Source organism: Rattus norvegicus, chromosome 20 (assembly GCF_021556685.1).
Source record: "Rattus norvegicus strain SHRSP/BbbUtx chromosome 20, alternate assembly SHRSP_T2T, whole genome shotgun sequence".
Taxonomy (NCBI): Eukaryota; Metazoa; Chordata; class Mammalia; order Rodentia; family Muridae; genus Rattus; species Rattus norvegicus.
In genome coordinates, this window is record NC_141553.1 from 853,003 (window position 1) to 997,181 (window position 144,179).

Here is a 144,179-nt window from a genome sequence, read left to right on the forward strand (position 1 = left end):
AACCAAGCAAGTGAAAGATCTGTATGACAATAACTTCAAGGCTCTGAAGAAAGAAATTGAGGAAGATCTCAGAAGATGGAAAGATTTCCCATGCTCATGGATTGGCAGGATTGATATAGTAAAGATGGCCATTTTTCCAAAAGCAATCTACAGATTCAATGCAATCCCCATCAAAATTCCTACTCAATTCTTTATAGAGATAGAAAGAGCAATTTTCAAATTCATTTGGAATAACAAAAAACCCAGGATAGCAAAAACTATACTCGACAATAAAAGAAATTCTGGGGTAATCACCATTCTTGATTTTAAGCAATATTACAGAGCAATAGTTACAAAAACTGTATGATATTGGTACAGACACAGGCAGGTAGAACAGTGGAACAGAATCAAAGACCCAGAAATGAACCCACACACTTATTGTCACTTGATCTTTCACAAGAGAGGGAAAACCATCTAGTGGGAAAAAGATAGCATTTTCAGGAAATGGTGCTGGTTCAACTGGAGGTCAGCATGTAGAAGAATGCAGATTGATCCATGCTTATCACCCTGTACAAAGCTTAAGTCCAAGTGGATCAAGGACCTCCACATCAAACCAGATACACTCAAACTAGTACAAGAAAAAGTGGGGAAGAGTCTCAAACACAGTGGCACTGGAGAAAATTTCCTGAAGAAACACCAATGGCTCATGCTGTAAGATCAAGAATTGACAAATGGGATCTCATAAAACTACAAAGCTTCTGTAAGGCGAAGGATACTGTTACTAGAAAAAAACGGCAACCAACAGATTGGGAAAAGATCTTACTAATCCTATATCTGATATAGGCCTAATAGCCAAAATATACAAAGAATTCAAGAAGTTATACTTCAGAGAGCCAAATAACCCTATTAAAAAAGGGAGTACAGAGCTAAAAAAAAAATTCTCAGCTGAGGATTATCGAATGGCCAAAAACCACCTAAAGAAATGCTCAACATCCTTAGTCATCAGGGAAATGCAAATCAAGACAACCCTAAGATTCCACCTCACACCAGTCAGAATCACTAAGATAAAAATCTCAGGTGACAGGAGATGCTGGCGAGGATGTGGAGAAAGAGGAACACTCCTCCATTTTTGGTAGGATTGCAAACTGGTAGCACCACTCTGGAAATCAGCCTGTATGTTCCTCAGAAAACTGTACATTGCACTACCTGAGGACCCAGCTATTCCCCTCTTGGGCATATACCCAAATGATGTTCCAATATACAACAAAGACACATGTTCCACTAGGTTCATAGCAGCCTTATTTATAATAGCCAGAAGCTGGAAAGAACCCAGATGTCCTTCAAGAGAGGAATGGATTAAAAACTGTGGTACACTTACACAATGGAGTACTACTCAGCTATCAAAAACAATGACTTTGTGAAATTCATAGGCAAATGGTATGAACTAAAAAATATCTTCCTGAGTGAGGTTACTCTATCACAGGAAAACACTCTTGATATAAACTCATTGATAAGTGCATATTAGCCAAAAAGTTCAAATTACCCAAGATGCAATCCACAGACCACAGGAAGCTCAAGAAGAAAGATGACCAAACTGCAGATGCTCCCACTCCTTCTTAAAAGGGAGAAAATATCCATAGGAGGGGATATGGAAGCAAAGTTCAGAGCAGCGACTCAGCCGTTCAGAGCCTGACACATATGTGACATATATATATATATATATATATATATATATATATATATATATATATATATATATATCTCCACCAAAACTACATAAGATTGATGAAGCTAAAAAATGCATGCTGAAGAGGACTGGATATAGACCTCTCCTGTGAGATACATTCAGAGCATGTCCAATACAGAGGTAAATGCTAGCAGCAAACCACAGAACTGAGAATAGGACCCACTTTGGGGGAATTAGAGGAAGTATTGAAAGAGTTGAAGGAGCTTTCAACCCCAAAGAAACAACATTGCCAACCAACCAGGACTTCCAGTGACTAAACCACTAATGAAAGTATATACATGGACTGACCCAGGGCTCCAACTGCATATGTAGCAGAGAATAACCTTGATGGGGGCACTAACCCTTGCCAAGGTTGGACCCCCAGTGAGGGGAATATGAGGAGGGCAATAAGGGGATGTATAGGGATAATGCCTAAATGTGGGACGGGAAGGATTGGGGGCTTATGGAAAGGACACTGGGAAGGGGAATAACCTTTGAAAGGTAAGTAAAGAAATATATCTAATAAAAAATTAAAGAAAAAAAAGAAAATAGTGCTGAGTACAGAAGCACCTTCAAAATTACAAAGATACTCAACATAAGGCAGACAGAAGAATGTACAAGTTTTTCTTTTTTAATCTGGCTCTTTGCACATTTTTATTAATAGCAGCTTTGCATGATTCTGTTACCTATTTATTGACATTATTTTTCTCAGGTCCAGAGTTCTTCTCAGTGCTGCCTTGACTTCCTTGTTCCTTAGACTGTAGATGATAGGGTTCAGCATGGATGTCACTGCTGTGTAGAAGAGGGCCAAGAGTTTGTCCATTCCTGGTGAGTGGCTAGACTTGGGCCTCAAATAGGTAAAGGACGCAGAGCCATAAAAGAGTGTGACTACAAGTAGGTGTGAGGAACAGGTGGAAAGAGCTTTATGGCGCCCCTCAGGTGAAGGCATCACCAGCACTGCAACGAGAATTCTGACATAGGAATAAATGATCAGCAAAAATGGACTAGATATACAGAGGATTGCTGCCACAAAGATGGCAGCCTCGTTTTGGGATGTATCACCACAGGCAAGTGCCAGGAGAGGTGGAAGGTCACAGAAGAAGTGGTCTATCTCACAGGGTCCACAGAAGTTCAAGGAGAAAATAAAATTGGTCTGTCCCAGACCTACTATGCATCCCATTCCCCATGAAACAATTGCCAAATGGGCACATACCTCACGACTCATTCGGGTTGCATAGTGGAGTGGGGAGCATATGGCCATGCAGCGGTCAAAGGCCATGGCTGCCAATAGGCAGCACTCAGTTATGCCAAAAAATGTGAAGAAAAACATCTGTGTGGCACATCCCTCCCTAGAGATTTCTCTGGCCTCACTCACAAGGCTCTGCAGCATCTTGGGTATGACAGAGCAAGTATAGCCAATCTCCAGGAGAGACAAGTTGGCCAGAAAGAAGTACATGGGGGTGTGTAGAGATGGACTGGTACAAACAGCAAGGGCTATGAGAGCATTTCCTGTTAGTGATACTAAGAACATGAGAAGGATGAGGGTGAACAGGAGGAAGCATTCTCCAGGGACCTCAGAAAACTTGGCAAATGCAAAGCGTTTGACAGACAAACTATTCTCCTGCCACAGCGAACAGTTGACACTCATCTCCTGAAAGAAGGGACAAAATCATTACAAGAATTCTTTCTGATTAGGGAAATTATTCAGACTCTATCTCTCTCTGTCTCTTTCTCCCCACGTCTCTCTCTCTCTCCCTCTTGTATGTGTGTGTGTGTGTGTGTGTGTGTGTGTGTGTGTGTGTGTGTGTGTGCACGTGTGCGTGTAATAAATACATGGACATGCATGTGCTTGTAATGTTTGTATACCAATTTCAAGTATGCTTCTACCCTATAGCGTCTGCCTTATTTTTTGAAACAGGGTCTGTTACTTGACCTGAAGCTACTTGTTTTTGCAAGACTGAGTGAGGAATCCACCTTCTTGTATTTTTCATAACCTTACTGTTGGAATTATATAAATGATGCATGACTCAGTCCTGGGTACTGTGTGTCCAAACTCCACTCCTCAAACCGGAACAATTCCACTAACTACTGAACTATTTCTACATCATATCATTTTATTAATTCTAGAGTCTTGGGTAAATTCAAAATTTGTTAGTTGAGAATTTTTTAAATTATTTTTTAAAAAAATTCAGAAATCACCACTCAGCTCAAAGTTTTTTAAAACCAATCCTTTCCCTATTCATACTAGTAGATGATTCTTTTTACAGCATATTCTTACTTGTCAACCATTAAATGACAACATGTTAGCAGGGAAAGCTGGTGTATCCTTTACTCCCAAGAATTGTGTGGCGGAGGCAGAAGGTCACTGTGAGTTAAATGACAGCCTAGGTTACAGAGTGATACTGTGCTAACAAAGACAAAAGGGAAAGTGATGGTCAGTTGTTCATTTAGATTCCCTTTAGTCAATTATCAATGAAAATATGAAAAGGTCCTTTTGAATTAAGTTTTCCTCATTCCTGTTACCACTTGCTCTCTTTAACCATTCTCTCTCTCTCTCTCTCTCTCTCTCTCTCTCTCTCTCTCTCTCTCTCTCTCTCTCAACATGGTCTAACTTTGAACTTACCTTTTTTTAACTCAATATTTTCTTATTGGTTCCTGACTTCTTCTCAGTAATATTTTTTTGGAGTTCATATACTCTTGCCAGTTAATTTTGCAGGTCTATGTAAACCTGTTGTATATTCTCACATCTGGAAGGAACTGCAAGGCTTCCTCAGTGACTTAGATATAGAAGCCAAGGGAGAAATATAGCCATAAAGAGGAATGTCTGAGTAGGGCTTATCTGGTAACTTAAAAAAATTGTCCTTTGTAGATGGCCTCATTCCAATTATCTACAGCAGCCCAATGCAAACGTTTGCATTATTGATGAGGGCCCATGGGACAGGGGAAATGGAGGCAGTCCTTGTGGAGGAATTGATGACAGTAAATACTAGCAACAGAACAGCCTGTGCATATTTGTTCATTTTATATTTTTAGTACTTGTAGGTCAAATTAAAAAAATAAAGCTTGCCAAAAGTGTATTTCATACCTTCCAAAGTTCAGAGTCAAATAAAAATTGGAACATCAGAAGGTCTCTAAATACTTTAAAAAACTATTATCTAATACAAATGCTATTCTGTTGAGATATTAAAAAAATACTAAATCACACAAAATGAAGTGAAAAATTTGAAATCAGTACAAATTTCCCTCCTTGTTATTTGAAATTATGTTGAAAGAGGCAAAATCTGCCTAATTTTTCTATTGCTTTTAGGTCTCCATCAGATGTCGAGTTCATCCTCAGGATGTGCCAAAATCAATGTAGTGGGATTCTATTTGAGATTCATACAAGAAAGAGCTATTTTCACAATGACCCAGGAAAGGAGAAGGATGTTTCAGGTCCTGTCTGTAGACACATAGAGGTCTACATCTCAAGGCTCTTCAGACATGGAAGAGTCAGAATAGGCTGCAATGGATAAGCCTGTGTCTCTAATCTTAAAGTAATCTCAAGTAAAATTTCAGATTCGTCTATGTGAGCTGCAAATGTTTGAAGCCCAATGTGATTACATAGTAAAATGTCCACAAAGTGCAAAAGTGTCTGCCCTGAGTAGTCTGTAGTGACCAGTCTAGTAACAGAATGAAGCCATGTACATAGTGTTATAATGTAATATTTTCCATATCCGTTACGAGTTCTGTTTAATACATAGATCTTCAATGTTATAAAGATGTTATGTGTAGTAAACACTGGAAGGCTTTAAAAGAGTAGAAATGTTCATTGGTGGGCTTCCTTCCTTGTCTCATTTCATCTCATTTCATCTCATCTCTCTCTGTCTCTGTCTCTGTCTCTGTCTCTGTCTCTGTCTCTCTCTCTCTCTCTCTCTGATGTTCTCTCTCCGTCCTTAATTTTTTTTTATTTTTGTGAACTGATGGAAAACATGATACACTGTCAATATTCTTTCTGTAATACAGCAGTGTCTGTGTGCAGAAATTCTCAGGAAATACTCATCATCACCACCATGTAGTCACTATTGCTAAAATTCTATTGTAGTACACGCAATTTATGAAGATTGTTTGAAAAAAGATCATTAGGAGGCTCACCTCTGACTTTTTATGACTTTTCTCACCCACCAAAGGACCATTCATCACCAGCTGAGTAACATGTTAGCTCAACACAATAGAAATTGTTGGATTTCCTAACTATATTATAGTGCACTATGTAATTAGGATGTGTCCACATCACAGCATTGTGATGTATTGACTTCCCATGGACTTAAGCTACTTTCTGACAAAGAAGCCAGGATTCTGAGTAGACTATTATGTTCCTCCAAGACGGAGACATTAAATAAAATCACAGTAAGAACTCAAAACGGTTTGAGTATCAGTTGTTCAATTTTACACTTTCTTTCACTTTCTCTAAGTGCACTATTGACAACTTAGTTGTGGCACATACCTTCAATCCCAGCACAAGATGGGAGAATTTCTCCTTTTGATTCTGATTAGCCACCTTCTGGCTTTCTCTGTGCCCTCTCCTTACCAGATTCTCATTACCATTAAGCCTGTGCATTAAAAAACCTTTGTTACAGTAAAGAATCACATCTGATATCAAGAGGCCTGTGTATCCCAGGAGAGAACATTATGTCCTTTGAGGCAATAAGTCAGCATCTCATAAACACACACGCATGCACATGAATGCACGCACGCACACACACACACACGCACACACAGGCACACACACACACGAGATGAAAGATCATACATATATACATATAAATATATGTAAATAAATAGACCGGTGATAGGTAGGTAGACAGATGATGACAGATAGATGATAGATAGATAGATAGATAGATAGATAGATAGATAGATAGATAGATAGATAGAGGTAGATAGATGATAGATTCAGGTTATAGTAGTAACACAATGATATATTTGAGATTTTCACATTCTTGAAAACAACGATTATAAATATATTTCACTGCCATCCTCTGTTCTCTGAGATCTGATTCTCCCACTCTCCTGAGGAGACTTTTGAATATTTTTCTCCCTGAAAAGTGTCAGGAGGCGTCTGAGTCTCCTCTTGGGAGACTGGACAGCTATGTTGGAGTTTGCAGACAAATGCTGATTTGGAAGGAAAAGAAGTAAATGTAATTGGTGGACAAATCAGAAATAAATGTAATGAATGATGCAATTTAATGATAACTGCTCTCATATGCTCTCCTCTTTCTGTGATATGAAATAAAATGTAGTAATATAATTTATTATTTGATCATTGGAAAATATTAATATGAATTATTAAAGTTTTCCATTTTGCAAGAGTTATCTAAGATACTCATGAAAACCACATAATTAACTTTCATGTCATCTTTTGATTAAACCCTAACCCTAACGCTATTTGTTCCATTTGTTATAAATTACTTAGGTTAATAAATTTGACCCTTTCCTAGTCATATGTGATTTTGGCTATGTCTCTATTTTTTATCAAAAGTAGGTCCAATAAGAAAGATAAAAATAGAGCATTAATGTGGAAGATATGAATAAGGTACTGAACACTTATTAAAAAGAAAAACCAATATCCGAACATCTAAGGTTTTACGATGCAAAATAGGAATTGTAGGGAGAATAATTTATTCTCTTAAGTGGGACATTCTCTTTGTCGTCACACTCTGCATTGACTAGCACCAGTACCACATACAGTACATGTTATCTCAGCCTTAGACATTAGAGTTCACATATTTTTGCATATAGATTTCTGAATTAGAACATAATTGCTTTTAATTATTTTTAACTTAGGTATTAGTAGTTATTATTCTGAGAATGAGATATGGAGCCAAGGGGATTTCCATTAGTTTTACAGAAGGTTGAACAATGAGGGTATTGTTTTCTCTTTCATAGGTCCTTGCTCCTCACAATGACAGAATAAGAACTAATACATGAAACATAATAACTCCATTTAGTGTGAGAATATATCTCAGTTTCTCTTGTATCTAGGTGCATTCATAACTAATTCTGGCCAATAGGATGACAGGTACAATTAGTTAAATTACATCATATTTGTTGATTTTCTCATTTCTTGTGCTACTAGAGTCCGTTTTTAGTAAAACTTTATTTATGGTGAGCAATCGTACAAATCTATTCATACAAAATCATAAACTAGGGCTTGAGAAAAGGCTCAACAGAGAAAGCTGCAGAGGGTTCTACTCTAGCATCCATATCCAGCTCTAGGAAATCTGTTGCTTCTGGACTCCAGGCACCCACCCATTCTTAGGTGCAAATAATATCCTCTCTCTCTCTCTCTCTCTCTCTCTCTCTCTCTCTCTCTCACACACACACACACACACACACACAGTTTCATTAACTTAAAGGCAAAGTCATAAGCCAATTCAGAAGTGGCTGTGTACAGATGTAATCCTAGCACTTGGAAAGCCAAAGATAAAAATTGGATCAGGAGTTCAAGGCCAGCCTCACCTATGTAAGATGCTGTAGTAATCATATTATGATGGTTGTGACAATGCACACCTTTAATCCCAGCACTGGAGAGACAGAAGAAGGCAGATCTTTGTGAGTTTGAGGCAGGCCTAATCTTCAGATGGAGTTCCAGGACAGCTAGGCCTACACAGAGAAACCCTACCTCAAAAATTAAAAAGAAAAAAAGAAGTCTGCTGAGATTTTGATGTTAACTGCATGGAACCTATAATTTAATTTGAAGGTTTTTTTTTTTAAATTACCTTGCCAATGTGTATTTGCTACCTGAGTCTTGCTGCATGTAGCTCTTCACTACCCCACTTAAGCTACAGGATCAAGCTGCACAACAAGTCCCATTCAGCTTCCCTTGGATCCATGGGTAAAAGACACAGTTATTCATTTTCAACTTGCCTTCTTGGTACAATTGCTGGGCACTACTATATCCCACTTGGGAAAATGTGCTTTTATTATTACTCTTAGTGCAACACTTCCCATCTGTCCTAAACTTAGTGACTAGTCCCATCTAGCCCCTGCTAAACACTCCTGAGCACCAGCCTGTAGGAGCAGCCTATGTGACCCCTCTATTTTGAGGTCTCACATGGCTCTTCAAGCCCTCCTGGCAAAACTCTATTTTTCCTTCCTTACATCTCCCTTTCACTCCAGGGACCCAAAAGTCCTGTTTGTACCTTCTGCCCAGCAGTTGTCCCATGGCTTGCTTTTGGACGAGTCAAGAGCCAATTGGGAACAGGACCTTAGCATTAGCATTGCCCCTACAGAGTCTTATTCAGAAAGTCTTCATCTATGCCTATATGTCGTACTTTCTCTTCTCATAGTACGAAGGTATGAGGTCTTATGTTGAGGTCTTTGATGCATATGAAATTGTGTTTTGTGTAGCACGAGGGATAAGAATTGCATTCCCCCTTTTCCTGCATTACAAAGTCTAGTTTCTCCAATACCATTTGTTAAAGATTCTGACCTTCTTTCAGTCCACATATATTTTGCATCTTTGTAAGTTAATCAAGTGGCTATCAGAGCATGGGCTTATAGCTGAGACTTCCGTTCTATTCTACATTAATCTGTCTGGTTTTGTAACAGTACCATGCTGTTTTTAGTACTATAGCTCTGTAGTATACTATGAAATCAATTATGATGATACATCATTTTTTAAAAGGAATTGTTTTGGTTATTCTGTTGTCTCTTACGTTCCTCTTTGAGTTCCTAATTTTTTCATTTTCTGATTTTCCTCATTTAGATTTTCATTATTGGCTCTATTTCCACCTTCAGGTCTTGAACTACTTAACTTGTTTTCTTCCACTGTGTATTTTCACAGATTTCTTTAAGAGATTTATTCATTTTCCCTCTAGGACCTCTATACTAATCATAAAGGCTGTCTTAAAGTCTTTTTCTTGTGTTTCAACTACAGTGTAATACTCAAGACCTTCTGTGGTAGTTGCTGAACTGAAGAAACATATTATCTTAACTTTTATTTATTGCTTTTTACAATAATTTGTAATTCCATGGAAGATTATAATTCTGGGTGCTGATATCTGGTCTTGTTTGTGCTGGGTGGGTATTTTGTACCTTGGTTTCTGTTTCCTTCTCTATTTCTTAGGAGAGTGTGGTGCATGTGTTTTACCTGATTAGAAATTCTTCTGTGATCCTGATACGTGTGACCACTACATGTTCCAAGTAAAATATATTTCTAAGTTTTTAGAGCTGACACTCAGGAATGGGGATGGGCTTGGAGGGAGGGGAAGAGAGGGCCCAAAAGAAGAAAGCATGCTGTTCTACCATGATAAGCTCAGTCTCCTAGGATCAGGGACAGAGCGTGAGGAGAGGCCAAAACAGGTAGTCTCCTACAGAGCTGGGAATGAGACAGATGATTGGCTATGGAGAAGAGGAGGGAATGTGAACATCTGAACCTTACCTACTTTTTTCATTGGACTATTTGTTTCACAGTCAGGCTAGGTTGGCATATTTCCAGGAAAATTCAGATGAAGTTGGATCTGAGATAAGCAGGTGAGTGTAGAGGAAGATTAAGATCATCTGCCTGGTATGCTGGAGATAGGGGCAGAATGGAACTTACAGGGTTGGGAAGTATTGCTATCCTTTGAAAGGCTCCATCAGCAGCTGACTCATACAGACATAGACACCCACAAACAAACAATGGATGGAACTTGGAGACTCTTATGAAAAAAACAGGAGCAAGGATTGCAGCTAGTAAGGGGATAGGAATACCACAAGAAGATCAGCAAAGTCATCTAACCTGGACCGTTGGTGCTCTCAGAGACTTAACTACCAACCAAAGAACATATACAGGCTGTACATAGGTCTCCCTGCACATATGTAACTGATATGTAGCTTGGTGTTCATGTGGATCCTGAACAACAGGAGCAGGGGCTGTCCCAAAAGTTGTTGAATGCATGTGGGATGTGATTTTCTAGCTCAACTGCCTTGTCTGGCCTCAATGAGAGAGGATATGCCTGGCCTCACAGAGACTTGAAGTGCCAGGGTTGGAGTACTCCCAGGTGGGATCCAACTAACTTAGAGAAGGGGAGGTGGGATTGAGGGAAGAACTGTGGGAGGGGGTGACTAGGTGGGGGGGCAATGAGCAGGATGTAAAGTGAATACAGTAATGATGAGGATGGTAGTGAAAAAATAAAAGACAGAAAAACTTCCATAGAAATCCTTGAAAATATTTTTTTATGTTTTATTTAATATTTAAAGCAAATCATGTTAAATCTAAACAGTTCAGTGTATGGTAATATTTATACATTTTTGGGATGTATAGGTCACAAAAGAACTCAGAAAGTTGTGGTATGTAGCATTATTTAATAAAAGTAAAAATATTACTGAAATAAGGTCCATTATACAGTTACTACAGAATAAAGAGTCACGTGAGATATGTCTGAATAAAGAACAGAAATCATAGGGACACCAGTGTCTGGAATTTGTAAGGCTTCTGAGATATAACTTGGCAATTTAGATTGACATCCTGGACAAACATAAAGGAAAATCTCTCTACAGTCTTGCACTTTTTACTTGAATTTTTTTAATATTTGATTTCATTTCAGAATTAGCAGTTAGAAAATAGAGCTGAGTACAGAGGTACCTTCAAAATTACAAAGAGACTCAACATAAGGCAGACAGAAGAATGTACAAGTTTTTCTTTTTTTAATCTGGCTCTTTGCACATTTTTATTAATAGCAGCTTTGCATGATTCTGTTACGTATTTATTGACAGAATTTTTTCAGGCCCAGAGTTCTTCTCAGTGCTGCCTTGACTTCCTTGTTCCTTAAACTGTAGATGATAGGGTTCAGCATGGATGTCACTGCTGTGTAGAAGAGGGCCAAGAGTTTGTCCATTCCTGGTGAGTGGCTAGACTTGGGCCTCAAATAGGTAACAGATCCTGAGCCATAAAAAAGTGTGACTACAAGTAGGTGAGACGAACAGGTGGAAAGAGCTTTGTGGCGCCCCTCAGGTGAAGGCATCACCAGCACTGCAACAAGAATTCTGACATAGGAATAAATGATCAGCAAAAATGGACTAGATATACAGAGGATTGCTGCCACAAAGATGGCAGCCTCGTTTTGGGATGTATCACCACAGGCAAGTGCCAGGAGAGGTGGAAGGTCACAGAAGAAGTGGTCTATCTCACAGGGTCCACAGAAGTTCAAGGAGAAAATAAAATTGGTCTGTCCCAGACCTACTGTGCATCCCATTCCCCATGAAACAATTGCCAAATGGGCACATACCTCACGACTCATTCGGGTTGCATAGTGGAGTGGGGAGCATATGGCCATGCAGCGGTCAAAGGCCATGGCTGCCAGTAGGCAGCACTCAGTTATACCAAAAAATGTGAAGAAAAACATCTGTGTGGCACATCCCTCCCTAGAGATCTCTCGGGCCTCACTGACAAGGCTCTGCAGCATCTTGGGTATGACAGAGCAAGTATAGCCAATCTCCAGGAGAGACAAGTTGGCCAGAAAGAAGTACATGGGGGTGTGTAGAGATGGACTGGTGCAAATAGCAAGGGCTATGAGAGTATTTCCTGTTAGTGATACTAAGAACATTAGTAGTATAAGAGTGAACAAGAGGAAGCATTCTCCAGGGACCTCAGAGAACTTGGCAAATGCAAAGCGTTTGACAGACAAACTATTCTCCTGCCACAGAGAACAGTTGACACTCATCTCCTGAAAGAAAGGACAGCAAATCATTAGAACCATTCTTGCCTGTGGGCGAAATTAATCCTTTTATTATTTTAAGAACATAAATTACATCAGAGACAGAATCTTTCTCTACAGTCAGAAAATCAAAGCTTAGAAACAATGACTCATCCTCACAAGTTTGCATGTCTAATACTTTCTTTTTTTGCATCGGGAGATTTTCCCAAGTCTACTGAGCATTGTCAAAGTGTACAAGGATTTACAGAAGATGGTGTACATTTGTAGTCCCAGCACAATGACGCTCATGCAGAAGACTTACCGTGGGTCTGAATTGAGCTACACGTGTAAGCTATCATTCAAATAAGAAATCATAAACATTAATTGTAGCTCAGTTTTCTACCCATTCTTCTCATTAACTAGTTATCAATGTTACCCAGAAAAGCTGATCTACCCACTTGTCTCTATGCTTTCCTGTTGCCTCAGATACAGTCTCTTACACCATTCCCTGTGTGTATTGGACCCAGGTTACTCTGTGATTGCTCTCACTAGGGCTTAGATACAGGTATTAAGATTATCATTTCCTGAAATAAGACTCATATTTTTGTGAAAGGTAAGTAAAACCAAATAACAACTCAATAAAGAAATGATTTCTGTCATGCATAGAATTAAAGGCAGGACATGTGCTGGTGTCGGAACAGTAATGAGGTAGTCAGAGAAGCTTCTTTAAATGCATAAACTGAGATGTGGGAGAGATGTGCGTTCAACCAAACACAACCATAGCCCTTCATACCACAAACTTCAACAGGGTAACTGATTTGTGTAACATAGTAGTTCCCATCATGTTTTCTTAGTAAGAGTATCTCATTGCCTGAACGTTAAATTTCTGTTTTCGAAGGAGCTGAAGGTACTTGCAACCCCATAAGAACAATACCAACCAACTAGATCTCCCAGGGACTAAACTACTACCCAAAGAGTACATACACATGGACAAACCCATGGCTCCAGCTGCATAAATAGCAGAGGATAGCTTCTTTGGGCACCATGGGAGGAGAAACACTTGGTCCTGCCAAGGCTAGACACCCCAATATAGGGGAAGGTTAGGGAGGGGAGGTGGAAAGGTGGGTGGTTGGGGAGGGGGAGCACCCTTTTGGAAGAAGGGGAGGAGGAACACCCTTATAGAAGAAAGGGAGGGGGATGGGATAGGGGGGTTATGGAAAGGAAACTGGGAAAGGAAATAACATTTGAAATTTAAATAAAAGATATCCAATAAAAATTTCTGTTTTCTTAATATTATTCCTGATATTCTATGAGTCAGGCCACTGAGTTGAATAAAGAATCTTTTATTTTTTTATTTTTATTCTTTTTTAGAGTAGAAGAGATTGGGTCTTGGTATGTAGTCCAGGCTAACTAAAAATTCATAATTTCCCTGCCTCAATCTTTTGAGTGTTGGAAATCTAGGAGCAGGCTATGGTGCCTAGCTTGATAGACACTTCTTCTGAACCTTCCATCTCAACAGATCTTACATGACAGCCCCATCACACTACCTGTATTTCTGTACACATAGTATCTATGCACTTCGTTTCTCTTTGCTCATTTTCTCACAGGGCAGCTACCGTGTGCTTCCTTGATTGCTTTCATGAAAAAAAAAAACCTCTTAAGTTCTAGCATAGCTTTGTCTATTTTCTGTAAATCATCCACCTCTTCGGCCTACAGTTACACTCTGTTTTTCACACTCTGGTGGTGACTACTTCTCATTTCTTTCACATTGTTGCCTTATACAGAGACTAAGTATGGATTTCAATGTTCTTATCATTATGTTTGCCATCTTTACCAATCCATGAGTTCTCATGTAATGAGAAGTTCCAGTGTTTAGCTAACTCTGACTCCTTAGGTATTCTGCCTGTCCCTTCCCATTATATCCTCTGAAGTTCAGTCTCATGTCCCTCAAAAATTGGAGATGGAGCAAACTTATTTTTCTTCCAGTCTGATAATTTTCCCTTCCAAATAACCCTTACTGTTTGTGGGGTGTATGTGTCTTTGCTGAAGTTTGGTTTATTTGTCAAAAATCTGAATGCACCATATTATCCTGACAAGGTGGAATAGGAGATATCACCAGCCTGTTAGACCCTCCCTCTCTTTACTTGATATAATGAAATATCACCAGGTTATGTTATATTGTATGTGACTATATCAGCTCATGTTTGATCCACAAATCAAATGTGGGCTTCAGTATTTCAAAATTATTATAAATAAACATGCTATGTTTATAAACACATATAAGACATGAAAATGCATACATGTGCCTGTATATTCATGCAGAAACACACACTCAGAGAAGCACAATAGAGTAGAGCAAGGGATCACTCTTGGGAGATTGTGTATGAGTTTCAATGTTAGTATAAACAGCGATACAGGACAACAGCATTTGTTCACACTCTGTTTCTCCATTTGGTCACTTATAAAAGGAACTGGGAAAAATGTATTCCCCATGAGGTTGCTGTAGTGAGAATTAAGTTAATTTCCTAAATTACTTAAGTTGATCAGGTGCTGAATGCTTATCAGCTACACAGGACATGAACATGTATGTGTGTCTACCCACAACCACTTTAGATTTACCTTTGTGTACACTCTAATTTGGGCAATTTCACACCATAATCCACACTATTTGTTTCTATTCATTAATTGATCACAAGATTATTTTGCTATCGGGGGTAATGGAAAACAAAGAACAAACAAACAAAAAAAAAACAAAACAAAAACCATACATAATTTTTATCCTAGGGGGATATAGATGTATATAATAGCTTATTGGACCTATTATATTAGATATGCACCCATTCAGGCAGAAGTTTTAAAAATATAAGGATAGAGAACACAGGACTGACTTAAGGCTCTGACAAGTATGAAGCAGGAAATCTGTTGTACTTACTGGGCCTCTCAGTGGACTCCACTCTTGTAAAAAAAATGCTGAAATGCTGATAATTCTCTTGTGATTCATTTTATACTTATTTTTAATGTACTAGAAACATTCCTCAGTACAATATTAAATTAAAACAAAACAAAAAACAAATAAACAACCCCCCTAAAAAGCCAACAGAGCAAATGGCTAATTTTCAATCCGAAATATTTTTTAAGCACCTTGTAATTCATTAGTAGTCTCTGCATTTGTAGAGATAGCTGCTAGTTAGAGAGTGTGGTCTTGCCTCTCTCAGTTAAACTTTCTGAAACTCACCTTGGACCCAGAATGTTATATTTTCATTTCAATTTGTGTAATAAGAATGATTTACTCAGAAAGAGTATCAAGATTCTTGAAAAAAGTGTCACAACACTCTGAAGTAGAAGTCCCATCTGCCTATCACCTCTTACATTTTCTTGACCTAAAATTTGGGCTCATTATTTCCTTGTTAGCACCATATGATGTAATCCTCACCATCTTTCTAGTTGAGCTGTATGAACTGGTTTCCTATCAACAATCAGTTCTATTTTATACATAGAGCTTTAGTGTTATAAAAGTCAAGTATGCACTAAGCACTAGTAAGATTCTGAAGGTTTTTATCACAAGGTGTGGTTTTTGGGCAACTGTACATATGCAAGAGATGACGCAAAATATCTTACTATCTTGGCTTAGCATGATACCTTACATAGTCTGGAGCACACTCTACATAGCTCTTTGTTTTGTGAATGGTATAGTGGAAAAAAAACCCACTGTTTTCCCCTGGTGTCAAAAGGGTAGAAATGTTCACTAGTAGGTTCAGTACCTTTTTTGATCTTTTAAGGACACCTCACACTGTTAGAAAATGTTTCTGAAATACTGCAGTGTTTGTCTATAGAAACTCTCAGGAAGTGTTCATATTCACTATTATATGGTGACTACTTCTAAAATTCTTTATCAGCACACATAACTTGTGTACATTGCTTCAGAAAAGATTATCAGAAGGCTCACCCCTAACTTCCCAGTTTCTCTACGTTCACTCACCTAGTATCATTTATGCAGCTGAGTGACACTTTAGCTCAACACAACAGAAACACAAGTGAGATCACTTGACTAGATTACAATACACTGCATAACCTGAGTATTACAGTAATAAGTGAATTCTAATTTACTATGAAATAAACCATTAATACAATACATAGCAGTTTTCTGAGAGGGATGAAGGAGTCTGCATAAATTTTAATAGCACTCAAAGAAAGAGACAATAGCTAATTAGAATATCAGGAACAGAAAAATGTTTTGAGTATCTGATGTCCTTGTATATACTTCAGTTCACTTTTCCCCGGCCTACACTTAATAAATTAATTGTGGCACTTACCTCAAATTACAGTATATGAAGAGATAATAAAGTGGTTTCTAATTCTGATTAGCCACTCCTGGGTTTCAGTTCATCCTCACCTTACAGCATACAGGGAACCCACACTATCTCCATATTCATCTCTACATTGTATTGAAAAGCTTTGGTTGCAGACAGAAACTATGCCTGACATCAAGAAGATTGTACGTCTCATGAGAGAGCAACATGTCCTTCAAGATAGTATCCAGTATCACACACACACACACACACACACACACACACACACACACACACACACTGACTTTACTATTCCCATTATATGCATATTCTCCTTTCCTGGAAAACTATGAGCTATGAACATATTACACAAAAATTGTTCTGTCTTCTGAGTCCTTGTCCTCTCACTCTCCCCAGGAGACTCACCATGTCTTCTCACTGGTGAGTTGCAGGAGGCTTCTCATTGCTTCTCATTGCCCTCCTGAGAGTCCTTATGGATAGGACAATAGCTCTGTGCAGAAGAGCTAAATTCTGCAACAACCCTTTCTCCTGAGAAATAGTTCTGTCACAGAACATCTGAATCATTCCATCCACAAGGAGGTATTCCAATAAAATGATCCTCTATTGAATCAAAATTGCTACACTGATGACAAGGATCCAACATATGGTCTCCTGGAGAATAAGTCTTATAAACCACAGCAGTTGTTCATGCCTAGGCACTCTGAGTTTCTAAGGTGATGAATATTCTATTCCTACCTTGTTAGTGATAGCTGAGTAAAGTTCTCAGTCACAACGTAGTATGTTTCATCACACTGTGGGTTTGCTGTTGGTGCTGGTTGTTTCTTTCTGTTACTAAGTTATCATTTTTTTTAAATCATGAAAATATTTTGGATTTTATGAAATGAATTTTTCATCATCTGTAATAATTATGTTACTGATATATACACATACTGATTTCTAATAAAAATCACATAGTTTGTAAATTGTTCTACTATTCTTCTGTATTCTGTCCCTATTATTGTGTGGTAGATGATTTTTGTTGTTATTGCTTCATCTTTGCTACAGTGATGTTGGTTTAAGTTTTATTCTCATGAGAGGTCTGTTTGGCCTCGCCAAAGGAGATAATATTGACCTGATCTGGACAACAGAAAGAGAGGGTGGTGGTCCATGTTCTCCAATCGTTTGGAAGCATTTGAGGGTTAATATTTATCCTTTATTAAGTGGTTGGAAGAATCCACCAAAAATTTGGGTTCTCAAGTCAGATGAAGGAATCTTAGAGTGATGCCCATACCCCAGACACCTTCCTGAAAGCATGGCAAGGGTGGGCTCACTCTCTACGCAAATAAGGCTTGGGCCTACTCAACCCCATATAGACTAAGGCCATGTCATGGTAGCATCAGTTAGGCTTCTGTTTTCCTACCAGTGAACAGGCTACTCAGAAATAATATGATGCCCTCTGTCAGTCTAACTGATAGGCTTGGAAAGTTCCTGCCTCCTCCAGAGAGCTTTTGTGTTTGGTTTGTCATTAACATTTGCCTGTCTTCAATCAGGTCTGCATAGGTAAATTAAGTGCATTTTGTCCCTTTTCCTTTTTCTTCCCCTTTACCCTGCCTTGACCTATGCAAACCAGCTCTGTCATTTTGGTTCTGATACAATTTCCTGAGATTTTTATACCAACCAAACCCACCACCACCTGAAACCCTGGTCCCTAGCTTCTCTGAGCACCCTGAGACCACTAGTATGCAACAGGACCCACAAAAACCTCATCTGTTCCAGGATTATATAGCATGAGCACTGATTTAGTCTACACAACTATTTTTAGGAAAATTCAGATCTTGTGTTTCTACATTGAACAGTTTTGACAGCTTTTGTTTCTAGGACATTGGCATATTATGACATAAGGTAAATAGGGCCATAGAAGAATAAAATTAATTCATTTTATTATATCACATAATAGTATAATCAAACTAGAAATCAGAAGAAGGAGAGTACAGAGACTGCAAAATCACTTGGCATCCAACAAGAAACTTTTGAGAGACTAGTCACTCATTGAAAAGACCAGGAAGTAAATTTGAAAGTTCCTACAATTAAATTCAAGAGAACATACAACTTTCACAAATTTTCACCAACACACAAATGCAGTCCTGAGAGGAAATTCTGAGATGGACCTTACATAGGAAGAACTGATTTTGAATTAATCATGAGACTTCTGTTAGGCTGACAGGGAAGGGCTCTCCACCATGGCCTTAATTGAGAACATCTAAGAACGAATAGTATCTGAAGTTTATCAAGTCTTCTGATCTGAAGGTCTGACTTAAATTGTTTGAGACAGCTACGTCTGACAGAGTCCTTTCTGGAGCTGATATTCTACTTCAAGAGTGAGCAGATGTAGTTTTTCTGTGGCTTCAAGCCATCAGTGTTTGCAGCATCTGTTTTTGACATGATAGCTATCCAGTTGGTTGCACGGCTTAAATTCTTTGTCTTAGTTAGGTTCCTAGTGTTAAAATTAAACACCAGGATCATCAGCAACATGGGGAAGAAGAGGTTTATTTCATCCTACAATTTTTGTCAGTACATCATCCAGGCAATTCAGGGAAGGAATGCAAAGCAAGAATCTGTAAATAAGAGTTGATTCAGGGGGCCATTAGGGACTGCTGCTTACTGGCTTGCTCAATCGTGGCTTGCTCAGTCTGTACCCAGGACCACCAGTCAAGAGGTGACAACACTCATAAAGTGATGGATCTTCCCACATCAATTAATCAAGAAAATAAAGAACAGGTTTGTCCAGAGTTAATCTGGTAGACTCATTTTCTCAATAGAGGATATCTCTTCCCAATAACTATAGCTTGTGTCTAGTTGACATTAAACTTGCCAGTATAGTTTTTCACTCAAGAACCCAGGGCACCAGCAGCATATCTAACAGCTATTGTTTAATGAGTCAAAATTTTTTAGTGTCTAATAGCTTATTTAAAAGCATTTTTGCATTAAAGACTTAATGCTAACTTGGACCCTATATAACACTGATCTAATGATGTTCCAACCCTGCTCTGGAGGCATAAAGACAGGGTCAGCACAGCAGTTTATATATATTTTATAATATAAAATTTTATAATGTAATATAAGAAATTTTCAGTTTCTTTTTAGATATGGCACAGAATGAACCTAGCCTCCTTTTTCAGATCTTCTGAAAGTTATCACCAAGAGAATTATCTATGTTCATGTCCATATTCTTCATGAAACCCGTACTGTTTGTATGTTTATTTGCTGTGATTGATTTATGGCTAATGTCAACAAGCCTTTGCCCTCTCTATTCTTAAATGAATGCTTCATTCATGATGTCTCTCTGCATTTGTCCTAATATCTTGCTTATATACGTTATCAAGACATAATACCCAAGAAAAGGCTTTTAGGCGAATGAATTGGGAGAAAGTATTCTCAAGCAACTCTAGCCTGTGTGCTTTGCCTTGTAAATTTGAAAGAACTACCAATGAACTTTGTGAGTTTTTAAGATCTTTATATGTGAGGCCTCTCCAACTTATTGACCACAGAACCTTTTATAAAAATTGAAAAACGTGGATAACACTGTCAGAATAACCACTTACTTCTCTCCAACAGTCTCTACATGTGAAAATCCATCCCTGTGACAATATATTCAGCTATATTCAGGTTAGGGGACCTTTAAATTATGTTCCGATTATATGCAGACTACAGATTATGTCAATAAAGGCAATTACTTCATCAGAATCAGGTCTTTAATCTTGACTTGCTCAGAGTGAGAAATTTATTTTCATTTTCTTTAGAATCCTAGTCAAGAATGTGACTTGACAGCCTGGAAACATCTCATAGTAAAGACCTAACTGTGCAGAAGTAGTGATCACAATGCAGGTTCCCAGAAGATTTTGCTCTTGGTCACTCTCATGCCTGGTGATAATTGCCCTATTAGGAATATAGGGATCCCTAGGTCCCAGTTTAGGCTGATATCATTTCCTGCTGCAGTGACACACTTTAGTATCCATTAGCCCTGGGCAAAGCACTCACATCTGATATTTGACCTTGGATTCCAAGATTCATTTTCAGAATCTATTATTTCTGGAACTCCTTATTCTCTCAGCCTGGGAAAGTAACCAAAAAGATGAGGGGACAAAAATTTCAGAGGTGAGGAAATAATAACCATACATTTTTCTTTTGCTCATCTCTCTGTACTACAAACTTTCTAGCTAAGAAAACAATATTATTCTTACCAACTGCCAAGTAGGCATTCTTTAAATGATTCAGCTAATAATTCACATGTCTTTTATCATGTGAAGCATTTAAAGTACTTCTGAATGATATAGTAAATTAAATTTCATTATAAAATTGGGTTTGAAATAATTAATATTTTACAGTTACCTTAAATTTTTAAGAACACACATCCCTGTATTCTTAAATAAGAAAAAGAAAAGATAAACAAAAAGAGACCACTTTTATATTTGGAAGGATTTCCCTATGACTTAGATTTCTTAAATTCTTCCCAAGTTTATGGTCTTCTGAGGAACTAAAAATGTGTTCTTCCCGATACAGAGGTAGTGTTGGATATATGTGTTGTGCAGAGGAGACAGTCTACGCTTATTTGCATTCATGTAAAGGTATGGTAACTATGTCCCCTTGACTTTGAATCACTTTGTTTTTGGAAACTATAGAGAATTAAAAATGTGATTTTCATATTAAATAGTTACACTTAAAATATGAATAAATTAAGATGTTTGTGCCTTCTACTATCCTAACAATGTTGAGTTAAATAAATACATTTGGACAGGATGACTATATCTGAGGAAAAATTTGAAAATACAATATATAGTAGTAACATATCTGGGAAATATTATTTTAAAGCATTATAATATTAAAATATGGTTTCACATGACTAAGGGCATTTAAATACCTTGACTAAACAATGTGGAGAGCACAAAGTTAGGGAATAAACACAATATTTCAATAAATATGTATGAATGGCATGGAGAATCCAGGGGTGGATTTCATATGTGGATTCTGTTGGAGAGAAATTAGAATAGTGATTTTGACAATGTTACCCATATTCTTCAAGTATTATAAATTGAATTGAAAGTTTCAATTTGTAAGTTTATTTTTCAATATATAGGTATATTGTGTGTGTGTGGGTTAGCTTTGAATTTGGTGATTTAAGAAACATTTTACCATACCACATATTTAAAAGATACTTTAAACAACATTTGCTAGTTGAGAGATGAAAGTAGGGAAAATAATTTAATAATATGGTAAAGATATCAACTTATTAAAGTACATTTATGTCTATTCTGTTGTTTAAAAATCATCATTCATTTAAAATAGTAAGACAGAGATTTTAAAAAAAATCGTACTCACTAAGCATTTCCCCTCTTCTTTTAGAACATGTCTGCTCTGTGGAATGGGCTCACGCATAAATTTACATGGTTACAAACAAAGCAACTGAGGGTTTCAGGAGGGATGTTCAGTGACTGACAGTGCTGCTTGGAAGACCTTCATCTGGAACTAGGAACTGACATGTGCATAGAAGTTGGTAGGTATAACTGAAATAGTGTTAGGAAGAGACACACAAAAGAAGTTAAAACTTGATTTGGCAAGAAGTAACATAAGTGGAATATCTTCTGAAAACAGAAAGGAGGATAAAATTGTGCAGAACCTTGAATGAATTGATAGTGAGCAAAGTTGATTTTTTCTCAAAATAATTTTATGTCGATGAATGTCCTATTTTCATGTTATTCTTATGGCCTTAAGAGGTCAAGTAATGAAGAGTTATACCCAAAAGAAAAATGATAACCTATAAGGCTTCCTATCTAGGAAAATCATGAAACGTCTTTGATAAAAATCAAATGAAAAATGAAATTAAGGGTTTCGCTTGAGATATAATATACTCTTTTATGAAAAATGTTATTATGTAGCACAGTACTATGTACAATGAATATACAAAAACATAAATAATCTAAATAAACTAAGAAATCCATTGCAGTTATATTCTCTATTGCTTGTACATTATGAAGTTACAATAATATGGAAAATAGTTTATAAAACACAAGAATAAAGGGAGAGCTAGTGAGGTGAAAAATTGAGTCATAGTTACTGTGACTTAAAAATACAATGCACAAGCCTAAAATAATTTTACGAGGTTCTAAAATTATTCAAAACAAACAAGAGTAGTCTATATTGACTGATAAAACACTCCAGACTGCCTTTTCCATATTGTAAGAAAAATTCTGGCAGGAAAACAACCCGTGCATGATATCTAACAGTTACGTCATTATAGTTGTGCACTTTGTTCTTAGCGTGGTGTTTATAAAAATAAAGATTTAAGGTAGGGAACTAGAATAGCTTACAAATACACACTTAAGGTAGAGAAGTAGAGTATCATGTCCTTTAATTTTTTTCCCAAATGCATCTTTGTTGCTTTTCCTACTGACACAATTGGATACCTACCAAGACCTTATTCATGTATTTGCAATCTCCCTTTAAAGTGCTGTTGAGGAAGAAAGGGATAAATTTCCAGAAAGCACAATTGAGGCAACATGGAAGAACTGAACAATCATTGATTGTTGGATGTTTTCTACATGCTCTGTTTTATAGCTCTGAGCCTTTCTGAAACAATTTTTTTTCTTTTTGAGATTGTAATATAATTACATCATTTCCTCATTCCCTTTCCTTCCTCTTTAGCCTCCAATATATTCGTCTTGCTCTCTTTCTAATCCATGGCCCTTTTTCATTAATTGTTGCATGTATACATATATTTAATGTGTGTGTGTGTGTGTGTGTGTGTGTGTGTTTATCCTGCTCAGTCCATATAATGTTACTCCTGTGTGTTTTTAGGACTGACCATTTGAAATTGCTTAACTAATTGGTGCCCACTTCCCTGAATAAGACTATTTCTCACACTCTCATTCCTTCGTTGCTATGTGTGGCTCTGTACCTAAACGGTTCTCCATGTATTTTGTATTCTTTGGATTTACTCCTGAAAGTCTCTCTCTTGTTTCTGTCTCTGTCTCGCTTCCCCTCAAACCCCCAGAGAACATCTATCATCTTTCACCTTTAGGGTTCATGAATTTCTGATCCCATCACGTTCCTCTTTATTCAAACATGTATTTCTGCATTTGTCGCCCTCCTTTTCGTGAGTAGAGTGATGACAATTAACAAGAGCTCGGGCGGTGATTTCATCCTGGTGGGCTTCTCTGATCAGCCACGACTTGAAAAGATCCTCTTTGTGGTGGTGCTGATCTCCTACCTCCTGACACTGGTAGGCAACACAGCGATCATCCTCGTTTCCTGTTTGGATTCTGCGCTCCGAACGCCCATGTACTACTTCCTTACCAACCTTTCTTTCGTTGACATCTGCTTTTCCACCAGCATTGTTCCTCAGCTGCTGTGGAACCTCCACGGTCCAGCCAAGACAATTACTGCCACAGGCTGCGCTATTCAGCTTTATGTGTCTCTGGCTCTGGGGTCCACCGAGTGTGTCCTCCTCGCAGTTATGGCATTTGATCGCTATGCTGCTGTTTGCCGACCACTTCACTATGCTACCGTTATGCACCCACGGCTCTGCCAGTCTCTTGCAGGAATAGCATGGCTGAGCGGAGTGGGCAACACACTGATTCAGGGCACCATCACCCTCCGCCTGCCTCGCTGTGGGAACCACAGGATTTATCACTTCCTCTGTGAGGTTCCTGCCATGATCAAGTTAGCATGTGTAGACATTCACGCCAACGAAGTGCAGTTATTCATGGCTTCTTTGGTGCTGCTCCTCCTTCCCCTGACACTCATCTTGGTATCATATGGGTGCATTACCCAAGCACTGATGAGGTTAAGGTCGGCTCTAACCTGGGGCAAAGCTCTTGGAACCTGTGGATCCCACCTGCTGGTAGTGGTACTATTTTATGGCACAAGCACCGCTGTCTATATCCAGCCTAACAGCTCCTATGCACACAGTCGGGGGAAGTTTATCACCCTTCTGTATACCGTGGTTATTCCTACTCTAAACCCCCTCATTTACACTTTAAGAAACAAAGATGTAAAGGGAGCTTTGAAGAGACTGGTGAGGAAAGATAACAGCACTGGAAAGAAAATTCTTTCCAGGTAGAGATGTAGTTCTGTCTGTCCTCACAACGATAAATTATCAGAGAAATTATCTAGGGTAGCCCTGACACAGATGCTCCAAAACTAAACTCACAGGCCTCTGTGGAGTGATGCAAGCAAGGAAACTACTCCCCTAATTACCACAGTCAGAGATGTCTTGACCTGACAATCAGATTATATAATAAACTGAAAACAACTTTTGCTGTTGTCAAGACTCCTGCAATTCTTTTCTATTTTAAGTGGTCACTCTTTTATTAAGAATTGTGGCTCTTATTAGATTAAGTATGTCTACTGGTTTATCTCTTTTGCATAAAGATAAAGTATGTTCACAGCTAGGCATTCTGTAGTGGTATATTTCTGTGAACCCAGTGAAACAAGGCCCCCTGTATCCTTGGACCAATGTCCCTTGGTAATGTCCTAGTCTAAAATACACCCTTGGGTTCTCCCTCACTGGTCTGCTCCAGTTGGTCTCATAATAGGAGTTTTGTTGATTTTTACATCTGGTGCTTTTGCCAAGTAAGATTCTCACTAAAATTTCAAGTTTTTATATCTAAATATTTCCATTGAATGGTGATTCCTGAGCTTTGATTTCTGTATTCAGATTATTAGGTGATGTTTATCATGTGATCTTAGAAATCCAATTCATTCCAGGCAAAACCAGACATGAAATTTGAGCTTAAACTGTTTGGAGTGTGTGTGTGTGTGTATGTGTGTGTGTGTGTGTGTGTGTGTGTGTGTGTGTGTGTGTGTGTGGTGTGGTGTGTGTGTGTCTGTTCGTTGGAATATTCTGTCTGTAGCAAATACATTTTCCTATGGAAGATGTAGGATTGAGGATTCTGAGTTATTTGTCCTTAGGATTTGTAATGGAGTCTTCTCTGTGCCTTTGTGTTTGTACAATGATTAATCTCACTAATGATAAAGATCAACACTCTTCTTCCCCATCATACCAAATTTTTTAAAAACGAATATCCATTTAAGGCCCAATGATTGTCAATGTCTGAGAAAAGAAACAGGTGTAACAAAGGTGTGATGCTCAGGGAGTGGCATTATTAGGAAGTGTGGCCTTATTAGGGAAGGTGTGACCCTGTTGAAGTAGGTGTGTCACTGGTTGTGGGCTATAAGACCCCACATCCTAGCTGCCTGGACATCAGTATTCTGCTAGCATCCTTAGATGAAGATGTAGAACTCTCAGCTCCTCCTGCACCATGCCTACCTGAACACTGCCATGTTCCTGCCTTGATGATAATGGATGAAACCTCTGAACCTGTAAGATAGTCTCAATTAAATGTTGTCCTTATAGAAGTTGCCTTGGTCATGGTGTTTACAGCAGTAAAACCCTAAGACAGAAGTTCATACTGGGAGCGGGGTATTGCTGAGATAGGCCTGGCCATGCTTTGTTTGGAAGACTGTGGATTTGGGGACTTTGGATTTGGAAAACAGTGGGATGCTTTAAGTGGGGCTTAATGGGTTATACTAGTAAGAATGTGGAAGACTTTGTTACTGTGAGTGATTTGAATTGTTCGGACCTGGCCCAAGTGGTTTCAGTAGAGAATATGTGGCCTAGAGAGACTGTTTTGTGGTATTTTGGTGAAGAACCTGGCTATGTTTTGCCCTTGTCTGAAGAGTATGCCTGAGGCCAAGGTGAAGAGACTCAGAATAGTTGCATTGACTGAGAAAGTCTCAGAGACACTCATCTTAGATTTTGTCCTCTGGTTAAGTCTTGTGAAGAGCATTTTGAACAAGTATAGCAAGATGAGAAAGGAAAACGTAAGGTATATGGTTCGAGTATTAAAGCTTCACCAGGAAGTGAAATAAAGCATAATCCTGTGTTCTAGAAGATAGCAGCTTATGGAAGTGGGACTTTGGGGCAAGATCCTCCCTAGCTAAATCTATATCCATGCTTGGTGGTACACACCTTTAATCCCAGGAGATAAAACCAAGCAGATCTGGACAGCCTGGGACAGAGCAAGATCTAGGTAAAAAAAGTTTAAGTCCAGGCATGGTGGCACACACCTTTAATTCCAAGAGACAGGTATGCAGATCTCTGAGTTCACAGTCAATCTATAGAGCAAGTTCTAGGACAGCTAAACTTAGGCAGTGAAGAAGTTGGAAAACAGAAAGCTGATGATAATGTAGTGTAACAAGGGGTTCAAGTACTAGCCTCAGGAAGCAGCAGAACTCAGCAACTTTCATCGTTTGGCTCTGATTTTATACTCAAGTGGAGAAGGAGATTACTGGGACAATTGATGCTGGTTATCTGGAACTAAGAAATTAGTGATTAAGAACATCATTGAGGTGAAATCTGAGAAGTGTTTTCTGAGAGCACAAAGAAGCTGTATTCAGAAATAGCCAAGGTTGTACCTCATGCTGCAGCTGTACTTGGTAATGTGTAAGAGTCACTCAGGTGGTACTGGTTTTGAAGGCAGGAAGGGGTCATGAAGAGCAGCTGAGGATTGGCATTGTGAGAGGCCATGGAAGGCCATTGGAGAAAGTGCAGTCTTAGTAGTACTTGATGGCCCAGGACTGAAGGGGTCATGCAAAGGATTTGAGACTTGGCATCATAAATAGAGCCTATGAAAGGATATTGGTGAAGCCTAGTTTCAGTGGAAGACCCCAATGCATTGGAAATGCCAGTACCGTGGGATGATCCCAAAGAAGAGCAGCAGCAATGGAGTGGATCAACCTGAGCCTAGAGTGCCATAGAGGGCAGAGCTGGAGAAGTGACATCAGACATGGACATGTTTAGAGTTTGCCCAGCTGATTTCCTGTCTTGCCTTGGGAATTTCAGTTAAGTGATTGGATGAATCTCAGAGGAGACTTTGAACTTTGGACTTTTAACATCGTTGAGCCTACTATAGACTAAGGAGACTTTGGAAATTGGACTAAATGTAACTTTTTTATTATTCTATGGCTAGGTATGGCCTCCATAGACTCATGTTTTAACCATCCTATGGGGAGCAGGGAATGGAATATGATGGTTTGTATATGCTCAGCCTAGAGAGTGGCACTGTTAGTAGGTGGGCCTTGTTAGAGTATGTGTGGCCCTGTTAAAGTAGGTGTGCCACTGTGGTTGTGGGCTATAAGACTTTTGTCCTGGCTGTCAGTATTCTACTAGCAGCCTTTGTGTAAAGATGTAGAACTCTCAGCTCCTCCTGCACCATGTCTGTCTGGAGGCTGCCATGTTCCTTGATGGCAATGGACTAAACCTCTGAACCTGTAAGCCAGCCCCAATTAATTAAATGTTGTCCTTATTAGAGTTGTCTTGGTCATGGTGTCTATTCACAACAGTAAAACCCTAAGATAAAAGGCAATCTACTATACCATTATTTCCTATAGATATTTTTTGTTTTTATAAAATATATACTCAAGAGAAAGTATAAAGGGTTTATGAATTCTGAGGTTCTCAGATTTGGCCTCCTCTAGTTAGTTTTATAAAAATTTTTAAGTGTTTGAATAATGTGAAATCCATGTTATTTTCTTTTTCTCTGCTTAGGCTAAGCAAGTGAGAGGTAAAACTTTATAGAATTATAAGTTGAGCAAATCAAGGAGAAAATGTGGTTCTTAAAGCCATGTGAACTTAAATCTAAAAGTCACACCAATTATTTTTAATTTTGTCTTATTAACATTCAAATATTACATTAAATAATTGATTAATAACATTAAAATGTAGCTCAATTACTGAAATTGATCCGAGTAATTTTTCATAGCACTGTCTTGTTTATAGTGACATTGCTAATATGCTGGTGTTTTCACTTACATTTACAATAGAGTTTTCCTAATATTGAGTATTTCTATCTGATTCCAAAATGCCCAATATTTTTACACAGCCAACACTATTAATGGTACCTAGATCCTAATAGATAGGCACATTTCAAACAAAATTAAAGCATTTTCACTTTTGATTTAAAATTACTATGAAGATCTAAGAGTTGAGACACTGTGAAGTGTTCAGTATTCAGAAAGCAGGAGAGATCAGCAGACCAAAATAGAGGACTCGCCCATGAATACTTGACATTCACAGTGTCTTTGTGATTGCTTCTTCAGTTTTTGATGTATCCATTTAAAATATTTATTTTACTTTATTAATGCATTTGTGTGACTTGTGCACACGTATACAGAAGCCAGAAGAGCTATTGATCTCCCTAGAAGAACTGGAATTGTCCAATCTGTGCACTGAGAACAATGTGAACAAAACTCAGGTCTTGTGTGAGAGCAATATGCACACTTAAGTGCTGAGGCAGAATTTGCAGTCCCTTGGTGGCATCTGGTATTATCAACATCCCTCTTAGAACTGCTTTTGATTAACTCCTCAGGTTTTGTTATATTATGATTTCCTCTTTATTTTTGTTATTTTGAATAACTAGGATTGTTTTTATTAATTAAATTTGTTTTAGACCATTTTGCACATGTATTAACACACACTATGCTCATTCATTGTAATTTTATTCACTGGCTAAGGGGTAATTAGAGGAAAAAGAGAGAATAAGTTAAATTTCATACATTAATGAATACTGCAAAGATTCTCCTGTTATTGCTTCCTAGCTATGCCAAGGTGATCGGAATAGACATTTAAATAATTTTGACATAGTTTTCATTAGTCGAGACATAGTTTCTGTCCTAAATTATATTTATTCTGGAGAATATTTGTGCTAGTTAGTTTTTGTCAATTTTAAGCAAACTAGAGACACCTGGGAAGAAGGAACCAAAGAAAAGAAGTTGCTTCTGTCATACTGGCTCATGGGCAGATTCGTGGGGAATTTTCTTGGTTTTATTTTATGGAAGAGGACCAAGAGCACATAGTTGGTACCATTCCTAGGCAAATGAGCCTGTGTTTTTTTAAAGAAATATACCTGAATATTATCCTAGAAGGAAGCCAGCAAGCAACATGCTTCTGGGGTTTGTTTTAGTTCCTGTCTACAGGTTCCAGATCTGAGTTCCTGCTATGGCTTCCCTTTATGACTGACTCTTAGCTTGAATGTAAGATGAAATAAAAGATACAAATTATACTTTATTTCCTCAGAGGAGGAGATAAGATGAACAGTGCACCCAAGCTGTGTGGAAACATTGCTTGGGCTGAGCCCAGAGCATTCCATTCTCTAGTCTTACTATCCCAAGGCCTAGGCCTGAAAGCTTCCAGCCTCCGTAGAATCTAATCTTCCAAGGTGACTGATTCAGTCCAGATTCTCTCAGCTTCTGACTGAATTGCTCTGTTTGGCTTCGTACTAACTTTGTCAATATGTTCTAATATCCTTTCTCTTCATTTTCTTGCTCACTCTGTCTTCACCTGTGTCTAGATTATCCTCTCTGCAACCTGTCTCTGTGAAAGTGTCCCAGTAATACTGCCATACACACATAAACCACACCACTGCTACCCTTTTCACTGCTCTTAAGTAGCCTCTTTCTTGTCCTTAGAGGAGTTGAGTGGATCTGTTTTTGATTCAATCTGTAAAAAAATTTCTCTGATTTGTCACTTTGCCTGTTAATTATATGAGAGCCACATGTGTAAAGGCCTGCTTTTAACCTTCAGAAGATTGTATCCTATGACTGCTCTGACAACATTGACATAAGAGGGAAGAATCAACCCAAAAGGGATGGGTAACTTTTATATCAACCACAGCAACATACAACTCTACCTCATTGACCCAGGTGTCAAAGCATGATAACTGAAGCATGGCACATACCTCACACAAGAAATGCTCTACCTGGTCTAGGCTACAACCACAAGATAACAAAGACGTCAACACTCTGCACCAAGGAGTTGCTGAAACCAATTGTGCATAACTGTGCAAGCAGAGGTTGGAGGATAGTCACAAAGCAATCAAAAGGCCATGATGGAGAGAAGTACACATTCTCCATCTATGCTAGGTTTTTGGCTGGGTTCATCTGTGTAGCTCTAGTGTAGTCATCATAGCTACTGTGATTTCACGAGTACAGTGGCCATGTCATGTCTAGAAAAGAGCACGTCACAGCACCCCTCCCTGTCTTCTGATTCTTACATCTTTTCTGCTTCCTCTCCTATAATGTCCCAGTAAGTCTGAGGTGATATATATATATATATATATATATATATATATATATATTTTAGTCTCTTTTCAACATTTCCAAAAGCTATGCATATCCCCACTGCCTGCTGCCTACAGCAGAAAAAAAAAAATCCGCTTCTCCGAACAAGATTGAGAGTAGCCCATTTCTAGAAGTATGAACTAAATATATTTAGAAATCAATCTAACATCATGGCCACTTATTAAAAACAATAGCAAATTGTCTATGACCTCACAAACTATGGGCGTCTGACTACAGTACCTGGTATGAAATTCCCTCCTATGCTATAAGACTCAACCTCAATCAGAAGGTTGTCAGTTTTCCCCATGTATTAGTTCAGTTTATTTTTTTATTTTGATAAAATAATACCAAAACCAACTTAGGGATTTTGGTGAAGCATTTATTTAGCTTACAAGTTATAGTTGGTCCATCAATGACAGAAGTCAAAAAAGGGGCTCAAGGCAGGAATCTAGAGGCAGGAACTGAAAAGGATATAATAGAGAAATGTTATTTACTGGCTCGCTTTCCACAGCTCCATAAGCTTGACTTTTTATACAACCTAAGACCACCTTTCCAGGGATGAAAAGGCCCACAGTAGTTAAGCCCTCCCATAGCAATCATTAATCAATATATGTCCCAAATGCTTTCCTCTTCTAACATCTGATAAAAACAATTCTTCAGTTGAGATAATCTCTTCCCAGATGATTCTAGTCTGTGTCAAGTGGACAAAAATTAACCTGCCCATAGCAGTCATGTATTTTCTCTCTCAGCACACTCCCCAAGGAGAAGGACCTGTAGCCACCTGGGAGTCTGCAGATCTGGTTCCCCGCCCTCAGCAGATTAATACCTTCCTTCGTCTCTTTTGACCCTGCAAAGTTAAGGAACAGGAAGGATTGTTTGTAGTTCCCCTAGTACAAGCTACGAGGGTAACTCTGAGTGTTCTTAACAAGGAACCTTCTGTGGAGGCTCGGTTTGGACAGGTGGGTTCCTAGAATAACCTAGTTTTACTAACGCAAGGAGGATTTTATAACATTACGTAAGGTTTGACATTAAATGAAGTCACATAAGACCATTAAGGAAAAAAATCCTCCCAAGGGAGGTACTAACAAGATTCAGAAGGAATAGTTTGTAGTAAATGAATGGACGAACGAACGAACAGTAATGCTAGAGAATTCTGAGGACTGATGAGTGAATGGGGGTAGTAGTGTAGTATTTGTTGTCCTCTCCTGCCCTCTCCTGACCAAAGAGAAGAAGTGCAGGTCCCTGCGAATTCAGCAAGGATTCTTCCCTTTCTGCCTCAAAGATCTCAGTCTTTGAAATACTGACTCACTTTAAACACTCCCTTGTCAATAAGGGAGAGAAACACTTATATGAATAAGTGCTTGATGTAACTGTGTAATTATTGTACTTTTCTTAATGCCTTTTAAAAATATCTATGGACTTTAGATGTAACTGGTGTGTATAACAAAGGCTACAATTTGTAACTCAAATCTCAGTTCTTACTTATGGTTCTGAGTTGTATTTTCCTATTAAAATAGAGATTGAACTGATTAACTACAAAATGATCGATCTGACTTTGGGAGCTCTCACAGAAAAGTCTATGTGGTAAACACGCACACACACACACACACACACACACACACACGGAATTATTCATGTTTTAGGCTGTTAGTATATTGAGAGCTATTTAATTTGGCTAAATATGATATAATTTTAAATCAACAATGCAGAAATTTACTATTAATAATCATTCTGTTTATCATCTTAACAACCTCAAGTGAAAAAGGGACTAATAACAAAATTTAAAATAGACAAATTATGTGGCAAGCTTGATTCCGGCTTCTTATTACACAGAATAAGCTTTTAAAGGAATCAATAAATCTATAGTGTTCCAGAAAGATTAAATTATTATTCCAACACAAAGAACACAAGGCAAGGTGACTTTCGAAAGTGCCCATGAAAGCAGGAGCTCAAAACAGCTAATTTATTAAAAGGCTTTTCCCCATCAGACAGTGGGTTTGCTACCCATGACAGTGTGAACTGACAGCTCTCTTGCTACAGCCTCATGACCAATGGAATTGCTTGGCTTAAAAGCAAATTTTCTTGTATTCAAAACCCAATAACCTACGAGGACATAGGATTTTGTTTGTTCTTTGCAAAAGAGATGTGAGAGAGCGACATAGTAGAGACAGCACTGAATTTAAAATGTCTCTGAAATTGATGCAGAGGAGGACAGGGCACTGACCTAAAGGTTGGAGACTCTCTCAGAAATCATTTCTAGGAAAATGGTCCATTCACTCACACACACACACACACACACACACACACACACACACACACACACACACGAATAATCTGGTGGATTTTCACACATCCCTATATTAAGACACACACATTGATGAATGCTTGCTTAATTTTCTTCAGTGAAAATCAAACTTTAAACTATGAACTCACTCTTATCTGGGATATAGTTGGAGTCTCTTCTCAAACTCTGTACTAAACACATGATTATTTCCGCCATGTTAAATCTTCCTCTGTGTAATTACTGTCTCCCTGCCCTGCCCCAAGTCTTTCCTGGGAGAAGGTCAACAGTTCTGGTGGCTTCATATGAAAACAAATGACAGGAAAATTAAAAAAAAATGAAAATTCAAATACTAGTTGAGAAATACCAAAGACACATTATAATACAAAATTGGACAACAAATTAAAAAGTTAGATCTATTTTTGTCACAAAGAACAAGTGTGTATTTGAAATGTTAATAGCTTGGACTGAAGGGATGTTTGGTGTTTAAAAACACTGTTTTACCAGAAAACTCAATTTAGAGTTCCATCATCACATGATTACTCCCAAGTTCCAGGAGTTCTGATACACTTTCTGGGCTCCAGGGATCCCACACACACACATGCATTGAACACAGCTACACGCATGAAGACAAAATATTTGCACATTACACATGAAACAAGCAAATGAACTATAAATATGAATAGTTGTAGAGATAAAGCTTAGTAGGAGAGAAGTGGAAAAATAGAAACAGAAAAAGCAATATCATAATCCATTTTGTTCCTCAACTGCATTATTTTTTCCTGGGAAGGATCTGGATATCACCCAACAACAATGAAGACTATGAACTGATGCTTCAAATTAGGGAAAGCGATACCCAATGCAACCCATCTAATGTGCAGAAAACTTTTGGCAAAATAAAATAATTGAATTTCTACTGGTAACTTCAAGAAGTCATGAGGTTTTTTTAAGAGCAAAACAAAGGAATGCTTCATTTTCTGTGAAAAAGAAAGTAATTTTTATGGAGTGAACCAATTTTCCTACAGCAGTACCTGTGGACCTGGCCACACTCAACACCTATCTGTATCTGATGATTCCTTAACACAAACTCTAAACTTCATATAGAAGAAGTATTTCTGTATATAGATTCCACTATTGGTCTAACTGATAAATTTTAAGTCCTTTGATATTAACTGTTAGAATAAACAATGACAGATGTATAAATTCCTACATTATCTTTCTGTTGTAATTTATATACTATTTTGACCAATCAGAGATGCACATTTTTGCCACACAGCAGCTCCCTATCTATGGTATTCAGACTAGCAGCTGCCCCTCCTGCAATGGCTAAGTCAGAAACACTCAGTGCGGTGCCTGGGGTTCTGTTCTCTAATTGGATCTCTGGGAGATTCACAGGTCCAAGAAGGAATAAAAACCACTGAGCTGGGACAACCAAACCTCAAACTCACAAAATCCTTCAACAGCTATATGGATATTTTAGTGACTCCATTCCCAGGTGACATAGGGTGACAGTAAATGAAGTAACTTGGCCTAAGTCCAACTTCCATTTCAAAAGAAATTACACCTCCAAGTCCATCTCTCTGCAAGAAGACAGCTCACCACAATGGTTCTCTAGGGACATAATAAGGTTTAAAAACCTGCAATTATGGACAAGAACTATCAGAAATTGCTGATCATCTTGGAGACCTACATGCACAAGTCATCCTGGAGTAATTTTCCCAAACTTGGATGAGGAAAGATCAGTGTTTTATGGAAATTCTAAAACAACCTTACAATCTAAGTTTGTTTGAAAAAGCAAGGCTATCATAACAAGGTAGGAAAGACATCTTACTGAAAATAAATAGTTTTTTAAAATTCATATACATATAATAAGCGACCATGTGAGAAGACTGGTGAATGAGAAAAGTTAACCTGTTACATTCCTGCATATGCGACACTTCTGTAAACTGTTAAACCACTTCTTCAACAGCTCTCAGATGTCAAGCAAGACAGCCCAAGGTAGACAAGATCAATGTGATTGTTACTCTGTCCCTGTGTCTTTTTTGATATATATATATATATATATATATATATATATATATATATATATGTTTGTAACTCAATGGTAATACTGTTATTCAAGTTACTAACTCTCAAGTTTTTCCTATTAAAATGTTTACCTCCAAGCTGATGAAACCACCTGTGTGGATCAAGGGTGATCTATTTTAGGAAGGACTCTAACATGCTTCCTGTCACATATATAGGAATAATCAATATTGCTCAGCTTTCTTAACTCTCAGTCCTAGAATGATTTGTCAGGTTAAAATATTAATATTAAATGAACTGGTTTTGTTTATTGTTAATTTAAATGAATCAATATAAAATTTAGTATGAACAGGAATCATAAATATGTTTATCATTTTACCAACCTCAAAGGAAAATACTACCAAAACAGAATTTGAAAAGATGAAAACTGAGAAACATAAGAGAGATCTTTGATTTGCTCTGGTTTCTGTTGTGTATATGAGGTGTTGAAGAAATCAAGCAGTATGAGGATATTCTAGAATGATTCAAGTTATGACTGAAGTACACAGAGCAGGAGACAAAAGGCTTTCAAATGTAAAAGTTGTATCAGATGAAACAAAATTTATCTATTTCATTTAATAATGTTTTGTATTCCTATAGATAAGGGGAGGGGAGTTTTATAGAGCTCAAACTTGTTTGAATTCAGCATGCTGCTGCCACAGGTCCAGGGACTCATTTTCTCATGGCATAGTTGGCTCTAAGACCACTTGAATTACAATCAAATTGCAATGTCCTGTCAAGTAATTGAATATAGGTTTGGAATTATTGTCTATCAAGCTCATTCTTGCAAAAGAGATGTGAGGGAGGTAGAGTGAGTTCGTTCTGTCACAAGAGAGAGGCCACTTAAAATGCTTCAACAATGAAAAGGATGGCCTCAAATTTTATTCTGTGATTGCATTTGTAAACACACAATTTTTAGGTAGACACAAAAAGTATCTGATGATATTTCACAGGACTTAAAATTTCAAAAGACCAACAGAACCTATTTTCTTTCACTGCATAAAACTCACCAATGGAAAAAAAAACATGCAGGAAGCTGACACTCCATTTAATTTTCATCAGCTATCAAACACCAATATGCATTTTGCAAGGGAAGAATGATGGTTTATTTTTAATTCCTCAAATATGTACTTGAACTAAAAACATGTCTTCTGTCTGAAACATAAATGACTTTAAAATTCCAGTTTCTTATTGGATATTGGATATTTTCCTCCACATCTTAAACTACTTCAAGAAATCACCATCTGTCTTTGCAATTGTCTATGCTTTGTGGTAAGTGCTAATAACTGATGGCTATACCCGAGGTTAATAGTATAGGCTTCAGTGAAATAAAAATAAAATTCAAAGAGAAACTATTTGACATCTAAAAAATCATTAAAATGAATAGAGTACCTACATTGAGGGTGGGATGTAAATATTACTCTTGCACAAGCATTTTTCCTCTCTTTCAATAATACCAGCATGGTAATTTTAGAGCAAAATAATGATCATCTTTACACTTGATTCTACAATGACCAATAACCTCTTGTGGTAACAGCAGTATTGTTTGCTAAGACAGAATAAATCTTTCCAGTGGACACCCAAACATATTTTAATTCCTGGCATATTTCTTATGATGTGAATTTCATTTGCTACAGTGGTATTCAATCCTATGTTCTCATCCATAGTACATCACTGCATGTTCATTGATGCCTTAAAGAAAATCAGTGTTTTTCAACCATGGCAGTGGAACAGAACTTTTTCATAGGGCAAATACAATTACATTGCTTGAGAGAACTAGTGAAGGATCACATGTATATACACCTGTAATTACTGCTTTATGAGTGAATAATGTGAGATCTGTAGAGATGAGAAACTTGTACTCTCACTTAAATTTCTCAACAAGTAGAGTATCGATAGATGATAGATAAATACATAGGGAGATGACTCATTCAGATATATATATATATATATATATATATATATATATATATATATATATATATATGATAAACAGCATATACAGTAATTATTGAAATAAATATTGATGAACAATAATGCCGCAGGGTGTTTCTACTGTGTTTAATATATTATTTTGTTTTCCAGCTCATGTTACCAAAAATGATTTGGAAAAATATAACCACAATGAGTGGATTTCTCCTCATGGGGTTCTCTGACAACCATGAGCTGCAGATCTTACAGGCTTTGCTCTTCTTGGTGACATACCTATTGGGCTCAGCAGGTAACTTCATCATTATCACCATCACAACACTGGACCCTCAGCTCCAGTCTATAATGTATTACTTTCTGAAGCACCTTTCCATTCTGAACCTCTCATCTCTCTCTGTCACAGTTCCTCAGTATGTTGACAGTTCCCTGGCACGTAGTGGTTACATTTCATATGGCCAGTGCATGCTGCAGGTTTTTTTCTTCACAGCTTTGGCCTGGAGTGAGATGGCCATTCTCACAGTGATGTCTTATGACCGCTATGTGGCCATCTGCCTCCCACTGCACTATGAGGTCATCATGAGTCCCAGAAAGTGCACTTGGGCTGTGGCAGCTGTGTGGCTCAGTGGAAGCATCTCAGGAACTTTATACACAGTAAGTGCACTCTCTATCAGATTCTGTGGGGACAAGATAATTCACCAGTTCTTCTGTGATGTCCCCCAGTTGTTAAAGCTCTCCTGCTCTAATGATCACCTTGTAATAATGGGAGTGGCTGATTTCCTGTCGGCAATGGCCTTTGCCTGCTTTATTGGGATTGTCATCTCCTATGTCCACATATTCTCCACAGTTCTCAGGATGCCCTCTGCTGACAGCAGGTCTAAGGTCTTCTCTACTTGCCTGCCCCACCTTTTTGTTGTCTCATTGTTTCTTTCTACAGGCTTCTGTGCATATCTAAACCCTACCTCAGACTCTCCAACTGCTTTAGAGTTCTTATTCTCCATCTTTTACACAGTACTACCTCCAACTCTCAACCCTCTTATTTACAGTCTGAGAAATGAGACCATAAAGAGTGTTGTAAGGAAGTTACTCTTTAGTAGAAAATTTGCTGTGTAGAATTATTTTGCCCTGTTGTTTCTGGTTGTTTAATTAAACATGTGAATGATTTTAGTCATTCGGGTTTCTTCAAACTCTAACGTTAATGAATGTTTTGTTTTCATTTTCTGTAGATAAACTACGTTATATGACCATGTCTTTATGGATGTACGTACAGTGTCTGATTTCTTTGCATTTTAGTATTAAACGTGTTGTTCCTTCAAATTAATAAAAAATTTAAAAGCCTTGTAATATAGATTCATTGCTTTTTACTTCCTAAAACATACACATGTAGACAATATTACAATCTCAGTATTGTTCTTACCACTTTTGCAGAGGCAATATCACAAAAATAATAACAGAAAAGTAATACTAATAGCCCTAGGTCTCCCACCAAGGTATAATTTTAAGTCAAAAATTTATTTTAAATTTTTATTTTAAAATTATTTTTGTCTATTACTATACATATTGACATAAATGTGTATGATATCAGTAGATAAATTTGCATAGTTAGATTTTCCTTGACTACAGTTTTCAATTTATATTAAAATGTATCAATATATACTCCTTTAGTTTTCCTATTTAAAATATCTGTAATACTTAATTACTGTTAAGAAATTTGACATGCATTTGTAAGTTATCAAGCTTTGTCATTACAATTCTATAGAATAAGTTTATTGGATCAAAGTGTAGAAAATATTCAACCCTTTTATAAAAAAAATTTATTAGATATATTTCTTTACTTACATTTAAATGGTATCCTCCTTCCACGTTACCTGTCCATAAGCCCTCATCTCCTCCCCTCCCATCCCCCATGCGGGTATTCCTCCCATATATCCCCCTTACTCCCCCCCCCATATTCTCCTGCACTGGAGGTACAACCTTGTCAGAACCAAGGGCTTCCCCTTCCACTGGTGCCCCAACAAGGCTATTCTCTACTACATATGCAGTTGGAGCCCTGGGACAGTCCATGTATAATCTTTCGGTAGTGGTAAACCACTAAAGTCCCTGGAAGCTCTGATTAGCTGGCATAGTTTTTAGGGGTTGCAAGCTCCTCCAACTCTTTCAATGCTTCCTCTAATTCCGCGCAAGGGTGTCCTCCTGTTCTCAGTTTGGTGGTTTGCTGCTAGCATTGACCTCTGTATTGGACATGCTCTGGATCTGTCTCTCAGGACAGATCTATATCCAGTCCCTTTCAGCATGCATTTTTTAGCTTCATCAATCTTATCTAGTTTAGGTGGTTTTATAGATATATATGGGCTACACATGGGGCAGGCTGTGAATGGCTGTTCTTTGAGTTGCTGCTCTGAACTTTGCTTCCATTTCCCCTCCTATGGATATTTTTACCCCTTTTAAGAAGGAGTGGGAGTATCCGCATATTAGTCATCCTACTTCTTGAGCTTCCTGTGGTCTGTGGATTCCATCTTGGGTTATGTGAGCTTTTTAGCTAATATCCACTTATCAATGAATGCATACCCAGTGTGTTTTTCTGTGATTGTGTAACCTCACTCAGGATGATTTTTTCTAGTTCATTCCATTTGCCTGTGAATTTCGTGAAGTCGTTGTTTTTGATAGCTGAGTAGTATTCCACTGTGTAGATGTACCACATTTTTTGAATCCATTCCTCTGTTGAAGGGCATCTGGGTTCTTTCCAGCTTCTGGCTATTATAAATAAGGCTGCTATGAACATAGTGGAGCATGTGTCTTTGTCGTATGTCGGAGCATCTTTTGAGTATACACCCAGGAGAGGAATAGCTGGTTCCTCAGATAGTGGAATACCAATTTTCGGAGGACCTTCCAGACTGATTTCCAGTGTGGTTGTACCTGTTTGTAATCCCCCTAACAATGGAGGAGTGTTCCTCTTTCTCCACATCCTTGTCAGCATCTGCTGTCACCTGAGTTTTTATCTTAGCCATTCTGACTAGTGTGAGGTGGTCTCTTAGGGTTGTTTTGATTTGCATTTCCCTGATGACTAAGGATGTTGAACATTTTTTAAGGTGCTTATCAGCCATCCAATATTCCTCAACTGAGAATGCTTTGTTTAGCTCTGTACCCAATTTTTAATAGGGTTATTTAGATCTCTGGAATCTACCTTCTTGAGTTCTTTGTATATTTTAGATATTACCCTCTATATGATGTGGGATTGGTAAAGATCTTTTCCCAATCTGTTGGTTGCCCTATGGTCCCAATGACAGTGTCCTTTGCGTTACAGAAGCTTTGTAGTTTTATGAGGTCCTATTTGTCGATTCTTGACCTTACAGCATAAGCCATAGGTGTTTTGTTCAGGAAATTTTCCCTAGTGCCCACGTGTTCGAGATTCTTCCCCAGTCTTTCTTCTATTAGTTTGAGTGTATCTGGTTTGATGTGGCAGTCCTGATGCAATTGGACTCAAGCCTTGTACATGGTGATAAGAATGGATCAATTTGCATTCTTCTACATGCTGACCTCCAATTTTTCCTGCATCATTTGTTGGAAATACTATCTTTCTTCCACTGGAAAGTTTTAGTTCCTTTGTCAAAGATCAAGTAACCATAGGTGTGTGGGTTCATTTCTGGGTCTTCAATTCAGTTCCACTGATCTATCTGCCTGTCTCTGTATCAATACCCTACAGATTTTATGACTATTGCTCTGTAGAACTGCTTGAAGTCAGGGATGGTAATTCCCCCAGAAGTTCTGTTACTGTTGAGTATAGTTTTCGCTATCCTGGTTTTTTTGTTATTCCAAATGAATTTTCAATTTCCTCCTTTTGTCCCTATAAAGAATTGAGTAGGTATTTTGTTGGGGAGTGCATTGAATCTGTACATTGCTTTTGGCAGAACGGCCATCTTTACTATATTAATCCTGCTAATCCATGAGCATGGAAGATCTTTCTATCTTCTGAGTTCTTCCTCAATTTCTTTCTTCAGAGACTTGAAGTTCTTGTCATACAGATATTTCACTTACTTGGCTAAAGTCACACCAAGATATTTTATATTATTTGGGACTATTGTGAAGGGTGTCATTTCCTTAATTTCTTTCTCAGCCTGTTTATCATTTGAGTAGAGGAAGGCTACTGCTTTGTTTGAGTTAATTTTATACCCCGACACTTTGCTGAAGTTGTTTATCAGGTTAAGAAGTTCTCTGTTGGAACTTTTGGGGTTATTTAAGTACACTGTCACGTCATCTGCAAATAGTGATATTTTGATTTCTTCCCTTCTAATTTGTATTGCTTTGACCTCCTTTCACTGTCTGATTGCTCTGGCTAGGACTTTGAGTACTATATTGGATAAGTAGTGAGAGAGTGACAGCCTTGTGTAGTCCCTGATTTTAGTGCAATTGCTAGGGATATAGGAACAGATAGCTGCCGGTACCCGCATTTGTGGTCTGTGCCCAGGACCGAACCGAACCAGCCAAACAGCTCCCTGCACCCAAATTCCATGGGGGAGAGAGCTGGACCCTCAGAAGTGTGTATACTCTTGAGGTCCCATTTCTTAATTGTTGATCTTAGTCCCTGAGCTGTTGGTGTTCTATTTAGAAAGTTGTCACCTGTACCAATGAGTTCATGGCTCTTTCCTACATTCTCTTCCATCAAATACAATATGTCTGATTGTATTTTGCAGACTTTGATACATCTGGACTTGAGTTTTGTGCAGAGTAATAGACATGAATTTATTTGCATTCTTCTACTAGCTCACATCCAGTTACACCAATTCTATTTGTTGAAGATGCCCTTTTCCATTGCGCATTTCTGGCTTCTTTATCAAAATCCAGGTGAATAGATTTACATCTGGATAATCGATTTGATTGCACTGACCATACTGCTTGTTTTTATGCTAATAATATGCAGTTTTATGCTCTGAAGTAGAGATTGAGATCAGGGATGGTGATAGGTCCAAAAGTTCTTGTACAGGATTATTTTAGCTATCCTGGATTTTGTTGTTGTTGTTGTTGTTTTTGTTGTTGTTGTTGTTGTTTTACTACATGAAGTGGAGTATTGTTCTTTTAAAATCTGTAAAGAATTTAAATCTGTTGGAATTTTAGTGGGCATTGCATTGAATCTGTAGATTGCTTTGTTAAGATAGCCATGCTGTCGGTAGGTAAAATAATTTTTGTTTTAAAAGATGGCTTATTTTCTCCCATTTAAATTTCTTCCCCTTCCCAAGTGGCCTAACAACTCATTAGACGGATGTCATCACCAAAACCCAAGGTGGCTTCCTGGATCTCTTCTCGGTCGCCTCTATGCCCCTCCAGCAGTTCAGCATTCATCTGATTGTCAGTTCCTTTGGGGAGTGCAAATGGGTTGAAGTTTCCGTCTACCTTGTGATGGTGTGACTGTGTGTTGAATTCTGTTTCAAAAGATGACAGCCTCTGTATTACTCCTAAAAGTTCACCAACCTCCACAATGAGAATCACCCAGATGACATGTCCATAGTAGAGTCCAGTAGCAGTGCACATCCACCACTGTCCCTGGTACATTCCTGCTCTGCTGCGCCTGCACATCTGGACGCTGACATCTGCAATCTCTTGGGGCTCTAGTGATCTCACCATCACCATGTTCACATGTCCAAACTGGTCTCCCTCAACATATTTACGACAAATCCCTGGAAGACAGGCTTCTGCCCCAGAATTCTGGATTGGCCGTGTTTTTATGTACTGGATATCGGGGGATATTGACTCTCTTTCTCCTATGGTGACATCTTCAACAAAAGACATGTAGGGTACACTGATTGATATTTGGGATCTCAAAGTCATTTTAGGCGCATTAGCTGCTCGCAAGTTCCAGTTGGTCATGTCCAGGAAGAAGGCAGCAGCTGGAAGCTAAGTAGCCGCTGGAACTCAGAGATGAGCACGTCCTTGTCTTGTGCCCAGGCAGCTGCACGAGCTCAGGATCCAGGTCCATATCCATGCCCTCCATTGTGGAGTGGGGGCCCCCGGATGCACAGCTTCCACCTCTCAAACATGCTTCTCCACAGGTGGCCGCTGCTCCTGAACCCAGAAAGAGCCCAGGAAGGGCTCTGCACTGTAGGACCCAGACTTCTCACCACCTCATGGACTGGGCTCGCCATGAAGCGCCACATCGCTGGCACCTCTGGTACCACTGGCTCCTTCTCTCCCTGGCTTTTAAGCTCATGCCCACCACTGCTGCAGCCCCTATGGGTATATCTGCAGCTGGTATGATTAATTCTACTGCTCGATAAGCATGGGAGGTCTTTCTATCTTTTGATATCTTCTTCAATTTCTTTCTTCAAAGATTTCAAGAACTTGTTATACAGATCACTTGCTTAGTTAGTAATGCCAAGACATTCTATAATGTTTGTGTCTATTGTAATTTCACTAATTTGTATTTCTGTAGTGACTCGTATGAAGTCAAGAGATTCTATTTGAATCAAAGCAAAGTAATGCTTTGTTTTCTGTAGAAAGGAATAAGCAATTTTAAAGAAGCAAACTAATTATACTATGGCATCTTCTGTGACTTGGCCTCACTCATTATCCATCTGTACTGATGATATCCTAAGGTGAACTCTAAACTGCAAATAGAGGAATATTTGCTGTATTTTGATTTCCTCCAAGAGTCTAACTGATGAATTATGAATTCTTTGAAAATAATTGATAAGATAAAATATGGAATGCAAATGTATACATTCTTACATTATTTTCTAATATCGTTTACATATGTATGTATATATTCCTATCAGAAATGTACAATTTTGCTACATAGTAGCTGTCTACCTGAGGTAGTCAGACCAGCAGCTGCCCTGTGAGATATTGCCTACAATGACTGAATCAGAGACACTCAGGAAGTGCCCAGATTTCTGAGCTCTAATGAGCTTTCTGGAGATTTACAGGTCTCCTAAGGACTGAAAACTACTAAGTTGGGACAACAAAACCCCAACGTCAGAGAACCATTCAACAGCTGTCTGGAAATTTTAGGGACTCCATTTCCCAGGTGACATGGGGTTAGAGTAAATGAAGTAACTTGGTCTGAGTCCAAATTTCCATTTAAGAAGAGATTACACCTCCAATCCATCCCCTCTCTACAAGAAAACAGCTCACCACAATTGTTCTCTAGAGACATAATACGATTTAAAAGTCTGTAATCCTGGACAAAATATGAGAAATTGTGATCGGCTTGGAATGCTACACGCACAACAAGACATCCTGGAGTAAGTTTCCCAAATGTGGATGAGGAAAGATCAGTATTTTATGGAAATTCTAACAAAACCTCACAATGTTACTTAGTTTGAAAAAGCAAGGCTATCATTATAAAAAGGTAGGAAGGGCATCTTACTGAAAATAAAGTACTTTTTAAAATTCATATACACACAAAAAGGGACCACGTGAGAAGATGGGTCAATGAGAAAAGTTAACCTGTTACATTCCTGCATATGTGACACTTCTGTAAACTGTTAAACCACTTCTTCAACAGCTCTCAGATGTCAACAGAGAAACCTCAAGGTAGACAAGCTCAATGTGATTGTTACTCTGTCCCTGTGTCTTTTTTGATATATATATATATATATATATATATATATATATATATATATGTTTATAACTCAATGGTAATACTGTTATTCAAGTTACTAACTCTCAAGTTTTTTTTCTATTAAACTGTTTAACTCCAAGCTGACTGTGTGAATCAAGGGAGACCTGCTTTAGGAAGGGTGCAAACTTGCCTCCTGTCACATACATAGGAATGGTCAATATTACTCAGCTTTCTTAACTTTTGTGCTGGATGGATTTGTTAGGTTAAAATAGTAATATTAAATGAACTGGTTTTGTTTTTCAGAAAAAAATTTAACTTAAATGATTCAGTATAATTTTAATATGAACAATAAACATAAATATGTTTACATTTTACCAACCTCAAAGGACAATACTATCAAAGCACAGAATTTGAAACAATGAAAACTGTGAGAAACATAAGTGAGATCTTTGATTTCTCTCATATTTCTGTTGTGTATATGAGATATTTTAGAAATCATATGAGGATATTTTAGAATGATTCAAGTTATAACTGAGGTTAAACAGAGCAGGAGACAAAGGCTTTCAAATATAAACATTGTACTAGATGAAACAATAGTTATCTAGATTATTTAACAGTATTTTATTTTCCTATAGATGCAGGATCTTTCTGAGGAGCCCACATTGGTTTGAATTCACAGGTCCAGGGATTCATTTTCTCATGGCATAGTTGTATCTAAGACCACATTAATTACAATCAAATCACAACATCCTGCAATGTAATTGGGTCTAGGTTTGGAGTTATTTGCTATCAAGTTCATGCTTGCAAAAGAGATCTGAGGGTGGTGGAGTGCAGTACAGGGAGATAGGATGACACACGACAGATGCCACATAATGGAAAATGTCTCCAGGTTAAAAAGGATGTCCTCACATTTTATTCTGTGATTCCATTTTTAAGCACACAATTTTTAGATAGGCACAAAAATTATCTGATGATATTTCACAGGATTTAAGACTTCAAAAGACTGACAGCATATTTTCTTTTGTTGCATAAAACTCTATGCAATGAAACACTAATGGATTAAAAAAAATGCAGGAAGCTAAGCCTCCATTAAATTCTCATCAGCCATTCAACACCAACATGCATCTTGCAAGGGAAGAATGATGATTTATTTTTAATCTCTCAAACATCAAAACAAAGGACAATGAACTAAAACATGACTTCTATCTGAAACATAAATGACTTTAAATTTCTAGTCTCTTTTTGGATATTGGATATTTTCCTCCACACCTTAAACTACCTCAAGAAATCACCATCTGTCTTTGCAATTGTCTATGGTTTGTGGTAAGTGCTAATAACTGTTTGATGGCTACACCCGAGGTTAATAGTATAGGCTGCAGTGAAATAAAAATAAAATGCAAAGAGAAACTATTTGACCTCTAAAAAATCATTAAAATGAATAGAGTATCTACATTGAAGGTGGGATGTAAATATTACTCTAGCACAAGCATTTTTTCTCTCTCTCAATAATACCAGCATGGAAATTTGAGAGCAAAAAAATGATCATCTTTACACTTGACTCTACAGTTTTCAATAACCTCTTGCAGTAACAGCAGTATTGTTTGCTAAGAGAGAATAAATCTTTCCAGTGGACACTCAAACATATTTTAATTCCTGGCATATTTCTTATAAATGTGTATTTCATTTGCTACAGTGGTATTCAATACTATGTTCTCATCCATAGTACATCACTGCCTGTTCACTGATGACTTAAAGAAAACCAGTGTGTTTCAACCATGGCAGTGGAATAGTGCTTTTACATGGGGCCAATACAATTGCATTCCTTGAGAGAACTAGTGATGGATCACATGTATACACCTGTAACTACTGCTTTATGAGTGAATAATGGGAGATCTGTAGAGAATAGAAAGTTGTGCTCTCGCTTAAATTTCCCAACAAGTAGAGTATCGATAGATGATAGATAAATACATAGGCAGATGACATATTCAGATAGCTATATAAATAGATGATAAAGAGTATATAGAGTAATTATTGAAATAAATATTGACGAACAAATAATGCCTCAGGGTGTTTCTACTGCATTTAATATATGATTTTGTTTTCCAGCTCCTACCACAAATTCTGTTATCAAAATGATTGTGAAAAATATAACCACAATGAGTGGATTTCTCCTCATGGGGTTCTCTGACAACCATGAGCTGCAGATCTTACAGGCTTTGCTCTTCTTGGTGACATACCTATTGGGCTCAGCAGGTAACTTCATCATTATCACCATCACAACACTGGACCCACAGCTCCAGTCTCCAATGTATTACTTTCTGAAGCACCTTTCCATTCTGGACCTCTCATCCCTCTCTGTCACAGTTCCTCAGTATGTTGACAGTTCCCTGGCACGTAGTGGCTACATTTCATATGGACAGTGCATGCTGCAGGTTTTTTTCTTCACAGCTTTGGCCTGGAGTGAGATGGCCATTCTCACAGTAATGTCTTATGACCGCTATGTGGCCATCTGCCTCCCACTGCACTATGAAGTCATCATGGGTCCCAGAAAGTGCACTTGGGCTGTGGCAGCTGTGTGGCTCAGTGGAAGCATCTCAGGGACATTATACACAGTAAGTGCACTCTCCATCAGATTCTGTGGGGACAAAATAATTCACCAGTTCTTCTGTGATGTCCCCCAGTTGCTGAAGCTCTCCTGCTCTAATGATCACCTTGTAATAATGGGAGTGGCTGATTTCCTGTCGGCAATGGCCTTTGCCTGCTTTATTGGGATTGTCATCTCCTATGTCCACATATTCTCCACAGTTCTCAGGATGCCCTCTGCTGACAGCAGGTCTAAGGTCTTCTCTACTTGCCTGCCCCACCTTTTTGTTGTCTCATTGTTTCTTTCTACAGGCTTCTGTGCATATCTAAACCCTACCTCAGACTCTCCATATGCTTTAGAGTTCTTATTCTCCGTCTTTTACACAGTACTACCTCCAACTCTCAACCCTCTTATTTACAGTCTGAGAAATGAGACCATAAAGAGTGTTGTAAGGAAGTTACTCTTTAGTAGAAAATTTGCTGTGTAGAATTATTTTGCCCTGTTGTTTCTGGTTGTTTAATTAAACATGTGAATGATTTTAGTCATTGGGGTTTCTTCAAACTCTAATGTTAATGAATGTTTTGTTTTCATTTTCTGTAGATAAACTACGTTATATGACCATGTCTTTATGGATGTACGTACAGTGTCTGATTTCTTTGCATTTTAGTATTAAACGTGTTGTTCCTTCAAATTAAGAAAAAATTTAAAAGCCTTGTAATATAGATTCATTGCTTTTTACTCCTAAAACATACACATGTAGACAATATTACAATCTCAGTAGTGTTCTTACCACTTTTGCAGAGGCAATATCACAAAAATAATAACAGAAAAGTAATACTAATAGCCCTAGGTCCCCCACCAAGGTATAATTTTAAGTCAAAAATTTATTTTAAATTTTTATTTTAAAATTATTTTTGTCTATTACTATACATATTGACATAAATGTGTATGATATCAGTAGATAAATTTGCATAGTTAGATTTTCCTTGACTACAGTTTTCAATTTATATTAAAATGTATCTATATATACTCCTTTAGTTTTCCTATTTAAAATATCTGTAATACTTAATTACTGTTAAGAAATTTGACATGCATTTGTAAGTTATCAAGCTTTGTCATTACAATTCTATAGAATAAATTTATTGGATCAAAGTGTACAAAATATTCAACCCTTTTATAAAAAATTTTTATTAAATATATTTCTTTATTTACATTTCAAATGTTATTCTCCTTCCCTGTTTCCTGTCAATAAGCCCTCATCTCCTCCCCTCCCCTCCCCCACATGAGTATTCCCTCCATATATTCCCCTTACTCCCCCCCATATTCCCGTACACTGGGGGTTCAACTTTGGCAGGACCAAGGGCTTCCCCTTCCACTGGTGCCCCAACAAGGCTATTCCCTACTACATATGCAGTTGGAGCCCTGGGACAGTCCATGTATAATCTTTCGGTAATGGTAAAACACCAAAGTCCCTGGAAACTCTGATTGGCTGGCATTATTGTTTTTAGGGGTTGCAAGCTCCTCCAACTCTTTCAATGCTTCCTCTAATTCTCCACAAGGGTGTCCTCCTGTTCTCAGTTTGGTGGTTTGCTGCTAGCATTGACCTCTGTATTGGGCATGCTCTAAATCTGTCTCTCAGGACAGATCTATGTCAAGTCCCTTTCAGCATGCATTTTTTAGCTTCATCGTTCTTACCTAGTTTTGGTGGCTGTATAGATATGTATGGGCTACACATGGGGCAGGCTGTGAATGGCTGTTCTTTGAGTTGCTCCTCTGAACTTTGCTTCCATTTCCCCTCCTATGGATATTTTTACCCCTTTTAAAAAGGGGTGGGAGTATCCGCATATAAGTCATCCTACTTCTTGAGCTTCCTGTGGCCTGTGGATTGCATCTTGGGTAATGTGAGCTTTTTGGCTAATATCCACTTATCAATGAATGCATACCAAGTGTGTTTTCTGTGATTGTGTAACCTCACTCAGGATGATAATTTCTAGTTCATTCCATTTACCTATGAATTACATGAAGACGTTGTTTTTGATAGCTGAGTAGTATTCCACTGTGTAGATGTACCACATTTTTTGAATCCATTCCTCTGTTGAAGGGCATCTGGGTTCTTTCCAGCTTCTGGCTATTATGAATAAGGCTGCTATGAACATGTTGAGCATGTGTCTTTGTTGTATGTTGGAGCATCTTTTGAGTATATACCCAGGAGAGGAATAGCTGGTTCCTCAGGTAGTGGAATGTCCAGTTTTCGGAGGAACTTCCAGACTGATTTTCAGTGTGTTTGTACCAGTTTGTAATCCCCGTAACAATGCAGGAGTTTTCCTCTTTCACCACATCCTTGTCAGCATCTGCTGTCACCTGAGTTTTTATCTTAGCCATTCTGACGAGTGTGAGGTGGAGTATTAGGGTTGTTTTGATTTGCATTTTCCTGATGACTAAGGATGTTGAACATTTTTTAAGGTGCTTATGAGCCATCCAATATTCCTCAGCTGAGAATGCTTTGATAAGCTCTGTACCCCATTTTTAATAGGGTTATTTAGATCTCTGGAGTCTACCTTCTTGAGTTCTTTGTATATTTTAGATATTAGCCCTCCATATGGTGTAGGATTGGTAAAGATCTTTTCCCAATCTGTTGGTTGCCCTATGGTCACAATGACAGTGTCCTTTGCTTAACAGAAGCTTTGTAGTTTTATGAGGTCCTATTTGTTGATTCTTGACCTTACAGCATAAGCCATAGGTGTTTTGTTCAGGAAATTTTCCCTAGTGCCAACGTGTTTGAGATTCTTCCCCACTCTTTCTTCTATAAGTTTGAGTGTATCTGGTTTGATGTGGCGGTCCTGATGCAATTGGACTCAAGCCGTGTACATGGTGATAAGAATGGATCAATTTGCATTCTTCTACATGCTGACCTCCAATTTAACCTGCACCATTTGTTGAAAACACTATCTTTCTTCCACTGGAAAGTTTTAGTTCCTTTGTCAAAGATCAAGTAACCATAGGTGTGTGGGTTCATTTCTGGGCCTTTAATTCTGTTCCACTGATCTATCTGCCTGTCTCTGTATCAATACCCTACAGATTTTATGACTATTGCTCTGTATAACTGCTTGAAGTCAGGGATGGTAATTCCCCCAGAAGTTCTGTTACTGTTGAGTATAGTTTTCGCTATCCTTGTTTTTTTGTTATTCCAAATGAATTTTCAAATTGCTCCTTTTGTCCCTATAAAGAATTGAGTAGGTATTTTGTTGGGGAGTGCATTGAATGTGTACATAGCTTTTGGCAAAACAGCCATCTTTACTGTATTAATCCTGCCAATCCATGAGCATGGAAGATCTTTCTATCTTCTGAGATCTTCCTTAATTTCTTTCTTCAGAGATTTGAAGTTCTTGTCATACAGATCTTTCACTTGCTTGGTTAAAGTCACACCAAGATATTTTATATTATTTGGGACTATTGTGAAGGGTGTCATTTCCTTAATTTCTTTCTCAGCCTGTTTATCATTTGAGTAGAGGAAGGCTACTGCTTTGTTTGAGTTAATTTTATACCCCTACACTTTGCTGAAGTTGTTCATCAGGTTAAGCAGTTCTCTATTGGAACTTTAGGGATCGTTTAAGTACACTATCACGTCATCTGCAAATAGTGATATTTTGATTTCTTCCCTTCTAATTTGTATTGCTTTGACCTCCTTTCACTGTCTGATTGCTCTGGCTAGGACTTTGAGTACTATATTGGATAAGTAGTGAGAGAGTGACAGCCTTGTCTAGTCCCTGATTTTAGTGCAATTGCTAGGGATATAGGAACAGACAGCTGCCGGTTACCCTCATTTCTGGTCTGTGCCCAGGACCGAACAGAACCAGCCAAACAGCTCCCTGCACCCAAATTCCATGGGGGAGAGAGCTGGACCCTCAGAAGTGTGAATACTCTTGAGGTCCCATTTCTTAATTGTTGATCTTAGTCCCTGAGCTGTTGGTGTTCTATTTAGAAAGTTGTCACCTGTACCAATGAGTTCATGGCTCTTTCCTACATTCTCTTCTATTAAATTCAATATATCTGATTGCATGTTGCAGGCTTTGATACATCTGGACTTGAGTTTTGTGCAGAGTAATAGACATGAATTTATTTGCATTCTTCTACTAGCTCACATCCAGTTACACCAATTCTATTTGTTGAAGATGCCCTTTTCCATTGCACATTTCTGATTTCTTTATCAAAATCCAGGTGAATAGATTTACATCTGGATCTTCGATTTGATTGCACTGACCATACTGTTTATTTTTTTTATTTTTTTTTATTAACTTGAGTATTTCTTATATACATTTCGAGTGTTATTCCCTTTCCCGGTTTCCGGGCAAACATCCCCCTCCCCCCTCCCCTTCCTTATGGGTGTTCCCCTCCCAACCCTCCCCCCATTGCCGCCCTCCCCCCATAGACTAGTTCACTGGGGGTTCAGTCTTAGCAGGACCCAGGGCTTCCCCTTCCACTGGTGCTCTTACTAGGATATTCATTGCTACCTATGGGGTCAGAGTCCAGGGTCAGTCCATGTATAGTCTTTAGGTAGTGGCTTACTCCCTGGAAGCTCTGGTTGCTTGGCATTGTTGTACTTTTGGGGTCTCGAGCCCCTTCAAGCTCTTCCAGTTCATTCTCTGATTCCTTCAATAGAGGACCTATTCTCAGTTCAGTGGTTTGCTGCTGGCATTCGCCTCTGTATTTGCTGTATTCTGGCTGTGTCTCTCAGGAGCGATCTACATCCGGCTCCTGTCGGTCTGCACTTCTTTGCTTCATCCATCTTGTCTAATTGGGTGGCTGTATATGTATGGGCCACATGTGGGGCAGGCTCTGAATGGGTGTTCCTTCAGTCTCTGTTTTAATCTTTGCCTCTCCCTTCCCTGCCAAGGGTATTCTTTTTCCTCATTTAAAGAAGGAGTGAAGCATTCACATTTTGATCATCCGTTTTGAGTTTCGTTTGTTCTAGGCATCTAGGGTAATTCAAGCATTTGGGCTAATAGCCACTTATCAATGAGTGCATACCATGTATGTCTTTCTGTGATTGGGTTAGCTCACTCAGGATGATATTTTCCAGTTCCAACCATTTGCCTACGAATTTCATAAACTCGTTGTTTTTGATAGCTGAGTAATATTCCATTGTGTAGATGTACCACATTTTCTGTATCCATTCCTCTGTTGAAGGGCATCTGGGTTCTTTCCATTTTCTGGCTATTATAAATAAGGCTGCGATGAACATAGTGGAGCATGTGTCTCTTTTATATGTTGAGGCATCTTTTGGGTATATGCCCAAGAGAGGTATAGCTGGATCCTCAGGTAGTTCAATGTCCAATTTTCTGAGGAACCTCCAGACTGATTTCCAGAATGGTTTTACCAGTCTGCAATCCCACCAACAATGAAGGAGTGTTCCTCTTTCTCCACATCCTCGCCAGCATCTGCTGTCACCTGAGTTTTTGATCTTAGCCAATCGCACTGGTGTGAGGTGAAATCTCAGGGTTGTTTTGATTTGCATTTCCCTTATGACTAAAGATGTTGAACATTTCTTTAGGTGTTTCTCAGCCATTCGGCATTCCTCAGCTGTGAATTCTTTGTTTAGCTCTGAACCCCATTTTTTAATAGGGTTATTTGTTTCCTTGCGGTCTAACTTCTTGAGTTCTTTGTATATTTTGGATATAAGGCCTCTATCTGTTGTAGGATTGGTAAAGATCTTTTCCCAATCTGTTGGTTGCCGTTTTGTCCTAACCACAGTGTCCTTTGCCTTACAGAAGCTTTGCAGTTTTATGAGATCCCATTTGTCGATTCTTGATCTTAAAGCATAAGCCATTGGTGTTTTGTTCAGGAAATTTTTTCCAGTGCCCATGTGTTCCAGATGTTTCCCTAGTTTTTCTTCTATTAGTTTGAGTGTGTCTGGTTTGATGTGGAGGTCCTTGATCCACTTGGACTTAAGCTTTGTACAGGGTGATAAGCATGGATTGATCTGCATTCTTCTACATGTTGCTCTCCTGTTGAACCAGCACCATTTGCTAAAAATGCTATCTTTTTTCCATTGGATGGTTTTGGCTCCTTTGTCAAAAATTAAGTGACCATAAGTGTGTGGGTTCATTTCTGGGTCTTCAATTCTATTCCATTGGTCTATCTGTCTGTCTCTGTACCAATACCATGCAGTTTTTATCACTATTGCTCTGTAATACTGCTTGAGTTCAGGGATAGTGATTCCCCCTGAAGTCCTTTTATTGTTGAGAATAGCTTTAGCTATCCTGGGTTTTTTGTTATTCCAGATGAATTTGCAAATTGTTCTGTCTAACTCTTTGAAGAATTGGATTGGTATTTTGATGGGGATTGCATTGAATCTGTAGATTGCTTTTGGTAAAATGGCCATTTTTACTATATTAATCCTGCCAATCCATGAGCATGGGAGATCTTTCCATCTTCTGAGGTCTTCTTCAATTTCTTTCCTCAGTGGCTTGAAGTTCTTATTGTACAGATCTTTTACTTGCTTGGTTAAAGTCACACCGAGGTACTTTATATTATTTGGGTCTATTATGAAGGGTGTCGTTTCCCTAATTTCTTTCTCGGCTTGTTTCTCTTTTGTATAGAGGAAGGCAACTGATTTATTTGAGTTAATTTTATACCCAGCCACTTTGCTGAAGTTGTTTATCAGCTTTAGTAGTTCTCTGGTGGAACTTTTGGGATCACTTAAATATACTATCATGTCATCTGCAAATAGTGATATTTTGACCTCTTCTTTTCCGATCTGTATCCCTTTGATCTCCTTTTGTTGTCTGATTGCTCTGGCTAGAACTTCAAGAACTATATTGAATAAGTAGGGAGAGAGTGGGCAGCCTTGTCTAGTCCCTGATTTTAGTGGGATTGCTTCAAGTTTCTCTCCATTTAGTTTAATGTTAGCAACTTGTTTGCTGTATATGGCTTTTACTATGTTTAGGTATGGGCCTTGAATTCCTATTCTTTCCAGGACTTTTATCATGAAGGGGTGTTGAATTTTGTCAAATGCTTTCTCAGCATCTAATGAAATGATTATGTGGTTCTGTTCTTTCAGTTTGTTTATATAATGGATCACGTTGATGGTTTTCCGTATATTAAACCATCCCTGCATGCCTGGGATGAAGCCTACTTGATCATGGTGGATGATTGTTTTGATGTGCTCTTGAATTCGGTTTGCCAGAATTTTATTGAGTATTTTTGCGTCGATATTCATAAGGGAAGTTGGTCTGAAGTTCTCTTTCTTTGTTGTGTCTTTGTGTGGTTTAGGTATAAGAGTAATTGTGGCTTCGTAGAAGGAATTCGGTAGGGCTCCATCTGTTTCAATTTTGTGGAATAGTTTGGATAATATTGGTATGAGGTCTTCTATGAAGGTTTGATAGAATTCTGCACTAAACCCATCTGGACCTGGGCTCTTTTTGGTTGGGAGACCTTTAATGACTGCTTCTATTTCCTTAGGAGTTATGGGGTTGTTTAACTGGTTTATCTGTTCCTGATTTAACTTCGATACCTGGTATCTGTCTAGGAAATTGTCCATTTCCTGAAGATTTTCAAATTTTGTTGAATATAGGTTTTTTTTTTTTAACTTGAGTATGTCTTATATACATTTCGAGTGTTATTCCCTTTCCCGGTTTCCGGGCAAACATCCCCCTCCCCCCTCCCATTCCTTATGGGTGTTCCCCTCCCAACCCTCCCCCCATTGCCACCCTCCCCCCATAGACTAGTTCACTAGGGGTTCAGTCTTAGCAGGACCCAGGGCTTCCCCTTCCACTGGTGCTCTTACTAGGATATTCATTGCTACCTATGGGGTCAGAGTCCAGGGTCAGTCCATGTATAGTCTTTAGGTAGTGGCTTAGTCCCTGGAAGCTCTGGTTGCTTGGCTGAATATAGGTTTTTATAGTAAGATCTGATGATTTTTTTAATTTCCTCTGAATCTGTAGTTATGTCTCCCTTTTCATTTCTGATTTTGTTAATTTGGACGCACTCTCTGTGTCCTCTCGTTAGTCTGGCTAAGGGTTTATCTATCTTGTTGATTTTCTCAAAGAACCAACTTTTGGTTCTGTTGATTCTTTCTATGGTCCTTTTTGTTTCTACTTGGTTGATTTCAGCTCTGAGTTTGATTATTTCCTGCCTTTTACTCCTCCTGGGTGTATTTGCTTCTTTTTGTTCTAGAGCTTTTAGGTGTGTTGTCAAGCTGCTGACATATGCTCTTTCCTGTTTCTTTCTGCAGGCACTCAGCGCTATGAGTTTTCCTCTTAGCACAGCTTTCATTGTGTCCCATAAGTTTGGGTATGTTGTACCTTCATTTTCATTAAATTCTAAAAAGTTTTTAATTTCTTTCTTTATTTCTTCCTTGACCAGGTTATCATTGAGTAGAGCATTGTTCAATTTCCACGTATATGTGGGCATTCTTCCCTTATTGTTATTGAAGACCAGTTTTAGGCCGTGGTGGTCCGATAGCACGCATGGGATTATTTCTATCATTCTGTACCTGTTGAGGCCCGTTTTTTGACCAATTATATGGTCAATTTTGGAGAAAGTACCATGAGGAGCTGAGAAGAAGGTATATCCTTTTGCTTTAGGATAGAATGTTCTATAAATATCCGTTAAGTCCATTTGGCTCATGACTTCTCTTAGTCTGTCGACATCACTGTTTAATTTCTGTTTCCATGATCTGTCCATTGATGAGAGTGGGGTGTTGAAATCTCCCACTATTATTGTGTGAGGTGCAATGTGTGTTTTGAGCTTTAGTAAGGTTTCTTTTACGTATGTAGGTGCCCTTGTATTTGGGGCATAGATATTTAGGATTGAGAGTTCATCTTGGTGGATTTTTCCTTTGATGAATATGAAGTGTCCTTCCTTATCTTTTTTGATGACTTTTAGTTGGAAATTGATTTTATTTGATATTAGAATGGCTACTTCAGCTTGCTTCTTCTGACCATTTGCTTGGAAAGTTGTTTTCCAGCCTTTCACTCTGAGGTAGTGTCTGTCTTTGTCTCTGAGGTGTGTTTCCTGTAGGCAGCAGAATGCAGGGTCCTCGTTGCGTATCCAGTTTGTTAATCTATGTCTTTTTATTGGGGAGTTGAGGCCATTGATATTGAGAGATATTAAGGAATAGTGATTATTGTTTCCCTTTATATTCATATTTGGATGTGAGGTTATGTTTGTGTGCTTTCATTCTCTTTGTTTTGTTGCCAAGACGATTAGTTTCTTGCTTCTTCTAGGGTATAGCTTGCCTCCTTATGTTGGGCTTTACCATTCATTATCCTTTGTAGTGCTGGATTTGTAGAAAGATATTGTGTAAATTTGGTTTTGTCATGGAATATCTTGGTTTCTCCATCAATGTTAATTGAGAGTTTTGCTGGATACAGTAACCTGGGCTGGCATTTGTGTTCTCTTAGGGTCTGTATGACATCAGTCCAGGATCTTCTGGCCTTCATAGTTTCTGGCGAGAAGTCTGGTGTGATTCTGATAGGTCTCCCTTTATATGTTACTTGACCTTTTTCCCTTACTGCTTTTAATATTCTTTCTTTATTTTGTGCGTTTGGTGTTTTGACAATTATGTGACGGGAGGTGTTTCTTTTCTGGTCCAATCTATTTGGAGTTCTGTAGGCTTCTTGTATGTCTATGGGTATCTCTTTTTTTAGGTTAGGGAAGTTTTCTTCTATGATTTTGTTGAAGATATTTACTGGTCCTTTGAGCTGGGAGTCTTCACTCTCTTCTATACCTATTATCCTTAGGTTTGATCTTCTCATTGAGTCCTGGATTTCCTGTATGTTTTAAACCAGTAGCTTTTTCCGCTTTACATTATCTTTGACAGTTGAGTCAATGATTTCTATGGAATCTTCTGCTCCTGATATTCTCTCTTCCATCTCTTGTATTCTGTTGGTGAAGCTTGTATCTACAGCTCCTTGTCTCTTCTTTTGGTTTTCTATATCCAGGGTTGTTTCCATGTGTTCTTTCTTGATTGCTTCTATTTCCATTTTTAATTCCTTCAACTGTTTGATTGTGTTTTCCTGGAATTCTTTCAGGGATTTTTGCGATTCCTCTCTGTAGGCTTCTACTTGTTTATTAATGTTTTCCTGTGTTTCCCTAAGTGTGTTCATGTCTTTCTTGAAGTCCTCCAGCATCATGATCTAATATGATTTTGAAACTAGATCTTGCTTTTCTTGTGTGTTTGGATATTCCATGTTTGTTTTGGTGGGAGAATTGGGCTCCGATGATGGCATGTAGTCTTGGTTTCTGTTGCTTGGGTTCCTGCGCTTGCCTCTCGCCATCAGATTATCTCTAGTGTTACTTTGTTCTGCTATTTCTTGACAGTGGCTAGACTGTCCTATAAGCCTGTGTGTCAGGAGTGCTGTAGACCTGTTTTCCTCTCTTTCATTCAGTTATGGGGACAGAGTGTTCTGCTTTCGGGCGTGTAGTTTTTCCTCTCTACAGGTCTTCAGCTGTTCCTGTGGGCCTGTGTCTTGAGTTCACCAGGCAGCTTTCTTGCAGCAGAAAATTTGGTCTTACCTGTGGTCCCAAGGCTCAAGTTCGTTCGTGGGGTGCTGCCCAGGGGCTTTCTGCAGCGGCAGTAACCAGGAAGACCTGTGCTGCCCCTTCCGGGAGCTTCAGTGCACCAGGGTTCCAGATGGTCTATGGCTTTTTCCTCTGGCGTCCGAGATGTGTGTGCAGGGAGCAGTCTCTTCTGGTTTCCCAGGCTTGTCTGCCTCTCTGAAGGTTTAGCTCTCCCTCCCACGGGATTTGGGTGCAGAGAAATGTTTATCTGGTCTGTTTCTTTCAGGTTCCAGCGGTGTCTCAGGCAGGTGTCCTGCCGCTCCTGGGCCCTCCCCCACGGGAGCCCAGAGGCCATATACAGTTTCCTCTTGGGCCATGGATGTGGGCAGGGGTGAGCAGTGTTGGTGGCCTCTTCCGCTCTGTAGACTCAGGAGTGTCCACCTGACCAGGCGGTTGGGTCTCTCTCTCACTGGGTCTGGGAGCAGATAGCTGCTGCGGGCCGGGATCCGCGGGTGTGGGCATACTGTTTATTTTTATGCTAATAATATGCAGTTTTATGCTCTGAAGTAGAGCTTGAGATCAGGGATGGTGATAGGTCAAAAGTTCTTGTACAGGATTATTTTAGCTATCCTGGATTTTGTTGTTATTGTTGTTGTTGTTGTTGTTGTACTACATGAAGTGGAGTATTGTTCTTTTAAAATCTGTAAAGAATTGTGTTGGAATTTTAGTGGGCATTGCATTGAATCTGTAGATTGCTTTGTTAAGATAGCCATGCTGTCGATAGGTAAAATAATTTTTGTTTTAAAAGATGGCTTATTTTCTCCCATTTAAATTTCTTCTCCTTCCCAAGTGGCCTAACAACTCATTAGACGGATGTCATCACCAAAACCCAAGGTGGCTTCCTGGATCTCTTCTCGGTCGCCTCTATGCCCCTCCTGCAGTTAAGCATTCGTCTGATTGTCAGTTCCTTTGGGGAGAGGCAAATGGGTTGAAGTTTCCGTCTACCCTGTGATGATGTGGCTGTGTGTTGAATTCTGTTTCAAAACATGACAGCCTCTGTATTACTCCTAAAAGTCCACACACCTCCACAATGAGAATCACCCAGATAACATCTCCATAGTAGAGTCCAGTAGCAGTGCACATCCACCACTGTCCCTGGTACATTCCTGCTCTGCTGCGCCTGCACATCTGGACGCTGACATCTACAATCTCTTGGGGCTCTAGTGATCTCACCATCACCATGTTCACATGTCCAAACTGGTCTCCCTCAACATATTTACGACACATCCCTGGAAGACAGGCTTCTGCCCCAGAATTCTGGATTGGCCATGTTTTTATGAACTGGATATCAGGGGATATTGACTCTTTCGCCTATGGTGACTTCTTCAACCAAAGACATGGAGGGCACACTGACTGATATTTGGGTTCTCACAGTCATTTTAGGCACATTTGCTGCTCGCAAGTTCCAGTTGGTCATGTCCAGGAAGAAGGCAGCAGCTGGAAGCTAAGTAGCCGCTGGAACTCAGAGATGAGCACGTCCTTGTCTGTGGTGCCCAGGCAGCTGCACGAGCTCAGGATCCAGGTCCATATCCATGCCCTCCATGGTGGAGTGGGGGCCCCCGGATGCACAGCTTCCACCTCTCAGACATGCTTCTCCACAGGCGGCCGCTGCTCCTGAACCCAGAAAGAGCCCAGGAAGGGCTCTGCACTGTAGGACCCAGACTTCACACCACCTCATGGACTGGGCTCACCATGAAGCGCCACATCGCTGGCACCGCTGGTACCACTGGCTCCTTCTCTCCCTGGCTTTTAGTCTCATGCCCACCACTGCTGCAGCCCCTATGGGTATATCTGCAGCTGTTATGGTTAATTCTACTGCTCGATAAGCATGGGAGGTCTTTCTATCTTTTGATATCTTCTTCAATTTCTTTCTTCAAAGACTTCAAGAACTTGTTAAACAGGTCCCTTGCTTACTTAGTAATGCCAAGATATTCTATATTGTTTGTGTCTATTGTAATTTCACTAATTTGCATTTCTGCAGTGACTTGTACGAAGTCAAGAGATTCTATTTGAAACAAAGCAAAGTAATGCTTTATTTTCTGTAGAAAGGAATAAGCAATTTTAAAGAAGCAAACTAATTATTCTATGGCATCATCTGTGACTTGGCCTCACTCATTATCCATCTGTACTGATGATTTCCTAACATGAACTCTAAACTGCAAATAGAGGAATACTTGCTGTATTTAGATTTCCTCCATTAGTCTAACTGATGAATTATGAATTCTTTGAAAATAATTGATAAGATAAAATATGGAATGCAAATGTATACATTCTTACATTATTTTCTACTATCGTTTACATATGTATATATATGTATATATATATATATATATATATATATATATATATATTCCTAACAGAAATGTACAATTTTGCTACCCAGTGCCTGTCTACCTGAGGTAGTCAGACCAGCAGCTGCCCTGTGAGATATTGCCTACAATGACTGAATAAGAGACACTCAGGAAGTGCCCAGATTTCTGAGCTCTAATGAGCTTTCTGGAGATTTACAGGTCTCCTAAGGACTGAAAACTACTAAGTTGGGACAACAAAACCCCAAGATCACAGAACCATTCAACAGCTGTCTGGAAATTTTAGGGACTCCATTTCCCAGGTGACATGGGGTCAGAGTAAATGAAGTAACTTGATCTGAGTCCAAATTTCCATTTAAGAAGATATTACACCTCGAAGTCCATCCCCTCTCTACAAGAAAACAGCTCACCACAATTGTTCTCTAGAGACATAATACGACTTAAAAGTCTGCAATCCTGAACAAAGTATGAGAAATTGTTGATCGGCTTGGAATGCTACACGCACAACAAGACATCCGGGAGTAAGTTTCCCAAATGTGGATGAGGAAAGATCAGTATTTTATGGAAATTCTAACAAAACCTCACAATCTTACTTAGTTTGAAAAGGCAAGGCTATCATTATAAAAAGGTAGGAAGGGCATCTTACTGAAAATAAAGTACTTTTTAAAATTCATATACACACAAAAAGGGACCATGTTAGAAGATGGGTCAATGAGAAAAGTTAACCTGTTACATTCCTGCATATGTGACACTCTGTAAACTGTTAAACCACTTCTTCAACAGCTCTCAGATGTCAACAGAGAAACCTCAAGGTAGACAAGCTCAATGTGATTGTTACTCTGTCCCTGTGTCTTTTTTGATATATATATATATATATATATATATATATATATATATATATATATATATATGTTTATAACTCAATGGTAATACTGTTATTCAAGTTACTAACTCTCAAGTTTTTTTTCTATTAAACTGTTTAACTCCAAGCTGACTGTGTGAATCAAGGGAGACCTGCTTTAGGAAGGGTGCAAACTTGCCTCCTGTCACATACATAGGAATGGTCAATATTACTCAGCTTTCTTAACTTTTGTGCTGGATGGATTTGTCAGGTTAAAATAGTAATATTAAATGAACTGGTTTTGTTTTTCAGAAAAAAATTTAACTTAAATGATTCAGTATAATTTTAATATGAACAATAAACATAAATATGTTTACATTTTACCAACCTCAAAGGACAATACTATCAAAGCACAGAATTTGAAACAATGAAAACTGTGAGAAACATAAGTGAGATCTTTGATTTCTCTCATATTTCTGTTGTGTATATGAGATATTTTAGAAATCATATGAGGATATTTTAGAATGATTCAAGTTATAACTGAGGTTAAACAGAGCAGGAGACAAAGGCTTTCAAATATAAACATTGTACTAGATGAAACAATAGTTATCTAGATTATTTAACAGTATTTTATTTTCCTATAGATGCAGGATCTTTCTGAGGAGCCCACATTGGTTTGAATTCACAGGTCCAGGGATTCATTTTCTCATGGCATAGTTGTATCTAAGACCACATTAATTACAATCAAATCACAACATCCTGCAATGTAATTGGGTCTAGGTTTGGAGTTATTTGCTATCAAGTTCATGCTTGCAAAAGAGATCTGAGGGTGGTGGAGTGAAGTACAGTGAGATAGGATGACACACGACAGATGCCACATAATGGAAAATGTCTCAAGGTTAAAAAGGATGTCCTCACATTTTATTCTGTGATTCCATTTTTAAGCACACAATTTTTAGATAGGCACAAAAATTATCTGATGATATTTCACAGGACTTAAGACTTCAAAAGACTGACAGCATATTTTCTTTTGTTGCATAAAACTCTATGCAATGAAACACTAATGGATTAAAAAAATGCAGGAAGCTAAGCCTCCATTAAATTCTCATCAGCCATTCAACACCAACATGCATCTTGCAAGGGAAGAATGATGATTTATTTTTAATCTCTCAACAATCAAAACAAAGGACAATGAACTAAAACATGACTTCTATCTGAAACATAAATGACTTTAAATTTCTAGTCTCTTTTTGGATATTGGATATTTTCCTCCACACCTTACACTACCTCAAGAAATCACCATCTGTCTTTGCAATTGTCTATGTTTGTGGTAAGTGCTAATAACTGTTTGATGGCTACACCCGAGGTTAATAGTATAGGCTGCAGTGAAATAAAAATAAAATGCAAAGAGAAACTATTTGACCTCATTCATTAAAATGAATAGAGTATCTACATTGAAGGTGGGATGTAAATATTACTCTTGCACAAGCAATTTTTCTCTCTCTCAATAATACCAGCATGGAATTTTGAGAGCAAATAAATGATCATCTTTACACTTGACTCTACAGTGGTCAATAACCTCTTGCAGTAACCGCAGTATTGTTCCTAAGAGAGAATACATCTTTCCAGTGGACACTCAAACATATTTAAATTCCTGGCATATTTCTTATAAATGTGTATTTCATTGGCTACAGTGGTATTCAATACTATGTTCTCATCCATAGTACATCATTGCCTGTTCAGTGATGACTTAAAGAAAACCAGTGTGTTTCAACCATGGCAGTGAAATAGTGCTTTTACATGGGGCCAATACAATTGCATTCCTTGAGAGAACTAGTGATGGATCACATGTATATACACCTGTAACTACTGCTTTATGAGTGAATAATGGGAGATCTGTAGAGATGAGAAAGTTGTGCTCTCGCTTAAATTTCTCAACAAGTAGAGTATCGATAGATGATAGATAAATACATAGGCAGATGACATATTCAGATAGCTATATAAATAAATGATAAAGAGTATATAGAATAATTATTGAAATAAATATTGACGAACAAATAATGCCTCAGGGTGTTTCTACTGCATTTAATATATGATTTTGTTTTCCAGCTCCTACCACAAATTCTGTTACCAAATGATTGTGAAAAATATAACCACAATGACTGGATTTCTCCTCATGGGGTTCTCTGACAACCATGAGCTGCAGATCTTACAGGCTTTGCTCTTCTTGGTGACATACCTATTGGGCTCAGCAGGTAACTTCATCATTATCACCATCACAACACTGGACCCTCAGCTCCAGTCTCCAATGTATTACTTTCTGAAGCACCTTTCCATTCTGGACCTCTCATCCCTCTCTGTCACAGTTCCTCAGTATGTTGACAGTTCCCTGGCACGTAGTGGCTACATTTCATATGGCCAGTGCATGATGCAGGTTTTTTTCTTCACAGCTTTGGCCTGGAGTGAAATGGCCATGCTCACAGTGATGTCTTATGACCGCTATGTGGCCATCTGCCTCCCACTGCACTATGAGGTCATCATGGGTCCCAGAAAGTGCACTTGGGCTATGGCAGCTGTGTGGCTATGTGGAAGCATCCCAGGAACATTATACACAGCAAGTACACTCTCTATCAGATTCTGTGGGGACAAAATAATTCACCAGTTCTTCTGTGATGTCCCCCAGTTGCTCAAGCTCTCCTGCTCTAATGATCACCTTGATATAATTGGAATGATTGATTTCCTGTCTGTAATTGCCTTTGCCTGCTTGATTGGGATCATCATCTCCTATGTCCACATATTCTCCACAGTTCTCAGGATGCCCTCTGCTGAGAGCAGGTCTAAGGTCTTCTCTACTTGCCTGCCCCACCTTTTTGTTGTCTCATTGTTTCTTTCTTCAGGTGCCTGTGCATATCTAAACCCTACCTCAGACTCTCCAACTGCTTTTGAGTTCTTATTCTCTGTATTCTACACAGTACTACCTCCAACTCTCAACCCTCTTATTTACAGTCTGAGAAATGAGACCATAAAGAGTGTTGTAAGGAAGTTACTGTTTAGTACAAAATTCACTGGGTAGGATTATTTTGTCCTGTTGTTCTGGCTGTTTAATTAAACACGTGAATGATTTTAGTCATTGGGGTTTCTTCAAACTGTAACATTAATGAAGAGTAGTGTTTTGTCTTAATTTTTTTGTAGATAATTTTTTTGTAACTATGTGGTACATGGTTATATAACATGGAGGTACAGTGTTTTTTTTATTTCTTTGCATTTTAGTATTAAAAGTCTTGTTCCTTCAAATTAATAAAAAATTTAAAAGCCTCGTAATATAGATTCATTACTTTTTCCTTCCTAAAACATACCCATGCAGACACAATGACACTCTCAGTATTTTTCTTACCACTTTTGCAGAGGCAATATCACAAAAATAAAAACAGAAAAGTAATACTAATATCCCTAATTCCACCACCATGTTATAATTTCAAGTCAACACTTTATTTTAAATTTTTATTTTAAAATTATTTTTGTCTATTACTATACATATTGACCTAAATGTGTATGATATCAGTAGATAAATTTGCATAGTTAAATTTTTCTTGAACTACAGTCTTCAATTTTATTAAAGTTTTTCTATATATATAGTCCTTTATTTTTCCTATATAAAATATCTTTAATAATTAATTATCGTGAAGTAATTTGACATGCATTTGTAAGTTGTCAAGCTTTGTCTTTATAATTCTAAAGAATAAGTTTATTGAATTGAAGTGTAGAAAATGATCAACTCTTTTAAATGATGTGATCATATTGCTTTCTATAAATAAGCCACTTATGTGTCTATTAACAATGTAGGGCCAAAGCTCTTCTAAAACTTTTATGATTTTACTAGTTCATGAAGAACTGTTGACACAGACAGAGCTGGATAAAATCCTGCCAGATGCCTGGAACATACTGATCAATAGCACTGGAATCTGGTGAGATTTGTATTTCAGTAATAACCCCAATCCTCCTTTGCTAAATTTCTTCAAATGTGTGATAGCTCAACAGATCAAACCCAGTGATAATACTTTTAATGTTCATGTTATCAAAGTCCTATATATTTCATTTTCTTTTTGTAAGAAGATTCATAAGAATAATAATCCCTCGTTTTATAGTGGTAAAACAATTCTTCAGTCACTATTTCTACTCTTCAGTCCAATTTTTGTATTCAAATTTTGTGTATAGAATGTTGAGTCTTAGATTTTGACACTTGTAATAAAAAAAGTTGTTCAATCTAGGTTTTCAAAATACAACCACAAATGATTGATCACTAGACCTTTTACCTCCTCAGACATTGGACTGTTCAATCCATCTGCAGAAACATGTAAATTACATTTGATTCTTTTTGAGTTGCATATTTTCTGAAATACTCATGCTAGCCTGCTAGTTTATTATTTGCTTGAAGTACAACATAAGCAAATCGATTCCATTTTCTAACCTTATATTTTAAATTTATTTACATGAGCATCCATTTATAAATTTTGAGTGACAAAATACTGGCTTATCATTACCAAATGTCTTGGGTAAAGAGCTAATATTTGGTTTATAAGTATTTTCTTGTCTTCTCTACTAATTTGTTGAATGTCTTCATTTCAGTTAGTAAAGTTATTTTCTTTAAGATTATTGATCTTTTTTTTTTCTTGTCTCAAGTTTATTTGTAAAAACAGCAAAGGACACGGATCATCTGCAAATAGTGTGTAGGTAATTGTGTCACAGCAGTCAATCTGACTTCACACTAGCAGGAGCTTTCTCTATGGAGTTTTCACAGGGGCTAGGGAATTTGGGAAACTGAGATGGAGCTGAAGCTGGGACTTAGCTGGAGCTGGCTTTGGCCCCTGTCTTGATTTGAGCCTTGGGCTTTGGTTGGCAGAGCCTATGACCCTTGGCCATGTAGCTCTGAATCCTCTTTGCCAAGCTTTGGGTGAGCAATGAAAGCCAGAGGGCTGAGTTTGTGGCTGGGGCCATTTGACATTTTGGACTTGACGGCCTGAGGTTTCACAAGGGCTGTGAGGGCCTCTGCACATTCACTCACTGCCTTTGCATTGCTGGCCAGCATCTTCTTCAGGCCATCCTTGTTGTGCTTCTTCCCAAAGCGCATGTTCCCCAGAAACTTGGTGTCTTTGTGACCAGAGTTTCTTGATGCCTTTTCTGTGCCATTTGCAGGACTGTCTGTGTGTTTTGTGGTTCTTGGACTTGGACATCACTACACAGTAACCCACAGTAACTGCTCCTGTGGCCTGGTATTTCAAAAATATAAAACAATTTGGGAAATATTGTATTATGTTATATTACATAGTTTGCTTTTTTTCCACAAGTACCAAAAACTTCCTCATACACTCCAAACAAAAAGAAATTTGCATTTTTAACAACAACACATTTCTCAATGCTTGTTATATAATTGCGTTGGTATCTTCATTTACATATAACTGACTTATTAACAGCAACTCTGTGATGAACAACCAATGACCTGTGAATTCCATAAACATGAGACATTACTACCCTCTCGCTTCCAAGTATCAAAACGCTTCTTCTTCTGGTTTCCTATATCTAGAATGTAAATACAAGACCTAGGTTATAACATTGGGTGCTCCAGATGGAGACACCAGATTAGAGAAAAACAGAAAGAAGACCCTAAGCAGCAGTCATTTCCACAAAAGTTGGTAGTTTAGGGGCTCATCTTTAGAAAGTAGTTCCTGAAGTTCAGAATCCAATCTATAAATCAGTAAATCAGTAGTCCGACAATCATTGTCTGAGCCCAGTTTCCAGCATTGTGTCCATTCCTGGCCCTGGGGTCATCTGTTCAAAGCTTTGCTACCTGCCTTCCAAAGAGATCCTGGGATATACCCAGTATGCTCTTAAAATCCTGTTTGAGTGAGAAAAAGAAAAATAAGGTGTGTTGAAGTTACATAATGAGGTCCTCAGCATTTAAAATCCCACATCATTTTTGCTTTCCAAAGAAACCTCACATCAAATAATAACCTTGATTGTTCTTATTCATAACTTTTGTATTTATATGACTAAATGCCTTGAACAGTTTGAAAAAAAAGAAAAGTAAGAGGTATTTCCAAATTTGACACAAAACACAAAAGAGAGATAACTAATGTTGCATAATGAATAATGTGTATAAACTAGTAATCCCAGGGTTTGGTGATTCAGTTAATGGCCTAAGGGAGCTGGAAAAAGTTTGAGTTTCAATGGGATGTATTAAATTCATTTTTCTACATGTTATATTACAGTTTCTCAGACTCATTCTTATATTCAATTTGACCATGGAAGCACATTTTATTTCTTTGTGTTGCTTCTATATCCTGTCACACTCCTCAATTAAAACATATCTGTTACATCATTTAAACAAACTTAATGTGTTGCTATTTTGAACACCCATTTGTTGTGTAAAAGTGAAATCAATGAATTATACTTTGTTTAGGCTGGATTACTCTCAGACATAGATCTAGTGTGAGTATGAACAAGTAAGGTGGAAGGCACACTGCCTCTCACTTAGTGTCACTTTACTTAGTTCTATTTTAAATTATTTATTTTAATTTTCATATTATAATATAATTACATACTTTCTTAATTTCTTCCTTCCCTCCAAATCAGCACATATAGCCTACCTTGCACCCAAAATTATTAACAAGAAATTACAGGAATCAATAATTTGTGAGGTTTTTGTGTGGTTCATTTATTGCTTTGAGGACACATTATTCTCTTCTTAATATATTTTTCTACTTAAAAAACTTGACTGTTGAGTGAAGATTTTCCTGCAGAAAACATGAACAAACACAAACACTGCCTTGGACAAACATTTGGGCATAGAACTTTCATGACAATGGGACTTCCAGGCAATTACTGTGTACAGTAATTTTTCTAAAATATTGAGTACAGGCTTTGGCACAGTTTTGTGTGTTTCATGAATGTTGGCTAAACACTTTTATGAGAGATGAAATCCTCATAATCTTTCCTCATCCCTACCAAAATACTAACCATTAAATTGAATATAAGTTGTACACAAATTACTTTTACTTCAGAAATCTGGTAATCTTATTATCACCCCCATCATAGTATTAGTGCGTGTTTCAAGCACCCTTTTATTTTCTTTAATAGTGTCTACAAGTAACAAGCATGTGTTACTGATAACTTAAATCCATTTGTTTTTATTGTTCCATGATTAGTTCTTTTTTTTTTTTTCCGGGACTGGGGACCGAACCCAGGACCTTGCGCTTCCTAGGCAAGCGCTCTACTACTGAGCTAAATCCCCAACCCCTTGATTAGTTCTTTACCTATTGCTGTGCCTAAGTAGGATATGTTGAAAGGCAAAATGTGTACAGGGACCAGCCTTGACAGCTCATGCTGGCTAGGATTTACAGCAAAGGGAAACTCTATCCACTGTTTAAAGGAGTACAAATTTACAGCTTCTACAAAAATCAGTGTGGTGGTTCTTCAGGAAGCTGGGACTAGATGTGTCTCAGTATCCAGCTTTACAACTCTTGGGCATACACAACAGACCTTACATTCTATTACAGAGATTGTTATCAATGTTCACTGAAACTCTATTCACAGTAGCCAGACATTTGAAACTGCCTTGATACTTGTCAATGGATGAATAGAAAATGTGGTACATTTACACAATAGAATGTTTCTCAGACTTTAAATTAAATCATGAAATTCACAAGTAAAGAGGTAGAGTTAGGATAAATCATCCTGAGTAGTGTAATCCAGACCCAAAAAGATAAATTTGGTATGGTACATATTCACTTGTATTTGGATGCTACTTTTAGGTCACTAATAAACCAGATACAGTATACACAACCACATGACATGGAAGCCATCCCTGACACTGCTCAAATGGCCAAGAACCAAGATAGGCCAGGGTTATAGAGAAAAACCCAATCCTACTAAATGAACATAGCAGTAAAATTATCCTCACAACATTTTGGAATATTTGTGGATTAATGCCTTGGTCAGTCATTATCAGAGAAGGTTCTACCTGCAGTATATGGGGACAAATACAGAGGTTCACAACTGAACCGTGTGCTGAGAAGGACTCAGAAACAACCAGTCCTAAATGGGATAGCTCTATTGAATCTCTTCCCTCAGAGCTCAAAGAATATTGCAAAAGAGGGGAAAAGAAGAATTTAATAGCCAGAGGGGATGAAAGATTGTAAGGGATAGCAGGGATGGAGGTCATTAAGAAAATGAAGCCTTCTAAACACAGGTGTACTAAAGCACAGTGAACTCCCAGAGACTGTGGTAGGATACACAGGGCCTGCACAATTCCACAAGATGGGTTCCCAGCACTGAGAAGTAAAGTGTTCAGAGTTGCCATCCCTAACCCAGAAATAAAAATATAAATGTAAAATCCGTTGTCTCCAGTGGAGTCTCACTCTAAAACAATAACAACAAAACAAACAAAAACTGTCAAACAAAAAACCCCACAGAAATTATTAATGATACTCAGGTGTACTTGCAGGTAGGAGCCAAGCACAACTGTCATCTGAGAATCTTCATCCAGCAGCTGATGGAAACAGATGTAGAGACCCACAGCCAAACATTAGACAGGACTCAGGGAGTCTTGTAGAAGGCTCAGCAGAAGAACTGTGGGATACAGAGTTATCAAAGACACCATAAGAATAACATACAAAGCCAACTGATCTGGGCCCATGAAGAATCAAAGACTCTGTACCACCAACAAAAGAGCATGCGTGGACTGGACTTAGGCCCCCTACACATGTGTTCCTTGGTCTTCATAGGCGTTCCATAGCAACTGGTGCAGGGTCTCTCTCTGATTCAGACTCGGTTGGATTCCGTTCTGCTCGCTGGGCTGCCTTGTCTGGCCTCAATGGGAAAGGATGCACTTTGTCCTGAGGCAACCTGGTATGCCAAGGTGGGTACTGTGGTGGGGATTGGGGGGCTTCAACTTTTCTGAATAGAAGGGGTGGATAGAATAGGGAAAGGGAAGTTGGACAATGCCACTGGAAATAGAGGAAGGAGGGGACTGTGATCAGGATGTAAAATGAATATATTAATTAATTAAGGAGAGAAAAACCACAATGGCATCATTGGAGAATCTGTGTCTCATTATGTTTAATCAGGGCATTTTTCTTAACCTTACAGGTCCTTTCCATATATATTATGGCTTCTGGTCTGTTTTAAAGGAATCCCTGGGTGCTCGAACATGTGTATCTCTGCATTTACTTGTGTTTCATGTGATTTTTCTTTGGCTGTATTTCTTCTTCTTCTTCTTCTTCTTCTTCTTCTTCTTCTTCTTCTTCTTCTTCTTCTTCTTCTTCTTCTTCTTCTTCTTCCTTCCTCTTCTTCTTCTTCTTCTTCTTCTTCGTCTCTCTGTCTCTCTCTGTCTCTGTCTCTGTCTCTGTCTCTCTCTCTCTCTCTCTCTCTCTCTCTCTCGTCTGGGTCTGTATGTGTATGTGTGTCCTCTTCCAATTATTTGTTTTATATCATATTTTATTATAATTATTTAGATATCTGTTTTTTTTGTTCTAATGAGAGATTGATTGTAGATCTGGATTGTGAGGGGAAGTGAGAAGGAACTTGGATGCACTGGAAAAGGTGAAATCCTAATCATATTATATTCTGTGTTACTCCATTCTTCTTTTGTATATAGGCTACTAATCTTCATGTGTTAATTTTGTATCCTGATACTTTGCTGAAAATGTTTTTCAGCGATAGCAATTTCCTAGTGAAGCTTTTACAAACACAAAAAAGAAACTCTGACTTCCCTTCCTATCTGTCTCTTCTTGGTCTCCTTCAGTTGTCTTATCTGTTCTAGCTAAGACCACCTATAATCTATATAATCTATATATCTAAAAATCCTGGGGAGAATGGTCAACCTTGTCTTTTTAAACCTTTTTTTTAAACCTGTTTTAGGAAGGACTCAAACTTGCCTCCTGTCTCATACATAGGAATGATCAATATTACTCAGCTTTCTCTCAGTGCTGGATTTATTTGTCAGGTTAAAATATTAATATTAAACGAACTGATTTGATTGTCACATTAAAATTTTAATTTAAATGATTCAGTAGAATATTTAGTATAAACAGTAATCATAAATATGTTAATCATTAGACCAACCATAAAGGAAAATACTATCAAAGCACAGAATTTAAAAGATGAAAATTCTGACACAAATAGGGATATCTTTGATTTTTCTCTAATATCTTTGTGTATCTGAAGTGTTGAAGAAATCGGTATGGGGATATTCTAGAATGATTCAAGTTATGTGTGAGTTACACAGGGCAGGGAAAATGAGGCTTTCAAATGCAAAACCTGTATCAGATGAAACAAAAGTAATATAGTTTTTTTAAACAGTATTTTATTTTCCTATAGATGTAGGATCTTTCTGTGGAGCTCTAAGTGGAGCATTTGCTGCCACAGGTTAGGGACTCATTTTCTCATGGTATAATTGGCTCTTAGATGACTTTAATTACAATCAAATTACAAGGAATTGGATCTAGCTTTGGAATTATTTGCTATCAAGTTCATTCTTGCAAAAGATATGTGAAAGTTGGAGTGAGATAGAGGGATGTGGGATGTATTCTTTCACAAGAGAGGTGCCACATAATGGAAAATGCCTCAAGATTGAAAACGGTGACCTCAAATTTTATTCTGTGATTCCATTCTTAAGCATACAATTTTTAGATAGGCACAAAAATTATCTGATTATATTTCACAGGACTTAAGACTTCAAAAGACTGACAGCATATTTCTTTTCTTGCATAAAACTCTATGCAATGAAAAACTAATGGATATAATAAAATGCAGGAAGATAAGACTCCATTAAATTCTCATCAGCCATTCAACACCAACATGCATCTTTCAAGGGAAGAATGATGGTTTCTTTTTAATCCCTCTAATATCAAAACAAAGGACAATGAACTAAAACATGACTTCTATCTGAAACATAAATGGCTTTAAATTTCTAGTCTCTTATTGGATATCGGCCATTTTCCTCCACACCTTAAACTACTTCAAGAAATCAACATCTGTCTTTGCAATTGTTTTTACTTGAGGTAAGTTCTAATAACTGTTTGATGGCTACACCCGAGGTTAATAGTATAGGCTGCAGTGAAATAAAAATAGAATTCAAAGAGAAATTATTTGACCTGTAAAATACTTGTAGAAATGAATAGCATTTCTAAAATGAAAGTGGGATGTGTTTCCTTTGCCCAAGTATTTTTATTCTTACTTTCAATAATACCTGCATGATAATTTGAGAGCAATAAAACTATCATTTGTACACTTGATTCTACAATGACCAGTAACCTCTTGCAGTAAAAATAGTATTGTTTGCTAAGAGAGAATAACACTTTCCAGTGGACACTGAAACATATTTTAATTTCTGGCATATTTCATATAAATGTGTATTTCATTTGCTACAATGGTATTCAATCCTATGTTTAAAACCTTCTCGTCCATAGTACATCACTGCCTGTTAGTTGGTGCCTTAAAAAAAAATCAGTGTGTTTCAGCCATGGCAGTGGAACAGTGCTTTTTCATGGGGCAAATACAACCAAATTCCTTGAGAGAACTAGTGATGGACCACGTGTACACACACCTTTAACTACTGGTTCATGAGTGAATAATGTGAGATCTGTAGAGAAAATTGTGCTCTCACTTAAATTTCTCAATAAATAAATATCGGTAGATGATAGATAAATAGATGATATATCTAGTGAGATATATAAATAGATGATAAAGAGTATGTAGAGTAATTATTGAAATAAATATTAATGAACAAATAATGCCTCATCTCTTTCTTGTGCATTTAATATGTTATGTTGCTCTCCAGCTCACACCACAAGTTCTGTTACCAAAATGATTGTGAAAAACATAACCACAATGAGCGGATTTCTCCTTATGGGGTTCTCTGACAACCATGAGCTGAAGATCTTGCAGGCTTTGCTCTTCTTGGTGACATGCCTATTGGGCTCAACAGGTAACTTCATCATTATCACCATCACAACACTGGACCCACAGCTCCAGTCTCCAATGTATTACTTTCTGAAGCACCTTTCCATTCTGGACCTCTCATCCCTCTCTGTTACAGTTCCTCAGTATGTCCATAGTTCCCTGGTACGAAGTGGCCACATTACCTATGGAGAGTGCATGATGCAGGTTTTTTTCTTCACAGCTTTGGCCTCAAGTGAGATAGCCATTCTCATAGTGATGTCTTATGACCGCTATGTGGCCATCTGCCTCCCACTGCACTATGAAGTCATCATGAGTCCCAGAAAGTGCACTTGGGCTGTGGCAGCTGTGTGGCTAAGTGGAAGCATCTCAGGAACATTATACACAGCAAGTACACTCTCCATCAGATTCTGTGGGGACAAAATAATTCACCAGTTCTTCTGTGATGTCCCTCAGTTGCTCAAGCTCTCCTGCTCTAATGATCACCTTGTAATAATTGGAATGATTGACTTCCTGGCAGCAATGGCCTTTGCCTGCTTTATTGGGATCGTCACCTCTTATGTCCACATATTCTCCACAGTTCTCAGGATGCCCTCTGCTGAGAGCAGGTCTAAGGTCTTCTCTACTTGCCTGCCCCACCTTTTTGTTGTCTCATTGTTTCTTTCCACAGGCTCCTTTGCATACATAAACCCAACCTCAGACTGTCCAACTGCTTTAGAGTTCTTATTCTCTGTCTTTTATGCAGTACTACCTCCTATGCTTAACCCTCTTATTTACAGTCTCAGAAATGAGACCATAAAGAGTGTTGTAAGAAAGTTACTGTTTAGTACAAAATTCGCTGGGTAGGATTATTTTGCCCTGTTGTTTCTGTCTGTTTAATTAAACACATGAATGATTTTAGTCATTAGGGTTTCTTCAAACTGTAACGTTAATGAACAGTAAAGTTTTCTTTTCATTTTTCGTAGAAAAAGTGTATTATATAACCATGTCCTTATGGAAGTACATTTCCTTATTTCTTTGCATTTTACTATTAAATGTGTTGTTCCTTCTAATTAATGAAATATTTAAAAGCTTTGTAATATATAATCATTACTTTTTACTTCCTAAACATACATATGCCGACACACTGATAATCTCAGTATTTTTCTTGACAATTTTGCAGAGGCAATATCCCAAAAATAAAAACAGGAAAGTAATATTAATACTAATACTGAAATGGCCATGAATCCAAGACTAGATAGGCCAGGGTTATAGAGAAAAACTCAATACTAGTAAATGAAGATAGCAGTAAAATTATCCACACAATATATTGCAATATTTGTGGATTAATGTCTTGCTCAGCCATCATCACAGAAGGCTCTACCTGCAGTATATGGGGACAAATATAGAGGTTCACAACTGGACAGTGTGCTGAGGAGGATTCAGAAACACCCAGTCCTCAATGGGATAGCTCTATCGAATCTCTTCCCTCAGAGCTCAAAGAATACAGCAAAAGAGGAGGCAAGAAGAATTTAATAGCCAGAGGGGATAAAAGATTGTAAGAGCCAGGGGGCATGGAGGCCACTAAGAAAATGAAGCCTTCTAAACACAGGTGTACAAAAGCACATTGAACTCCCAGAGACTGTGGTAGGATGCACAGGGCCAGGTCAATTCCACCAGATGGGGTTCCTGCACAGAGAAGTGAAGTGGACACAGTTGCCTTTCGTAACACCGAAATAAAAAATGTGAATGTAAAGTCAGTTGTCTCTGGTGGAATCTCACTCTAAAAACAAAAATATCAAACAAGCCCACTGACACTTTTAATGGTACTTCAGTATGGTTGCAGGTAGGAGCCTAGCATTACTATCATCTGAGAATCTTCATCCAGCAACTGATCAAAACTGATGTAGAGACCCAGAGCCAAACATGAGTCAGAGCTCAGGAAGTCTTGTAGAAGGCTCAGCAGAAGGTCTGAGGGAGCCAGAGTGGTCAACGACACCACAAGAATGACCTACAAAGCCAACTATCCTGGGCCCATGGAGGCTCAAAGAATCTGTACCACTAACCCAAGAGCATTCATGGACTGGACTTAGGCCCACTATACATGTGTAGCTTGGTCTTCATAGGGGTTCCATAGAAACTGGAGCAGGGCCTGTCTCAGACTCAGACTCTGTTGGCTGCCTATGGATCACATTCCTTAGCTGGGCTGCCTTGTCTGGCCTCCATGGGAAAAGACGCACTCAGTCCTGAGGCAAACTGGAATGCTAAGGTGGGTACCATGGGGGGCTTCCACTTATCTGAAAGTAAGGGGAGGATGGAATAGGGAAAGGGTGTTAGACAATAGGACTGGAAAGAGAGGAGGGAAGGGGACTGATCAGGATGTAAAGTGAATATATTAATTAATAAAGGAGAAAAAAACCACAACGGCCTCTTTGGGGATTCTGTCTCATGATGCTTTATCAGGGCATTTTTCTTAACCATACAGGTCCTTTGCGTATATATTATGGCTTTTGCTTTTTTTTTTTAATGGAATCCCTGGGTGCACGAACATGTGTATCTCTGCATTTACTTGTGTTTCATGTGATTTTTCTTTGGTTGTATTTCTTCTGCTTTTTACTCTCTCTCTCTCTCTCTCTCTCTCTCTCTCTCTCTCTCTCTCTGTGTGTGTGTGTGTGTGTTGTGTGTCTGTGTATGCCCTGTTCCAATAATTTTGTTTTGTTTTATATTATATTTTATTGTTATTTAGATGTCTGTGATTTTATTGTAATGAGAGATTGGTTGTAGATTTGTATTGGAGGGGAAGTGAGAAGGAACTCGGAGACTTTGGAAAAGGGGGAATTCGTAATCATATTATATTCTTCTTTTGTATATAGTCCATTCTTCTTTTGTATATAGACTACTAATCTTCATGTGTTAATTTTGTGCTCTGCTACTTTTCTGAAAGTGTTTATCAGCTAGAGCAATTTCCTAGAATACTATTACAAACACAAAATAAAGAAACTTTGACCTCCTTTCCTGTAGTAGCTATTCCTCATTGTCGACTTGACAACATCTGGAATGAACTACCGTCCAGAATTGGAAGGTTCACCTTTGATCCTTATCTTGAGCCTGGGATACACAAGTTTCTGACCTGGATCTTGGTATGCAGATCTTGAGGCAAAGTGGCTATGAATCCCAGGAGCTTAAGGCAAGGCAATCGCTGAGTTCAATGTCACCTGTGACAAAGCAAGTTCCAGGTCCAGGTGTGGTGACACACACCTTTAATCTGGGACACACCTTCTGCTAGAGACTTACATAAGGACATTGAAAAAAGGAAGAGTCTCTTTTTATTTATTTATTTATTTTTTTTTGCCTACCTGTATTGTGGGACTGAGCCACCGCTAGATCTTTGGATTTACATTCACAACTGCTGCTGATCAGTGTTGGTGAGTTGGACTACAGACTGTAAGTCATAAACAAATTCTTTTACTATATAGAGACTTTCTGTGAGTCTAGAGAACCCAGAGTAAGCCAAGATGCTACCAACAGTCTATTTAGAGGAGCAGAAGTATAAGTATACATCTTTTAAGTATCTAGACTTGGTGTGATTATTCACCAGCACCTTCAACTACTGAAACCTCCCCCAGATACACTCTCTATTGGGACCTAGAGAATATTGAAGATCCGTGATTGAAAATATATTTCCTAGAAGCAGTCATTAAAGGTCTCCCAACCAAAAAGAGCCCAGGTCCAGACGGGTTTAGTGCAGAATTCTATCAAACCTTCATAGAAGACCTCATACCAATATTATCCAAACTATTCCACAAAATTGAAACAGATGGAGCACTACCGAATACCTTCTACGAAGCCACAATTACTCTTATACCTAAACCACACAAAGACACAACAAAGAAAGAGAACTTCAGACCAATTTCCCTTATGAATATCGACGCAAAAATACTCAACAAAATTCTGGCAAACCGAATCCAAGAGCACATCAAAACAATCATCCACCATGACCAAGTAGGCTTCATCCCAGGCATGCAGGGATGGTTTAATATACGGAAAACCATCAACGTGATCCATTATATAAACAAACTGAAAGAACAAAACCACATGATCATTTCATTAGATGCTGAGAAAACATTTGACAAAATTCAACACCCCTTCATGATAAAAGTCCTGGAAAGAATAGGAATTCAAGGCCCATACCTGAACATAGTAAAAGCCATATACAGCAAACCAGTTGCTAACATTAAACTAAATGGAGAGAAACTTGAAGCAATCCCACTAAAATCAGGGACTAGACAAGGCTGCCCACTCTCTCCCTACTTATTCAATATAGTTCTTGAAGTTCTAGCCAGAGCAATCAGACAACAAAAGGAGGTCAAGGGGATACAGATCGGAAAAGAAGAAGTCAAAATATCACTATTTGCAGATGACATGATAGTATATTTAAGTGATCCCAAAAGTTCCACCAGAGAACTACTAAAGCTGATAAACAACTTCAGCAAAGTGGCTGGGTATAAAATTAACTCAAATAAATCAGTTGCCTTCCTCTATACAAAAGAGAAACAAGCCGAGAAAGAAATTAGGGAAATGACACCCTTCATAATAGACCCAAATAATATAAAGTACCTCGGTGTGACTTTAACCAAGCAAGTAAAAGATCTGTACAATAAGAACTTCAAGACACTGAGGAAAGAAATTGAAGAAGACCTCAGAAGATGGAAAGATCTCCCATGCTCATGGATTGGCAGGATTAATATAGTAAAAATGGCCATTTTACCAAAAGCAATCTACAGATTCAATGCAATCCCCATCAAAATACCAATCCACTTCTTCAAAGAGTTAGACAGAACAATTTGCAAATTCATCTGGAATAACAAAAAACCCAGGATAGCTAAAGCTATCCTCAACAATAAAAGGACTTCAGGGGGAATCACTATCCCTGAACTCAAGCAGTATTACAGAGCAATAGTGATAAAAACTGCATGGTATTGGTACAGAGACAGACAGATAGACCAATGGAATAGAACTGAAGAGCAAGAAATGAACCCACACACCTATGGTCACTTGATTTTTGACAAAGGAGCCAAAACCATCAAATGGAAAAAAGATAGCATTTTCAGCAAATGGTGCTGGTTCAACTGGAGGTCAACATGTAGAAGAATGCAGATTGATCCATGCTTATCACCCTGTACAAAGCTTAAGTCCAAGTGGATCAAGGACCTCCACATCAAACCAGACACACTCAAACTAATAGAAGAAAAACTAGGGAAGCATCTGGAACACATGGGCACTGGAAAAAATTTCCTGAACAAAACACCAATGGCTTACGCTCTAAGATCAAGAATCGACAAATGGGATCTCATAAAACTGCAAAGCTTCTGTAAGGCAAAGGACACTGTGGTTAGGACAAAACGGCAACCAACAGATTGGGAAAAGATCTTTACCAATCCTACAACAGATAGAGGCCTTATATCCAAAATATACAAAGAACTCAAGAAGTTAGACCGCAGGGAAATAAATAACCCTATTAAAAATGGGGTTCAGAGCTAAACAAAGAATTCACAGCTGAAGAATGCCGAATGGCTGAGAAACACCTAAAGAAATGTTCAACATCTTTAGTCATAAGGGAAATGCAAATCTGTCGCGCCCACCTCGACCGGCAAGGAAGACGCAACACCGTTGGATCCTTCTCAATCAGCCTTTATTGCAGGAACACCTCATTGATGATACGGGGACCCCGGGGAACAAAGGCACTCGCCTTAAATACAAGACAGGCTGTGGCTGTAAATTTGTCCACTGGGGATTGGTGGAGCATGAAATACCTATTTAGCATGAATATCACCCTGGCCTTGTAGGTGCTGGGGGTCTGCCAACACATGCGCTGTAGGTGTTTACCACAAACGACCACCGGATGTCGGCGCCATCTTTAGCCGCTCCCTACACAAATCAAAACAACCCTGAGATTTCACCTCACACCAGTGAGAATGGCTAAGATCAAAAACTCAGGTGACAACAAATGCTGGCGAGGATGTGGAGAAAGAGGAACACTCCTTCATTGTTGGTGGGATTGCATACTGGTACAACCATTCTGGAAATCAGTCTGGAGGATCCTCAGAAAATTGGACATTGAACTGCCTGAGGATCCAGCTATACCTCTCTTGGGCATATACCCAAAAGATGCCCCAACACATAAAAAAGACACGTGCTCCACTATGTTCATTGCAGCCTTATTTATAATAGCCAGAAGCTGGAAAGAACCCAGATGCCCTTCAACAGAGGAATGGATACAGAAAATGTGGTACATCTACACAATGGAATATTACTCAGCTATCAAAAACAATGACTTTATGAAATTTGTAGGCAAATGGTTGGAACTGGAAAATATCATCCTGAGTGAGCTAACCCAATCACAGAAAGACATACATGGTATGCACTCATTGATAAGTGGCTATTAGCCCAAATGCTTGAATTACCCTAGATGCCTAGAACAAATGAAACTCAAGACGGATGATCAAAATGTGAATGCTTCACTCCTTCTTTAAAAGTGGAACAAGAATACCCTTGGCAGGGAAGAGAGAGGCAAAGATTAAAACAGAGACTGAAGGAACACCCATTCAGAGCCTGCCCCACATGTGGCCCATACATATACAGCCACCCAATTAGACAAGATGGATGAAGCAAAGAAGTGCAGACCGACAGGAGCTGGATGTAGATCGCTCCTGAGAGACACAGCCAGAATACAGCAAATACAGAGGCGAATGCCAGCAGCAAACCACTGAACTGAGAATAGGACCCCCGTTGAAGGAATCAGAGAAAGAACTGGAAGAGCTTGAAGGGACTCGAGACCCCATATGTACAACAATGCCAAGCAACCAGAGCTTCCAGGGACTAAGCCACTACCTAAAGACTATACATGGACTGACTCTGGACTCTGACCTCATAGGTAGCAATGAATATCCTAGTAAGAGCACCAGTAGAAGGGGAAGCCCTGGGTCCTGCTAAGACTGAACCCCCAGTGAACTAGACTGGTGGAGGGAGGGTGGCAATGGGGGGAGGGTTGGGAGGGGAACACCCATAAGGAAGGGGAGGGGGGAGGGGGATGTTTGCCCAGATACCGGGAAAGGGAATAACACTCGAAATGTAAATAAGAAATACTCAAGTTAATAAAAAAAATGTAAAAAAAAAAGAAAAAAAATATATTTCCAACTTAAAGAAGCTTGTACTTTTGATTATCTTCATGAATTAGGTGATGCGGTATACAAACTTTCCACAAGTTGGGGGGAAATCGGAAAATGATTTTGCTGGCCCATTGCTCTTAGTATCTCTGGAAAAGCATATGAAGGAAAAGAATGAGCTGTATGATAAAATCCAATGGTGCCAGATGCCATTAAAAAATTTCAAGCTTTCTAAGTGTGTCCTTGAAGAGAATCTTCTCTCCACCAGCCATAGAGCTTGGATTTGCAAATATCAAACTGAAGCCCTCCTTATAAGGTTGGCTGAATTGCAGTGAGAATTCAAGTCTCAGTCTCAGAGGGTGTCAGCAGTTAAATTAAGGGCATAAATTGGCAAAAAAAAATGTTATCCTATAACTTGGGATAGGGATTTGTGGGAGGACCCTGTTGAAGGTGATAATTGACTCTTCAGATTCTCAATGGTTTACCCCACCTGAAGAAGCAGTACCCTCAGCCCCACAACCCTTGAAATATTGCCTCTTTCACATGAGAAAATTAACCCCTCAGAGAAGTCCAGTAGTGATTTTCAAAGAAGAAAATGCCAGACAGTGTTTATGTTTCTCCAGGCCCACCAACAGTTTGTTCTCGACCCATAACCAAAATCAAGGCAAAAATAGGCCTCTAGGGAGGAGGTAGAATGTGTTGCCATGAAGAAATGCCATCTACTACTAAGGAGCTTAGTGAGTTTGCTAATTCATTCAAGCAGAAGTCTGGAGAATATGTGTGGGAATAAATTTTAACAGTGTGGGATAATGGTGGAAGGAACATAAAACTAGATCAGGCTTAATTTATTGACATGGGCCCTTTGAGTGGAGATTCTAGGTTTAATATGGAAGGCCACACAGTTAAAAAAAAGTGTCAGAAGTTTGTTTGAATGGTTGTCTGAAGCGTTCATCAAATGATGGCCTACTGAAAAGGAGTTGCAGATGCCAGATATCCCTTGGCTCAGTGTTGATGCTGGATTTTAAGACTCCGGAAAATTGTAATGCTAGAATGGATACGTTGTGTAAAACCTAATCCTCCACAATTGGAAGGCCCAGAAGATCAGCCCTTCAGGTATCCTGTAAGATGCAAACTGGTGAGAGGGGCACCAGGACATTTTAAGGATTTTGTTTTTAACATTTTCTTTGTGCCAGACCTTAGGTTTGGAGATACTGCTGCTCAACTAGATGAATTAAATGCAATGGGTTTAATTGGGCCCCAAGGTAACAAGGGCCAGGTGGCAGCATTGAATCACCTGAGACAAGGTGATAGTAGGTAATATAATGGACAGCATAGACAAAATGTCTATAATGATATAGACTGCAATTGCCAGCACAGGAGAAGTGAATTTATAATGGCATGACTCATCCAGACCTTGGTCTGACTAATCAGTAATGGTATTTCCAGGCATGAAATAGATAAGAAACCTATTATCTGTTTGATCTGTATAAGCAGAAAAATTCTCAAAAAATGGAAATGGCTACATTGTATTGTGGCGACAGTCAATCTAGGCCAGTGAATCAGTTTACAGACTTGAGGCAGTTTGTAAACCCAGAACCCCTTGATTGAAGGGGTCCCAGGTTCCACTGAGGAAGGATCTTGATAAGACACCTAAAAGTTTGGCTGTTCATCTTTCCCTAGTTCTTCCCTAGAGGGATCTATGACCTTTTACAAGGGTAACTGTACAGTGGGTGAAAGGAAATAATCAGACTTTCCGGGGTCTATTGGATACATGTTCTGAATTGACGCTAATCCCAGGAGACCCTAAGAAACATTGTGGCCCTCCAGTTAAAGTAGGGGCTTATGGAGGACAAGTGATTAATGGAGTTTTGACCTATGTCTGGCTTACAGATGGTACAGTAGGTCCCTGAACACATCCTGTAGTCATTTCCCCAGTTCTGTAATGTAAAATTGGGATAGATAGACTTATAAGTTGGCAGAATTTTCACATTGATTCCCTGACCTGTTAAGTGAGGGCTATTATGGTTGGAAAGGCTAAATAGAAGCCTTTAGAGCTGTCTGCAAAAAAAAGTTGTGAATCAAAACAATATCATATTACGGGAGTAATTGCAGAAAAATTTCAAGGACTTGAAAGATTCAAGAATGGTGGTTCCCACCACATCTCCCTTTAACTCTCCTATCTGGCCAGTAGAGAAGAGAGATGGATCATAGAGAATGACAGTTGACTATCAGAAACTAAATCAGGTAGTAACTCATGAATGCCCCTGCTGTACCAGATGTAGTTTCATTACTTGAGCAAATTAACACATCTCCTGGTACCTGGTATGCAGCTATTGATCTAGCAAATGCTTTCTTCTCAGTACCTGTCCATAAGGACCAATGGAAGCCATTTGTTTTCAGTTGGCACAGCCAGCAGAATACTTTTACAGTTTTGTCTCAAGGGTAAATTAACTCTCCCGCCCTGTGTTGTAACTTAGTTAGATAGGATCTTAATCATTAGTCTCTTCCACAAAATATCACAGTGGTACATTACATTGATGACATTATGTTGATTGAACCAAGTTAGCAGAAAGTAGCAACTACTTTGGACTCATTCATAGCACACATGCGTATCAGAGGATTGGAAATAAATCCAACCAAAATCCAAGTACCATCTACATCAGTGAAATTCTTAGGAGTCCAGTGGTGTGGGGCAGGCAGAGACATTCCTTCTAAGATGAAAGAAAGGTTTTTGCACCTGGCCCCTCCCTCCACCAAGAAAGAAACACAGAGTTTAATGGGTCTATTTGCATTCTGAAGATAGGACATTCCTCACTTGGGTGTGTTACTCAGGCCAATTTAACAAATGACTTAGGGAGCTGCTAGCATTGTCTGGGGCCTGGAACCGGAGAAAGTTCTTCAACAAGTCCAGGCTGCTGTGCAGGCTGCTCTAGCACTTGGACCATACAATTCCGCTGACCCAATGGTACTCGAATTGTCAGTGGCAGATAGAGATGCTGTTTGGAGCCTCTGGCAGAATCACAGAAGAGACCTTTAGGATTTTGGAGCAAAGCTCTACTATCCTCTGCAGACCACTCTTCTCCCTTTGAAAAACAGCTCTTGGCCTGCTATTGAGCCTTAGTGTAAACTGAACGTTTGACAATAAGACACCAAGCTACCATGCGACCTAAACTGTTCATCATGAGCTGGGTGTTATCAGATCATTCTAGACATAAAGTAGGACGTGCATAGGAGCAGTCTATTATCAAATGCAAGTGGTATATACGTGATCCAGCCTTGGCAAGTCCTGAAGGTACAACCAAGTTACATGAAGAAGTTGCTCAAAGGCCTATGGTTTTTAAGCCTGTTACCATGCCATCTGTTGCCAAGCATTGACCTTTAGCCTCATGGGGTGTTCCGTATGATTGGCTAACTAAAGAAGAGAAGACTAGGGCCTGGTTTACTGACAGCTTTGTATGTTATGCCAACATTTCCCAGGAGTGGACAGCTGCAGCATTACAAGCCCTTTCCGGGACAACCCTGAAAGATATAGGTGGTGGCAAATCTTCACAGTGGGCAGAACTTCGAGCAGTACACATGCTATTAGAGTTTGTTTGACAAAGAAATGGCCAGATGTATGATTCTTCACTGACTCATGGGCTGTAGCCAATGGATTTACTGCATGGACAGAGATAAGGAAAGATCATGATTGGAAAATTGGTGAGAAAGACATCTGGGCAAGAAGTATGTGGATAGATTTCTCCAAATGGGCAAAGGATGTGAAGATATTTGTGTCCCATGAAAAGGCTCACCAAGGGTGACTTCAGCTGAGGAGAGTTCCATAATCAAGTGGATAATGACCTGTTCTGTAGACAGTCAGCCTCTTTCCACAGTTATTCCTGTCATTGCTCAATGGGCACATGAACGAAGTGTCCAATGTGACTGAGATGGAGGTTATGCTTGGGCACAGCAATGCAGACTTCCACTCACCAAGGGTCACCTGGCTACAGCTGCTGCTGAATGCCAGATCTGCCATCAACAGAGAATAACACTGAGCTCCAGATATGGCACCATTCCTCAAGGTGACCAGCCAGCAGCCTTGTGGCAGGTTAACTACATTGAACCACTTCCTCTGTAGAAAGGACAACATTTTGTTCTTACTTGAGTAGATATCAATTCTGGTCATGGACTTGCCTTTCCTGCACATAATGCTTCTAACAAAACCACCACCCGTGGATTAAAGAATGACTTGTCCATCATCATGGTATTCCACACAGTATTGCTTCTCACCAAGGAACTCATTGTTGGGGAGTTGGACTACAGACTGTAAGTCATCAAAAAAATTCTCTCACTATGTAGAGACTACCCATAAGTTCAGTAACTCTGAAGAACCCTGACACTTCTTCCTATCTTTCTCCCCTTTGTCTCTTTCAGTTGTCTTACTGTTCTAGCTAAGACTGCTAATACTATATTGAAAATACCTGGAGAGAATCGTGAACCTTGTCTTTTTGATGAAAATTCACTTAATTTTTCTTCATTTAAATTGATCTTGACTGTGGGCTTCCTGTAAATTGGTTAAATTGTCTTTTACTTATATTTCATTTCTCAGGACCTATGCTTGTATGGTTTCTGGACTCTAGAAGGTACATTTTGTACTAATTGTTTGACTATGTTTTTACTCTAATCTGTAAGCATGTAAATTTGTGTTGATTCTGATTCTAGGAGTTTCTGTCTTGTCTTTGTAGGGTGGGTTTTCAACTCCTTGGTTTCTGTGACATTCACTGGATTTTAGCAGTATGTGGTGGCTGTTAATTGCCTGATACAGAGTGTTTCTGTGTCCCTGCCAGATGGTGACTCTGCAGATTCCCAGAAAAAATGTTTTTCTAGGTGTTATGAGCTGACATAATTGAATGGGAATAGGCTGGGAGAGTGGGAATGAGAATATCTGTAGGAGGGATAAAAAACTGGGTCTGCCACTTGGATCTGTGGAGTCTGCAGGAAATGAAAGTAGAGAGGGTAGACAGGCCTCTGTAAGTTGTCTCCTGCCCAATGGGGATGAGATTGGAGAATTTGGAAGGGAGGTCTGGAAGAACAGTTAAGATCACCTACCTGGTTCTCATATAAATGTAAAAACCTAAATATGAATAGCTGTAGAGATATAACTTGGTAGATCAACTTGTTCTCCAGCAATGGAAAAAATAGTAATAGTAAAGCAATATCATGATCCATTTGTCCCTCAATTCCATTGTTTTCAGAAGATTTGTGCCTCACCCCCTTACAAATAACTGATGTTTCAATTAGGCAGAGCTCTACAAAATGCAACCCATCAGATGTTCAGAAAGCTTTTGAAAAAAATTGTGTATTTGCAATTCTTCTGTTGGTGACTTTCAAGAAGTCATGAGATTCTATTTGAAGCAAAACAAGATAATGCTTTATTTTCTGTAGAAAGGAATAAGTAATTTTTAAGGAGGAAACCAATTTTTCTATGGCATCATCTGTGATTTGACCATTCTCAACATCCATCTGAACTGACTATATCCTAGCATGAACTCTAAACTTCAGATAGAAAGAAATACTTGCTGTATTTACATTTCCTCCATTAGTCTAATGGCTAAATTATGAATTCTCTGAAAATAACTGATAGAATAAACTGTGGATGGCAAATATATAAAACTTACGTTAATTTTCTAGTGTAATTTATATATATTTTGTCCTGTCAGAAATGTACAATTTTGCTACACAGTAGCTGTGCACTTGAGGTAATCAGACCAGCAGTTGCCCTGTGAGATATTGCCTACAATGGCTGAATCAGAAACACTCAGTGAGGTGCCCAGAGTTCTGAGCTCTAATCAGCTTTCTGGAGATTTACAAGTCTACTAAGGACTGAAAATTGCTGAGCTTGGACAAATAAACCTCAAGATCACAAAACTATTCAACAGCTGTTTGGAAATGTTAAGGACTCCATTTCCCAGATGGCTTGGGGTCAGAGTAAATGAAGTAACTTGGTCTAAGTCCAAATTTCCATTACAAAAGAGACTACACCTCCAAGTCCATCCCCTCTCCGCATGAAAACAGCTCACCACAATTGTTCTCTAGGGACATAATATGATTTAAAAGTCTGCAATCATGGAAAAGACATATGAGAAATTGTTGATCAGCTTGGAATTATACACAAAAGACATCCTGAAGTAAGTTTCCCAAACTTGGATGAGGAAAGATCAGTATTTTATGGAAATTCTAACACAATCTTGCAATCTAAGTTTGTTTGAAAAAGCAAGTTAGGAAGGGAGCTTAACTGAAAATAAACTTTTTCAAAATTCATATACACGTAATAAGGGACCATCTGAGAAGACTGTTGAATGAGAAAAGTTAACCTGTTACAGTCCTGCATGTGTGACACTTCTATAAACTCTTAAACCCCTTCTTCAACAGCTCTCAGATGCCAACAGAGACAGCCTAAGGTAGACAAGCTCAATGTGATTGTTACTCTGTCCCTGTGTCTTTTTTGATATGTGCAAACTTTTATAACTTGATGGTAATATTGTTATTCAAGTTACTAACTCTCAAGTTTTCCATTTAAAATGTTTACTCCAAGCTGATGAAACTACGTGTGTGGTTCAAGGGAGACTTGACCACACTCAAGGTAGGAAGGACTCAAAAATGCCTCCTGTCTCATACATAGGAATGATCAATATTACTCAGCTTTCTTAATTCTCAGTGCTAGATTGATTTGTTAGGTTAAAATAGTAATATTAAATGAACTGGTTTTGTTTTTCAGATTAATTTAATGATTCACTACAAATTTAGTTGATTTTCAGATTAATTTAAATGATTCAGTACAAATTTAGTATGAACAATAAACATAAATATGCTGATCATTTGACCAACCTCAAAGGAAAATACCATCAAAGTACAGAATTTTAAAAGATGAAAATTGTGACAAAAATAGGGAGATCTTTGATTTTCTCTAATTTCTGTTGTGTATATGAGGTGTTGAAGAGATCAAATGGTATGAGGTTATTGTAGAATGATTCAAGTTATGACTGAGGTACACAGAGCAGGAAACAAGAGCCTTTTGAATGTAAACGTTGTAACAGATGAAACAAAAGTTACCTAGTTTATTTAACAATATTCTATTTTCCTATAGATGCAGGATGTTTTTGTGGAGCCCACATTGGTTTGAATTCAGCATGCTGCTGCCACAAGTCCTGGAACTCATTTTCTCATGGCATAGTTGCCTCTAAGACCACTTTAATTACAATCAAATTACAATGTTCTGTCAAGTAATTGGATATATTCTTGGAATTACTTGCTATTAAGTTCATTATTGCAAAAGAGATGTGAAGGAGGTTGAGTGAGGTGGAGGGAGGTGGGATATGTTCTGTCACAATACAGATGCCACATAATGGAAAGTGCCTCAAAATTGAAAAGGATGACCTTAAATTTTACTCTGTAATTGCAATTTTAGGCACAAAATTTTTAGGTAGACACAAAAAGTATCTGATGATATTTCACAGGTCTTAAGACTTCAAAAACTGACAGCATATTTTCTTTTATTGCATAAAACTCTATGCAATGAAACACTAATGGATAAAAAAATGCAGGGAGCTAACACTCCATTAAATTCTCCTCAGCCAGCCAACACCAACATGCATCTTGCAAGAGAGGAATGATGGTTTATTTTTAATCTCTTAAACAACAAAACAAAGGACAATGAACTAAAACATGACTTCTATCTGAAAGACAAATGGCTTTAAATATCCTGTCCCTTATTGGATATTGGCCATTTTCTTCCACATCTTAAACTACTTCAAGAAATAATCATCTGCTTTTGCAACTGTCTTTGCTTGTGGTAAGTGCTAATAGTTTCATGGTTATGCAGTGAAATGAAAATAGAATTCAAAGAGAAATTATTTGACCTCTAAAATACTTGTTAAAATGAATAGCATACCTAAATTGAGAGTGAGATGTGAGTATTGCCCTTGCACAAGTGTTTTTGTTCTTAATTTCAATAATACCTGCATGGTAATTTGAAAGGAATAAAACTATCATTTTTACACTTGATTCTACAATGACCAATTACCTCTTGCAGAATCAACAGTATTGTTTGCTAAGAGAGAATAATTCTTTCCAGTGGACACTCAAACTTATTTTAATCGTGGTATATTTCTTATAAATGTGTATTTCAATTGCTACAATGGTATTCAATCTTATGTTCAAAAACTTCTCATCACTACCTGTTTATTGATGACTTAGGGAAAATCAATGGGTTTCAAGCATGGCAGTGGAACAGTGCTTTTTCATGGGGCAAATACAACCACATTCCTTGAGAGAACTAGTGATGGACCACATGTATATACACCTGTGACTATTGCTTTATGAATGAATAATGTGAGATCTGAAGAGATGAGAAAATTGTGCTCTCAAATTTCTCAACAAGTAGAATATCGGTAGATGATAGATAAACACATAGGTAGAGGATATATCTAGGATGATAGATAAACAGATGATAAAGAATATATAGAGTAATTATTGAAATAAATATCGACAAACAAATAAATGCTTCAGGGTGTTTCCACTGCATTTAATATATTATTTTGTTTTCCAGCTCCTACCACAAATTCTGTTACCAAAATGATTGTAAAAAATATAACCACAATGAGTGGATTTCTCCTCAAGGGGTTCTCTGACAACCGTGAGCTGCAGATCTTGCATGCTTTGCTCTTCTTGGTGACATACCTATTGGGGACAGCAGGTAACTTCATCATTATCATCATCACAACACTGGACCCTCAGCTCCAATCTCCAATGTATTACTTTCTGAAGCACCTTTCCATTCTGGACCTCTCATCCCTCTCTGTCACAGTTCCTCAGTATGTTGACAGTTCCCTGGCACGAAATGGCTACATTTCATATGGACAGTGCATGCTGCAGATTTTTTTCTTCACTGGTTTTGCCTGGGGTGAAGTGGCCATTCTCACAGTGATGTCATATGATCGTTATGTAGCTGTTTGCCTTCCACTGCACTATGAGGTCGTCATGTGTCCCAGAAAGTGTAGGTGGGCTGTGACAGCTGTGTGGCTAAGCAGTGGCATTCCCGGAACCCTGTACGTAGCAACCATATTCTCTATCAAATTTTGTAGGGCCAAAATAATTCACCAATTCTTCTGTGATGTCCCTCAGTTGCTCAAGCTCTCCTGCTCTAATGATCACCTTGTAGTAATGGGAGTGGCTGATTTCCTCTCCGCAATGGCCTTTGCCTGCTTTATTGGGATCATCATCTCCTATGTCCACATATTCTCCACGGTTCTCAGAATGCCCTCTGCTGAAAGCAGATCTAAGGTCTTCTCTACTTGCCTGCCCCACCTTTTTGTTGTCTCATTGTTTCTTTCTACAGGCTCCTGTGCATACCTAAACCCTACCTCAGACTCTCCAACTGCTTTAGAGTTCTTATTCTCTGCATTTTACACAGTACTACCTCCAACTCTCAACCCTCTTATTTATAGTCTGAGAAATGAGACCATAAAGAGTGTTGTAAGAAAGTTACTGTTTAGTACAAAATTTGCTGGTTAAAATCATTTTGCTCGGTAGTTACTGACTGTTCAATTAGACACAAAAATGATTTTAATTATTGATATTCTGTCAAACTCTTATGTTAATCAAGGACAATGTTTTGTTTGTTTCTATAGACAAACTACATTATATAAAATTGTCCTTATGGAATTACAGTGTGTTATCTCTTTACATTTTAATATAAAAACTGTTGTTCCTTTAAATTAATAAAAATATTAAAAGTCTTACATTAGAGATCCACTGTTTACCTCCTAATGCATCCACACAAAAACACACACACACACACCCACACACACTGATATTACTGATATTCTCAGTATATTTCTTAACACTTTTGCAGAGATAATATTGCAATAATAAAAAGAACAAAATTAATAATATTAACCCCATTTCCACTCATGCTCATAATTTGTACATCAACCATTTATTTTAAATTTTTATTTCACATTCATTTTTAACTATCAAGATACATATTGGTATAAATATATGATATCACTAGGTAAACTTGAATGGTCAGTTATAGTTTTTCCTGAAGTACAGTTTTCAATTCACATATAAAAATTTATCTGTAAATCTTCATTCTCTTTTGTCTGTATCAATATATTCAACATCATTATAAGAAATAATAAAAATTCAAGTTTTGCCTTTATACTTCTAAAGATTAGGTTATTGAATCAAATTGTGCTAGGAACATCCCAGCCTGTAGTGTGTTAAAAGGAGACACAGAGTCAGACTCAAGTGTAGCTTTAAAGACTGATGGTTCTAGCTCAATAACTATACTAAATGTTTGTTGATAGCTTCTAAAATGTCCTAAAAACTTTCTAGCTCTGAGGGTTAAAAGCTTCTGGCTTAGGTGATGAACACCTGTAGCCTAAGGGCAGGGGATTAAGTAAAGGATTAATTGTGAGAGCCTTTTCCCTTTTATCCAAATGCCTCTTACTTTTCATGCTAGAGAAAGGTTTGGAGCAGTAAACTTCTGTTGAACCAGGAGAAAAGAATCATGCTTGCAGAAGGAAAAACAAAAACAAAAACTTTGACACAAGCAAACATGGATTAAACTCACATAAATTCATATAAAGATTCATGCATACAAATTTCTTAAATGTCTACTCTGGGCCCAGCTTACATGCATTTTCATAATTACATCCTCACACACACACATCCAGACTTCCATATGCGTTTGGAGCAAAAGACCAAACATAATGCAGAAAGAACGCACTCATTCTTGATGAAAAATGAGCTCCAATCTTTATTGCATAGAGAAAGAAAAAGCTTTGCCCTTTAAATGCTAAATGAATTAAACCTGAGTCTGTAAGAAGAAAGCCTTTTACTCTTTAATAAGACTAAACCTGGCTTGTTATTAATAAAAGACGTGTTCTGTCTCATGGTAAGGAGAAGACTGACAGTTCTTCCTTTTTCTCTGCAGCTTCTTTTTTCATCTTTCTGCATTCTGCATATTGGTCTCTTAGTTTAAGTTGCCTTATAATTTCTTAGTTCATGGGTTTTGTGTTGTTCATTTATTGCTTTGAGGATGCCTTATTCTCTTCTTAATTTTTTCCTACTTAGGGGATTATAGGAAGAGTAAGTGGTGGGGTAAATTGGGAGTGGCACACTCTTATAGAAGAAGGGGAGTAGGAGGTGAATAGGGGGCTATGGACAGGAAACTGGAAAAGGGAATAACATCTGAAATGATATTAAAGAAATATCCAAAAAAAAAACCAGAAGCTTTATTTTCCAGTGAAGGTTTTCTTGCAGAGAACATGAACAAACACAAACCCTGCCTGGGACATGATCCTTTCATGACAGTGGGAGTTCAAGGGAATTAGTGTGTACAGTACTTTTCCTGAAACATTGAATACTGATTTGGTACATGTCACAAGTTTTGGCTGTATACTTTTATGAGAGATGAAATCCTCATAATCTCACTTCACCTCTACCAGTATGTTAATCATTAAATCGAATATCAGTTGTATCCAAACTAGTTTTACTTCAGTCATCTGGTAATCTTATTATTATCACACCCATTGTAGCATTGCTGCTAGACTTCTTTCAAGCACACTTTATTTTCTTTAATAGTGTCTACACATAACAAGTATGTGGTACTGATAACTTAAATCCATTTATTTTTATTGTTCCATGATTAGTTGTTTATATGTCTCTGGGCCCAAATAAGACATATTGAAAGGCAAAATGTGTACAGGGCCCAATCCTGACAGCTCATGCTGGCTAGGATTTTCAGCAAAGGGAACATCCATCCATTCTTTATAGGAGTATAAATTTACAGCTTCTACAAAAATAAGTGTGGTGGTTCTTCAGGAAGTTGGGACTAGATATGTCTCAGGATCCACCTTTACAACTCTTGAGGATACACAAAGGATTTTAATTCCTACTGCAGAGATTGTTACTCACCCATGTTTACTGAAGCTCTATTCATAATAGCCAGAAATGTGAAAGTGCCTTGATAATTATCAATGGATGAGTAGATGAAGAAAAGGTGGTACATTTACACAATAGAACATTTTTCAGTCTTTAAAAATGAAATCATGAAATTCACCAGGAATGAGTGGATTTAGGAAAAATCATCCTGAGTAATGTATTCCAGACCCAAAAAGATAAATTTGGTATGGGACATATTGGCTTATTCGCTTGTATTTGGATGCTACCTGTTAGGTAGGTTAGCAACAGTCTACATAATCACATGAGATGGAACCCATCCCTGACGCTGCTCAAATGGCCAAGAACCTGACACTAGATAGGGCAGGGTTATAGAGAAAAGCCCAATACTTCTAAATGAAGATAGCAGTAAAATTATCCTTACAACATGTTGTAATATACGTGGATTAGTGCCTTGCTCAGCCATCATCAGAGAAGCTTCTACCTGCAGTATATGGGGACAAATACAGAGGTTCACAACTGAACAGCGTGCTGAGAAGGGCTCAGAAACAGCCAGTCCGAAATGGGATAGCTCTATCAAATCTCTTCCCTCACAGCTCAAAGAATACTGCAAAAGAGGAGACAAGAAGAATTTAATAGCCAGAGGGGATAAAAGATTGTAAGAGCCAGTGGGGATGGAGGTCATTAAGAAAATGAAGCCTTCTAAACACAGGTGTACTAAAGCCCAAGTGAACTCCCAGAGACTGTGGTAGGATGCATAGGGCCTGCACAATAATACAAGATGAGGTCCTAGCACTGAGAAGAGAATTGGACACAGTTGCCATCCCTAAGCAAGAAATGAAAATACAAACATAAAGTTAGTTGTCTCCAGTGGAGAGTAGGGGTGAGAACATCTGTAGGTGGGAAGAAAACTGGGTTTGCCCATAGGTCTGTGAAGTTCACGGGGAATGAAAGTAGAGGGTAGACAGGCCTCTGTAAGTTGTCTCTTGTGCAGTAGGGATGAGATTGAAAAATTGGAAATGGAGGTGTGGAAGAACATTGAAGATCACCTACTTGGTTCTCCTGTCGATGTAAAAACCAAAATATGAATAGCTGTAGAGCTATAACTTGATAGCACAGCTAGCCTTGTTCTCAAGCAATGGAAAAAACAGTAATAGTAAAGCAATATCATGATCAATTTGTCCCTCAATTTCATTGGTCTCAGGAAAGTATTTGGGTCTCACCCATGTAAAACTAAATGATGCTTCAAATTAAAGCTCTACACAATGTAACCCATCAGATGTTCAGAAACCTTTTGGCAAAATCCTATAATTGCATTTCTGTTGGTGACTTTCAAGAGGCCATGAGATTCTATTTGAAGCAAAACAAAGTAATTCTTTATTTGCTGTAGAAGAGAATAAAAATTTTTAAGGAGCAAACCAATTGTTCTCTGGCATCATCTGTGACTTGGCCACACTCAACATCCATCTGTACTGATGATTGCATAACATGAACTCTAAACTTCAAGTAGAAGGAATCCTTGATATATCTAGATTTCCTCATTAGCCTAACTGATGAATTATGATTTCTTTGAATATAACTTTGATAGAATAAACTATGGATGGCAAATATATAACTTCTTACATTATTTTTCTCCTGTAATTTATCTATTCTTTTTTCCTGTCATAAATGTAAAATTTTTCTACACAGTAGCTGTCTACCTCAGGTAGTCAGACTATCAGCTGCCCCTGTGAGATATTGCCTACAATGGCTGAATCAAAGACACTCAGTGAGGTGCCCAGAGTTCTGAGCTCCAGTCAACTTTCTGGAGATTCACAGCTCTACTAAGGCCTGAAAACCACTGAGCTGGGACAACTAAACCCCACGATCACAAACCATTCAGTAGCTTTGTGGAAATGTTAAGGACTCCATTTCCCAGGTGACGCGGGGTCAGAGTAAATGAAGTAACTTGGTCTGAGTCCAAATTTCTATTTCAAAAGAGACTACAAATCCAAGTCCATCCCCTCTCCACAAGAAAACAGCTCACCACAATTGTTCTCTAGGGACATAATATGATTTAAAAGTCTGCAGTTGTGAACAAGATATATGTGAAACTGTTGATCAGCTTGGAGAGCTACATCCACAAGACATCCTGGAGTAAGTTTCCCAAACTTGTATGAGGACAGATCCGTATTTTATGGACATTCTAATGCAACCTTACACTCTAACTAGGTTAATATTAAGTATATCATAATGAAGTAGGAAGGCCACTTTACTGAAAACAAACTAGATTTAAAAATTCTTGTACACATAATAAGGGACTATGTGAGAAGACTGTTGAATGAGAAAAGTTAATGTGTTACTTTCTGGAAAATATGACACTTCTGTAAACTGTTAAACCACTTCTAAAATAGCTCTCAGAATCAGCAGAGACATCCAAGGTAGACAAGATCAATGTGATTGTTACTCTGTCCCTGTGTCTTTTTGAAATGTGTAAATTTTTATAACTCGATGGCAATATTGTTATTCAAGTTACTAACTCACGTTTTTCCTATTAAAGTGTTTACCTCCAAGCTGATGAAACTACCTGTGTGGATCAAGGTATAACTGTTTTAGGAAGGACTCAAACTTTCCTCCTGTCTCATATATAGGAATGATCAATATTACTCAGCTTTCATTTTTTCTTTGTTTTGTTTTGGTTTTTTTTTTTCGGAGCTGGGGACCGAACCCAGGGCCTTGAGCTTGCTAGGCAAGCGCTCTACCACTGAGTTAAATCCCCAATCCCATTACTCAGCTTTCTTAATTCTCAGTGCTGGATTGATTTGTCAGGTTTAAATATTAATATAAAATGAACTGATTTTGCTTGTCACATTAAAATTTTAATTTAAATGATTCAGTAGAAAATTTAGTATATACAGTAAACATAAATATGTTAATCATTAGACCAACCTTACAGAAAAATACTATCAAATCACAGCATTTAAAAGATGAAAATTCTGACACAAATAGGGATAGCTTTGCTTTTTCTCAAATATCTGTTGTGTATCTTAGGTGTTGAAGAAATCAAATGGTACGGGGATATTCTAGAATGATTCAACTTATGACTGAGGTACACAGAGAAGCAAAAATGAGGCTTTCAAATGCAAAACCTGTATCAGATGAAACAAAAGTCATCTAGTTTATTTAACAGTATTTTATTTTCCTAGAGATGCAGGATCTTTCTGTGGAGCCCACATTGTTTTGAATTCAGCATGCTGCTGTCACAGGTCCAGGGACTCATTTTCTCATGGCATAGTTAGACCACATCAATTACAATCTAATTACAACATCCTGCCATGTGAATGGATGTAGGTTTCGAGTTATTTGCTGTCAAGTTCATTCTTGCAAAAAAGATCGGAGGGTGGTGGAGTGAAGTACAGGGAGATAGGATGACACACGACAGATGCCACATAATGGAAAATGCCTCAAGATTAAAAAGGATGTCATCAAATTTTATGCTGTGATTCCATTTTTAAGCACAAATTTTTAGATAGGCACAAAAATTTTCTGATGATATTTCACAGGACTTAAGACTTCAAAAGACTGACAGCATATTTTCTTTTGTTGCATAAAATTCTGAAATCAAACACTAATGGATTAAAAATGCAGGAAGTTAACACTCCATTAAATTCTCATCAGCCATGCAACACCAACATGCATCTTCCAAGGGAAGAATAATGGTTTCTTTTTAATCCTTCAAATATCAAAACACAGGACAATGAACTAAAACATGATTTGTATCTGAAGCATAAATGGCTTGAAATTTCTAGTCTCTTATTGGATATTGGCCGTTTTCCTCCACACCTTAAACTACTTCAAGAAATCAACATCTGTCTTTGCAATTGTTTTTACTTGAGGTAAGTTCTAATAACTGTTTGATGGCTACACCTGAGGTTAATAGTATAGGCTGCAGTGAAATAAAAATAGAATTCAAAGAGAAATTATTTGACCTCTAAAATAATTGTTGAAATGAATAGGGTTTCTAAATTGAATGTGGGTTGTGAGTGTTTCCCTTGCCCAAGTGTTTTTATTCTTACTTTCAATAATACCTGCATGGTAATTTGAGAGCAATAAAACTATCATTTGTACACTTGACTCTACAATGACCAATAACCTCTCGCAATAAAAAGAGTATTGTTTGCTAAGAGAGAATAAATCTTTCCAGTAGACACCCAAAACTTATCATAATTCCTGGCAAACATATTTTAATTCATATAAACGTGTATTTTATTTGCTACAAAGGTATTCAATCCTATTTTCAAAATTTTCTCATCCATAGTACATCACTGCCTGTTAACTGGTGACTTAAAGAAAAATCAGTGTGTTTCAACCATGGCAGTGGAGCAGTGCTTTTTCTTGGGGCAAATACAATCACATTCCTTGAGAGAACTGGTGATCGACCACATGTATATACACCTGTAACTACTGCTTTATGATTGAATAATGTGAGATCTATAGAGATGAGAAAAATGTGCTCTCACTTAAATTTCTCAGTAAATAGAATATCAGTAGATTATAGATAAATAGATGATATATCTAGGGAGAAATAAAAATAGATGATAAAGAGTATATAGGTAATTATTGAAATAAAATTGATGAACAATAAAGCCTTATCTCTTTTGTGCATTTAATGTATTATTTTGTTCTCCAGTTCATACCACAAGTTCTGTTACCAAATGATTGTGAAAAATAAAACCACAATGACTGGATTTCTCCTCAAGGGGTTCTCTGACAACCATGAGCTGCAGATCTTACAGGCTTTGCTCTTCTTGGTGACATACCTATTGGGCTCAGCAGGTAACTTCATCATTATCACCATCACAACACTGGACCCTCAGCTCCAGTCTCCAATGTATTACTTTCTGAAGCAGCTTTCCATTTTGGACCTCTTATCCCTCTCTGTCACAATTCCTCAGTATGTTGATAGTTCCCTGGCACGAAGTGGCTACATTTCCTATGAAGAGTGCATGATGCAGGTTTTCTTTTTCACAGTTTTAGCCTCCAGTGAGATGGCCATTCTCACAGTGATGTCTTATGACCGCTATGTGGCCATCTGCCTCCCACTGACTTATGAGGTTATCATGGGTCCCAGAAAGTGCACTTGGGCTGTGGCAGCTGTGTGGCTAAGTGGAAGCATCTCAGGGACATTATACACAGCAAGTACACTCTCCATCAGATTCTGTGGGGACAAAATAATTCACCAGTTCTTCTGTGATATCCCCCAGTTGCTTAAGCTCTCCTGCTCTAATGATCACCTTGATATAATTGGAATGATTGATTTCCTGTCAGCAATAACCTTTGCCTGCTTTATTGGAATTGTCATCTCCTATGTCCACATATTCTCCACAGTTCTCAGGATGCCCTCTGCTGAAAGCAGGTCTAAGGTCTTCTCTACTTGCCTGCCCCACCTTTTTGTTGTCTCATTGTTTCTTTCTACAGGCTTTTGTGCATATCTAAACCCTACCTCAGACTCTCCATATGCTTTAGAGTTCTTATTCTCTGTCTTTTATGCAGTAATACCTCCTACTCTTAACCCTCTTATTTACAGTCTGAGAAATGAGACCATAAAGAGTGTTGTAAGGAAGTTACTGTTTAGAATAAAATTAGCTGGGTAACATTATTTTGCCCTATTGTTTCTGGCTGTTTAATTAAACACGTGAATGATTTTAATCATTAGTGTTTCCTCAAATTGTAATATTAATGAAAAGTTATGTTTGTTTTCATTTTTTGTAGATAACCTTTGTTATATAACCATGTCTTTATGGAAGTACATTTCCTTCTTCCTTTCCATTTTAGTATTAAAATTGTTGTTCCTTCAAACTAATAAAGTATTTAAAAGCTTTGTAATATATATTCATTTCTTTTTACCTCCTAAACATATATACATATATATATATATATATATATATATATATATATATATATATATATATGCCGCCGACACACTGATAATCTCAGTATTTTTCTTGACAATTTTGCAGAGGCAATATCCCAAAAATAAAAACAGAAAAGAAGGGGTTGGAGATTTGGCTCAGTGGTACAGTGCTTGCCTAGCAAGTACAAGGCCCAGGGTTTTGTCCCCAGCTCCAAAAATAAGAAAAAAAAGAAAAAAGAAAAAAACCAGAAACGTAATACTAATACTCAAATGGGCAAGAATCCAAGACTAGATAGGCCAGGGTTATAGAGAGAAACCCAATACTAGTAAATGAGCATAGCAGTAAAATTATCCACACAACATATTGCAATATTTGTGGATTAATGTCTTGCTCAGCCATCATCAGAGAAGGTTCTACCTGCAGTATATGGGGACAAATACAGAAGTTCACAACTGAACCGTGTGCTGAGAAGGGCTCAGAAACAGCCAGTCCTAAATGGGATAGCTCTATCGAATCTCTTCCCGCAGAGCTCAAAGTATACTGCAAAAGAGGAGGAAAGAAGAATTTAATAGCCAGAGGGGATAAAAGAATGTAAGGGATAGGGGGGATGGAGGCTACCAAGAAAATGAGGCCTTCTAAACACAGGTGTACTAAACCCCAAGTGAACTCCCAGAGACTGTGTTAGGATGCACAGGGCCTGCACAATTCCACGAGGCGGGTTCCCAGCACTGAGAAGTAAAGTGTTCAGAGTTGTCATCCCTAACCCAGAAATAAAAATATAAATGTAAAATCCTTGTCTCCAGTGGAGTCTCACTCTAAAACAATAACAAACAAACAAAGTATCAATCAAAAAAACCCACAGATATTATTAATGATACTCAGGTGTACTTGCAGGTAGGAGCCAAGCACAACTGTCATCTGAGAATCTTCGTCCAGCAGCAGATGGAAACAGATGTAGAGACCCACAGCCAAACGTTAGACAGGACTCAGGGAGTCTTGTAGAAGGCTCAGCAGAAGAACTGTGGGATACAGAGTTATCAAAGACACCATAAGAATAACATACAAACCAACTGATCTGGGCCCATGGAGGATCAAAGACTCTGTACCACCAACCAAAGAGCATGCATGGACTGGACTTAGGCCCCCTACATACGTGCAGATTGGTCTTCATAGGGGTTCCATAGCAACTGCTGCAGGGGCTGTCTCTGATTCCGACTCTGTTGGCTGCCTTTGGATTTGATTCTCCTAGCTGGGCTGCCTTGTCTGGCCTCCATGGGAAAGGATGCACTTTGTCTGGAGGCTACCTGATATGTCAAGGTGGGTACCATGTTGGGGGCGGGGGCTTCAACTTTTCTGAATAGATGGGGTGAATGGAATAGGGAAAGGGAAGTTGGACAATGCCACTGGAAAGAGTCAAGAGAGGGGCTCTGTGAACAGGATGTAAAGTGAATATATTAATTAATTAAGAAGAGAAAAACCACAATGGTATCTTTGGAGAATCTGTGTCTCGTTATGTTTAATCAGGGCATTTTTCTTAACCTTACAGGTCCTTTGCATATATATTATGGCTTCTGGTCTTTTGTAAAGGAATCCCTGGGTGCTCGAACATGTGTATCTCTGCATTTACTTGTGTTTCATGTGATTTTCTTTGGCTGTATTTCTTCTTCTTCTTCTTCTTCTTCTTCTTCTTCTTCTTCTTCTTCTTCTTCTTCTTCTTCTTCTTCTTCTTCTCCTTCTTCTTCTTCTCTCTCTCTGTCTCTCTTTCTCTCACTCTCTCATGTCTGGGTCTGTATGTGTATGTGTGTCCTCTTCCAATTATTTGTTTTACATCATATTTTATTATAATTAATTAGATATCTGTTTTTTTGTTCTAATGAGAGATTGACTGTAGATCTAGATTGGAGAAGGAACTTGGAGACATTGGAAAAGGTGAAATCCTAATCATATTATATTCTGTGTTACTCAATTCTTTTATATATAGGCTACTAATCTTCATGTGTAAATTTTGTATCCTGATACTTTGATGAAAATGTTTTTCAGCGATAGCAATTTCCTAGTGAAGCCTTTACAAACACAAAAAATAAGCTCTGACTTCCCTTCCTATCTGTCTCTTCTTGGTCTCCTTCAGTTGTCTTATCTGCTCTAGCTAAGATCACCAATACTATATCAAAAAATCCTGGGGACAATGGTCAACCTTGTATTTTTGGTGAAATTTCTTCTAATGAAATTTCTTCTTTTCAGTTGATCTTGACTGTGGGCTTCCTGTAAACCGGTTAAATTGTCTTTTAGTTATATTTAATTTCTCAGGACTTACGGTTGTATTGTTGCTGGGCTCTAGAAAATACATTTTGTATTAATTGTTTGACTATGTTTTTACTTTAATCTCTAAGCATGTAAATTTGGGATGGTTATGATTCAAGGTGCTGATATCTTTTCTTTGTAGGGTGTGTTTTCAATTCCTTGGTTTCTGTCATGTTCACTGGATGTTTAGGAGCATGTGATGGCTGTGGATTGCCTGATACAGAGTGTTTCTCTGTATCCCTGGCAGGTGGTATAACTGTGGATTCCAAGAAAGAGTGATTTTCTAGGTGTAAGGAGCTGAGAAAAATGAATGGGGATCGGCTGAGAGAGTGGGGGTGAGAAAATCTGTAGGAGAGAAGAAAATTGGATCAGCCCCACGGATATGTGGAGTCCACAGGGAATGAAAGTAGAGAGGGTAGACAGGCCCCTGTAAGTTGTCTCCTGCCCAGTGAGGATGAGATTGGAGAAGTGGAAATGGAGGTCTGGAAGAACAGTGAAGATCACCTACCTGGTTGTGCTATCAATGTAGAAACCTAAATATGAATAGCTGTAGAGATATAGCTTGGTAGCTCAGCTGGTCTTGTTCTGCACCAATGGAAAAAATAGTAATAGAAAAAGCAAGATCGTGATCCATTTGTCACTCAATTCCATTGTTTTCAGGAGAGGATTTGTGCTTCACCCATCTACAAATAACTGATGCTTTGAATTAGGCAAAGCTCTATACAATGTAACCCATCAGATGTTGAGAAAGCTTTTGGCAAAACCCTATAATTGCATTTCTGTTGGTGACTTTCAAGAGGCCATGAGATTCTATTTGAACCAAAACAAAGTAATTCTTTATTTTCCGTAGAAGAGAATAAGTAATTTTTAAGGAGCAAACCAATTGTTCTCTGGCATCATCTGTGACTTGGCCACACTCAACATCCATCTGTACTGATGATTGCCTAACATGAACTCTAAACTTCAAGTAGAAGGAATCCTTGATATATCTAGATTTTCTCATTAGCCTAACTGATGAATTATGATTTCTTTGAATATAACTTTGATAGAATAAACTATGGATGGCAAATGGATAATCTCTTACATTATTTTTCTCCTATAAATTATCTATTCTTTTTCCCTGTCATAAATGTGCAATTTTTCTACACAGTAGCTATCTCCTTGAGGTAGTCAGACTATCAGATGCCCCTGTGAGTTATTGCCTACAATGGCTCAATCAGAGACACTCAGTGAGGTGCCTAGGGTTCTGACCTCTAATCAGCTTTCTGAAGATTCACAGTTTCACTAAGGACTAAAAACCCCTGAGCTGGGACAACTAAACCCCACGATCACAAAACCATTCCACAGCTGTGTGGAAATGTTAAGGACTCCATTTCCCAGGTGACACGGGGTCAGAGTAAATGAAGTAACTTTGTCTGAGTCCAAATTTCTCTTTCTAAAGAGACTACACCTCCAAGTCCATTCCCTCTCTACAAGAAAACAGCTCACCACAATTGTTCTCTAGGGACATAATATGATTTAAAAGTCTGCAATTGTGGACAAGATATATGTGAAACTGTTGATCAGCTTGGAGAGTTACATCCACAAGACATCCTGGAGTAAGTTTCCCAAACTTGTATGAGGACAGATCCGTATTTTATGGACATTCTAATGCAACCTTACACTCTAACTAGGTTAAAATTAAGGCTATCATAATAAAGTAGGAAGGGCACTTTACTGAAAATAAACCAGTTTTTAAAATTTATGTACACATAGTAAGGGACTATGTGAGAAGACTGTTGAATGAGAAAAGTTAATGTGTTACTTTATGGAAAATATGATGCTTCTGTAAACTGTTAAACCATTTCTAAAACAGCTCTCAGAATCAACAGAGACAGTCCAAGGTAGGTAAGATCAATGTGATTGTTACTCTGTCCCTGTGTTTTTTTTGAAATGTGTAAATTTTAATAGCTCAATGGCAATATTGTTATTCACGTTACTAACCCACGTTTTTCTTATTAAAGCGTTTACCTCCAACTGATGAAGCTCCCTGTGAGGTTCAAGGAAAACCTGTTTTAGGAAGGACTCAAACTTGCCTCCTGTCTCATACATAGGAATGATCAATATTACTCAGCTTTCTTAATTCTCAGTGCTGGATTGATTTGTCAGGTTTAAATATTAATATAAAATGAACTGATTTTGCTTGTCAGATTAAAATTTTAATTTAAATCATTCAGTAGAAAATTTAGAATAAACAGTAAACATAAATATGTTAATCATTAGACCAACCACAAAGGAAAATACTATCAAAGCACAGAATTTAAAAGATGAAAATTCTGACACAAATAGGGATATCTTTGATTTTTCTCTAACATCTTTGTGCATCTGAGGTGTTGAAGAAATCAAATGGTACGGGGATATTCTAGAATGATTCAAGTTATGTGTGAGTTACACAGGACAGGGAAGATGAGGCTTTCAAATGCAAAACCTGTATCAGATGAAACAAAAGTCATCTAGTTTATTTAACAGTATTTTATTTTCCTATAGATGCAGGATCTTTCTGTGGAGCCCACATTGTTTTGAATTCAGCATGCTGCTGTCAGAGGTCCAGGGACTCATTTTCTCATGGCATAGTTAGACCACATCAATTACAATCTAATTACAACATCCTGCCATGTGAATGGATGTAGGTTTCGAGTTATTTGCTGTCAAGTTCATTCTTGCAAAAAAGATCGGAGGGTGGTGGAGTGAAGTACAGGCAGATAGGATGACACACGACAGACGCCACATAATGGAAAATGCCTCAAGATTATAAAGGATGTCCTCAAATTTTATGCTGTGATTCCATTTTTAAGCATTTAGATAGGCACAAAAATTATCTGATTATATTTCACAGGACTTAAGACTTCAAAAGACTGACAGCATATTTTCTTTTGTTGCATAAAATTCTGAAATCAAACACTAATGGATTAAAAATGCACGAAGCTAACACTCCATTAAATTCTCATCAGTCATTCAACACCAACATGCATCTTCCAAGGGAAGAATGATGGTTTCGTTTTAATCCTTCAAATATCAAAACAAAGGACAATGAACTACAACATGATTTGTATCTGAAACATAAATGGCTTGAAATTTCTAGTCTCTTATTGGATATTGACCATTTTCCTCCACACCTTAAACTACTTCAAGAAATCAACATCTGTCTTTGCAATTGTTTTTGCTTGAGGTAAGTGCTAATAACTGTTTGATGGCTACACCTGAGGTTAATAGTATAGGCTGCAGTGAAATAAAAATAGAATTCAAAGAGAAATTATTTGACCTGTAAAATACTTGTTGAAATGAATAGGGTTACTAAATTGTACGTGGGTTGTGAGTGTTTCCCTTGCCCAAGTGTTTTTATTCTTACTTTCAATAATACCTGCATGGTAATTTGAGAGCAATAAAACTATCATTTGTACACTTGATTCTACAATGACCAATAACCTCTCGCAGTAAAAAGAGTATTGTTTGGTAAGAGAGAATAAATCTTTCCAGTGGACACCCAAACTTATTGTAATTCCTGGCAAACATATTTTAATTCATATAAACCTGTATTCCATTTGCTACAAAGGTATTCAATCCTATGTTCAAAACCTTCTCATCCATAGTACATCACTCCTTGTTAACTAGTGACTTAAAGAAAAATCAGTGTGTTTCAACCATGGCAGTGAAGCAGTGCTTTTTCATGAGGCGAATACAATCACATTCCTTGAGAGAACTGGTGATCGACCACATGTATATACACCTGTAACTGCTGCTTTATGATTGAATAATGTGAGATCTATAGAGATGAGAAAAATGTGCCCTCACTTAAATTTCTCAGTAAACAGAATATCAGTAAATGATAGATAAATAGATGATATATCTAGGGAGAAATATAAATAGATGATAAAGAGTATATAGGTAATTACTGAAATAAAATTGATGAACAATAAAGCCTCATCACCTTTTTGTGTATTTAATGTATTATTTTGTTCTCCAGTTCACAACACAAGTTCTGTTACCAAAATGATTTGGAAAAATATAACCACAATGAGTGGATTTGTCCTCAAGGGGTTCTCTGACAACCATGAGATGCAGGTTTTACAGGCTTTGCTCTTCTTGGTGACATACCTATTGGGCTCAGCAGGTAACTTCATCATTATCACCATCATAACACTGGACCCTCAGCTCCAGTCTCCAATGTATTACTTTCTGAAGCACCTTTCCATTCTGGACCTCTCATCCCTCTCTGTCACAGTTCCTCAGTATGTTGACAGTTCCCTGGCACGAAGTGGCTACATTTCCTATGGAGAATGCATGATGCAGGTTTTTTTTTTCACAGCTTTGGCCTCAAGTGAGATGGCCATTCTCACAGTGATGTCTTATGACCGCTATGTGGCCATCTGCCTCCCACTGCACTATGAGGTCATCATGGGTCCCAGAAAGTGCACTTGGGCTGTGGCAGCTGTGTGGTTAAGTGGAAGCATCTCAGGAACATTATACACAGCAAGTACACTCTCCATCAGATTCTGTGGGGACAAAATAATTCACCAGTTCTTCTGTGATGTCCCCCAGTTGCTTAAGCTCTCCTGCTCTAATGATCACTTTGTAATAATTGGAATGATTGATTTCCTGTCTGTAATTACCTTTGCCTGCTTTATTGGGATCATCATCTCCTATGTCCACATATTCTCCACAGTTCTCAGGATGCCCTCTGCTGAAAGCAGGTCTAAGGTCTTCTCTACTTGCCTGCCCCACCTTTTTGTTGTCTCATTGTTTCTTTCTACAGGCTTCTGTGCATATCTAAACCCAACCTCAGGCTCTCCATCTACTTTAGAGTTCTTATTCTCTGTCTTTTATGCAGTAATACCTCCTACTCTTAACCCTCTTATTTACAGTCTGAGAAATGAGACCATAAAGAGTGTTGTAAGGAAGTTATTGTTTAATATAAAATTTGATGTGTAGGATTATTTTGCCCTGTTGTTTCTGGTTGTTTAATTAAACACGTGAATGATTTTAGTCATTAGCGTTTCCTCAATCTGTAATATTAATGAAAAGTTATGTTTGTTTTCATTTTTTGTAGATAAACTGTGCTATATAACCATGACTTTATGGAAGTACATTTCCTTCTTCCTTTGCATTTTAGTATTAAAAGTGTTGTTCCTTCAAATTAATAAAATATTTAAAAGCTGTGTAAAATATATTCATTACTTTTTAATTCCTAAACATATATATACGCCAACACACTGATAATCTCAGCATTTTTCTTGACAATTTTGCAGAGGCAATATCACAAAAATAAAAACAGAAAATAATACTAATACTAATACTCAAATGGCCAAGAATCGAAGACTAGATAGGCCAGGGTTATAGAGAAAACCCCAATACTAGTAAATGAAGATAGCAGAAAAATTATCCACACAACATATTGCAATATTTGTGGATTAATGTCTTGCTCAATCATCATCAGAGAATGTTCTACCTGCAGCATATGGGGACAAATACAGAGGTTCACAACTGAACCATGTGCTGAGAAGGACTCAGAAACACCCAGACCTCTATGGGATAGCTCTATGAAATCTCTTCCCTCATAGCTCAAAGAATACTGCAAAAGAGGAGGCAAGAAGAATTTAATAGCCAGAGGGGATAAAAGAATGCGCAAGTACCAGGGGGGATGGAGGCCACTAAGAAAATGAGGCCTTCCAAATACAGGTGTACTAAAGCACATGTGAACTCCAAGTGACTGTGGTAGGATGCACAGGGCCAGGACAATTCCACCAGATGGGGTTCCCCCACAGAGAAGTGAAGTGGACCCAGTTGCCATTCCTAACACAGAAATAAAAATGTGAATGTAAAGTCTCTAGTGGAATCTCACTCTAAGAACAAAAACAAACAAAAATATCAAACAAACTCACTGACACTTTTTGTGGTACTCCAGGATGGTTGCAGGTAGGAGCCTAGCATTACTATCATCTGAGAATCTTCATCCAGCAGCTGATCAAAACAGATGTAGAGACCCACAGCCAAACATGAGTCAGAGCCCAGGGAGTCTTGTAGAAGGCTCAGCAGAAGGACTGAGGGAGCCAGAGTGGTCAACGACACCACAAGAATGACCTACAAAGCCAACTATCCTGGGCCCATGGAGGCTCAAAGAATCTGTACCACTAACCAAAGAGCATGCATGGACTGGACTTAGGCCCACTATGCATGTGTAGCTTGGTCTACATAGGGCGTCCATAGAAACTGGAGCAGGGGCAGTCTCAGACTCAGACTCCGTTAGCTGCCTATGGATCACATTCCCTAGCTGGGCTGCCTTGTCTGGCCTCCGTGGGAAAAGACGCACTCAGTCCTGAGGCAAACTGGTATGCTAAGGTGGGTACCATGGGGGGCTTCCACTTATCTGAAAGGAAGGGGAGGATGGAATAGGGAAAAGGGTGTTGGATAATGGGAGTGGAAAGAGAGGAGGGAAGGGGACTGTGATCAGGATATAAAGTGAATATATTAATTAATAAAGGAGAAAAAACCACAATGGCATCTTTGGAGAATCTATGTCTCGAAATGCTTTATCAGGGCACTTTTCTTAACCATACAGGTCCTTTGCGTATATATTATGGCTTTTGCTTTTTTTTTAATGGAATCACTGGGTGCATGAACATGTGTATTTCTGCACTTACTTGTGTTTTGTGTGCTTTGTCTTTGGTTGTATTTCTTCTGCTTTTTACTGTGTGTGTGTATGTGTGTGTGTGTGTGTGTGTCTGTGTGTCTGTGTGTTTGTGTCTGTGTCTGTGTGTTTGTGTGTGAGAGAGAGACAGGGACAGAGACAGAGAGAGAGAGAGAATGTATGTGTGTATGTGTGTGCATGTGTGCTGTGTGTGTGTGTGCCCTGTTCCAACAATTTTGTTTTGTTTTATATTTTATTTTATTATTATTATTTATATGTCTGGGATTTTATTGTAATGAGAGATTGGTTGTAGATTTGTATTGGAGGGGAAGTGAGAAGGAACTTGGAGACATTGGAAAATGGGGAAATGGTAATCATAATATATTTTCTTTTGCATATAGTACATTCTTCTTTTGTATATAGACTACTAATCTTCATGTGTTAATTTTGTGCTCTGCTACTTTTCTGAAAGTGTTTATCAGCTAGAGCAATTTCCTAGAATACTATTACAAACACAAAATAAAGAAACTTTGACTTCCTTTCCTGTAGTAGCTATTCCTCATTGTCGACTTGACAATATCTGGAATGAACTACTGTCCAGAATTGGAAGGTTCACCTTTGATCCTGATCTTGAGCCTGGGATACACAAGTTTCTGACCTGGATCTTGGTATGCAGGTCCTGAGGCAAAGTGGCTATGAATCCCAGGAGCTTAAGGCAAGTCAATTGCTGAGTTCAATGTCACCTGTGACAAACCAAGTTCCAGGTCCAGGTGTGATGATACACAGTTTTAATCTGGGACACACCTTCCGCTGGAGACTTACATAAAGACATTGAAAAAAGGAAGAGTCTCTCTTTTTTGCCTGCCTGTATTGTGGGACTGAGCCACCACTAGATCCTTAGATTTACATTCACAACTGCTGCTGATCAGTGTTGGTGAGTTGGACTACAGACTGTAAGTTATAAACAAATTCTTTTTTATATGGAGATTGTCCATAAGTTCTGTGACTCTAGAGAACCCGGAGTAAGCCAAGATGCTACCAGCAGCATATTTAGAGGAGCAGAAATATAAGGAAAAATCTTTTAAATATCTAGCGTTGGTGTGGTAATTCACCAGCACCTTCAACTACTGAAACCTCCCCCAAATACTCTCTCTCCTGGGACCTAGAAAATATTGAAGATCCGTGATTGAAAATATATTTCCAACTTAAAGAAGCTAGTGCCTTTGATTATCTTCATGAATTAGGTGATGCGGTGTACAAAACTTTCCACAAGTTGGGGGGAAATTGAAATATGATTTTGCTGGCCCATTGCTCTTAGTATCTCTGGAAAACTTAAGAAGGAAAAGAATGAGCTGTATGAGAAAATCCAATGTCTCCTGATGCCATTAAATAATTTCAAGCTTTCTAAGTGTGTTCTTGAAGAGAATCTTCTCTCCACCAGCCATAGAGCTTGGATTTGCAAATATCAAACTGAAGCCCTCCTTATAAGGTTGGCTGAATTGCAGTGAGAATTCAAGTCTCAGTCTCAGAGGGTGTCAGCAGTTAAATTAAGGGCATCAATTGGCAAAAAAAAAAATGTTATCCTATAACTTGGGATAGGGATTTGTGGGAGGACCCTGTTGAAGGTGATAATTGACTCTTCAGATTCTCAATGGTTTACCCCACCTGAAGAAGCAGTACCCTCAGCCCCACAACCCTTGAAATATTGCCTCTTTCACATGAGAAAATTAACCCCTCAGAGAAGTCCAGTAGTGATTTTCAAAGAAGAAAATGCCAGACAGTGTTTATGTTTCTCCAGGCCCACCAACAGTTTGTTCTTGACCCATAACCAAAATCAAGGCAAAAATAGGCCTCTAGGGAGGAGGTAGAATGTGTTGCCATGAGGAAATGCCATCTACTACTAAGGAGCTTAGTGAGTTTGCTAATTCATTCAAGCAGAAGTCTGGAGAATATGTGTGGGAATGAATTTTAACAGTGTGGCATAATGGTGGAAGGAACATAAAACTAGATCAGGCTTAATTTATTGACATGGTCTCTCTGAGTGGAGATTCTAGGTTTAATATGGAAGGCCACACAGTTAAAAAAAAGTGTCAGAAGTTTGTTTGAATGGTTGTCTGAAGCGTTCATCTAATGATGGCCTACTGAAAAGGAGTTGCAGATGCCAGATATCCCTTGGCTCAGGGTTGATAAAGGGATTTTAAGACTCAGGAAAATTGTAATGCTAGAGTGGATACGTTGTGTAAAACCTAATCCTCCACAATTGGAAGGCCCAGTAGATCAGCCCTTCAGGAATCCTGTAAGATGCAAACTGGTGAGAGGGGCACCAGGACATTTTAAGGATTTTGTTTTTACCATTTTCTTTGTGCCAGACCTTAGGTTTGGAGATACTGCAGCTCAACTAGATGAATTAAATGCAATGAGTTTATTTTGGCCCCAAGTTAACAAGGGCCAGGTGGCAGCATTGAATCACCTGAGACAAGGTGATAGTAGGTAATATAATGGACAGCATAGACAAAATGTGTATAATGATATAGCCTGCAATGGCCAGCACAGGAGAAGTGAATTTATAATGGAATGACTCATTCAGACCTTGGTCTGGCTAATCAGTAATGGTATTTCCAGGCATGAAATAGATAAGAAACCTATTATCTGTTTGATCTGTATAAGCAGAAAAATTCTCAAAAAATGGGAACGGCTACATTGTATTGTGGCGACAGTCAATCTAGGCCAGTAAATCAGTTTACAGACTTGAGGCAGTTTGTAAACCCAGAACCCCTTGATTGAAGGGGTCCCAGGTTCCACTGAGGAAGGATCTTGATAAGACACCTAAAAGTTTGGCTGTTCATCTTTCCCTAGTTCTTCCCTAGAGGGATCTATGACCTTTTACAAGGGTAACTGTACAGTGGGTGAAAGGAAATAATCAGACTTTCTGGGGTCTATTGGATACTGGTTCTGAATTGATGCTAATCCCAGGAGACCCTAAGAAACATTGTAGCCCTCCAGTTAAAGTAGGGGCTTATGGAGGACAAGTGGTTAATGGAGTTTTGACTGATGTCTGGCTTACAGATGGTACAGTAGGTCCCTGAACACATCCTGTAGTCATTTCCCCAGTTCTGTAATGTAAAATTCAGATAGATATACTTTTAAGTTGGCAGAATTTTCACATTAGTTCCCTGACCTGTGAAGTGAGGGCTATTTTGGTTGGAAAGGCTAAATGGAAGCCTTTAGAGCTGTCTGCAAAAAAAAGTTGTGAATCAAAACAATATCATAATATGGGTGTAATTGCAGAAAAATTTCAAGGACTGGAAAGATTCAAGAGTGGTTGTTCCCACCACATCTCCCTTTACTCTCCTATCTGGCCAGTAGAGAAGAGAGATGGATCATAGAGAATGACAGTTGACTATCAGAAACTAAATCAGATAGTAACTCATGAATGCACCTGCTGTACCAGATGTAGTTTCATTACTTGAGCAAATTAACACATCTCCTGGTACCTGGTATGCAGCTATTGATCTAGCAAATGCTTTCTTCTCAGTACCTGTCTATAGGGACCAATGGAAGCCATTTGTTTTCAGTTGGCACAGCCAGCAGAATACTTTTACAGTTTTGCTTCAAGGGTAAACTAACTCTCCCGCCCTGTGTTGTAACTTAGTTAGATAGGATCTTAATCATTAGTCTCTTCCACAAAATATCACAGTGGTACATTATATTGATGACATTACGCTGATTGGACAAAGTGAGCAGAAAGTAGCAACTACTTTGGACTCATTCATAACACACATGCGTATCAGAGGATGGGAAATAAATGCAACCAAAATCCACGGACCATCTACATCAGTGAAATTCTTAGGGGTTCAGTGGTGTGAGGCATGCAGAGATATTCCTTCTAAGGTGAAAGAAAGGTTATTGCACCAGGCCCCTCCCACCACCAAGAAAGAAGCACAGAGTTTAGTGGGTCTATTTGCATTCTGAAGACAGGACATTCCTCACTTGGGTGTGTTACTCAGGGCCATGTACCAAGTGACTCAGAGAGCTCCTAGCATTGTCTGGGGCCTGGAACAAGGGAAAACTCTTCAACAAGTCCAGGCTGCTGTGCAGGCTGCTCTAGCTCTTGGACCATATGATCCAGCTGACCCAATGGTATTTGAGGTGTCAGTGGTAGAGATGTTGTTTGGAGCCTCTGGCAGAATCACAGAAGAAACCTTTAGGTTTTTGGAGCAAAGCTCTAATGCAGTGGTCCTCTGCAGACCACTATTCTCCCTTTGAAAAACAGCTCTTGGCCTGCTATTGGGCCTTAGTGTAAACTGAACATTTGACAATAAGACACAAAGCTATGATGTGATCTAAACTGTTCATCATGAGCTGGGTGTTATCAGACCCTTCAAGTCAAAAAGCAGGACGTGCACAGGAGCAGTCTATTATCAAATGGAAGTGTTATATACGTGATCCGGCCTTGGTAAGTGCTGAAGGTACAAGCAAGTTATATGAAGTAGTTGCTCAAATGCCTATGGTTTTTATGCCTGTTACCATGCCATCTGTTGCCAAGCATGTACCTTTAGCCTCATGGGGTGTTCCCTATGATTGGCTGACTGAAGAAGAGAAGACTAGGACCTGGTTTACTGACAGCTTTGTATGTTATGCCAACATTGCCCAGAAGTGGACAGCTGCAGAATTACAAGCCCTTTCCGGGACAACCCTGAAAGATATAGGTGAAGGCAAATCTTCACTGTGGGCAGAAGTTCCCGCAGTACACATGCTACTAGAGTTTGTTTGACAAAGAAAAGGCCTGATGCATGATTGTTTACTGACTCTGGGCTGTAGCCACTGGATTTGCTGCATGCACAGGGATTAGGAAAGATCATGATTGGAAAATTGGTGAGAAAGACATTGGGGCAAAAAGTATGTGGATAGATCCCTCCAAATGGGCAAAGGATGTGAAGATATTTGTGTCCCATGGAAAGGCTCTCCAAAGGGTGACATCAGTTGAGGAGGAGTTCCATAATCAAGTGGATAATGACCTGTTGTGTAGACAGTCAGCCTCTTTCCACAGCCTTTGCTGTCATTGCTCAATGGGCACATGAACAAAGTGGCTATGGTGACTGAGATGGAGGTTATGCTTGGGCTCAGCAACACAGACTTCCTCTCACCAAGGGTCACCTGGCTACAGCTGCTGCTGAATGCCAGATCTGCCAACAGCAGAGAATAACACTGAGCTCCAGATATGCCACCGTTCCTCAAGGTGACCACCCAGCAGCCTTGTGGCAGGTTAACTACATTGAACCACTTCCTCTGTGGAAAGGACAACATTTTGTTCTTACTTGAGTAGATATCAATTCTGGTCATGGATTAGCCTTTCCTGCACATAATGCTTCTAACAAAACTACCACCCGTGGTTTAGAGAATGACTTGTCCATCATCATGGTATTCCACACAGTATTGCTTCTCACCAAGGAACTCATTGTTGGGGAGTTGGACTACAGACTGTAAGTCATCAAAAAAATTCTCTCACTATGTAGAGACTACCCATAAGTTCGGCAACTCTGAAGAACCCTGACTACGACACTTCTTCCTTTCTGTCTCCCCTTGGTCTCCTTCAGTTGTCTTACTGTTCTAGCTAAGACTGCTAATAATATATTGAAAAAACCTGGAGAGAATCGTCAACCTTGTCTTTTTGGTGAAATTCATTTAATTTTTCTTCATTTAAATTGATCTTGACTGTGGGCTTCCTGTAAACTGGTTAAATTGTCTTTTACTTATATTTCATTTCTCAGGACCTATGGTTGTATGGTTTCTGGGCTCTAGAAGGTACATTTTGTACTAATTGTTTGACTATGTTTTTACTCTAATCTGTAAGCATGTAAATTTGTGTTGATTCTGATTCTAGGAGTTTCTGTCTTGTCTTAGTAGGGTGAGTTTTCAACTCCTTGGTTTCTGTGACATTCACTGGATTTTAGCAGTATGTGGTGGCTGTGGATTGTCTGATACAGAATGTTTCTGTGTCCCTGCCAGATCGTGACTCTGTGGATTCCCAGAAAAAAATGTTTTTCTAGGTGTTATGAGCTGATATACTTGAATGGGAATAGGCTGGGATAGTGGGGATGAGAATATCTGTAGGAGGGAAAAAAACTGGGTCTGCCACTTGGGTCTGTGGAGTCTGCAGGAAATGAAAGTAGAGAGGGTAGACAGGCCTCTGTAAGTTGTCTCCTGCCCAATGGGGATGAGATTGGAGAATTTGGAAGGGAGGTCTGGAAGAACAGTTAAGATCACCTACCTGGTTCTCATATAAATGTAAAAACCTAAATATGAATAGCTGTAGAGATATAACTTGGTAGCTCAACTTGCCTTGTTCTCCAGCAATGGAAAAAATAGTAATAGTAAAGCAATATCATGATCCATTTGTCCCTCAATTCCATTGTTTTCAGAAGATTTGTGCCTCACCCCCTTACAAATAACTGATGTTTCAATTAGGCAAAGCTCTACAAAGTGCAACCCATCAGATGTTCAGAAAGCTTTTGAAAAAAATTGTGTATTTGCAATACTTCTGTTGGTGACTTTCAAGAAGTCATGAGATACTATTTGAAGCAAAACAAGATAATGCTTTATTTTCTGTAGAAAGGAATAAGTAATTTTTAAGGAGGAAACCAATTTTTCTATGGCATCATCTCTGACTTGACCATTCTCAACATCCATCTGTACTGACGATATCCTAGCATGAACTCTAAACTTCAGATAGAAAAAAATACTTGCTGTATTTAGATTTCCTTCTTTCTTTAGTCTAATGGCTAACTTATGTATTCTTTGAAAATCAATGATATAATAAATTTTGGATGGCAAATGTTAAATCGGTACATTATTTTTCTATTTATATATATATGTATATATATATATAATTTATATATATTTTGTCCTGCCAGAGATGTACAATTTTGCTACACAGTAGCTGTCTACCTGAGGTATTCAGACCAGCAGCTGCCCTGTGAGATATTACCTACAATGGCTGAATCAGAAACACTCAGTGAGGTGCCCAGAGCTCTGAGCTCTAACCAGCTTTCTGCAGATTCCCAGGTGTACTAAGGACTGAAAATTGCTGAAAACAGCTGTGTGGAAATGTTAAGGACTCCATTTCCCAGATGACATGGGATCAGAGTAAATGAAGTAACTTGGTCTAAGTCCAAATTTCCATTACAAAAGAGAATACTTCCAAGTCCATCCCCTCTCCGCATGAAAACAGCTCACCACAATTGTTCTCTAGGGACATAATATGATTTAAAAGTCTGCAATCATGGAAAAGATATATGAGAAATTGTTGATCAGCTTGGAATTATACACACAAGACATCCTGAAGTAAGTTTCCCAAACTTGGATGAGGAAAGATCAGTATTTTATGGAAATTCTAACACAACCTTGCAACCTTGCAAAGTTTGTTTGAAAAAGCAAGGCTGTCATTATACCAAGTTTGGAAGGGAGCTTAACTGAAAATAAACTAGTTTTCAAAATTCATATACACATAATAAGGGACCATCTGAGAAGACTGTTGAATGAGAAAAGTTAACCTGTTACATTCCTGCATGTGTGACACTTCTATAAACTCTTAAACCCCTTCTTCAACAGTTCTCAGATGCCAACAGAGACAGCCTAAGGTAGACAAGCTCAATGTGATTATTACTCTGTCCCTGTGTGTTTTTTGATATGTGCAAACTTTTATAAGTTGATGGTAATATTGTTATTCAAGTTACTAACTCTCAAGTTTTCCATTTAAAATGTTTACTCCAAGCTGATGAAACTTCCTGTGTGGTTCAAAGGAAACCTGTCTTAGGAAGGACTCAAACATGCCTCCTGTCTCATACATAGGAATGATCAATATTACACAGCTTTCTTAATTCTCAGTGCTGGATTGATTTGTTAGGTGAAAATAGTAATATTAAATGAACTGGTTTTGTTTTTCGGATTAAAATGTTAATTTAAACGATTCAGTACAAATTTAGTATGAACAATAAACATGAATATGTTTATCATTTGGCCAACCTCAAAGGAAAATACAATCAAAGCACAGAATTTTAAAAGATTAAAATTGTGACAAAAATAGGGAGATCTTTGATTTTCTCTAATTACTGTTGTGCATCTGAGGTGTTGAAGAAATCAAATAGTATGAGGTTATTCTAGAATGATTCAAGTTATGACTGAGGTACACAGAGCAGGAAACAAGAGGCTTTCAAATGTAAAAGTTGTATCAGATGAAACAAAAATTATCTAGTTTATTTAACAATATTTTATTTTCCTATAGATGCAGGATCTTTCTGTGGAGCCCACATTGGTTCGAATTCAGCATGCTGCTGCCACAAGTCCTGGAATTCATTTTCTCATGGCATAGTTGCCTCTAAGACCACTTTAATTACAATCAAATTACAATGTCCTGCCAAGCAATTGGATCTATGCTTGGAATTACTTGCTGTAAAGTTCTTTATTGCAAAAGAGATGTGAAGGAGGTTGTGTGAGGTGGAGGGAGGTGGGATGTGTTCTGTCACAATACAGATGCCACATAATGGAAAATGCCTCAAGATCGAAAAGGATGACCTCAAATTTTACTCTGTGATTGCAATTTTAGGCACACAATTTTTAGGTAGACGCAAAAAGTATCTGATGATATTTCACAGGACTTAAGACTTCAAAAGACTGACAGCATATTTTCTTTCATTGCATAAAACTCTATGCAATGAAACACTAATGGATAAAAAGGTGCAGGAAGCTAAGACTCCTTTAAATTCTCCTCAGCCATCCAACACCAACATGCATCTTGCAAGAGAGGAATGATGGTTTATTTTTAATCCCTCAAACATCAAAACAAAGGACAATGAACTAAAACATGACTTCTATCTGAAACACAAATGACTTTAAATATCCTGTCCCTTATTGGATATTGGCCATTTGCCTCCACATCTTATACTACTTCAAGAAATAATCATCTGCTTTTGCAATTGTCTTTGCTTGTGGTAAGTGCTAATAATTTGATGGTTATGCAGTGAAATGAAAATAGAATTCAAAGAGAAATTATTTGACCTCTAAAATATTTGTTAAAATGAATAGTATACCTAAATTGAGAGTGAGATATGAGTATTGCCCTTTCACAAGTGTTTTTGTTCTTAATTTCAATAATATCTGCGTGCTAATTTGAAAGCAATAAAACTATCATTTTTACACTCGATTCTACAATGACCAATTACCTCTTGCAGAATCAACAGTATTGTTTGCTAAGAGAGAATAACTCTTTCCAGTGGACACTCAAACATATTTTAATCACGGTATATTTCTTATAAATGTGTATTTCAATTGCTACAATGGTATTCAATCTTATGTTCAAAAACTTCTCATCACTACCTGTTTTGATGACTTAGGGAAAATCAATGGGTTTCAACTATGGCAGTGGAACAGTGCTTTTTCATGGGGCAAATACAACCACATTCCTTGAGAGAACTAGTGATGGACCACATGTATATATACCTGTAACTATTGCTTTATGAATGAATAATGTGAGATCTGAAGAGATGAGAAAATTGTGCTCTCAAATTTCTCAACAAGTAGAATATCGGTAGATGGTAGATAAATACATAGGTAGATGATATATCTAGGAGGATAAACAGATGATAAAGAATATATAGAGTAATTATTGAAATAAATATCGATGAACAAATAAATGCTTCAGGGTGTTTCTACTGCATTTAATACATTATTTTGTTTTCCAGCTCCTACTACTAATTCTGTTACCAAAATGATTGTGAAAAATATAACCACAATGAGCGGATTTCTTTTCATGAGGTTCTCTGACAACCACGAGCTGCAAATCTTACAGGCTTTGCTCTTCTTGGTGACATACCTATTGGGCTCAGCAGGTAACTTCATCATTATCACCATCACAACACTGGACCCACAGCTGCAGTCTCCAATGTATTACTTTCTGAAGCACCTTTCCATTCTGGACCTCTCATCCCTCTCTGTCACAGTTCCCCTATATATAGATAATTCACTGGCAGGAAGTGGCTACATTTCATATGGACAGTGCATGCTGCAGATTTTTTTCTTCACTGGTTTTGCCTGGGGTGAAGTGGCCATTCTCACAGTGATGTCATATGATCGTTATGTAGCTGTTTGCCTTCCACTGCACTATGAGGTCATCATGTGTCCCAGAAAGTGTAGGTGGGCTGTGACAGCTGTGTGGCTAAGCAGTGGCATTCCCGGAACCCTGTACGTAGCAACCATATTCTCTATCAAATTTTGTAGGGCCAAAATAATTCACCAATTCTTCTGTGATGTTCCTCAGTTGCTCAAGCTCTCCTGCTCTAATGATCACCTTGTAGTAATGGGAGTGGCTGATTTCCTCTCCGCAATGGCCTTTGCCTGCTTTATTGGGATCATCATCTCCTATGTCCACATATTCTCCACAGTTCTCAGGATGCCCTCTGCTGAAAGCAGATCTAAGGTCTTCTCTACTTGCCTGCCCCACCTTTTTGTTGTCTCATTGTTTCTTTCCACAGGCTCCTTTGCATACCTAAACCCAACCTCAGACTCTCCAACTGCTTTAGAGTTCCTATTCTCTGTCTTTTATGCAGTAATACCTCCAACTCTCAACCCTCTTATTTACAGTCTGAGAAATGAGACCATAAAGTCTGTTGTAAGAAAGTTACTGTTTAGTATGAAATTTGCTGGTTAAAATCGTTTTGCCCTGTAGTTACTTACTGTTCAATTAGACACAAAAAATGATTTTAATTATTGATATTCCTTCAAACTCTTATGTTAATCAAGGACGATATTTTGGGTTTTTTCTATAGACAAACAACATTTGGTAAAAATTGTCTTTATGGAATTACAATGTGTTTTCTCTTTACATTCTAATATGAAATCTCTTGTTCCTTCAAATTAATAAAAATATCAAAAGCCTTGCATTAGAGATCCACTGTTTACCTCCTAATGCATCTACACAGAAACACACAAACTCACACACACACACACACACACACACACACTGATATTACTGATATTCTCAGTATATTTCTTAACACTTTTGCAGAGACAGTATTACAATAATAAAAAGAACAAAAGTAATATATTAACCCCATTTCCACTCAAAGTCATAATTTGTAAGTCAACCATTTATTTTACATTTTTTATTTTAAATTCATTTTAAACTATCAAGATAATATTGATATAAATACATGATATCACTAGGTAAAGTTGCATGGCCAGTTATAATTTTTCCAGAAGTACAGTTTTAAATTCATATTAAAATTTATCTGTAAATATCTGCAGTATTACAAGCCCTTCCCGGGAAAACCCTGAAAGCACAGGTGAAGGCAAATCTTAACAGTGGGCAGAACTTCACATAGTACACATGCTATTAGAGTTTGTTTGACAAAGAAATGACCAGATATATGATTTTTCATTGGCTCATAGGCTGTAGCCAATGGATTTGCTACAAGGACAAGGATTAGGAAAGATCATGATTAGAAAATTGGTGAGAAAGATATCTGGGGAAGAAGTATGTGGATAGAGCTCTCTAAATGGGCAGAGGATGTGCAGATATTTCTGTCCCATGAAAATGCTCACCAAAAGGTGACTTCAGCTGAGGAGGAGTTCCATAATCAAGTGGATAATAACCTGTTCTGTAGACAGTCAGCCTCTTTCCCAACTATTGTGTCATTGCTCAATGGGCACATGAACACAGTAACCATGTTGACTGGGATGGAGGTTATACTTGGGCTCAGCAACACAGACTTCCCATTCACCAAGAGTCACCTGGCTACAGCTGCTGCTAAATGCCAGATCTGCCAACAGCTGAGAATAACACTGAGCTCCAGATATGGCACCATACCTCAAGGTGACCAGCCAGCAGCCTTGTGGCAGGTTAACTACATTGGACCCCTTCCTCTGTGGAAAGGACAACATTTTGTTCTTACTTGAGTAGATATCAATTGTTGTCATGTATTTGCCTTTCCTGCACATAATGCTTCTTTTTTTGCCCCCATCTTTATTAACTTGAGTATTTCTTATTTACATTTTGATTATAATTCCTCTTTGGGGTTTCGGTGCCAACATCCCCCTAACCTATCTCCCTCCCCTTCCAAATGGGTGTTCCCCTCCCTATCCTCCCCCCATTAATCCTGTTCACTGGGGGTTCAGTCTTGGCAGAACCCAGGGCTTCCCCTTCCACTGGTGCTCTTACTAGGGGATTCATTGCTACCTATGAGGTTGGAGCACAGGGTCAGTCCATGTATAGTCTTTAGGTAGTGGCTTAGTCCGTGGAAGCTCTGGTTGGTTGGCATTGTTGTTCATATGGGGTCTCGAGCCCCTTGAAGCTCTTTCAGTCCTTTCTAAGATTCCTTCAACAGGGGTCCCATTTTCAGTTCAGTTGTTTATTGCTGGCATTCGACTATATATGCTGTATTCTGGCTGTGTCTCTCAGGAGAGATCTACATCCGGTTCCTGTTGACCTGCACTTCTTTGTTTCATCCATCTTATCTAATTGGCTGGCTGTATATGTATGGGCCACATGTGGGGCAGGCTCTGAATGGGTGTTCCTTCTGCCTCTGTTATAAACTTTGCCTCCCTATTCCAAGGGTATTCTTGTTCCCCTTTTAAGGAATGAAGCATTTGCATTTTGGTGATGCTTCTTGAGTTTCATGTGTTCTGTGCATCTAGGGTATTTCCAGCATTTGGGCTAATAGACACTTATCAATGAGTATATGCCATGTGTGTTTTTCTGTGCTTGGGTTACCTCACTCAGGATGATAGTTTCCAGTTCCCTCCATTTGCCTATGAATTTCATAAAGGCATTGTTTTTGTTAGCTGAGTAATATTCCATTGTGTAGATGTACCACATTTTCTGTGTCCATTCTTCTGTTGAAGGGCATGTGGGTTCTTTCCAGCTTCTGGCTATTATAAATGAGGCTGCTATGAACATAGTGGAGTACATGTCTTTGTTATATGTTAGGGAATTTTGTGGGTATATGCCCAAGAGAGGTATGGCTGGGTACTCAGGTAGTTCAATGTCCAATTTTCTGAGGAAACTCCAGATTGAGTTCCAGAATGGTTGTACCAGTCTGCAATCCCACCAACAATGGAAGAGTGATCCTCTTTTTCCACATCCTCGCCAGCATTTGCTCTCACCTGAGTTTTTGATCTTAGCCATTCTTACAGTTGTGTGGTGAAATCTCAGGGTTGTTTTGATTTGCATTTCCCTTATGACTAAAGATGTTGAACATTTCTTTAGGTGTTTCTCAGCCATTCGGCATTCCTCACCTGTGAATTCTTTGTTTGGCACTGAACCCCATTTTTTAATAGGGTTATTTGTCTCCCTGCAGTCTAACTTCTTGAGTTCTTTGTATATTTTGGATATAAGCCCTCTATCTGTTGTAGGATTGGTAAAGATCTTTTCCCAATCTGTTGGTTGCCGTTTTGTCCTAGCCACAGTGTCCTTTGCCTTACAAAAACTTTGCAGTTTTATGAGATCTCATTTGTCGATTCTTGATCTTAGAGCATAAGCAATTGGTGTTTTGTTCAGGAAATTTTCTCCAGTGTCCATGTGTTCAAGATGCTTCCCCCCTATTTCTTCTATTAGTTTGAGTGTATCTGGTTTGATGTGGAGGTCCTTGATCCATTTGGACTTAAGCTTTGTACAGGGTGATAAGGATGGATCGATCTGCATTCTTCTACATGCTGACCTCCAGGTGAACCAGCACCATTTGCTGAAAATGCTATCTTTTTTCCATTGGATGGTTTTGGCTCCTTTGTCAAAAATCAACTGACCATAGGTGTGTGGGTTCATTTCTGGGTCTTCAATTCTATTCCATCGGTCTATCTGTCTGTCTCTGTACCAATACCATGCAATTATTATTACTATTGCTCTGTAATACCTCTTGAGTTCAGGGATAGTGATTCCCACAGAAGTCCTTTTATTGTTGAGGATAATTTTAGCTATCTTGGGTTTTTTGTTATTCCAGATGAATTTGCAAATTGTTCTGTCTAACTCTTTGAAGAATTGGATTGATATTTTGATGGGGATTGCATTGAATCTGTAGATCGCTTTTGGTAAAATGGCCATTTTTACTATATTAATCCTGCCAATCCATGAGCAGGGGAGATCTTTTCATCTTCTGAGGTCTTCTTCAATTTCTTTCTTCAGAGGCTTGAAGTTCTTATCATACAGATCTTTTAGTTGCTTGGTTAAAGTCACACCGAGGTATTTTATATTATTTGGGACTATTATGAAGGGTGTCGTTTCCCTAATTTCTTTCTCGGCTTGTTTCTCTTTGGTGTAGAGGAAGGCTACTGATTTATTTGATTTAATTTTATACCCAGCCACTTTGCTGAAGTTGTTTATCAGCTTTAGTAGTTCTCTGGTCGAACTTTTGAGATCACTTAAATATACTATCATATCATCTGGAAATAGTGATATTTTGAATTCTTCTTTTCCAATCTATATCGCCTTGATGTCCTTTTGTTGTCTGATTGCTCTGGCTAGAACTTCAAGAACTATATTGAATAAGTAGGGAAAGAGTGGGCAGCCTTGTCTAGTCCCCGATTTTAGTAGGATTGCTTCAAGTTTCTCTCCATTTAGTTTAATGTTATCTATTGGTTTGCTGTATATGGCTTTTACTATGTTTAGGTATGGGCCTTGAATTCCTATTCTTTCCAGGACTTTTATCATGAAGGGGTGTTGAATTTTGTCAAATGTTTTCTCAGCATCTAATGAAATGATCATGTGGTTTTGTTCTTTCAGTTTGTTTATATAATGGATCACATTGATGGTTTTCCGTATATTAAACCATCCCTGCATGCTTGGGATGAAGCCAACTTGATCATGGTGGGTGATGGTTTTGATGTGCTCTTGGATTCGGTGTGCCAGAATTTTATTGAGTATTTTTGCGTCGATATTCATAAGGGAAAATGTTCTGAAGTTCTCTTTCTTTGTTGGGTCTTTGTGTGGTTTAGGTATAAGAGTAATTGTGGCTTCATAGAAGGAATTTGGTAGCCCTCCATCTTTTTCAATTTTGTGGAATAGTTTGTATAGTATTGGTATGAGGTCTTCCTTGAAGGTCTGATAGAATTCTGCACTGAACCCATCTGGACCTGGGCTCTTTTTTGTTGGGAGACCATTAATGACTGCTTCTATTCGTTAGGAGTTAATGGGATTTTTAAATGGTTTATCTGTTCCTGATTTAACATTGGCACCTGGTATCTGTTAGGAAATTGTCCATTTCCTGCAGATTTTCAAGTTTTGTTGAGTATAGGCTTTTGTAGTAGGATCTGATGATTTTTGAATTTCCTCTGATTCTGTAGTTATGTCTCCCTTTTCATTTCTGATTTTGTTATTTTGTACACACTCTTTGTTTCCTCTGGTTAGTCTGGGCTAAGGGTTTATCTGTACTGTTGATTTTCTCAAAGAACCACCTTTGGTTCTGAACACTCTCTGCATAGTCCTTTTTGTTTCTACTTGGTTGATTTCAGCCCTGAGTTTGATTATTTCCTGCCTTCTACTCCTCCTGGGTGTATTTGCTTCTTTTTGTTCTAGAGCTTTTAGGTGTGCTGTCAACCTGCTGACATATTCTCTCTCCGGTGTCTTTCTGCAGGCACTCAGAGCTATGAGTTTTCCTCTTAGCACATCTTTCATTGTGTCCCATAAGTTTGGGTATGTTTTACCTTCATTTTCAATAAATTCAAAGAAGTCTTTTTTCTTTCTTCATTTCTTCCTTGACCAGGTTATCATTGAGTAGAGCACTGTTCAACTTCCATGTATACATGGGCGTTCTTCCCTTATTGTTATTGAAGAACAGCTTTTAGCCCGTGGTGTTCTGATAGGATGCATGGGATTATTTCTATCTTTCTGTGTCTGTTGAGGCCTGTTTTATGACCAATTTTATGGTCAATTTTGGAAAAAGTACCATGAGGTGGTGAGAAGAAGGTATATCCTTTTGTTTTAGGATAGAATGTTCTATAAATATCTGTTAGGTCCATTTGGTTCATGACTTCTCTTTGTCTATGTCTCTGTTTAATTTCTGTTTCCATGATCTGTCCATTGATGAGAGTGGGGTGTTGAAGTCTCCTACTATTATCGTGTGAGGTGCAATGTGTGCGTTGAGCTCTAGTAAGGTTTCTTTTATGTATGTAGGTGCCCTTGTATTTGGAGCATAGATATTTAGGATTGAGAGTTCATCTTGGTGGATTTTTCCTTTGATGAATATGAAGTGTGCTTCCTTATCTTTTTTGATGACTGTTAGTTGAAAATCAATTTTATTTGATATTAGAATGGCCATTCCAGCTTGCTTCTTCAGACCATTTGCTTGGAAAGTTGTTTTCCAGCCTTTCACTCTGAGGTAGTGTCTGTCTTTGTCTCTGAGGTGTGCTTCCTGTAGGCAGCAGAGTGCAGGGTCTTCAGTGTGTATCCAGTTTGTTAATCTGTGTCTTTTTATTGAGAGTTATTAAGGAATAGTGATTATTGCTTCCTGTTATATTCATATTTGGATGTGAGGTTATGTTTATGTGCCTTTCTTCTCTTTGTTTTGTTGCCAAGATGATTAGTTTCTTGCTTTTTCTAGGCTGTAGCTTGCCTCCTTATGTTGGGCTTTATCATTTGTTATCCTTTGTAGGGCTGGATTTGTAGAAAGATATTGTGTAAATTTGGTTTTGTCATGAAATATCTTGGCTTTTCCATCTATGTTAATTGAGAGTTTTGCAGGATACAGTAACCTGGGCTGGCATTTGTATTCTCTTAGGGTCTGTGTGACACCTGTCCAGGATCTTCTGGCTTTCATACTCTCTGGTGATAAGTCTGGTGTGATTCTGATAGGTCTGCCTTTATATGTTACTTGACCTTTTTCCCTTACTGCTTTTAATATTCTTTCTTTGTTTAGTGCATTTGGTGTTTTGACTATTATGTGACAGGAGGATTTTCTTTTTTTTTTTTTTTTTATTAACTTGAGTATTTCTTATATACATTTCAAGTGTTATTCCCTTTCCCGGTTTCTGGGCAAAATCCCCCTCCCCCCTCCCCTTCCTTATGGGTGTTCCCCTCCCAACCCTCCCCATTGCCGCCCTCCCCCCATAGTCTAGTTCACTGGGGGTTCAGTCTTAGCAGGACCCAGGGCTTCCCCTTCCACTGGTGCTCTTACTAGGATATTCATTGCTACCTATGGGGTCAGAATCCAGGGTCAGTCCATATATAGTCTTTAGGTAGTGGCTTAGTCCCTGGAAGCTCTGGTTGCTTGACATTGTTGTACTTTTGGGGTCTCGAGCCCCTTCAAGCTCTTCCAGTTCTTTCTCTGATTCCTTCAACGGGGGACCTATTCTCAGTTCAGTGGTTTGCTGCTGGCATTCGCCTATGTATTTGCTGTATTCTGGCTGTGTCTCTCAGGAGCGATCTACATCCGGCTCCTGTCGGTCTGCACTTCTTTGCTTCATCCATCTTGTCCAATTGGGTGGCTGTATATGTATGGGCCACCTGTGGGGCAGGCTCTGAATGGGTGTTCCTTCAGTCTCTGTTTTAATCTTTGCCTCTCCCTTCCCAGCCACGGGTATTCTTTTTCCTCATTTAAAGAAGGAGTGAAGCATTCACATTTTGATCATCCGTCTTGAGTTTCGTTTGTTCTAGGGATCTAGGGTAATTCAAGCATTTGGGCTAATAGCCACTTATCAATGAGTGCATACCATGTATGTCTTTCTGTGATTGGGTTAGCTCACTCAGGATGATATTTTCCAGTTCCAACCATTTGCCTACGAATTTCATAGACTCGTTGTTTTTGATAGCTGAGTAATATTCCATTGTGTAGATGTACCACATTTTCTGTATCCATTCCTCTGTTGAAGGGCATCTCGGTTCTTTCCATTTTCTGGCTATTATAAATAAGGCTGCGATGAACATAGTGGAGCACGTGTCTCTTTTATATGTTGAGGCATCTTTTGGGTATATGCCCAAGAGAGGTATAGCTGGATCCTCAGGCAGTTCAATGTCCAATATTCTGAGGAACCTCCAGACTGATTTCCAGAATGGTTTTACCAGTCTACAATCCCACCAACAATGGAGGAGTGTTCCTCTTTCTCCACATCCTCGCCAGCATCTGCTGTCACCTGAGTTTTTGATCTTAGCCATTCTCACTGGTGTGAGGTGAAATCTCAGGGTTGTTTTGATTTGCATTTCCCTTATGACTAAAGATGTGGAACATTTCTTTAGGTGTTTCTCAGCCATTCGGCATTCCTCAGCTGTGAATTCTTTGTTTAATTCTGAACCACATTTTTTAATAGGGTTATTTGTTTCCCTGCGGTCTAACTTCTTGAGTTCTTTGTATATTTTGGATATAAGGCCTCTATCTGTTGTAGGATTGGTAAAGATCTTTTCCCAATCTGTTGGTTGTCGTTTTGTCCTAACCACCGTGTCCTTTGCCTTACAGAAGCTTTGCAGTTTTATGAGATCCCATTTGTCGATTCTTGATCTTAGAGCATAAGCCATTGGTGTTTTGTTGAGGAAATTTTTTCCAGTGCCCATGTGTTCCAGATGCTTCCCTAGTTTTTCTTCTATTAGTTTGAGTGTGTCTGGTTTGATGTGGAGGTCCTTGATCCACTTGGACTTAAGCTTTGTACAGGGTGATAAGCATGGATCGATCTGCATTCTTCTACATGTTGCCCTCCAGTTGAACCAGCACCATTTGCTGAAAATGCTATCTTTTTTCCATTGGATGGTTTTGGCTCCTTTGTCAAAAATCAAGTGACCATAGGTGTGTGGGTTCATTTCTGGGTCTTCAATTCTATTCCATTGGTCTATCTTTCTGTCTCTGTACCAATACCATGCAGTTTTTATCACTATTGCTCTGTAATACTGCTTGAGTTCAGGGATAGTGATTCCCACTGAAGTCCTTTTATTGTTGAGGACAGCTTTAGCTATCCTGGGTTTTTTGTTATTCCAGATGAATTTGCAAATTGTTCTGTCTAACTCTTTGAAGAATTGGATTGGTATTTTGATGGGGATTGCATTGAATCTGTAGATTGCTTTTGGTAAAATGGCCATTTTTACTATATTAATCCTGCCAATCCATGAGCTTGGGAGATCTTTCCATCTTCTGAGGTCTTCTTCAATTTCTTTCCTCAGTGTCTTGAAGTTCTTATTGTACAGATCTTTTACTTGCTTGGTTAAAGTCACACCGAGGTACTTTATATTATTTGGGTCTATTATGAAGGGTGTCGTTTCCCTAATTTCTTTCTCGGCTTGTTTCTCTTTTGTATAGAGGAAGGCAACTGATTTATTTGAGTTAATTTTATACCCAGCCACTTTGCTGAAGTTGTTTATCAGCTTTAGTAGTTCTCTGGTGGAACTTTTGGGATCACTTAAATATACTATCATGTCATCTGCAAATAGTGATATTTTGACTTCTTCTTTTCCGATCTGTATCCCCTTGATCTCCTTTTGTTGTCTGATTGCTCTGGCTAGAACTTCAAGAACTATATTGAATAAGTAGGGAGAGAGTGGGCAGCCTTGTCTAGTCCCTGATTTTAGTGGGATTGCTTCAAGTTTCTCTCCATTTAGTTTAATGTTAGCAACTGGTTTGCTGTATATGGCTTTTACTATGTTTAGGTATGGGCCTTGAATTCCTATTCTTTCCAGGACTTTTATCATGAAGGGGTGTTGAATTTTGTCAAATGCTTTCTCAGCATCTAATGAAATGATCATGTGGTTTTGTTCTTTCAGTTTGTTTATATGATGGATCACGTTGATGGTTTTCCTTATATTAAACCATCCCTGCATGCCTGGGATGAAGCCTACTTGATCATGGTGGATGATTGTTTTGATGTGCTCTTGAATTCAGTTTGCCAGAATTTTATTGAGTATTTTTGCGTCGATATTCATAAGGGAAATTGGTCTGAAGTTCTCTTTCTTTGTTGTGTCTTTGTGTGGTTTAGGTATAAGAGTAATTGTGGCTTCGTAGAAGGAATTCGGTAGTGCTCCATCTGTTTCAATTTTGTGGAATAGTTTGGATAATATTGGTATGAGGTCTTCTATGAAGGTTTGATAGAATTCTGCACTAAACCCGTCTGGACCTGGGCTCTTTTTGGTTGGAAGACCTTTAATGACTGCTTCTATTTCCTTAGGAGTTATGGGGTTGTTTAACTGGTTTATCTGTTCCTGATTTAACTTCGATACCTGGTATCTGTCTAGGAAATTGTCCATTTCCTGAAGATTTTCAAATTTTGTTGAATATAGGTTTTTATAGTAAGATCTGATGATTTTTTGAATTTCCTCTGAATCTGTAGTTATGTCTCCCTTTTCATTTCTAATTTTGTTAATTTGGACACACTCTCTGTGTCCTCTCGTTAGTCTGGCTAAGGGTTTATCTATCTTGTTGATTTTCTCAAAGAACCAACTTTTGGTTCTGTTGATTCTTTCTATGGTCCTTTTTGTTTCTACTTGGTTGATTTCAGCTCTGAGTTTGATTATTTCCTGCCTTCTACTCCTCCTGGGTGTATTTGCTTCTTTTTGTTCTAGAGCTTTTAGGTGTGCTGTCAAGCTGCTGACATATGCTCTTTCCTGTTTCTTTCTGCAGGCACTCAGCGCTATGAGTTTTCCTCTTAGCACAGCTTTCATTGTGTCCCATAAGTTTGGGTATGTTGTATCTTCATTTTCATTAAATTCTAAAAAGTTTTTAATTTCTTTATTTCTTCCTTGACCAGGTTATCATTGAGTAGAGCATTGTTCAATTTCCATGTATATGTGGGCATTCTTCCCTTATTGTTATTGAAGACCAGTTTTAGGCCGTGGTGGTCCGATAGCACGCATGGGATTATTTCTATCTTTCTGTACCTGTTGAGGCCCGTTTTTTGACCAATTATATGGTCAATTTTGGAGAAAGTACCATGAGGAGCTGAGAAGAAGGTATATCCTTTTGCTTTAGGATAGAATGTTCTATAAATATCCGTTAAGTCCATTTGGCTCATGACTTCTCTTAGTCTGTCGACATCACTGTTTAATTTCTGTTTCCATGATCTGTCCATTGATAAGAGTGGGGTGTTGAAGTCTCCCACTATTATTGTGTGAGGTGCAATGTGTGTTTTGAGCTTTAGTAAGGTTTCTTTTACGTATGTAGGTGCCCTTGTATTTGGGGCATAGATATTTAGGATTGAGAGTTCATCTTGGTGGATTTTTCCTTTGATGAATATGAAGTGTCCTTCCTTATCTTTTTTGATGACTTTTAGTTGGAAATTGATTTTATTTGATATTAGAATGGCTACTCCAGCTTGCTTCTTCTGACCATTTGCTTGGAAAGTTGTTTTCCAACCTTTCACTCTGAGGTAGTGTCTGTCGTTGTCTCTGAGGTGTGTTTCCTGTAGGCAGCAGAATGCAGGGTCCTCATTGCGTATCCAGTTTGTTAATCTATGTCTTTTTATTGGGGAGTTGAGGCCATTGATATTGAGAGATATTAAGGAATAGTGATTATTGCTTCCCTTTATATTCATATTTGGATGTGAGGTTATGTTTGTGTGCTTTCATTCTCTTTGTTTTGTTGCCAAGACGATTAGTTTCTTGCTTCTTTTAGGGTATAGCTTGCCTCCTTATGTTGGCCTTTACCATTTATTATCCTTTGTAGTGCTGGATTTGTAGAAAGATATTGTGTAAATTTGGTTTTGTCATGAAATATCTTGGTTTCTCCATCAATGTTAATTGAGAGTTTTGCTGGATACAGTAACCTGGGCTGGCATTTGTGTTCTCTTAGGGTCTGTATGACATCAGTCCAGGATCTTCTGGCCTTCATAGTTTCTGGCGAGAAGTCTGGTGTGATTCTGATAGGTCTCCCTTTATATGTTACTTGACCTTTTTCCCTTTCTGCTTTTAATATTCTTTCTTTATTTTGTGCGTTTGGTGTTTTGACAATTATGTGACGGGAGGTGTTTCTTTTCTGGTCCAATCTATTTGGAGTTCTGTAGGCTTCTTGTATGTCTATGGGTATCTCTTTTTTTAGGTTAGGGAAGTTTTCTTCTATGATTTTGTTGAAGATATTTACTGGTCCTTTGAGCTGGGAGTCCTCACTCTCTTCTATACCTATTATCCTTAGGTTTGATCTTCTCATTGAGTCCTGGATTTCCTGTATGTTTTGGACCAGTAGCTTTTTCCGCTTTACATTATCTTTGACAGTTGAGTCAATGATTTCTATGGAATCTTCTGCTCCTGAGATTCTCTCTTCCATCTCTTGAATTCTGTTGGTGAGGCTTGTATCTACAGCTCCTTGTCTCTTCTTTTGGTTTTCTATATCCAGGGTTGTTTCCATGTGTTCTTTCTTGATTGCTTCTATTTCCATTTTTAATTCCTTCAACTGTTTGATTGTGTTTTCCTGGAATTCTTTCAGGGATTTTTGCGATTCCTCTCTGTAGGCTTTTACTTGTTTATTAATGTTTTCCTGTGCTTCCCTAAGTGTGTTCATGTCTTTCTTGAAGTCCTCCAGCATCATGATCAAATATGATTTTGTAACTAGATCTTGCTTTTCTGGTGTGTTTGGATATTCCATGTTTGTTTTGGTGGGAGAATTGGGCTCCGATGATGGCATGTAGTCTTGGTTTCTGTTGCTTGGGTTCCTGCGCTTGCCTCTCGCCATCAGATTATCTCTAGTGTTACTTTGTTCTGCTATTTCTGACAGTGGCTAGACTGTCCTATAAGCCTGTGTGACAGGAGTGCTGTAGACCTGTTTTCCTCTCTTTCAGTCAGTTATGGGGACAGAGTGTTCTGCTTTCTGGCGTGTAGTTTTTCCTCTCTACAGGTCTTCAGCTGTTCCTGTGGGCCTGTGTCTTGAGTTCACCAGGCAGCTTTCTTGCAGCAGAAAATTTGGTCTTACCTGTGGTCCCGAGGCTCAGGTTCGCTTGTGGGGTGCTGCCCACGGGCTCTCTGCAGCGGCAGCAACCAGGAAGACCTGTGCCGCCCCTTCCGGGAACTTCAGTGCACCAGGGTTCCAGATGGTCTTTGGCTTTTTCCTCTGGCGTCCGAGATGTGTGTGCAGGGAGCAGTCACTTCTGGTTTCCCAGGCTTGTCTGCCTCTCTGAAGGTTTAGCTCTCCCTCCCACGGGATTTGGGTGCAGAGAACTGTTTATCCGGTCTGTTTCTTTCAGGTTCCGGCGGTGTCTCAGGGACAGGGGTCCTGCCGCTCCTGGGCCCTCCCCCACGGGAGCCCAGAGGCCTTATACAGTTTCCTCTTGGGCCAGGGATGTGGGCAGGGGTGAGCAGAGTTGGTGGTCTCTTCCGCTCTGCAGCCTCAGGAGTGCCCACCTGACCAGGTGGTTGGGTCTCTCTCTCACCGGGTCTGGGAGCAGAGAGCTGCTGCGGGCCTGGATCCGCGGGTGTGGGACTTCCGGTAAACACAGAACGTGCCCGGTCCTAGAGAAATTCTGCTTTCCTGTGTCCCAAGCTCACCAGGCAGCTTTCTTGCAGCAGAAAATTTGGTCTTACCTGTGGTCCCGAGGCTCAGGTTCGCTCGTGGGGTGCTCCCCACAGGCTCTCTGCAGCGGCAGCAACCAGGAAGACCTGTGCCGCCCCTTCCGGGAGCTTCAGTGCACCAGGGTTCCAGATGGTCTTTGGCTTTTTCCTCTGGCGTCCGAGATGTGTGTGCAGGGAGCAGTCTCTTCTGGTTTCCCAGGCTTGTCTGCCTCTCTGAAGGTTTAGCTCTCCCTCCCACGGGATTTGGGTGCAGAGAACTGTTTATCCGGTCTGTTTCTTTCAGGTTCCGGCGGTGTCTCAGGCACAGGGGTCCTGCCGCTCCTGGGCCCCGGATTTTCTTTTTTGGTCTAATCTATTTGGAGTTTTGTAGACTTCTTGTATGTTTATGGGCATCTCTTTCTTTAGATTAGGGAAGTTTTCTTCTATGATTTTGTTGAAGGTATTTACCGGTCCTTTGAACTTGGAGTCTTCACTATCTTCTATACCTATTATTCCTAGGTTTGATTTTCTCATTGAGTCCTGGATTTCTTGTATGTTTTGGACCACTAGCTTTTTCCATTTTATATTATCTTTGACAGTTGTGTCGATGAATTCTATGGAATCTTCTGCTCCTGAGATTCTCTCTTCTATCTCTTGTATTCTGTTGGTAATGCTTGTATATACTGCTCCTTGTCTCTTCCATTGGTTTTCTATATCCTGGGTAGTTTCTATTGTGCTTTCTTTATTGCTTCTATCTCCATTTTTAATACCTTCACCTGTTTGATTTGTTTTCCTGGAATTCTTTCAGGGATTTTTGTGATTCCTCTCTATAGGCTTCTACTTGTTTATTTATGTTTTCCCACGTTTCTCTAAGGGAGTTCTTCATGTCTTTCTTGAAGTCCTCCAGCATCATTGTAAATCTAGATCTTGCTTTTCAGGCGTGTTTGGATAGTCAGTGTTTGCATTGGTGGGAGAATTGGACTCTGATGATGCCATGCTTGAGTTCCTGCTCTTGCCTCTCGCCATCAGGTTGTCTCTGGTGTACCTTGTTCTGCTATTTCTGACAGTGGCTAGACCATCCTATAGGCCTGTGTGTCAGGAGTGCTGTAGACCTGTTTTCCTGTTTTCTTTCAGCCAGTTCTGCTTTCTGGTATGTAGTCTTTCCTGTCTACTGCTCTTCAGCTGTTCCTGTGGGCCTGTGTCCTGAGTCCACCTGGCAGGTCGCTTGGAGCAGAAAATTTGGTCTTACCTGTGGTCCCGCGGCTCAAGTTGCTCATGGGGGACTGCTTTTGAGCTCTTCGTGAGGGTGGCTACCAGGAGGGCTTGGACCACATTTTCCCTGAGCCCCCGTGCACTGGGGTCCCAGATGGCATCAGGGCACATAATGCTTCTAACAAAACCAGCACCCATGGTTTAAAGAATGACTTGCCCATCATCATGGTATCCACACAGTATTGCTTCTCACCAAGGAACTCATTGTTGGGGAGTTGGACTACAGAGTATAAGTGATCAAAAAATTCTCTCCGTATATGGATACTACCCATAAGTTCTGTAGTTATAAAGAACCCTGACTATGACACTTCTTCCTATCTGTCTCTTCCGGGTCTCCTTCAGTTGCCTTATTCTTCTACCTAAGACTGCTAATACTATATTGACAAAACCTGGAGAGAATGGTCAACCTTGTCTTTTTGGTGAAATTTCATTTAGTTTTTCTTCATTTAAGTTGATCATGACTGTGGGCTCCCTGTAAACTGGTTAAATTGTCTTTTAGTTATATTTCATTTCTTAGGACTTATTGTTGTATGATTGCTGGGTTCTAGAAAATACAATTTGTACTAATTGTTTGACTATATTGTTTCTCTAATCTCTAAACATGTAAATTTCTGGTGATTCTGATTCTAGATGTTTATGTCTTGACTTTGTAGGGTGTGTTTTCAACTCCTTGGTTTATACCATTTTCCTTGTATTTTAGGAGCATGTGGGGGCTGTGGATTGACTGATACAGAGTGTTTCTGTATCCCTGCCATGTGGATGCACTGTGGATTCCAAGAAAAAATGTTTTTCTAGATGTTAGGAGCTGACATAAATGACTGGAGATAGGCTGAGAGAGTGGAGGTGATAAAACCTGTAAGAGGGAAAAAAACTGGGTCTGCCCCATGGGTCTGGGGAGGCCACAGTGAATGAAAGTAGAGAGGGTATACAGGCCCTTGTAAGTTGTCTCCTGCCCAATAGGGATGAGATTGAAATATTGGAAACGGAGGTTTGGAAGAACAGTTTAAACCACTTACCTGGCTCTCATATAAATGTAAAAACCTAAATTTGGATAGCTGTAGAGGTATAACTTGGTATCATATCTCTCCTTGTTCTCCAGCAATGGAAAAAATAGTAATAGTAAAGCAGTACCATGATCCATTTGTCCCTCAATTCCATTGTTTTCAGCAGAGGATTTGTGCCTTACCCATCTACAACTAACTGATGTTTCAAATTGGGCAAAGCTCTACAGAGTGCAACCCATCAGATGTTCAGAAAGCTTTTGGAAAAATTGTGTATTTGCATTTCTGTTGGTGACTTTCAAGAAGTCATGAGATTCTATTTGAAGCAAGACAAGGTAATGCTTTATACTCTGTAGAAAGGAATAAGTAATTTTTAAGGAGGAAACAATTTTTTCTATGGCATCATCTGTGACTTGACCACACTCAACATCCATCAGTACTGACGATATCCTAAAATGAACTCTAAATTTCAAATAGAAAAATATGCTTTCTGTATTTAGATTTCTTCCAATAGTCTAATGGCTAAATTATGAATTCTTTGAAAATAACTGATAGAATAACCTATGGATGGCAAATTTATAAAACTTACGTTAATTTTCTAGTGTAATTTATATATATTTTGTCCTGCAAGAGATGTACAATTTTGCTACACAGTAGCTGTCTACCCGAGGTATTCAGAGCAGCAGCTGCCCTGTGAGATATTGCCTACAATGGCTGAATCAGAAACACCCAGTGAGGTGCCCAGAGTTCTGAGCTCTAATCAGCTTTCTGGAGATTCACAAGTCTACTAAGGACTGAAAATTGTTGAACTGGGACAACTAAACCTCAAGATCACAAAACCATTCATCAGCTGTTTGGAAATGTTAAGGACTCCATTTCCCAGATGGCATGGGGTCAGAGTAAATGAAGTAACTTGGTCTAAGTCCAAATTCCCATTACAAAAGAGACTACACCTCCAAGTCCATCTCCTCTCCACAAGAAAACAGCTCACCACAATTGTTCTCTAGGGACATAATATTATTTAACAGTCTGCAATCATGGAAAAGATATACGAGAAATTGTTGATCAGCTTGGAATGCTACAGGCACAACAAGACATCTGGAGTGAGTTTCCAAAACTTGGGTAAAGAATGAAGAGTATTTTATGGAAATTCTAAAACAACCTTGCAATCTAAGTTAGTTTTAAAAAGCAAGGCTATCATTATAATAAGTTAGGAAGGGATCCTTGCTGAAAATAAACTAGTTTAAAAAATTCATATACATATAATAAGAGACCATGTGAGAAGACTGTTGAATGAGAAAAGTTAACCTGTTACATTCCTGCATGTGTGACACATCTGTAAACTGTTAAACCCCTTCTTCAACAGTTCTCAGATGTCAACCAAGGCAGCCCTAGGTAGACAAGCTCAATGTGATTGTTACTCTGTCCCTGTATCTTTTTTGATATGTGCAAATTTTTATAACTCGATTGTAATATTGTTATTCACGTTACTAACTCTCAAGTTTTCCATTTAAAATGTTTACTCCAAGCTGATGAAACTACCTGTGTGGTTCAAGGGAGACCTGTTTTAGGAAGGACTCAAAAATGCCTCCTATCTCATACATAGGAATGATCAATATTACTCAGCTTTCTTAATTCTCAGTTCTGGATTAACTTGTTAGGTTAAAATAGTAATATTAAATGAACTGGTTTTGTTTTTCAGATTAAAATATTAATCTAAATGATTCAGTACAAATTTAGTATGAACAATAAACATAAATATGTTTATCATTTGACCAACCTCAAAGGAAAATACCTTCAAAGCATAGAAATTTAAAAGATGAAAATTGTGACAAAAATAGGGAGATCTTTGATTTTCTGCAATTTCTGTTGTGTATATGAGGTGTTGAAGAGATCAAATGGTATGAGATTACTCTAGATTGATTCAAGTTATGACTGAGGAACACAGAGCAGGAAACAAGAGGCTTTCGAATGTAAAAGTTGTAACAGATGAAACAAAAGTTATCTAGTTTATTTAACAATATTTTATTTTCCTATAGATGCAGGATGTTTTTGTGGAGCCCACATTGGTTTGAATTCAGCATGCTGCTGCCACAAGTCCTGGAATTCATTTTCTCATGGCATAGTTGCCTCTAAGACCACTTTAATTACAATCAAATTACAATGTCCTGTCAAGTAATTGGATCTATGCTTGGAATTACTTGCTATAAAGTTCATTATTGCAAAAGAGATGTGAAGGAGGTTGAGTGAGGTGGAGGGAGGTAGGATGTGTTCTGTCACAATACAGATGCCACATAATGAAAAGTGCCTCAAAATTGAAAAGGATGACCTCAAATTTTACTCTGTGATTGTAATTTTAGGCACAAAATTTTTAGGTAGACATAAGAAGTATCTGATATTTCACAGGTCTTAAGACTTTAAAAGACTGACAGCATATTTTCTTTTATTGCATAAAACTTTATGCAATGAAACACTAATGGATAAAAAAAATGCAGGGAGCTAACCCTCCACTAAATTTTCATCAGCCAGCTAACACCAACATGCATTTAGCAAGAGAAGAATGATGGTTTATTTTTAATCTCTCAAACATCAAAACAAACGACAATGAACTAAAACATGACTTCTATCTGAAACATAAATGGCTTTAAATAGCCAGTCTCTTATTGGATATTGGCCATTTTCCTCCACACCTTAAACTACCTCAAGAAATCAACATCTGTCTTTACAATTGTCTTTGCTTGTGGTAAGTGCTAGTCACTGTTTGATGGCTACACCCAAGGTTAATAGTATAGGCTGCAGTGAAATAAAAATAGAATTCAAAGAAAAATTATTTGACCTCTAAAAAAATCCTTAAAATGAATAGGGTATCTACATTGAGGGTGGGATGTAAATATTGCCCTTGCAGAAGAATTTTTTTCTCTCTTTCAATAATATCAGCATGGTAACTTGAGAGCAAAAAAATGATCATTTTTAAACTTAATTCTACAATGACCAATAACCTCTTGCATGATCTACACAATTGTTTTCTAAGAGAGAATAATTCTTTCCAATGGGCACCCAAACATATTTTAATTCCTGGCATATTTCTTATAAATGTGTATTTCATTTTCTAGAGTGGTATTCAATCCTATGTTCTCATCCATACTACATCACTGATTGTTTATTGATGACTTAAGAAAACCAGTGTGCTTCAACCATGGCAGTGGAACAGTGATTTTTCATGGGGCAAATACAACCACATTCCTTGAGAGAACTAGTGATGGATCACATGTATACACCTGTAACTACTGCTTTATGAGTGAATAATGTGAGATCTGTAGAGATGAGAAAATTGTGCTCTTATTTAAATTGCTCAACAAGTAGAGTATCGGTAGATGATAGATAAATACATAGATAGATGATATTTCTAGGAAGACAGAAATACATGAAAAGAGTATATAGAGTAATTATTGAAATAAATATTGATGAACAAATAAATGCCTCAGGCTGTTTGTACTGCATTTAATATATTATTTTGTTTTCCAGCTCCTACCACAAATTCTGTTATCAAAATGATTGTAAAAAATATAACCACGATGAGCGGAATTCTCCTCATGGGGTTCTCTGACAACCATGAGTTGCAGATCTTGCATGCTTTGCTCTTATTGGTGACATACCTATTGGGCTCAGCAGGTAACTTCATCATTATCACCATCACAACAGTGGACCCACAGCTCCAGTCTCCAATGTATTACTTTCTGAAGCACCTTTCCCTTCTGGACCTCTCATCACTCTCTGTCACAGTTCCCCAGTATGTTTATAGTTCACTGGCACAAAGTGGCTACATTTCATATGGACAGTGCATGATGCAGGTTTTTTTCTTCACGGCTTTGGCCTGGAGTGAAATGGCCATTCTCACAGTGATGTCTTATGACCGCTATGTGGCCATCTGCCTCCCACTGCACTATGAGGTCATCATGGGTCCCAGAAAGTGCACTTGGGCTGTGGCAGCTGTGTGGTTAAGTGGAAGCATCTCAGGAACGTTATACACAGCAAGTACACTCTCCATCAGATTCTGTGGGGACAAAATAATTCACCAGTTCTTCTGTGATGTCCCCCAGTTGTTAAAGCTCTCCTGCTCTAAAGATCACCTTGTAATAATTGGAATGATTGATTTCCTGTCTGTAATTGCCTTTGCCTGCTTTATTGGGATCATCATCTCCTATGCCCACATATTCTCCACAGTTCTCAGAATGCCCTCTGCTGAAAGCAGGTCCAAGGTCTTCTCTACTTGCCTGCCCCACCTTTTTGTTTTCTCATTGTTTCTTTCTTCAGGCGCCTGTGCATATCTAAACCCAACCTCAGACTCTCCAACTGCTTTAGAGTTCATATTCTCTGTCTTTTATGCAGTAATACCTCCAACTCTCAACCCTCTCATTTACAGTCTGAGAAATGAGACCATAAAGAGTGTTGTAAGGAAGTTATTGTTTAGTACAAAGTTCACTGGGTAGGATTATTTTGCCCTGTTGTTCTGGCTGTTTAATTAAACACGTGAATGATTTTAGTCATTGGGGTTTCTTCAAACTATAACCTTAATGAAGAGTAATGCTTTGTTTTCATTGTTTGTAAATAAACTGTGTTATATAACCATGTCCTTATGGAAGTACAGTGTTTTATTTCTTTGCATTTCAGTATTAAATGTGTTATTCCCTCAAATTAATAAAATATTTAAAAGTCTTATAATATAGATTCATTACTTTTACTTTCTAAAACATACATATGAAGACACAATGACAATCTCATTATTTTTCTTGCCACATTTGCTGAGGCAATATCACAAAAAAAAACCCAGAAAAGTCCTAGGTCCACCACCAAGTTATAATTTTAAGTCAACAATTTATTTAAAATTTTTATTTTAAAATTATTTTTGTCTATTGCAATACATATTGACATAAATGTGTATGATATCAGTAGATAAATTTGCATAGTTAAATTTTTCTTGAACTTCAGTCTTCAATTTATATCAAAATTTATATATAATCCTTTATTTTTCCTATATAATATATCTTTAATACTTAATTATTGTTAAGTAATTTGTCATGTGTTTGTAAGTTATCAAACTTTGTCTTTATATTCTAAAGAATAAGTTTATTGGATCGAAGTGAAGAAAATGTTCAACTCTTTTAAATGATGTGATCATATTGTTTTCTACAAATAGACCACTTATGTGTCTAATAACAATGTAGGGCCAAAGCTCTTCTAAAACTCTTATGATTTGACTAGTTCATGAAGAACTGTTGACACAGACAGAGCTGGATAAAATCCTGCCAGATGCCTGGAACATACTGATCAATAGCACTGGAATCTGGTGAGATTTGTATTTCAGTAATAACCCCAATCCACCTTTGCTAAATTTCTTCAAATGTGTGATAACTCAACAGATCAAACCCAGTGATAATACATTTAATTTTCATGTTATCAAAGTCTTATATATTTCCTTTTCTTTTTGTAAGAAGATTCATAAGAATAATAATCCCTCATTTTATAGTGGTAAAACAATCCTTCAGTCTCTATTTCTATTATTCAGTCCATATTTTGTATTCAAATTTTGTGTATAGTATATTGAGTCTTAGATTTTGACACTTGTAATGAGAAAAGTTGTTCAATCTAGATTTTCAAAATACAACCACAAATGATTGATCACTAGACCTTTTACCTCCTCAGATATTTGACTGTTCAATCCATCTGCAGAAACATGGATATTACATTTGATTCTTTTTGAGTTGCATATTTTCTGAAATACTCATGCTAGCCTTCAAGTTTATTATTTGCTTGAACTACAGCATAACCAACTCAATTCCATTTTCTAACCTTATATTTTAATTTATTTACATGAGCATCCATTTATAAATTTTGAATGACAAAATATTGGCTTATCATTACCAAATGCCTTGGGTAAAAAGCTAATATTTGGTTTATAATTATTTTGTTGTCTTCTCTACTAGGTTTGTTGAATGCCTTCATTTTAGATAATAAAGTTATATTCTTTAAGATTATTGATCTTTCCTTTTTTTCTTGTTTCAAGTTTATTTGTAAAAACAGTATAGGACACTGGTCCTCTGCAAATAGTGTGTAGGTAAGTGTGTCAAGCAGTCCATCTGACTTCACACTAACAGGAGCTTTCTCTATGGAGTTTTCACAGGGGCCTGAGCACCTTCAAGAGTCTGAGCTGGAGCTGAAGGCTGGGCCTTAGCTGGAGCTTTGGCCCCTGTCTTGGTTTGAACCTTGGGCTTTGGTTGGCAGAGTCTATGACCCTTGGCCATGTAGCTCTGAATCCTCTTTGCCAAGCATTGGATGAGCAATGAAAGCCAGAGGGCTGAGTTTGTGTCTGGAGCCATTTGACATTTTGGACTTATGGCCTGAGGCTTCACAAGGGCCTTGATGTCCTCTGTGCATTCACTTGCTGCCTTTGCATTGTTGGTCTTGTCTTCTTCAGGCCTTTCCTGTTGTGCTTCTTGGAAAAGCACATGTTCCTCAGGAACCTGGGGTCTTTGTGACCAGAGTTTCTTGATGCCATTCCTGTGCCATTTGCAGGAATGGATGTGTGTGGTGTGGTTCTTGGATATGGACTTGTCTACATGGTAACTCAAAGCTCCATAGCCTGATATTTCAAGTATATAAAATAATTTGGGAAATATTGTGTTCTGTGATATTACATAGTTTACTTTTCTTCCACAAGTACCAAAAGCTTTCTCATAAAACACAAAGAGGAAATTTGCATTTTTAACAATAATACATTTCTCAATTCTTGTTATATAATTGCATTTGTGTGGTTCTTTTACATATAACTTACTTTCTATTAACAGTAACTCTGTGATGAACAACCAATGACCTGTGAATTCCATAAACATGAAACATATCTAACCTCTTGCTTCAAAGTAGCAACACGCTTCTTCTTCTGGTTTCCTATATGTAGAATGTAAATACAAGACCTAGGTTATAACATTGGGTGCTCCAGATGGAGACACCAGCGTAGAGAAAAACAGAAAGAAGACCCTAAGAAGCAGTCATTTCCACAAAATTTGGTGGTTTAGGTGCTCAGCTTTAGAAAGCAGTTTCTGAAGTTCAGAGTCCAATCTACGAATCAGTAAATCAGTAGTACAACAATCATTGTCTGAGCCCAGTTTCCCGCATTGTTGTGTATTCTGGGCCATTCCTGGCCCTGGGGTCATCTGTTCAAAGCTTGATTACCTGCCTTCCAAAGAGATCCTGTGACATACCCAGTATGCTCTTAAAATCCTGTTTAAGTAAGAAAAAGAAAAATAAGGTGTGTAGAAGTTACATAATGAGGTCATCAGCATTTAAAATCCCACATCATTTTTGCTTTCCAAAGAAACCTCACATCAAATAATAACCTTGATTGTTCTTATTCATAACTTTTGTATTTATATGACTAAATGCCTTGAACAGCTTGAAAAATAAGAAAAGTAAGAGGTATTTCCAAATTTGACACAAAACACAAAAGAGAGATAACTAATGTTGTGTAATGAAAAATGTGTATAAACTAGTAATCCCAGGGTTTGGTGATTCAGTTAATGGCCTAAGGGAGCTGGAAAAAGTTTGAGTTTCAATGGGATGTATTAAATTCATGTTTCTACATGTTATATTACAGCTTCTCAGACTCATTCTTATATTCAATTTGACCATGGAAGCACATTTTATTTCTTTGTGTTGCTTCTATATCCTGTCACACTCCTCAATTAAAACATATCTGTTACATCATTTAAACAAACTTAATGTGTTGCTATTTTGAACACCCATTTGTTCTGTAAAAGTGAAATCAATGAACTATACTTTGTTTAGGCTGGATTCCTCTCAGACATAGATCTAGTGTGAGTATGAACAAGTAAGGTGGAAGGCACACTGCCTCTCACTTAGTGTCACTTTACTTAGTTCTATTTTAAATTATTTATTTTAATTTTCATATTATAATATAATTACATACTTTCTTAATTTCTTCCTTCCCTCCAAATCAGCACATATAGCCTACCTTGCACCCAAAATTATTAAAAAGAAATTACAGGAATCAATAATTTGTAAGGTTTTGTGTGGTTCATTTATTGCTTTGAGGACACATTATTCTCTTCTTAATATATATATTTCTACTTAAAAAACTTGACTGTTGAGTGAAGATTTTCCTGCAGAAAACATGAACATACACAAACACTGCCTTGAACAAACATTTGGGCATAGAACTTTCATGACAATGGGACTTCCAGGCAATTACTGTGTACAGTAATTTTTCTAAAATATTGAGTACAGATTTTGGCACAGTTTTGTGTGTCTCATGAATTTTGGCTATACACTTTTATGAGAGATGAAATCCTCATAATCTTACCTCATCCCTACCAAAATACTAACCATCAAATTGAATATAAGTTGTACGCAAATTACTTTTACTTCAGAAATATGGTAATCTTATTATTACCCCCATCATAGTATTACTGCGTGTTTCAAGCACACTTTTATTTTCTTTAACAGTGTCTACAAGTAACAAGAATGTGTTACTGATAACTTAAATCCATCTGTTTTTATTATTCCATGATTAATTCTTTATCTGTTGCTGTGCCTAAGTAGGATATATTGAAAGGCAAAATGTGTACAGGGACCAGCCCTGACAGCTCATGCTGGCTAGGATTTTCAGCAAAGGGAAACTCCATCCACTGTATAAAGGGGTACAAATTTACAGCTTCTACAAAAATCAGTATTGTGGTTCTTCAGGAAGTTGGGACTAGATATGTCTCAGGATCTACCTTTACAACTCTTGAGGATTTTAAGGATTTTAAATCCTACTACAGAGATTGTTATTCACCCAAGTTCACTGAAGCTCTATTCATAATAGCCAGAAATGTGAAAGTGCCTTGATAATTATCAATGGATGAGTAGATGAAGAAAAGGTGGTACATTTACACAATAGAACATTTTTCAGTCTTTAAAAATGAAATCATGAAATTCACCAGGAAATGAGTGGATTTAGGAAAAAGCATCCTGAGTAATGTATTCCAGACCCAAAAAGATAAATTTGGTATGGGACATATTTGCTTATTTGCTTGGATTTGGATGCTACCTGTTAGGTAAGTTAGCAACAGTCTACATAATCACATGAGACGGAACCCATCCGTGACGCTGCTCAAATGGCCAAGAACCTGACACTAGATAGGCCAGGGTTATAGAGAAAAGCCCAATACGTCAAAATGAAGATAGCAGTAAAATTATCCTCACAACATGTTGCAATATACATGGATTAGTGCCTTGCTCATCCATCATCAGAGAAGGTTCTACCTGCAGTATATGGGGACAAATACAGAGGTTCACAACTGAACCATGTGCTGAGAAGGGCTCAGAAACAGCCAGTCCTAAATGGGATAGCTCTATCGAATCTCTTCCCTCAGAGCTCAAAGAATACTGCAAAAGAGAAGAAAAGAAGAATTTAATAGCCAGAGGGGATAAAAGATTGTAAGAGCCAGGGGGGATAGAGGTCATTAAGAAAATGAAGCCTTCTAAACACAGGTGTACTAAAGCCCAAGTGAACTCCCAGAGACTGTGGTAGGATGCATAGGGCCTGCACAATAATACAAGATGAGGTCCTAGCACTGAGAAGAGAATTGGACACAGTTGCCATCCTGAGCAAGAAATGAAAATACAAACATAAAGTTAGTTGTCTCCAGTGGAGTTTCACTCTAAAAACAAAAACAACAAAAGCAAAAACTATCAATCAAACCCACAGATATTATTAATGATACTCAGGTACACTCGCAGGTAGGAGCCAAGCATAACTGTCAATTGAGAATCTTCATCCAGCAGCTGATGGAAACAGATGTAGAGACCCACAGCCAAACGTTAGACAGGGCTCAGGGGGTCTTGTAGAAAGCTCACGAGAAGGATTGAGGGAGTCAGAATGGTCAACAACACCGCATGAATGACCTACGAAGCCAAAAAACCTGGGCCCATGGAGGTTCAAAGAAGTTGTACCACCTACCAAAGAGCATGTATAAATTTGACCTAGGCCCCCTACACACGTGTAGCTTGCTATTCATAGGGGTTTCATAGCAACTGGAGCAGGGGCTGTCTCTGTTGACTGCTTTTTGGATTCCATTACCCTAGCTGGTCTGTCTTTTCTGGCTTCCATGGGAAAAGATGCTTGCACTTAGTCCTGAGGTAACCTGGTATGCTAAGGTCAGTACCATGGGGGTGGGGGACTTCCACTTTTCTTAAGAGAAGGGGAGGATGGAATAGGGAAAAGGGTGTTGGACAATGGGACTGGAAAGAGAGGAGGGAAGAGAACTCAGGATGTAAAATGAATATATTAATAAAGGAGAAAAAACCACAATGGCACAAATCTTGGAGAAAAACCATAAATCTTTGGAGATTCAGTGTGTCATAATGTTTTATCGGGGCATTTTTCTTAACCTTACAGGTCCTTTGCATATATATTATGGCTTCTTGGTTTTGTTTTGTTTTTAATGGAATCTCTGGGTGCATGAACATGGGGATCTCTGCATTTACTCGTGTTTTATGTGATTTTTCTTTAGCTGCATTTCTTCTGGATTTTACTCTCTCTCTCTCTCTCTCTCTCTCTCTCTCTCTCTCTCTCTCTCTGTGTGTGTGTGTGTGTGTGTGTGTTGTCCTCTTCCAATTATTTTGTTTTGTTTTATATTAGATTTTTTATTGTTATTTAGATGTTAGGTTTTTGTTCTAATGACAGATTGGTTGTAGATCTGAATTGGAAGGGAAATGAGAAGGAACTTTGAAGCATTGGAAAATGGGAAATCATAATCATATTATATTCTGTGTTATTCTTCTTTTGTATATAATCTAGTAATGTTCATGTGTAAATTTTGTGCCCTGCTTCTTTGCTGAAAGTGTTCATCAGCTATAGCAATTTCCTGCTGAAACTTTCACAAACACAAAATAAACTTTGACTTCCTTTCCTGTCTCCTTCAGTTTTCTTACCATTCTTGCTAAGACTGCAAATACTATATACTAAAAAAACTTAGAGATAATGTTCATCATGGTCTTTTTAGTGAAATTTCTTTTAGTTTTACTTCATTAAGTTGATCTTGACTGTGAACTTCCTGTAAACTACCTTAATTGTCCTTTAGCTATATTTCATTTCTAAGGGCCTATGCTTGTATGGTTGCTGGACTCTAGAAAGTACATTTGTATTAGCTGTTTGACTATGTTTTTATTCTAATCTCTAAGCATGTAAATTTGAGCTGATTCTGATTCTATGTCTTGTCTTTGCGTGGTGGGTTTTCAACTCCCTGGTCTCTGTCACCTTCACTGGATTTTAGGAGCATGTGTGACTGTGGACTCTCTGATACAGAGTGTTTCTGTGTCCCTGCCAGTTGGCAATACTGTGGATACCCAGAAAGCATGTTTTTCTAGGTGTTAGGAGGTGACAAAAATGAATGGGGATAGGCTAGGAGAGTAGGGGTGAGAACATCTGTAGGTGGGAAGAAAACTGGGTTTGCCCATAGGTCTGTGAAGTTCACGGGGAATGAAAGTAGAGGGTAGACAGGCCTCTGTAAGTTGTCTCTTGTGCAGTAGGGATGAGATTGAAAAATTGGAAATGGAG

At 38.3% G+C, this 144,179-nt stretch overlaps 11 protein-coding genes and 5 pseudogenes across 14 annotated transcripts; 10 read left to right on the forward strand and 6 right to left on the reverse strand.

Annotated features, from left to right (window-relative positions):
• Positions 1-2,387: 2,387 nt before the first annotated feature.
• Positions 2,388-3,353, reverse strand: Or10al27 (olfactory receptor family 10 subfamily AL member 27). 2 transcript variants are annotated; one of them, XM_087597929.1, is made up of 2 exons: positions 3,022-3,353; positions 2,388-2,589 (listed from the first exon to the last, which is right to left on the reverse strand). In XM_087597929.1, exons 1-2 carry the CDS (start codon positions 3,351-3,353, stop codon positions 2,388-2,390), a joined length of 534 nt encoding a protein of 177 aa, XP_087454055.1.
• Positions 3,354-11,232: 7,879 nt separating this feature from the next.
• Positions 11,233-23,968, reverse strand: Or10al5b (olfactory receptor family 10 subfamily AL member 5B). Of its 3 annotated transcripts, XM_087597931.1 has the most exons (4): positions 23,722-23,963; positions 22,029-22,213; positions 20,691-20,764; positions 11,358-12,393 (listed from the first exon to the last, which is right to left on the reverse strand). In XM_087597931.1, exons 3-4 carry the CDS (start codon positions 20,721-20,723, stop codon positions 11,434-11,436), a joined length of 993 nt encoding a protein of 330 aa, XP_087454057.1. In that variant the 5' UTR covers positions 20,724-20,764; positions 22,029-22,213; positions 23,722-23,963; the 3' UTR covers positions 11,358-11,433.
• On the forward strand, positions 23,815-24,768 carry Or2g25 (olfactory receptor family 2 subfamily G member 25). The gene is given in 1 exon segment (NM_001001374.1): positions 23,815-24,768. A coding segment is annotated over 1 exon segment (954 nt).
• Or2ay1-ps1 (olfactory receptor family 2 subfamily AY member 1, pseudogene 1) lies at positions 30,258-30,615 on the reverse strand (annotated as a pseudogene).
• On the forward strand, positions 37,273-38,211 carry Or14j3b (olfactory receptor family 14 subfamily J member 3B). The gene is given in 1 exon segment (NM_001000271.1): positions 37,273-38,211. A coding segment is annotated over 1 exon segment (939 nt).
• A 4,125-nt stretch (positions 38,212-42,336) lies between these two features.
• On the reverse strand, positions 42,337-43,084 carry LOC147998420 (protein ILRUN pseudogene; annotated as a pseudogene).
• Positions 43,085-46,736: 3,652 nt separating this feature from the next.
• On the forward strand, positions 46,737-47,724 carry LOC147998421 (olfactory receptor 14J1-like). The gene has a single exon (XM_087598787.1). It carries the CDS (start codon positions 46,786-46,788, stop codon positions 47,722-47,724), a length of 939 nt encoding a protein of 312 aa, XP_087454913.1. The 5' UTR covers positions 46,737-46,785.
• Positions 47,725-58,664: 10,940 nt separating this feature from the next.
• Positions 58,665-59,343, reverse strand: LOC147998422 (protein ILRUN pseudogene; annotated as a pseudogene).
• A 3,741-nt stretch (positions 59,344-63,084) lies between these two features.
• Positions 63,085-64,023, forward strand: Or14j10b (olfactory receptor family 14 subfamily J member 10B). The gene is given in 1 exon segment (NM_001000887.1): positions 63,085-64,023. A coding segment is annotated over 1 exon segment (939 nt).
• A 1,676-nt stretch (positions 64,024-65,699) lies between these two features.
• Positions 65,700-66,181, reverse strand: LOC103694373 (60S ribosomal protein L29 pseudogene; annotated as a pseudogene).
• Positions 66,182-72,809: 6,628 nt separating this feature from the next.
• Positions 72,810-73,751, forward strand: LOC147998423 (olfactory receptor 14J1-like). Its single transcript, XM_087598788.1, has one exon. It carries the CDS (start codon positions 72,813-72,815, stop codon positions 73,749-73,751), a length of 939 nt encoding a protein of 312 aa, XP_087454914.1. The 5' UTR covers positions 72,810-72,812.
• Positions 73,752-88,663: 14,912 nt separating this feature from the next.
• Positions 88,664-89,602, forward strand: Or14j3 (olfactory receptor family 14 subfamily J member 3). The gene is given in 1 exon segment (NM_001001115.1): positions 88,664-89,602. A coding segment is annotated over 1 exon segment (939 nt).
• Positions 89,603-96,690: 7,088 nt separating this feature from the next.
• Or14j3d (olfactory receptor family 14 subfamily J member 3D) lies at positions 96,691-97,629 on the forward strand. The gene has a single exon (XM_087598789.1). It carries the CDS (start codon positions 96,691-96,693, stop codon positions 97,627-97,629), a length of 939 nt encoding a protein of 312 aa, XP_087454915.1.
• On the forward strand, positions 104,221-105,159 carry Or14j10-ps1 (olfactory receptor family 14 subfamily J member 10, pseudogene 1; annotated as a pseudogene).
• Or14j3e (olfactory receptor family 14 subfamily J member 3E) lies at positions 116,622-117,560 on the forward strand. Its single transcript, NM_001000509.1, is given in 1 exon segment — positions 116,622-117,560. A coding segment is annotated over 1 exon segment (939 nt).
• Positions 117,561-136,113: 18,553 nt separating this feature from the next.
• Or14j15 (olfactory receptor family 14 subfamily J member 15) lies at positions 136,114-137,052 on the forward strand. Its single transcript, NM_001000886.1, is given in 1 exon segment — positions 136,114-137,052. A coding segment is annotated over 1 exon segment (939 nt).
• Positions 137,053-144,179: the final 7,127 nt, after the last annotated feature.

What these genes read in the sequence shown, in the direction of transcription:
- Or10al27 (XM_087597929.1), bottom strand. Translation starts at nt 3,353, where the DNA reads ATGAGTGTCAACTGTTCGCTGTGGCAGGAGAATAGTTTGTCTGTCAAA. An exon ending in ACACAGATGTTTTTCTTCAC is followed by an intron (nt 2,590 to 3,021) that starts ATTTTTTGGCAT and finishes ACTTGTAGTCAC; the next exon opens with ACTCTTTTATGGCTCTGCGT.
- Or10al5b (XM_087597930.1), bottom strand. Translation starts at nt 22,085, where the DNA reads ATGCGTGAGCCCATTCCACAGAGCAGACATGTTCTAAAAGAAGAGGGG. An exon ending in AAGAAGAGGGGAAATGCTTA is followed by an intron (nt 12,394 to 22,028) that starts GTGAGTACGATT and finishes CCTTTCTTTCAG; the next exon opens with GAGATGAGTGTCAACTGTTC.
- Or14j3d (XM_087598789.1), top strand. Translation starts at nt 96,691, where the DNA reads ATGATTGTGAAAAATAAAACCACAATGACTGGATTTCTCCTCAAGGGG.
- LOC147998423 (XM_087598788.1), top strand. Translation starts at nt 72,813, where the DNA reads ATGATTGTGAAAAACATAACCACAATGAGCGGATTTCTCCTTATGGGG.
- LOC147998421 (XM_087598787.1), top strand. Translation starts at nt 46,786, where the DNA reads ATGATTGTGAAAAATATAACCACAATGAGTGGATTTCTCCTCATGGGG.